The sequence below is a fragment of the Schistocerca americana genome, chromosome 4, assembly GCF_021461395.2.
Source record: "Schistocerca americana isolate TAMUIC-IGC-003095 chromosome 4, iqSchAmer2.1, whole genome shotgun sequence".
In the NCBI taxonomy this organism is placed as follows: domain Eukaryota; kingdom Metazoa; phylum Arthropoda; class Insecta; order Orthoptera; family Acrididae; genus Schistocerca; species Schistocerca americana.
In genome coordinates this window covers 286,786,932-286,931,110 of record NC_060122.1, presented here as the reverse complement: position 1 = coordinate 286,931,110, position 144,179 = coordinate 286,786,932, and the positions used below count along the sequence as shown (strand labels likewise).

Genomic DNA, 144,179 nt, shown 5'->3' with positions numbered 1-144,179 from the left:
GCTGGAATTCAATATGGTGTTGGTCCACCCCTAACCTTGATGACAGCTTCAACTCTCGCAGGTATACGTTCAATCAGATGCTGGAAGATTTATTGGGGAATGGCAGCCCATGCTTCACGGAGTGCTGCACTGAGGAGAGATATCGATGTCGGTCGGTGAGGCCTGGCACGTAATCGGGGTTCCAAAACGCCCAAAGATGTTCTGTAGGATTCAGGTTATGACTTTGTGCAGGCCATTACATGGATGTTATTGTCGTGTAACCACTCCACCACAGGTCGTGCATTATGAACAGGTGCTCGTCGTGTTGAAAGATGCAGTCACCGTCCCCGAATTGCTCTTCAACAGTGGAAAGCAAAAAGGTGCTTAAAACATCAATGTAGGCCTGTGCTGTGATAGTGCCACGCAAAACAACAACGGGTGCAAGCCCCCTCCCTCGCTGGCAGATGACTTTCACCGGGCATTCACCACACCCACACCCTGCCATGGGATCGCCAAATTGTGTACCGTGATACACCACTCCACACAACGTTTTTCCACTGTTCAATCGTCCAATGTTTACGCTCCTTACACCAAGCGAGGCGTCGTTTGGCATTTACCGACGTGATGTGTGGCTTACGAGCAGCCGCTCGACCATGGAATCCAAGTTTTCTCACCTTCCGCCTAACTGTCATAGCACTTGCAGTGGATACTGATGCAGTTTGGAATTCCTGTGAGATAGTCTGGATAGATGTCTGCCAACTACACATTACGACCCTCTTCAACTGTCGGCGGTCTCTGTCAGTGAACAGAGGAGGTCGGCCTGGACGTTTTTGTGCTGCACGTGTCCCTCCACGTTTCCACTTCACTATTGCATCGGAAACAGTGGACCTAGGAATGTTTAGGAGTGTGGAAATGTCGTGTACAGACGTATGACATAAGTGACACCCAGTCACTTGACCACGTTCGAAGTCCGTGAGTTCCGCAGAGCGCCCCATTCTGCTCTCTCACGATGTCTAATGACTACAGGGGTCGCTGATATGGAGCACCTGGCAGTAGGTGGCAGTACAATACACCTAATATGAAAAACGTATGTTTTTGGGGGTGCCCGGAAACTTTTGATCACATACGAGGTGTACTCGTATATTTGCAAACAGTTACAATATTTTATTTTTAAAATTGAAATACTGATTTTTGAACGGACGTGAATCTCAATTATTTGCTCTTTTTCCACGAAGTTATTCGTAGTGGTTTTAGTTACTTGTGTTGAATACCTCAGTGCCTTCAATTCTTTTCAGCTTTTTAATCTCATCCATCAATAAGGTAAAAATTATATGAAAAAAATTTCGTGTATTTATACCTTTTATAAGTTAAAGTTCACAGATGCGTTTTTCTGTATGTATGTTATGGATAATATGAGGAACTACTGTAGGGATTTTGATGACTTTCACTTACAGAGTGAGTCACGAGGAAGGCTTGTTTATATCACTACATATTATAAACATTTCGTCCGGCCGTAGAAACATGCGAAGCTGGGTCAAGTCGCCAGACGAATAACAAACTTTAAATCCTGTGTTGCGGGCTTTTAATTCAAAAATTGCTTTAAAGAGCAATTTTTATGGATTAGTTACCAGCATCACAGTCTCAGACTAACGGTCTGTAGATTCTAAATACATTATGTGTTCAAAAGTGTCCCGAAACCCCGATGTAACGCGAAATTGACAAATAGATGTCAAGGGAAGAGGACCTGTCAGTATAAAAGGAGGTGGGGAGCATATTATTGTCAGTAGAGCAAATGGCTCTGAGCACTATGGGACTTAACATCTGAGGTCATCAGTCCCCTAGAACTTAGAACTACTTAAACCTAACTAACCTAAGGACATCAGACACATCCATGTTCAAGGCAGGATTCGAACCTGCGACCTTTGCGATCGCGCGGTTCCAGACTGAAGCGCCTAGAACCGCTCGGCCACCGTGGCCGGCTGTCAGTAGAGTAGCAGTAACAGCAGGATGGATCTGTCAGGAGAGTTCAGTGACTTCTAACGTGGAGTAGTCATTGATAGCACCTCATTAACAAATCCATCAGGGGCATATTAACTGTTCTGAAACTGTCCAAGTCATCTTTTGGTGATGCAATTTCAACGTGAAAAGGAGGAAGGAAGAACCACATGTAAACCAAGACAAAGCACTCCTCATGTTATGACGGACACGGACCATCGAGCATTGCAGACGGGGGCAGTAAAAAATTGCATGAAATCAGCGGAAGGAATCAAAAATTCTGAAATGCTACCATCAGTCCAGTTAGGAGAATGCCTGTGCATACCGAGTTGAAAAGAATGTGGTAAAATGGCCGAGCAGCTCCTCAAAAGCCACACAGTTCTGTAGTCAATGTTAAGTAACGCTCGATATGGCGTAAAGAGCGACGCCACCGTGTATAGTGACAGTAAGGAAGTATGGATGGATTGGTGTTACTGTACTGTATTGCGCTGAAGGAAACGCTAACTACAGGAGGGTATGAACGCAGTTTACAGCATTGTGTGCTGCATACATTAGAGGACCAGTTCGAAAATGATGGTTGTTTCTATCAGCATGACAATATATTCTATTATAAAGCAGCATCCGTGAGGGAACTGTTTGTGGACAATATTCATTCCTGTAATTGAATAGCTTGTCCAAAGTCCCTAGCTGAATCCAACAGACAACTTTTGGAATCGGTTAGAACGTCGATATCGCTCCAGAGCCAGTATCTAACATCACTTCCTACTCTGCTTTAGGCTCTTGAGGAAGAATCGACTGGTATCTACATCTACATTTATACTCCGCAAGCCACCCAACGGTGTGTGGCGGAGGGCACTTTACGTGCCACTGTCATTACCTCCCTTTCCTGTTCCACTCGCGTATGGTTCGGGGGAAGAACGACTGCCGGAAAGCCTCCGTGCCCGCTCGAATCTCTCTAATTTTACATTCGTGATCTCCTCGGGAGGTATAAGTAGGGGGAAGCAATATATTCGATACCTCATCCAGAAACGAACCCTCTCGAAACCTGGACAGCAAGCTACACCGCGATGCAGAGCGCCTCTCTTGAAGAGTCTGCCACTTGAGTTTGCTAAACATCTCCGTAACGCTATCACGCTTACCAAATAACCCTGTGACGAAACGCGCCGCTCTTCTTTGGATCTTCTCTACCTCCTCTGTCAACCCGACCTGGTACGGATCCCACACTGATGAGCAATACTCAAGTATAGGTCGGACGAGTGTTTTGTAAGCCACCTCCTTTGTTGATGGGTTACATTTTCTAAGCACTTTCCCAATGAATCTCAACCTGGCATCCGCCTTACCAACAATTAATTTTATATGATCATTCCACTTCAAATCGTTCCGTACGCATACTCCCAGATATTTTACAGAAGTAACTGCTACCAGTGTTTGTTCCGCTATCATATAATCATATAATAAAGGATCCTCCTTCCTATGTATTCGCAATACATTACATTTGTCTATGTTACGGGTCAGTTGCCACTACCTACACCAAGTGCTTATCCGCTGCAGATCTTCCTGCATTTCGCTGCAATTTTCTAGTTCTACAACTTCTCTGTATACTACAGCATCATCCGCGAAAAGCCGCATGGAACTCCCGACGCTATCTACTAGGTCATTTATATATATATTGTGAAAAGCAATGGTCCCGTAACACTCCCTTGTGGTACGCCAGAGGTTACTTTAATGTCTCTAGACGTCTCTCCATTGGTAACAACATGCTGTGTTCTGTTTGCTAAAAACTCTTCAATCCAGCCACACAGCTGGTCTGATGTTCCGGAGGCTCTTACTTTGTTTATCAGGCGACAGTGCGGAACTGTATCGAACGCCTTCCGGAAGTCAAGGAAAATGGCATCTACCTGGGAGACTGTATCTACTATTTTCTGGGTTTCATGAACAAATAAAGCGAGTTGGGTCTCACACGATCGCTGTTTCCGGAATCCGTGTTGATTGCTACAGAGTAGATTCTGGGTTTCCAGGAATGACATGATACGCGAGCAAAAAACATGTTCTAAAATTCTACAACAGATCGACGTCAGAGATATAGGGCTATAGTTTTGCGCATCTGCTCGACAACCCTTCTTGAAAACTGGGACTACCTGTGCTGTTTTCCAATCATTTGGAACCTTCCGTTCCTCAAGAGACATTCAGACAACTTATTGGAAGTGTCCCCAGCAGAATTGAAGCCGTCATAAAGGCGAAGGGTGAGCACGCTCCACATTTATGTCCACTAGTAGGTGTCCGTATATTTTGCGTCTGATAGTATATGACTGTGATTAATGGACAGCTGATGCATGTAGGAGGTGAGATAGTTCATGACTGTGGTTGATAGGCAGCTGATGCATGTTCAAAATGGTTTAAATGGCTCTGAGCACTATGGGACTCAACATCTGAGACCATCAGTCCCCTAGAACTTAGAACTACTTAAACCTAACTAACCTAAGGACATCTCACACATCCATGCCCTAGGCAGGATTCGAATCTGCGACCGTAGCGGTCACGTGGTTCCAGACTGAAGCGCCTAGAACCGCACGGCCGCACCGGCCGGCACTGATGCATGTAGGAGGTGAGAGATAGATGTGAGTGACGGTGTGGTGCTGGGTGCGTGTTGCAGGCAGCTCGTCCATCTGGCTGACGGTGTCATTCACGGTGGAGCGTTACATCGCGGTGTGCCACCCGCTGCGCGGCAAGGTGCTGTGCACGGAGGCGCGCGCCCGCAGAGTCACGCTGCTCGTCGTCGTCGCCTGCCTGCTGGCCACCGCCACCACGCCCTACGAGTGGCGCATCACGCAGGTACTGCACGCAGCTGCAGCGTCCGCGCGGCTGCTTGGAAGAGTCAACGCTGGCGCCGACGCTACGGCGTCAACTACCAACACTGACCCACTCACCACACTAACAATGAGAGGTGTAATGTCTTTGCGGGAAACATTTCACTACTCGTGATGAGCATGTGCACGGAGCACTTTCCTCTTCTCTCGTTCCCCTCACAAAACTCGGCGTTACCTCATTGGAGGCAATGTTAAAAAATATATCGGCTCAACCACTTCTTTATAGCGTAAAACACTAAGATTGACGCGTTTCGGAAGTCAAGCTTCCATCATCAGAATAATAAAAAGTAAAAGACCCTGTTAAAACTCGCTACAGTGGAACATGCACCAGGCACAATAAAATTGATAATAAAATTAAAACATCCTGGTTACTTCCCTTGTTGCAGTCGTGTCTTCCAAGGTGCATCTCCACATAGTCGTCAAAATATAAAAAAACTCTAAAATGGTGTCGCCTGTGGTGTTCAACATCTAACCACATGGCTCTCTCCTCTATCGTCGTAAACCGCCCGTGCGTCTTTGTTGATACCACACACCACGTAGCCAAACACGACACTGAAGCGCGAGTGAGCTCACGCGTAAGTAAACAAGGAAGTCACAGAGATGTCTATACAAACAGATAACGTATACATGTTCCAAGGACCTCATGAAATGATGGTATCCTGCCAATTGCTAAAAATGTAGTTACTAAAAGAAACCAGTGAAATGTTTGAAAAAGTTATTTGTATCACCTGTTAGCTGTTCATTCAGTGTGTTCTGATTATCCACGCTATGTATCGTAATTTCCAGCTGTTCTAGTAGATCCAGCTTTTTGTCTTTGTCCTGTCTATGTAAAATAAGGAGATCCTGATCTATTCCCAACATGGGGTGTCCCGTTTCCCAAATATGCGTGGCTACAGCTGACTTATCGAAATTATTAAGCCGGAAAGCATCGCTATGTTCTTTGTGAAGTACTTTAAAGGACCTACCAGTTTGGCCTACATAGCTTGCCTTGCCTTGCCTTGCTATTTCGAGCTGAGGCCATTGTCGATGTCAGAGGCGGTGTTAGACGATATTAAATTGATGTATGGTGCGGCCGAGTAATCTTTTATATGTTGTGCACATATTTGGAACCACTCACTCGCTTAGTAACATGATGCTCTGATGGTGATACGACACACCGAAAGCAGTGGTAATCCATCCTGATCCTTGGCCATTCAACGACAGTCCTCAACTCGCGCAGACTGGTCAGAGCTGGGTCCAAGGTACGCGCGTCTTCCTAGATGCGCTCGTAAGACTGACGCCTGTGACGTCTGTGACTTCTGAGGACACGCAAGCATATTCGTCTCCGTGGAATATTCGTCAAATCTTTCCCACCCAGAGAAAAATCGAACGCTCCACTGTCTTGTTGCAGGTTTAAACCGCTTCCAGGAGACTAAACGAGAAAAATAATATACCAGTCGGTTATAATTAAAGTGCAGGTACTAACGGAGGTCCCGTGTGGACTGTAATTATCATAGCGCAGCGAAACATGGCACATGTACTAAAGCGTCAATAAGGAATCGATTTACACTTGAATTAGTTCCAATTGTCGCCACCAGGTGCAAATCTGGGGCTGTACAGTATTTGTATGACGGTATGACATCCACGCTGTCATTTCAAATGGTTCAAATGGCTCTAACCACTACGGGATTTAACATCTGAGGTCATCAGTCCCCTAGACTTAGAACTACTTAAACCTAAATAACCTAAGAACATCCCACTCATCCAAGCCCGAGGCAGGGTTCGAACCTGCGACCGTATCAGCAGCGCGGTTCCGGACTGAAGCGCCTAGAACCTCTCGCCCATAGCCGCCTCCTCGCCGCCATTTGACAAACCATAACGTGAGTGAACAGTGTGACTGTCGAGTAGTCACTGTGCGCTGTTAGGGAACCTGTTTTATGTGACTGCCAAAATTACAGTGCTGCATTGAGACAATATCGCCGACGGAAATGTCTGAAGAGAGGTCCGACGTCATTAAATGGCTTAAAGAAGATGGTAATGAAATTTCAAACTTCTACGGCAACCACCACACTTGTCACACATGGTTTGATAGTAAAATGTAACACAAAAGCAGAAAATAACTTCAACAACACAATAGTTTCGTAACCTGTACTAATACGTAACTAAACACTAATGTAAACAAACTTATAAACTTGCTTCAGAAACTTTTAATTAGCTACACAAATTCCAGATGAGAGACATGAATTAATTTAATTTTGAAGCGCGCTAAGTCTAGTCAAAAACAAATATCTACGCTCGTACGAAATCTGCGCCTAAGTATGTAAACAAACTCGCTACTGCCGGCCTTTACGAAATACTTCCTTTTCGATGTAATTACATTTAGAAAAGCGAAACCTTCAATAGATTAGATAAGAAGTAAATGCACTAGTCTAAAATGTAATATTAACTAAATTAGTTCTTATTTCAATATTAATCGCTTAACTTAGTGAAAGCTTCGTAGACGCGCGTTCGCCTGGCTGCAGGGCTGCTAACCTTCCCTCACAACGTGTACCGCGACTCAAATTCATGCTATCTTTTTTTATGTTTCGAGCGTGTTCCTGTAAGTATTCTAATCTCGGCTCTCGTAACGTGTGCTGAGCAAAGTATCCGTATCTAAGGTGGTGGGTTCCTTTGTATAAATATTAATGTTCAATAAAGAATTATCCGTATGTGGGACGGTGGCTCCTGTATCTCATAGCGAAGAAGTGATGTAGGAATGGGTCTAATCCAGCCCTGTGGGATACGTAACATACATATAATAGATAGCCCAGTACAGCAGAGCTCGTGTGTCTTCTAGATGAGAACTCTCAGTCTCTGAAGTGAACAGTCTTACATCGCAACAGTACCGTTGCTCTATTCTTCCTTGCTGTGATGAAGGTGATAATCTTGTTGACTGGTGAACCAGTCTCTTCGTCAGCGTCTACCCACTAAACACTTGAAGGTCGCTGACCTCTCGCGCCTCTTGGAACTTGGTCGCCGCTTTTGTAGGTGACAGATTGCCTGTCCGAATGTCAACAACTCAACTCCTTAGCCACTTTGCGCTAAGAGGTCTCGATCCGTTCGTTCGTGTTCGGAGCTCATATTCAGTACTGTGGAAATACGCAAAAACAAATTAAAAACCGAACAATTTTACACCATAAAGCCTTATTGGAAGAAAGTAATTCATGTTTTGCGTTACATTACCGTTTACTTTGTTAAATTTGTTCACTAATAGAATGCAGACCAAATCCTCATCGTCAAAGTTACGTGTTTTGCGGTATGTAAACATTGCTCCTCGGAACTGATTGCTAAAGTTAGAATTTCTTTGACATTTCAGTTTTTTTTTGTTTTTTTTTTTTGTTTTGTTTTTTTGTATGCATTTGTTTCCTCACGACCGGCACATTAGAAGCTACTATAAGCTGTGTTTCGCAATTTTTATCTCTTATTTCAAATAATCCTTTTTGAGGGTACGAAAAAGTAACATTGTTTCTGATTCTTTGTTTGCAAATGCAGCTTCTTTGGACCCACACTTCTTTCATCTTCTAGAATGTTTCTCTTTCTCTTCTTCTGTCCACTTTCTTCCGTTCTTGAATTTGTTTCTGCTTCTTTGTTTGCAAATGCAGCTTCTTTGGACCCACACTTCTTTCATCTTCTAGAATGTTTCTCTTTCTCTTCTTGTGTCCACTTTCTTCCGTTCTTGAATTTTCCCTCTCCTGACAGCCTCGCTTTCCTGTTACTTCCTTAAAAAATGTTCTCTTTCTTATTGTGTCTATGTCGACTCCCACACACCTCTTATTACTTCTCTCAGCCATTTTTTTTTATAGATTTGTAATCGTTTAGTAATCAAAGATTTGTTTTGTTATTCTGTCGTTATTCGTCTTGCATATGTGTCCATAGGATTTAAGTCATTTTTCCCATTACATCTGTTACCTTTCGCGCTCTCCGATATGGGTCTGTAATCTACATTGGACTCTATTTCCATCTTTGTGTCTATTGCTCACAGTTATTATTATTATTATTATTATTATTACAATCCGAAGAAAGTTAACATATCCTCTATCTTCTTTTATGACTAGTAGATTGTACAACCTCAAAACCGAGTATTGCATTACATAGTTGAAGTATTCGTACGATTGGAACGAAAAGAAAGTAATTTAGTAAACGGGGAAATATTGCGGGAAGAAGAAAATAAAAATGAGTTCTAGGGTAGGGGGTAAAGAGATAACCAAGGTAGTACGTAATTTAAAACAATAATAATAATGTACTAAATAAAAAAATTTGCTACCAATAACAGTTTCAAAATATAAAAAATTATTCAGTTCATGAGTCTGTTATGGCATTATTTGCACATGATGATGAGATAAAAGAAATAATTCAGGTAGTGAAGTGAGACGAAAATATAATAGTCATGGGTGACTGGAATTCGAGAATAGGAAAAGGGAGAGAAGGAAACATAGGAGGTGAATATCGATTGGGGGTAAGAAATGAAAGAGGAAGCCGCCTGGTAGAATTTTGCACAGAGCATAACTTAATCATAGCTAACACTTGGTTCAAGAATCATAAAAGAAGGTTGTATACATGGAAGAATCCTGGAGATACTAGAAGCTATCAGATAGATTATATAATGGTAAGACAGAGATTTACGAACCAGGTTTTAAATTGTAAGACATTTCCAGGGGCAGATGTGGACTCTGACCACAATCTATTGGTTATGAACTGTAGAATAAAACTGAAGAAACTGAAAAAAGGTGGGAATGTAAGGAGATGGGACCTGGATAAACTGAAAGAACCAGAGGTTGTACAGAGTTTCAGGGAGAGCATAAGGGAAAAATTGACAGGAATGGGGGAAAAATACAGTAGAAGAAGAATGGGTAGCTCTGAGGGATGAAGTAGTGAAGGCAGCAGGGGATCAAGTAGGTAAAAAGACGAGAGCTATTAGAAATCCTTGGGTAACAGAAGAAATATTGAATTTAATTGATGAAAGGAGAAAATATAAAAATGCAGTAAATGAAGCAGACAAAAAGGAATACAAACGTCTTAAAAATGAGATCGACAGGGAGTGCAAAATGGCTAAGCAGGGATGGCTAGAGGACAAATGTAAGGATGTAGAGGCTTATCTCACTAGGGGTAAGGTAGATACTGCCTACAGGAAAATTAAAGAGACCTTTGGAGAAAAGAGAAACACTTGTATGAATATCAAGAGCTCAGCTGGAAACCAAGTTCTAAGCAAAGAAGGGAAAGCAGAAAGGTGGAAGGAGTATATAGAGGGTCTATACAAGGGCGATGTACTTGAGGACAATATTATGGAAATGGAAGAGGACATAGATGAAGATGAAATGGGAGATATGATACTGCGTGAAGAGTTTGACAGAGCACTGAAAGACCTGAGTCGAAAATAGGCCGCGGGAGAAGACAACATTCCATTAGAACTACTGACAGCCTTGGGAGAGCCAGTCTTTACAAAACTCTACCATCTGATGAGCAAAATGTATGAGACAAGCGAAATACCCTCAGACTTCAAGAAGAATATAATAATTCCAATCCCAAAGAAAGCAGGTGTTGACAGATGTGAAAATTACTGAACTATCAGTTTAATAAGTCACAGCTGCAAAATACTAACACGAATTCTTTACAGACGAATGGAAAAACTGGTAGAAGTGAACCTAGGGGAAGATCAGTTTGAATTCCGTAGAAATATTGTAACACGTGAGGCAATACTGACCTTACGACTTATCTTAGAAGAAAGATTAAGGAAAAGCAAACCTCCGTTTCTAGCATTTGTAGACTTAGAGGGAGCTTTTGGCAATATTGACTGGAATACTCTCTTTCAAATTCTGAAGGTGGCCGGGGTAAAATACAGGGAGCGAAAAGCTATTTACAATTTGTACAGAAACCAGATGGCAGTTATAAAAGTCGAGTGGCATGAAAGGGAAGCAGTGGTTGGGAAGGGGGTGAGACAGGGTTGTAGCCTATCCCCGATGTTATTCAATTTGTATATCGAGCAAGCAGTGAAGGAAACGAAAGAAAAATTCTGAGTAGGTATTAAAATCCATGGAGAAGAAATAAAAACTGTGAGGTTCGCCGATGACATTGTAATTCTGTCAGAGGCAACAAAGGTATTGGAAGAGCAGTTGAACGGAATGGATAGTGTCTTGAAAGGAGGATATAAGATGAACATCGACAAAAGCAAAACGAGGATAATGGGATGTAGTCGAATTAAGTCGGGTGATGCTGAGGGAATTAGATTAGGAAATGACACACTTAAAGTAGTAAAGGAGTTTTGCTAGAAGATGGGATCGGTTGGTAGGACACGTTCTGAAGCATCAAGCATCACCAATTTAGTATTGGAGGGAAGCTGGATGGTAAAAATCGTAGAGGGAGACCAAGAGATGAATACACTAAGCAGATTCAGAAGGATTAGGATGCAGTAGTTACTCGGAGGTGAAGAAGCTTGCACAGGATAGAGTAGCATGGAGAGCTGCATCAAACCAGTCTCAGGACTGAAGACCACAACAACAACAACAACTTGTTTTTTGTAATATAATGGTGGCCATGGTCAGACGTCACGTCCAAAGTCGTAATAGCCACCTGAGAATAGCGTCCGGCCGCACGGCACTTTTCAGGGGCCGACCATGTACGGTCAAACGCCGGATGCCCAGATACGCTCCAGCCAATACTGCACATCATGAAGTAAAAGTTCTTGGCACCCTGCGAGCGATCCATCTACTGTGAGGAGTATGGGAGTAGTTTCCGACTAAGACACGTTGTCAAACTGAAGATAAGAAGAGGTATATGCTGTTTGCCAAGCGATGTAACGCTTGCTACTAATGGTCCTCTGCTGTTACAAGTGTGGGGACTATCGGCGATCTAGACACACATCATCAAGGTGGGCTGAATCAGACGTTAGCGGGTGCAGCGAAGAAGGTAAAAATGGAAGAGTCGACAGGACACAGGAAATCCATTCTTAAATGGCGATATTTAGCTTGCCCAGCGAAGGAATACCAGCTACAATAAAGCCTGCGTGTGGTCTTCATCACCTATCGTGAGATTTGTGAGCAGTACGAAATATTTCACTAGAATATTGAACAATAACTTGATTTTTTTGTAGAAATATGGAATACCAAAAGCCTTACTTTCATAAAACATATTAATTACGTGACCAATTTCGACACTACATTAGTGTCATCTTCAGGTCCGTACGCCATCGTCGGCCCGTTAGGACAGGTACCATGATATTCACTGGTCTCTATTTACACTATGTGCCGGTCTGAGCCCTATTTGACTCAACATCTGAAGTCATAAGTCGCCTAGAACTTAGAACTACTTAAACCTAATTAACCTAAGGACATCACACACATCCATGCCGAGGCAGGATTCGAACCTGCGACCGTAGCGGTCGCGCGGTTCCAGACTGAAGCGCCTAGAACGGCTCGTACACTATGTGTGCGCACCAGCCATCTAACAACAGCTGTTCAGTTTGCATAGGGGCTGCTGATGACACTAATATAGTGCCGAAACTGGTCGCATACTTAATATACTTTGTAAAAAGTACAGCTGTTAATATTCCTCCTTTATACACGTTTATGACCAGCCGCAGTCCCACGTCCTCTTCAATGATGGATCAGCTAATAATTTGACTGGACAGAAGAAGAATATAAGTTCGCTAATCGGGTGTTTGACCACGCGCAAGGAGAGAGGTCTACCACATCAACTCCATGAGCGCGGCCGGGAGAGATGGCCAGCCGATCCCAGTGCCCTCCCGGCTTCTCCGACAACGGCCCATTCAGTAAATAAAATGTACTCAGCTCTCTCATCATAGTCCACTGCATAACCTTGATCCAAAACACTTTTGTTCCCAAAAATAAATGCTTATGCCTAATCTCCTTACATTTTTGTAATTAGAGCTCCTAATACTTCTATTTAATATGCAAATACCGCACTCAAGTGCAATTTAATATACTGTAATTATCAAATTATTTAGCAACCTCACATCTGAAGGCACTTCAAGCCAGGGTGGAACCCAGATACGACGTATCTGACTTTCCCGATTACTGTTAACAACGTTTCTCAACGAAAAGAACCGCTGAACACTTAGTTCGCATTATGTTGTGGCAGACGAAGTGCATCTCAGTCAATTACTTGCAGGGAATTATCCATTTAATGCACATGTGGATACAAACTGTACAAGATTCAAGTCTGTGTGAATGTATTGAAAATCAGTAGTATCGATGCGTTTTGTGGCCAGCAGCTTGTTCACTGTTCCAGGAAGTAGAAGGAATAAGTATTCGAGTGCAGTTTGTATGAGTCGTGATCATTACCTCAAGTGGGAAGTGGTCACGAACTAGTGAGTTCGTTTCGATGCATCATCTGTCGGAAAAAACTGGAGGCATCAGGACAAAGCGTAATGTCAACAGCTGATATGTTTCGATATGGTGTTGAGTTCTTGTAGGTGATATATCATTTAGAATAATTAGGCTGTTGTTGTCGATGGGCTGCAACAAAGTCATTCAATTCGCATTCGCAACGATTTAGCCTCAAGCTTGATTGTAAGAGTTAAAGTCTCCGCAGATTATATATGGTGATGGAGGCTGCTTAAATATGTTGTCCCAAGTACTGCAATGGACTCTACAGCGAGGAGGCTTGCACATCGAAGCGATGCAGAATTCTGTAGTTGGAGTCGCTACCTTAACGGCTGTTGCCTAAATGTCCGTCGAAGGGATATTTATATGATGTCACTGGAAAGGAATCGGAGAGCTCATTAAAAAGTTACAGCACCTTTGCCGACTTCTCGATCCTGGTGTGTTAGCGCGTAACTTCGGAAGTGGGTGTTGCCTTTGGGTTTTAACCATGTCTCACTCAGAGCAACTGCAAAATAACTTTACTGGGAAAGTTCATTCTGAAAAGCCTCTGGATTACGCAGGATAGAATGGGTATTCGATTGAAGAGCGTAACTAGTCATTGTAGTTGTTGAGAAAAGTACTTATGATGATTCGTTGTTTTCAAATTTTCCTTGTTTTAAATGCGCAATCCAGCGACCTTTTGAATGACACTGATAACCGGTGTGATGATTCAGTATGTTACCAAGCAAATACCTGATACGCTACAGAGAGACTGATGCTGCTACTCTTGTTTGTTCCACGAAACCTACAATGACATTTATTTGTTTCTCAGTAATCGAGCTGTTACTCCTGGCGTACCACTTGCGGCTTGTGGAAATTGTGCTGTCATCGATGAATATGGGTTGCTTACTGTAGTAGTATTTAAGCTAGGGACCTAAGTAAAGGCAAGGGAATTGTGTGACTTGGAAGAAATCAGTTGACTTATGTCCGATTATACACACGTAAAAAAAAGTTTTACATCACCTCGGTTCCGAGAGTTCCGGAACCTGAACAGAAAATTGGAATAGAGATCGACATAAACATCATTTCGGCCCTTTTTATTGCTCGTGAAAACCACACATTGCATGTTGTACCACCATACAGCGAGACCTTCACAGGTGGTAGTCCAGACTGCTGTACACACCGGTACCTCTAATACCCAGTAGCACGTCCTCTTGCATTGATGCATGCCTGTATTCGTCGTGGCATACTATCCACAGGTTCATCAAGGCACTGTTGGTGCAGATTGTCCCTCAACGGCGATTCGGCTTGGTGGTGAGTCACGTCGTCCGTCAAAAGCCCTTTTCAATCTATCCCTGGCATGTTCGTTAGGGTTCATGTCTGGAGAACGTGCTGGCCACTTTAGTCGAGCGATGTTGTTGTCCTGATGGAAGTCATTCACAAGATGTGCACGATGTGGGCGCGAATTGTCGTCCATGAAGATGAATGTCAATATGCTGCCGATATGGTTGCACTATCTGTCGGAGGATGGCATTCACCTACCGTAACGGCGCCTTCCCTGGCCACCAGCGGCGTACGTCGGCCCCACGTAATGCTAACCCAAAACAGCAGGGAACCTCCACCTTGCTGCACTCGCTGGACAGTGTGTCTAAGGCGTTCAGACTGACCAGATTGCCTCCAAACACGTCTCCGATGATTGTCTGGTTGAAGGCATATGCGATACTCATCGGCGAAGAGAACGTGCAGCCAATCCTGAGCGGTCCATTCGGCATGTTGTTGGGCCCATCTGCACTGTGCTGCATGGTGTCGTGGTTACAAAGATGGATCTCGCCATGGACGTCGGGAGTGAAGTTGCGCATCATGCTGCCTATCGCGCACAGTTTGAGTCGTAATACGACGTCCTGTGGCTGCATGAAAAGCATTATTCAACATAGTGGAGTTGCTGTCAGGGCTCCCCCCGAGCCATAATCTGAAGGTAGCGGCCATCCGCTGGAGTATTAGCCCTTGGGCGGCCTGATCGAGGCATGTTATCGACAGTTCCTGTCTCTCTGTATCTTCTCCATGTCCGAATAACATCGCTTTGGTTCACTCCGAGACGCCTGGACACTTCCCTTGTTGAGAGCCCTTCCTGACACAAAGTAACAATGCAGAAGCGATCGAACTGCGGTATTGACCCTCTAGACATGGTTGAACAACAGACAATACGAGCCGTGTACCTCATTCCTGGTGGAATGACTGGAACTGATCAGCTGTCGGACCCCCTTCGTCTAATAGGCGCTGCTCATGCATGGTAGTTTACATCTTTGGGCTGGTTTAGTGACATCTCTGAAGAGTCAAGGGACTGTCTCTGTGATACAACATCCACAGTCAATGTCTGTCTTTAGGAGTTCAGGGAAACGGGGTGATGCAAAATTTTTTTAGAAGCGTGTAGTGCACCTTTGGCCGTGGTACATTACATATTTGGTGTTCAGCTGTTGTGTGGCTGTTCTGATCCTTCCTTTGATTAGTACCAACAAGAGGTGCACGTCTCGTAGATGAGTTCTGCGTTGCAGTACCACCAGCTGGTGACAACATCATCAGTGAGCTAGAGTATGAACGATCTGCCGAGAGGTGGCTGGCAAGTAAGTCCCTGGCAAACACGCTCTCGCCCTATTTCAACGAAAATTTGACGTTCGGAGCATTTTCTGTCCATTCATAAATCCTTTCCTTGACAAAGTAGACAACACAATTCGTCCTGTCGTCCAGTGACTTACACTGGCTGCGGAGTTACAGGCCTGAACACTTAGAGCATTTTGGGCTGGTCACCAGAGAGTGAAATTTTATGATTAAATAGTAAACCACTGAAGTACTAAATCTGGGGGAGAACATAAGGTCCACCGCCATTTTATCCTATACAAATAGACAAATTCTGGAAACCTTTGTTATCTGAAAGTTAAATCACAAACTGGCTGTCGGGAAATCTGTTCTGACCCTTCATGTTAACTTTCTTTGGTTACTGTTAATATTTGAGATTTTATTTTAACAATTTATTTTCTACCTGATGTATTCATCGCTCAGTGAGACGTCAACATTCCTAAGACTCTTTGCTTTATAGTCATGGGACTGTGCATGTAATTATCCGTGTAATTATCAGGGAAAGCTACGGTTCCCTAAATATTTGCAGCTGACCCCAAACGCATTTCCATTCTAACCATACTTCTTCATGCACTGATTATATCCTCCTCCATAAGAGCACTTCCACAGTACAGCGGCTTGCCGAGGGGTCATAGGATGAAGTGTGCCAATGTTAGAATTACAGATTCCTACAAACACAATATCTAGGTTCTTGCCTCCTGTGCGACGCACTATTCAGTGGATTCTTGCCTTGGTTCCTATTATGCCGTCTCCTGTCCTTTAATAAGAAGATGCTCTTTACTGCTGATTTGCAGCGGCATTGGTCAAAAATGCCACAGGATGTATGTAATCTTTGTTAGGTACCTCCGTGATCTTACTGTTATTCTACTATTAGTAGCCTTTACTGCTAGGTTACGGTCGCGTGATTCAAAGTTGGAGGTGTGGTTCAAACGGTTCAAATGGCTCTGAGCACTATGGGACTCAACTTCTGAGGTCGTTAGTCCCCTAGAACTTAGAACTAGTTAAAACCAACTAACCTAAGGACATCACACACATTCATGCCCGAGGAAGGATTCGAACCTGCGACCGTAGCGGAATCGCGGTTCCAGACTGCAGCGCCTAGAACCGCACGGCCACTTCGGGCGGCTTGGAGGTGTGGGAATTGGGCTCTGTGTCTGACATTCATTCATTAATCACCTTCCAGAATAATGAACTAAGATTTAAACTTTTACTAAATAAAACAAGAATCACAATTAATTTAGTTTATTCCGCTAAAGAAAACATTAGACAAGCAATGATAAAATTATTATAGTAAAACCTTGGCACAGATGATAAAACGGTATGGGGTAAGATTCTAATAACCACGTAAATGAAACAATGACAATTGTGAAGGTGTAATTTGAATGTTATGATGTTAGTAGAAAAGGCAAATAGTACTAAACAAGGGAAAACGTTGAACCTGTGGTCAGAGCTGAAAGCGAACTGGTCATTCATTCTGAAGTCTTCGAAGTGAAGCTTGAAATTACATTAAACGGTTTTAATGTCTCTACGCTTTCTGTCGTGGTCATGGTCAATCTCACCATAGGAAACTATAGGTAAAGGCTTAAGTAGCTGTAGAATCTCGGCGCACCAGCTCTGACAGTGGACCCTGACAGTGAAGACTCTCACCGAAGAACCAGTGAGAAGTAGTTTTAAACGCTCTCTCCAAACAAGTAATTTTGTATAGAGTGTTCACTAAAAGGAAAACTCATATTTCTGCATTTACGCTCTTTGCTCTCTTCGGATTGGCTGGGACAAACCTTCCGGGCGCCGTCAGGTAAAAATGTTCCTAAAAAAACTCTTCTCCCCTTCCCTGGGCTATTCTGTAGCTGGTAATGCACGTACTACCATTTAATACCGAAAAATGGCATCCCTGTCTCTTTCCATCTCTCTCTGTGGGCATTGAGGTAGGTCCTCATTGGCAGAGTCGAGTTTCTCTGTGTAACCTCGTAGTTTATTCGTATTAGCCAATCCCAGCAGTTCTCATTTTGGAGAAACATTTGTTTTTGTAAAGTCAACGTCCAGCAGCATCTCATACCTTCAGGACATCCCAAAACTGCAGGTCCCCTTTCAATTTTCGAGTAACATCTATACTATCTGGCACTTTACGCGGAAAACACAACTTTCTACGTTTTGTACACAATACTGCCTTCTAGGACTTCGCTAAAAATGGCGTTCCTTTTGATTCCACTTCTAGGTTGTAAAAGCGGTCACATCTGGAGACCTTACGCCATAGGGGATCTTATCTGTGTTTGTCTGCAGTGGCACTACAAAAGATTGTCCGTCGCCGCCGAGTCTTTAACCGTACACCTCCTGGTACTCTCTTCCGAGATATTCTCCAGCGGTGTTGGCCTAAGTGATTCCACGACTCTGTCGCCTCATCCCAATCTGTTTTCAACGTCCTCTTATTTAAATAAGGCATGCAAATTCGAATAGAAAGTTAACAAACAGTAAAGTAAGCTTTATCATTAGTACTTTTATGTATCAAATTTCTCGGTATTATTTAATTATTCCGAACGAAGGAACTTTGCGTTACGATTTTACATACGTTGTGGGACAGTTTCCGTAAAAATGATAATGTAACACTACCACCTGGCCAGTGTCAGATGGTTCACCTGTGTCCATGTTCATGTCGTTTCTCAGCTAATGCTGAATCACGGTTTTCCATTCCACCTATCAACACTGTTAGTGATTTACTTATGACGCTTACGCTAGAAGTAAATAGGTCACGTGAAGCTGTTATTCACACTCTTCGAATGCTGCGGTGCACACAAGGAAGTAGGTCTGTACTCGACAGCGGGTTGAATGGGACTGAAGGAATCTCTTAACAGAAGATGTCTACTAATGGAGATTGTGTAGTAAACATGGCAATGGAATACAATTAGCAAGCCAAATGAGATGTAGCTTTAAAGGGTTGCAGTTCAAATTCACATTTCGCCTTTTTAAAGGGTATTTTTGTGGGTTTTCTAAATTACTTCTGGTTAATACGAAGAAGCGAATGAGGTGGCACAGTGATAAAGCAATCGATTTGCATTTGGGGGACAGCGGTTCAATTCCTTACCCCACCATTCAGATTTATGTTAGTCCTGATTCCCCTAAATCATTTAAGATGAATCCGGGATGGTTCTTTTGCAAGCGACACAGCCTATTTCCCTTCCCACCCCTCCCCAATCTCAAGCTGTGCTTCATCTCTATGACCTCATCGTCAATGGGACAATAAACCCTCGTTCTTATAAAAAATAAAAAAACTAATAGAAAAAACAGCTATAGTTCCTTCAGAAATGCTACAGCCAATCACTTCACTCTTCCGTTTGTCATTCCTCTAATCATGCAGATATTGCTGGGACAGTAAGTTCTAGTGACAAACAAAAGGAGAGGAGAGATAGATTGGGAAAAGTCCCCATACCTTTGACGGATGGGAAACTCTTTGGGAAGGTCATGTTTAAAATACATATTTTCCTGAACCTTCGCAGGAGAGCTTCTGTAAAGTTTGGAAGGTAGGCGACGAGGTACTGGCAGAAGTAAAGCTGTGAGGACGGGGCGTGAGTCGTGCTTGGGTAGCTCAGTCGGTAGAGCACTTGCCCGCGGAAGGCAGAGGCCCCGAGTCCGAGTCTCCGTCCGGTACACAGTTTTAATCTGCCAGGAAGTCTCACATATTTTCCTCATAACATGAACGTACCTCACTTCACGAGTAGCAGTCGAGCAGTGGAATGATATGTAATGATTGCGTGTGACTTGAGTTAGGTACTTGTCGTTTATTATTGTGATGGCAGAACCCACAGTAATATAACCACCGTACACCAGCTTCAATAGCGTTCTCATCCAATAGGGTTCTTATGCAATGAACGGATCACCACCATCAATAAGATCCAGTTTACTCTGTTAAATCTGTGTGGACACAGTTGGAATCTTCTGCTTTTAGTAATCTAGTATAGGCGCAAGCAAAGAAGGTACTTTACTTTTAGTCGATATTGATGCGTAATTAGGCGCTTGGGAACCGTATGTCAGTCATTTCGACAGCAAATAAAAGAACTTTTCAAGGTCATTTTCCGTCTAAATTTGGGTTGAGTGCCACCATCAACTGGTGGAGCACCAGGAGATCAGTAGAAGAACGTAGATAAGATACACTACTGACCATTAAAATTGCTACACCAAGAAGAAATGCAAATGATAGACGGTTATTCATTGGACAAATATATTATACTAGAACTGACATGTGATTACATTTTCACGCAATTTGGGTGCATAGATCCTGAGAAATCAATACCCAGAACAACCACCTCTGGTCGTAATAACGGCCTTGATACGCCTGGGCATTGAGTCAAACAGAGCTTGGATGGTGTGTACAGGTACAGCTAGCTGCCCATGCAGCTTCAACAGGATACCACAGTTTATCAAGAGTAGTGACTGGCGTATTGTGGCGAGCCAGTTGCTCGACCACCATTGACCAGACGTTTTCAATTGGTGAGAGATCTGGAGAATGTGCTGGCCAGGGCAACAGTCGAACATTTTCTGTATCCAGAAAGGCCCGTACAGGACCTGCAACAGGCAGTCGTGCATTATCCTGCTGAAATGAAGGTTTTCGCAGGGATCTAATGATGGGTAGAGCCATGGGTCGTAACACATCTGAAATGTAACGTCCACTGTTCAAAGTGCCGTCAATGCGAACAAGAGGTGACCGAGACGTGTAACCAATGGCACCCCATACCATCACGCCGGCTGATACGCCAGTATGGCGATGGCGAATACACGCTTCCAATGTGCGTTCACCGCGATGTCGCCAAACACGGATGCGACCATCATGATACTGTAAACAGAACCTGGATTCGTCTGAAAAAATCACGTTTTGCCATTCGTACACCCAGATTCGTCGTTGAGTACACCATCGCAGGGGCTCCTGTCTGTGATGCAGCGTCAGGGGTAACCGCAGCCACGGTCTCCGAGCTGATAGTCCATGCTGCTGCAAACGACGTCAAACTGTTCGTGCCGATGGTTGTTGTCTTGCAAACGTCCCCATCTGGTGACTCAGAGATCGAGACGTGGCTGCACGATCCGTTACAGTCATGCGGATAAGATGCCTGTCGTCTCGACCGCTAGTGATACGAGGCCGTTGGGATCCAGCACGGCGTTCCGTATTACCCTCCTGAACCCACCGATTCCATATTCTGCTAACAGTCATAGGATCTCGACCAACGTGAGCAGCAATGTCGCTATACGACAAACCGCATTGTCGATAGGCTACAATCCGACCTTTATCAAAGTCGGAAACGTGATGGTACGCATTTCTCCTCCTTACACGAGGCATCACAACAACGTTTCACCAGGCAACGCCGGTCAACTGCTGTTTGTGTATGAGAAATCGGTTGGAAGCTTTCCTCATGTCAGCTCGTTGTAGGTGTCGCCACCAGCGCCAATCTTGTGTGAATGTTCTGAAAAGCTAATCATTTGCATATCACAGCATCTTCTTCCTGTCGGTTAAATTTCGCGTCTGTAGCACGTTATCTTCGTGGTGTAGCAATTTTAATGGCCAGTAGTGTACATCGGCAGATGAAGATACATTAGCCGATCAAAAGTATCCGGACACCAATATATAATGCGGAACTGACCACTAGACGTCACGAGATGAGGACTCAGTGATACAGTAGAAGGGAATAGGGTATTGTTTTCTCAGCAGAGAAGCAGTAATAGCAGAATGGGTCGGTCAGGAGAGCTCAGTGACTTTGAGATGGGCTAGTCACTGGATGAGACCTGAGTAATGAATCTATCAGGGGCACATCAGTCCTTCTGAAGCTGCCCATGTTGAGTACTGGTGCCGTGACTATGAAGTCGAAACACGAAGAAAAAACCACAGCCAAACCAAGCCCGGGCAGACGGCATCTACTGCAAACAGGGACCTTTGACCACTGCAGAGGGTGGCTTTATAAAGTTAATCGAAATTAGCGGAAGGAATTACTCGTGAGTTCCAAAGTGCGAATAGCAGTCTAGCGAGCACAATGACTATGCGTCAGGGGTTAAAGTGAATGGGGTACAACGGTCCTCAAAAGCCACACACTTATGTTGTCAATGCTGCACGACACTTGATGTGGTATAGAGCGACGCCATTGGCAGTGGATGACTGGGAACGAGTGATTTGCAGTGATGAACCACGTTATACCATTTGGCAATCCAATGGAGGGGTTTGGGTTTGGCGAGTGCCTGGAGAACGTTACTTGCCATAACATGTAGTACCTACAGTGAAGTATGGAGGAAATGGTGATATTGTACGGGGACTTTTTTGTGTTTATGGTGTGGTCCCCTTATTGCATTTTAGAAAATGCTAAATGTGGAAGGATAGAGATATGTTTTACTGTGTCGTTTAGTTTGGAGGCCATAATTGTACCAGCATGGCAATGCGCTCTGTCATGAAGCAGCATCTGTGAGGCAGAGGTTTGTGGAGAACAGCATTCCTACATTGGACTGGCCTGCCCAGTGTCCCAACTTGAACCCAATGGAACACCTGCTTGATGGGTTAGAACGTCGACTTCGTTCCTGACACCAATGTTCAAAATCACTACCTTCTCCAGTTTCGTCTCTTGAGAATGAATGGGCTGCCATTCCTCCACAGACATTCAGACACCTCATTGAAAGTGTCCTCAGCAGTGTTCAAGCCTTCATAAAGGCACACTCCTTATTAATGTCCACTAACAGGTGTCCAGATACTTTTCATCAGATTGTGTACGTTGTCACGCAGTAGATGCACGCTCAAGGATGCGTCTGCATCGCTTGCACAGCCATTGTATCGAGCTTTCTTGTTAATGCACTGACTGTTCACGTTCCTTTGTTTCCACAGACAGAAGATGGGCTTATGGACATGGTGTCGTCGGATTTCGGCAAGCACCCCACGTACCACTCGGTGTTCTACTGGTTCTCGTCCGTCATGTTCGTGCTACTGCCCGTGGTGCTGCTCGCCATCTTCAACTCGTTCCTCGTCATGGCCGTGCACCGCAGCCGCCGCCAGCGCAACCGGATGACGCAGGTAACTGCGCAACACTACGCGACCTTAATGAGGGCGGCTGTACGTCAGCTGCGCCTAGCAATAGAATCACTGTATGACCTATTGTTTGCTTTGTGTGTCTAGCGTAGAATATATACAGGGTGAGTCAACTTACTATTGTCACCAAGAATAATTCCGAAAGTATGATAGGAGCTGAGAAGTTTGTGGCACAAAAGTTGCACATGGGACAACTGGGACGTTAATATGAAGTTGGTTTTTTGTTGCTAGGTGGGATCGCATCAGAGATATGAAGGTCAGCTTTTTTTTTTTTTTTTTTTAATGGGATGCTATAGTTTGATACTCATTTTCTGATAGTGGCTATTGAGACGAATCTAGTGATGTGTAACAGTAAGGTCTTTGAAGATCAATGAAGGTCAGAAAGGTTGCATGAACGTCCATTTACAGAAGGTGTTCGAGGTGATGACCATCGGTATCAATGCAGTGCTCCAATTTTCTTACTGTGTGGCTGGTCCCGGCGGAGGTTCGAGTCCTCCCTCGGGCAGGGGTGTGTGTGTTTGTCCTTTGGATAATTTAGGTGTAAGCTTAGGGACTGATAACCTTAGCAGTTAAGTCCCATAGGATTTCACACACATTTGAACAATCTTCTTATCATGGATTGAACAGTGTTTCTTATCACATCAGCACTTATACAAGCACATGGTCTGACAATTCTCTCTCGAATATCTTCAGGTGTAGTTGGAACATCTTTATAAACAATCTATTTTACGAATCCCCACAAGAAAAAATCCAGAGCCGTCAAGTCGGGCGAACGAGCCGGCCACGACACATCTCCTCCGCGTCAAATCCATGGATTTGGGAATTGTCTCTGCAAAGTTGTCTAACGTTTCTTGCAGGAATGTGGTGTACTTCCTACCATTAAGATTTCCTTCGATGAAATAGGCGCCTATAATTCTGTCCTCCAGAATCCCACACCACACATTCATCGACCTCAGTTTCTGATGTGCAGCTTGCCGCAGCCAACATCGGAAACTACAAGGATTAATTATGAAGTTTCAATTATCATCTAGAAATATCGTAGGCTGTACATATACAAAGGCTCTGGAGGGTATTTCAGGACTCAAACATCAATTACATTTTAATAGTGGCTGTCCTAAATTTGTGTAATGGTTTAATATCAAAAACATAAATTGGTAACAGACACTCTCGAATAGTTTGTATCAAGGCAGTTGTGTGCAATCTACTTTGTTTAAAATTTGTGTAGCTAAAGTACTAAATCAGTGGAAAAGGAAATGCAGAAGAATGCGTGAAACCTGCTTGTGAACACTGTAATTTATGGACGATCAGGTACTATAGGACATGTATGAATGAACTTAACATCCAGAAAACAAAATATCTTCCAGTAGGAGCAGAATTATCCTGTATCCAACTTGATACAGAGGAACTTGCAGCTTGCAGTAGTTCCACATATCTAGGAGTAGAATTTGAACTTTTTTGAGTCATCAGTCTTCTGACTGGTTTGATGTGGCCCGCAACGAATTCATCTTCTGCGCCACAGTGCAAACCTTCTCGTCTCAGATTAGCACTTGCAATCTGTTTTCTCGATTATTTGCTGGATGTGTTCCAATGTCTGTCTTCCCCTACAGTTTTCACCCTCTACGGCTCCATCTAGTACCGCAGAAGTTACTCGCTGATATGACACATGTTTTGTCATCCTGTCCCTTCTTTTTGTCCCTGTTCCCCATACATTCCTTTCCCCACCGATTCTGAGCAGAACCTCCTTATACCTTGCCTTATCAGTCCACCTAATTTTCAACATTCTCCTGTAGCACCATATTTCGAATGTTACGATCCTCTTTGTTCTTGTTTTCCCACTACATTACAATGCTGTGCTCCAAACGTACATTCTCAGGAACTTGTTTCTCAAATTAAGGCCTATGTTTAATACTAGCAGACTTCTCATGGCCAGGAATGCCCTTTTTGCCGTCGCTAGTCTGCTTTTAACGTTCTACTTGCACTGTCCGTCATGGGTTTTTTTGCTTGCTACGTAGCAGAATTCCTTAACTTCATCTACCTCGTGATCAACAAACTTGATGTTAAGTTTCTCGCTGATCTCATTTCTGCTACTTCTCATTACTCTTTCCTTTCTTCGATTTACTCTCAATCCATATTCTGTACTCATTATACTGTTCATTCCATACAGGAGATCCTGTAATTCTTCCTCGCTTTCACGAGGATAGCAAAGTTCTAGCCAATCTTATCATTGATATCCTTTCATCCTGAATTTTAATCCCACTCTTGAACCTTTCTTTTACTTCCATCATTTCTTCTTCGATGTATAGATTGAAGTGTAGGAGCGAAAGACTACATCGCCCTTTATAATCAGTGCACTCATGGTTCTTGTACATATTCTATATTACCCGTCTATCCCTATAGTTTCCCCAGTTTTTTTCAGGATTTCGAATATCTTACGATATTTTAGATTGTCGAACGCTTTTCTTAGGACGACAAATCCTATGAACGAGTCTTGGTTCTTTCAGTCTTGTTTCCATTGCCACCCACATCAGAGCTGCCTCTCTGGTACGTTTACCTTTCCTAAACCCAAAATGATCCTCATCTAACTCTAGAATTTGATACCAGAGGTGAAGAGATTACAAAAGGAATAACGCATGCTAGAAGGCTGAACCTCTTGTTTAAACGGAATCCTTCGGAACAGTGAATTAGGAAAGAAACGGAAATAGTGTACATTACCTGTGAAACTCTGATTAAAAGTTCAATGTTGTATGAGGTAGAGACATGGAGAACTACGGAGAATAAAAGAGGAGGTTGGAGGTCACGAAAATGGATGTGTCCAGACGATCATCGGGAAAATGCCTAGCGAAGAGATTCGATTACGAATGGGTGTAGAAGGGTGATTAACAGCTGACATTGAACAGAAACAATTAATATGGTATGGTCATGTCCAATGTATAGATGAATCCTGTGGATACCACCGTAGGGCAGAATACGTGAAATGACTCCGTCTTCAGGCCACAAGTGGCCCATCTGGACGATCCGACCGCCGTGTCATCCTCAGCTGAGGATGCAGATAGGAGGGGCGTGTTGTCAGCACACCACTCTCCCGGTCATTATGATGGTTTTCTTTGACCAGAGCCGCTACTATTCAGTCGAGTAGCTCCTCAATTGGCATCCCGAGGCTGAGTGCACCCCGAAAAATGGCGGCCGGGTTGGTAACCCATCCAAGTGCCGGCCACGCCCGACAGTGCTTAACTTCGGTGATCTGACGGGAACTGGTGTATCCACTGCGGCACGGCCGTTGTCAGAATACGTGAAAGGCAGAGGAAAATTTGAAAGAGAGAATTGTAAAAGCAGTGAGATTCATCTCTGCAGTCCCGATCTGCAATGGAATCCCAGCACCACAGCACGGCCGCATGGCGCTAGAGGGTCCAAGGCGGAATAGCGCAACCCCCTGATAAGTCGAAGTATCTTGCGGGAATTCGCTTTCTGCATTTGAAGGAAGACAACGCCGCAACAATCCCTGGTGAGTAGGCAGAGCCATGCAACAACAAAGCGCCACTGAAGATCCAAAGAAACAGGTACACCTTCCTAGTATCGTGTAGGGCCCCGCGAGCACGCAGAAATGCCGCAACACGACGTGGCTTGGACTCGACTGATGTCTTGAGTAGTACTGGAGGGAACTGACACCATGAAACCTGCAGGGCTGTCCATAAATCCGTAACAGTACAAGGGAGGGGGGAGGGGGGGGGGGGAATGGAGATTCTTCTGAACATCACGTTGCAAGTCATCCCACATATGTCCCATAATGTTTATGTCTAGGGAGTTTGGTGGCCAGCGGGAGTGTTTAAACTCAGGAGAGTGTTCCTGGAGCCACTCTGTAGCAATTCCGGACGGGTGGGATGTCGCATTGTCCTGCTGGAGCTGCCCAAGTCCGTCGGAATGCACAACGAACACGGATGGATGCAGATGACCAGACGGGAGGCTTACATACGTGTCACCAGTCCCAGTCGTATCTAACTGCACACGCCACACACAATTACAGAGCATTCACCAGCTTGAACATGCAGGGTCCATGGATTCATGAGGTTGTCTCCATACCCGCACACGTCCATCCGCTCGATACAATTTGAAACGAGACTCGTCCGAGCAGGCAACATGTTTCCAGTCATCAACAGTCCAATGTCGGTGTTGACGGGCCCAGACGAGGCGTAAAGCTTTCTGTCGTGCGGTCATCAGCTCCGAAAGCCCGTATCGACGATGATGTTTCGTTGAATGGTTTGCACGCTGACTCTTATTGATGGCCCAGTTTGAAATCTGCAGCAATTTACGGAAGGGTTACACGTTGAACGAATCTCAGTCTTCGCTGGTACCGTTCTTGCAGCATCTTTTTCTGGCCGCAAGCGATATCTGAGATTTCAGGTTTTGCAGGATTCCTGATACTCACAGTACAGCCGTGAAACGATCGTACGAGAAAATCCCTACTTCATCGCTGCCTCGGAGATGCTGTGTCCCATCTCTCGTGCGCCGACTATAACACCACGTTCAAACTCTCTCAAATCTTGATAACCCGCAATCGTAGCAGCAGTAACCGATCTAAGAACTGCGCCGGACACTTGTCTTACATAGGCGTTGCCGACCGCAGCGCCGTATTCTACCTGTTTACATATCTCTGTATTTGAATACGCATGGCGCTTCAGTGTACGATACAATGCTTGGTGGCACAGACGCTTCCAGTGTGGTGAAAAATATCTTAGTGACGCAAAACAAAGTTTAAGACCATGTCTCGGTGAAGAACTGGGGATCGAAGGCTAGCGAATCACAATCGAGGCGATCGTGGAAAAAGTAAAAATCAGTAATGAGTCATTTATCAACATGTTGTACGCTATTTTGAACGTGACTGAAATCGCCACACGCTCGTTTCCACAACTGCTCACGCCGTCTCAAAAATCCGCTGATCCAAGGTTGTACAGCTGTGTCAGGCCAATGGCATTTTTAGCTGTCTAATCACGGTGGCCGAGTGGTGGGTATATCACTACGACGCCGAGGCAAAGGAGTAAAGGGAGCAATGAAAACGTGTTTATTCCACACCGCTGAAAAAGGTGAAGACCCAAACATCATCGAGCAAGGTAGGGCCGTTTCTGCCATTAGGCAAGGCTAGGCGGCCGCCTAAGGCGGCAAATTTTTAGAGGCGGCAAATTGTTAGGGGCGTCAAAGGGAGGGAAAAATTAATTTCAAATCAAACAGCGAAGAAACTGAGGATAAAGCATGAAAACTGAGTAATGCCCCCAGAAAATGACGACGTCTGGACACCTTAGCTTAATCATTAAAAGTATAACAGGAGATTTGCATTGTTGCGCCGTTGGGTGGTGTGGAGGGGGAGGATATCTGAGAGTCCGGTGGCAGTAAAAAAAAGGGGTGCCATTTTTCTTTTCTCACCTATAACGGCAAATATCTAGCAATGACCCTGGGGCAAGACGATGCTGATTATTTTTCGGGATTTCCATAGTGAGGTATTAAGAGTTCGGTCAAACCGTCTATTAACATGTTGCCGAAATCTCCTGATGATGACAAGGGTCTGTCAAAAAGATGCGACAAGGCAAGAATCTGTCCAATGGGGCGTTCTTGCTCCACGAGAACGACCAAGCTCATTCTGCATAGGACAGTCACACATGCCGCTTCTTGGGATATAATATTTTGCCTCGCCCTCAAAACTATTCTGACATGGACGAAGAAACCATTGCGTGTCAGGCATTTCCCGAACGACGACGACATGATTTTTGAGGAAAAAACTTTTGCTGGACAGCCAAAATGCAGTCTTCTACAACCAAGGTGTCCGACAACTCATCCATCGATAGAAAATATGTCGAATTGAGGGTAAATAAATCGGGAAGTACTAACGCCATCAGTAAGTTTCACGGTCGCTGGTTGATTTCTTCGACATCGTAATTAAAACTCCCTGACTAGGTCTTGTACATCTACCGGGTGATCAAATAGTCAGTATAAATTTGAAAACTTAGTAAAACCACGGAATAATGTAGATAGAGAGGTAAAAATTGACACACAAGCTTAGAATGACATGAGGTTTTATTAAAACCAAAAAAAAGAAAACAAAGTATTGCTAGACGCGTGAAAGATCTGTTGCGCGCGTCGTTTGGTGATGATCGTGTGCTCAGCCGCCACTTTCGTCATATTTGGCCTCCCAGGTCCCCAGACCTCAGTCCGTGCGATTATTGGCTTTGGGGTTACCTGAAGTCGCAAGTGTATCGTGATCGACCGCCATCTCTAGGGATGCTGAAAGACAACATCTGACACCAATGCCTCACCACAACTCCGGACATGCATTACAGTGCTGTTCACAACATTATTCCTCGACTACAGCTATTGTTGAGGAATGATGGTGGACATATTGAGCATTTCCTGTAAAGAACATCATCTTTGCTTTGTCTTACTTTGTGATGCTAATTATTGCTATTCTGATCAGTTGAAGCGCCATCTATAGGACATTTTTTGAACTTTATATTTTTTGGTTCTAATAAAACCCTACGTCATTCCAAGCATGAGTGTCAATTTTTACCTCTCTATCTACATTATTCCGTGATTTATTCAGTTTTCAAATTTATACTGACTTTTTGATCACCCTGTATTAACCTCGATTTCAGAGCACTTTCCCCATTCTACCATGCTACTTAAATTACTTTTAATTTATTTCGCTGTAAAATTTATTGTATCAGTATTATTTAGTGCTGTAGTCTCCAGTCTGTAGATCGCTTTGATGGAGCTCTTCATGCTACTTTACTCTGTGCAAGCTACCAGAATAAGAAGCTGAAAAAGATCAGTCATATACGACCTCGACGCAAAAGAAACGAGACTATTCACAGTACTACGAAAGTATTTGTTTTGGTGTGGATACAATCTCCTGTACAGGCAGCACAGAATCTGCCAGTACTCGTCCGCTCGACCCGAGTGGAGTGTCGATTGTAGCTCTATGCGCCTAAGGTTGAGAACTGTGGAGTCCATTAAATGGGTCAGGTGTGCACTACACGTCAGAGACTGCTACCCAGGGGAGTGACTGTGTGTGGGGTGTACACGAGGATTCTTTAGATCAGGTGGCACACTATCCTGTCCAGACAATGATAGCTGTAGGAGACCCGGAAGTATCATCGTAAAATCCAAGGACCCCCTTCCCCCACCTACAGGGGAGAGTAATAAAATCCTAGTGGTTAATTACTGAAGTAATCACAACAAAGTGCCAAAGTTTGAAGCATTCCTACAAAGTAGTGGAGCTCATGTAATACTAGGAATAGAGAGATGTTTAGAACTCAAAATTAATAGCAGTGCGTTTTTTTTAGTTTTTTTTTTTTAGGGAAATTAAACGTATATCGAAAGGATAAAATGATGGGAAACGGAGGTGATGTATTTGTTGTAGTAGACAAGAAACTGAAATTCAGCAAGGTAGGAACTGAAGCTGCAAGTGAGACTGATTAAGCGAGACTCAGTATCAGGGGTGGATATAAACTGATAAATGTATCCTTCTAGTGACAACCAGACTCATTACGTGAAGTCGAAAACTTTAGAGAAACCCTCGGTTCGCTATTACCCCAAGTTCCCCAACCACACTACCATCATTAGAAGAGACTTTACGTATCCAAAAATGAAATGGGAAAATTAGTTTTGTAAGCGGTGGGCGTGACAAGACAGCCTGCGAATCATTACCAGATGCTTTCTCAGAGAACTTCTTAGAGCAGGTTGTTCGGAAGCCCAATTATAATGAAAAATTGATCTAATAGCAACAAATACATCTAACCTCTTTGATGATTTGGTTGGTTGGTTGGTTTTGGGGAAGGAGACCAGACAGCGTGGTCATCGGTCTCATCGGATTAGGGAAGGATGGGGAAGGAAGTCAGCCGTGCCCTTTCAGAGGAACCATCCCGGCATTTGCCTGGAGCGATTTAGGGAAATCACGGAAAACCTAAATCAGGATGGCCGGACGCGGGATTGAACCGTCGTCCTCCCGAATGCGAGTCCAGTGTCTAACCACTGCGCCACCCCGCTCGGTTTTGATGATTTCCAACTAGAATGACCATGAGGCAGTTGTAACAACAAAGATTACCAAAGTACAAAAGGCAACTAAAAGAAGTTGAAAAATTTATGTTTTCAGTGATACACTCGTAGATAAACAGGCAGCAGTGTTATATCTGTATGAGGAACCCGAAACCTTTAGTTCAAGACAAGAGAGCGTAAAGCAATTATGACCCAAGTTTAAAAGAATAGTTGACAGTGCACTGGATGGAATGTAACTGTAGAACAGTTCATGATGGGAGTGACACTCTATGGTATACAGTCACTACAAAGAAAAAAGAGAGACAGAGAAACAGAGACGACTGCATAACAGGCTTAAAACAAATCACAGGCCTATATATAGAGAGATAGTCAATGAAATGCGTTCGGTTGTCAAGAGCGCAATGAGTGAAGCCTTAAACAATTGTAGTAGCAGAATATTATCGAAAGATCCCTCTTAAAAACCGGAGAAATTCTGGTCGTATAAGGAGTATTGCCTCAATTAAATCCTCATGTCACTGAAAAGACGCGTGACACGCAATTTAGTGTCTGTGGAGTGAGAAACAGCTGAAATCGTTAAAACTGAACCGAGTTCCACAAAACGTTGGAATCTCTGTCAAATTCTATACGAAATTGCGATCGAGTTAGCCCCTCTGCTAACCATAATATACCGAAAATCCCTCAAACAGAAAACTTGTTCCAGTGGTTGGAAGAAAGCAATGGTCACATCCATCTACAAGAAGGGCAGCAGAAGTAAAAACCACCGTCCAGTCTCATTGACCTCCATTTGTTGTGGAATCGTAGAACGTATGATGAGCTCAAATGTAAGGAGGTATCCCGAACAGAGTGACTTCCTTCGTGCCATCCAGCATGCATTCGGAACACATCGATCATGTGAAACCCAACTGGCGCCTTGTTCACTTGACAACCTGAAGGCTACGGATCAAGAAAGTCAGGTAAATGAAGTGTTTTTTGATTTCCGAAAGGCATTTGACTGAGTACCACACATATACTTACTATCGAATCTACGACCATATAGAGTATCAAGCGAGAGTTTTGGATTTATTGACAGGGAAGACACATCATTATCTATAGAATGGAGGGTCTTTAACAGATGCAGAAGTAACTTCAATTGTGCCCCAGGGAAGGGTGTCGGGGCTCTTGTTGATCATGTTGTATTCTAATCACCTTGAAAACAATATTGATAGAAACTTCAGACTTTTCGCAAATGATAATCGTTATCTGTAACGAAATATTGTCTGAAAGCAGCTGCACGAATATTCAGTTATATCTTGATAAGATTTCAAAGTTGTGCAAAGCTTGACCACTTGTTTCAGATGTTCAGATATGTAAAATTTTGCACTTCACAAAACGGAAAAACGTAGTATCATATGGCTATAATATCAATGAGTCACAACTGGAATCGATCAACTCAATCAAATACATGGGTGGAACAGAAAGTGGGGATATCAAGTGGAACGATCACATAAGCTCAGTTGTAGATAAAGCAGGTAGCAGGTTTCGGTTCATTGGTAGAATACAAGGGAAATGCAGTCAGTCTGCGAGGTTGCATACAAACACTCTTGGGACCCACCCTAGACTACTGATTAAGTGTATAGGATCGGTACCTAATAGGACTATCAAGGGGTATTAAACATATACAAAGAAGGGCAGCACGAACGGTCAAATGTTTGTTTGACCCATGCGAGAGTGTCACAGAGGTGCTACAGTAACTGAAATGGCAGAAGACACACGCAAATTTATGCCACGTAAGCACACCTAAAAAGTTTCTAGAACCACCTTTAAGTGACGAATCTAGGAATATCTCTCCCACATTGTAGTTATGCTCTTCAGTCCGAAAACTGGTTTGATGCACCTCTCCATGATACTCTACGCCGTGCAAGCCTCTTCATCTCTGCATAACTACTGCATCGTAACTAAATTCACTTGAACCTGATTTCTGTATTCGTCTCTTGGTCTCCCTCTGCAATTTTTACTCCCCACATTTCCCTCTAATACCAAACTGACAATTCTGCGAGGTCTCGTAATGTATTCGTACATCAGCAACCGACCCCTTCTTTTAGTCAAGTTATCCTATAAATTTTTTCCCTCGAATTCGATTCAGTGCCTCCTCATTAATTATTACATCCACCCATCCAATTTTCAGCATCCTTGTGAGCACCATATTTCAAAAGCTTATGTTATCTTCTTGTCTGAACTACTTATAGTCCAATTTTCACTTCCTTACAGGGCTGCACTCAACACAAATACCTACAGAAAAGATTTCGTAACACTTTTCCTCTTTTTTCAGATCTGCATTTCGAGCTATATCCAGTACGGATTTTAAATGCTTTCTACTTCTGTCATTGGTTATTTTGCTACCAAGTGGCAAAACTCATCTATTACGTTTAGCATCTCATTTCCTAATCTAATTCCCTCGGCGCCACTTAATTTAATTCGACAACATTCCATTTTTTTACTTTTGTTGATGATCATATTATGACCTCCTTTCAAGACCTTTTGCTATTCGTTCAACTGTTCTTCGATGTCCTTTGCTGTTTCTCATAATTACAATGTCTTTGGCAAATCTCAAAGTTTCTCCTTGAACTTTAAATCATTGTTCAAATTTTTATTTGGCTTCCTTTGATGATTGCTCAGTGTACATACTGAACAACATCGAGGATACGCTACAACCCTATCTAGCTCCCTTCTCAATTAAGGCTTCTGTTTCGTGTCCTTCAGCTCTTATAACGGCAGTCAGATTTCTTTACAAGCTGTTCATAAGCTTTCGCTTCCTGTATTTAACTTTGCTCCTTTAGAATTTAAAAGTGTGTATTCCAATCAGTGTTGTCAAAAGCTTCGTCTGTCTCTACAAATGCTATAAACGTAGGTTTCCCTCTCTTGTACCTATCTTCTAACAAAAGTCGCAGGGGCAGTAATGCTTCAAGTGTTTGTACATGCCTCCGGAAGCCAAACAGATCTTCAACGAAGTCGGTTTCCACCAGTCTTTTCATTCTTCTGTAAATAATTTGTGTCAATATTTTGCACCATCAATTGTTAAACTTACAACACCTGCTTTCTTTGTAATTGGTACTGTCACATTCTTTTTGAAGTCTGAGGGTTTTTCGCCTGTCTCATATATCTTGCACACCAGATGGAACAGTTATGTTATGGTTGATTCTCCTAGGGATATCAATAATTCTGATGGATTGTCATCGATATTAGGGGTCTTGTTTTCACTTAGACCTTTCAGAGCTCCTTCTAGTACTTCACGCAATATTATATCTCCCATCTCATCTTCACCGGCTGTCTGTTTTCTTCTGTTAATATTGCCTTCACGTTCATTTTCGCTGGTATCGCTACCGTAAGGATTGCGAACTCAAGATTAGTCTAATTACAAAACGCGCAGAGGTATTGAAGCAATTATTCTTCCCGCGCTCCATATTTGAATAGAACTGGAAGACGGTCTAGTAACTGGTACCCTTTGGCCATAGGCCTACTTTACAGTGGTTTGTATAGATGTAGATGTAGTCAAGCTCACATTAAGCTGTAACTTAATTCAGATCTGCAAAACTGAAGGCGTAATTACAAGCATAATATTCCAGGTACAGAATGTTAAAAAAGTATTCTATATTTTGAGAGGAGATATGAACCAAAACAAATATCCAGTAAACACGAGCCCTATATTGCAGAACTTAAGAGGTATACATACTTGTTCATCTTCGGTACTGTGAAACACGTTTGTCTACTGCATGCTCTTTGCTATTAAGAACGACCTACAGAATGCAGTAAAAAAATGAGGACGCCTGGATCCAACATGCTATAAATATCTCTTAGTGCTCTTACTGTAAAACATTCATGGTTTCCGGCGGGTGCAGTGCATACGTTAGCTCTAATGGAAGGAGTCTGTGTTTTGATAAGTTTGTGAAACGTGTTTACATTACGGTATTATCTTTGTCCTTGCCAGCATAATAGAAGCGTAATATTCCACACCATACTGAGCACCTCCTTTAGCAGTGGCTCTCAAGTGCAGTTCGTGTGTAATAGCAACCAAATTACATTATACGCTCTGGTTCTAGGCGCTCCAGTCCGGAGCCGCGCTGCTGCTACGGTCGCAGGTTCGAATCCTGCCTCGGGCATGGGTGTGTGTGATGTCCTTAGGTTAGTTATGTTTAAGTAGTTCTAAGTTCTAGGGGACTGATGACCACAGCAGTTGAGTCCCATAGTGCTCAGAGCCATTTGAACCATTTTTATACGCTCTGGTGTTTTGCTTGCTGCATTCTATAGATGGCAGTAGAAGAGATTTATTTCACTCTAGCGACGATGCACAAGTGCTCACAGCTTTTTACTGGAATTTTTTTCATGTTTTGGTCCATACTCAAGATATAGAATACTTTTGTTTAATACACCGTATTTCAGAAGAGGTTTCGTAATAATATCAAACTATGTTCAAACAATGCAATAGTATGTTAAGGAACATATTCTCTTAACATTTGTGCATCCACATTAGAAATAGTTTGAGATAAAGGGAGTGAATGAAACTTGTTAACTTCCTAGAGTCCTGATCTTCCTGTAAGTAATGGGGTACCTATTTAGTTGAGAGCAGGCTATCGTATAGCGGAAGTAGTGGAGGAAAAACCCTGCAGTCAAGTTGGAAAATTTGGAAATTTGTGGTAAGATCCTATGGGACCAAACTGCTGAGGTCATCAGTCCCTAAGTTTACTCACTGCTTAACCTAACTTGAACTAAATTACGCTAAGGACAACACACACACCCAGGCCCGAGGGAGGACTCGAACCTCCGACATGGAGCGGCTGCGCAATCCGTGACATGGCGCCTCTAACCGCGCGGCCACTCCGCGCGGCCTTGCGGTCAAGTTCTTAGTGGAAAGTGTTTATGTGAAATCAGAGGCTTTGTAAAACTTAACTTACCAGTATCGTGCTGCCATTATCAGAGACTCGGATAATCAATTTCACACACGTGTACAGCCAGCAGCCGATGTGTGTGCAGTCATTAACGGCGATGTACCGTGCGTGATTGAACAGCTGCGTAGCCGTTGGCTGTTGACAACCCGGAGCCCTGCACCGTGCACGCCCTGCCTCTCGTGCAGTGTTTCTGCTTCGGCGCTGGGATACTACTAGAGTCGTTATGACAGTTGCACTGCAACAAAACCACGGTTCGGTAATTTTGCTTCACTACATAAGTGACGTAATAAACCGTAGGATTACCGGCAGCATTGGTAGAACTGGTAGGGAAAGAAACATAAATAAATGTGTGGATTTGTTTTGCACGTAATTAGAACCACACCTCATTCGGTATTAGTCCATTGTGTATTTTTATATCGTTGCAGAATATAAAATGCATTTTGTGAGTAATAAAAAGTAGTTTATCACGTAACTTTTGCACTTTCATGCAACGAAAGCAGTTACTTTTGATGCTAGTACCTTTTGCATGCAGAAACATTAAAATATGTACGCAATTATTTTTGATATCTTGTACTCAACAGAACGTTCTTCATCACGATCAAAGGCAAGAGTGTCCTGTTACTATCGATAGATGCGAAAATCGTTTATGAATAACAGAAACATGTCTGATATAGATTCGTCGAAGTATTGAAGCGATGTTTGATGTATTTTTGTTTTATTTTTTCTACAGCATCCCTCTGTTTCACATTACAAATCTACAATTTTCTAATAAAAACTGAATTAAACAGCGACAATTTCAGTTTTGCTGTAAATACTGTTTACTCTTACGCATCAGAGAGGACGACGACTATGTAAGACAAAAATGTTCCTCACGTTACCCGGCCCATTATATATATCCTCACTCAGTTTCTAGATGGCTCTCTGCTTCCGGTTTTTAGGGCAATCTAAGACACTGATCGCATATGTAAAGAAAGCGATCGTTACTAGTTAACGCCCGATAAGTACGCCACACGTATAACATACAAGAGATGCGGGTACGACCTTAACTGAGTAAAGCTACTAGGAAACCTACCGTAGTCCACACTTGCTTATGGTAGTCTAAGGTAGCCTACGGTAGTTTTACAATTCTATTTGTGATCAATGCTGAAACACTGCATAGATAACTACTTGTAAATACGAAATAAGAAAATAAAGCTTAAGAAAATAAAGCTTAAGAAAATACCAATGATGGTGTAATGGTACCATTTGGAGAATGTAGCGAAACTGATTATTACACAGTCTCGCTATACCTATAGCTAAACCCTGAAAGCGGAGGGTGCTTAACATGGCTCAGTCACTTTCATCTTTTCCTATTACAGTCGCTATTAGTTTACGTGAAGAACCGTTGTTGGTAAAATGCTTTGTGGGCTCGTATCTTTCCAGTTTTACTTTCATGAGCTTTCGCGAGACGTAGAAGGAAATAATATATTGGTTGACTCTTGTAGAAAAGTATGCTCTCAGAACTTTAACAGTAATCCACACAGTGATGCAGAACACATCTCTCGCAGTGTCTGCCACTGGAGTTGAGTGAGCATTACTGTGGCATTTTCGGCTTACTAAATGAACCTGCAACGAAACACACTGCTGCTCTTTCGAACTTCTCTATTCCCTCTATCAGTCCTACCTGTTACAGACCTCAATGTTCAGCTACTGGTCGAACGAGGGTTTTGTAAGCTACCTCCTTTATGGCTTCGCTACACTCCTTGATGATTTTTCCAGTGAATGCGAGTCTTACCTACCATTAGTTTCAGATTGGTTCAAATGGTTCAAATAGCTCTGAGCACTATGGGACTTAACATCTATGGTCATCAGTCCCCTAGAACTTAGAACTACTTAAACCTAACTAACCTAAGGACATCACACAACACCCAGTCATCACGAGGCAGAGATTAGTTTCAGAGGTCGTTCCAGTTTAAATCTCTCTGTACACACGCTTCTAGATATTTTATGGGTTCCACTGCTCCCACTGATTGTTTTGTAATTGCATTACATTAATCGTTCTTCCTGCCTATTTATGCACAGTACGTTAAATTTGTTTATGTTCGAGATCAACTGACAATAACTGCACCAAGCGTCGATCCTCCGCAGTTCTTCCTGCATTGCGCTACAACTTTCTTGCGTTGCGACATTTTTGTATACGACATCATCATCTGTGAAAATCCTCACTGATCTTACGTTATCCACTAGAATATTTATATGTATGAGGGTTGTTTGATAAGTATTGTAAAAAATCGTTTCGAAAACAACTTACCTTACTTCTCGATATAGTCTCCTTTGAGGAACATACACGTGGTCCAGCGATTCTCCAGCTCTTTCATCCCGCCGGAAATACATATTCATTCAAACTCTGCAAATTTCTCGTTGCCTGCAACTATCACTTCCTCATTTGACGAAAATTTCTTCCCAGAAAACCAATGTTTCAAGTTAGCAAGCAGGAAGATGTCACTTAGGGCTAAGTTTGTTGAAAATGGTGGGTGAAGAACTAATTCAGAGCCCAGTTCTTAGACTTTTGCCATTGTGATGGCTGGTCTGTGGTATGGTGCTTTATCCTAGTAAAAGAACACTTTTTTGCCCATCAACCTTGGATTTTTTACCAGCAAACTCAAGTTTCAAACGATCCAACAACGAAGCGTAATAGGGTACAGTTGCGGTTCTGCCTTTTTCCAAGTAATCTATGAGGTTACTTCTTGGGAACTCTAAAAAACGGTGGCCACTACCTTACCAGCAGACAAAAGGGTCTTTACCCACTTTCATCAGCCTTTGGCCATTGTTTTGACTGCCGTTTTGACTTGAGTGTGTTGTGATGAACCCAAGTTTCGTCAACAGTTATAAATTCGCGCAAAAATCTTGCTGACTGCGATTAAACGACGCCAGACAATGTCTTAAAATGTTGTACCCGATGCGTTCATGCCCAACTGTGAGTAATCGCGGCACCCATCTCGCACACAGCTTCTACATAGTCAATTCTCCGTGCAGGATGTTATACACTCGCTCAGTTGAGATTTATACAGTCTCAGAAATCTAATGAATTTTTATTCGGCCGCCTTACACTACGACATCACGAATTTTGTCAGTGGGGTTCCTTTATGGTAACCTCAATTGGACGGCAAGAGGGCCCTTCGTCTTCGGAGCTTGTCCGACCACGTTCGAATTCAGTAATCCAAAAGTAAATGGTCTTCAGTGATGGTGCAAATTCCGCGTAAGGTTCGTCCAGTTCTGTTTTGACCTGTGCGACAGTCCAACCATTCAAATGCAAATGTTTACTAACATCACGAAACTAGGTTTCCTCAATTTTCAGTCGCAGTCGATACACTGACAAATTCAAATGGTTCAAAAGGCTCTGAGCACTATGGGACTTAACATCTGAGGTCATCAGTCCCCTAGAACTACTTAAACCTAACTAACCTAAGGACATCACACACATCCATGCCCAAGGCAGGATTCGAACCTGCGACCGTAGCGGCCGCGCGGTTCCAGACTGTAGCGCCTAGAACGGCTCGGCCACACCGGCCGGCCTGACAAATTCAGACGGGTATCAACAGCAGACTGTACACTATACATTGTTGGAGTTATTTATACGATCCTTATAATAATCAAGCTTACCAATCATAAAGGCGCAACGGAAATGTTCCATTCCTTCATAGAAATTTATCACACTTGTCAAACCACCCTCGTATTCAGAAACGTAATAGTCTTATAACACTCCCTCGGGGCACAACTGAAATTAATTTTATGTTTCAAGATTCTTCTCCGTTGAGGGTGAGCTAATGTGTCCTATTTGTTAGAAATTCCTCAGTACAATCATGCGGGCATGCGAAACTGTACAGAACGCCTTCCGGGAGTGAAGGAACACAGCATCAACCTAGGCGCCGATATCTACTGCTTTCTGGGTCTCGTCGACGAACAGAACAAGCTGGGTTTCAAACAATCGTTGTTTTTGGAACTCATGTTGGTTCATACAAAGGAAACAAGTAGAGCTAACAGAGAAAACCAAGCAGTTATTCTTACCTGCTTAAGGAGGCCTGCGCATGAAGGCGACAACAATTTCCACAATCATATTTTAAGGCAAGCCCATGCAGGAAAGCTTAGGAGGTACTAGCCTATGTAAAATCAATGAATGTGTGAAAGCAGATAGTGCGTTGCTGATCGGCATAGCATAAAAATGGCCCACCCGACTACTCCAGCCCGCTGTCCTGAGCGTTGCCGAATGGCTCAAATTCTTCTCCTGCAGCAGATTTCATCCGCTTTGGAGTCACACTTGACGACAGTAATGATGGTCTAGCGTCACTAAAACTAAGGACAGGAGGGGTAGCACAATTCTCCATAAATAAGAGTCGACTGTGAACTAAATTAAACAGATATAGTGTTCACAGATATCCAAGAGTTCATTTACAAGAAAACTCACACATATAGTTAATTACACAGCAATGTAGTGAGTGACAAAAATGCCTTTATCTGTATAACTAAAAGACTAAAATGGTCACCTGGTCCTAGTTGCAGGTTCCCTATCTAACGGCTTACAAGGGCAACAAAACTTTTCAGTCTGTCGTATAATTACTGACCGAATTTTAAATTAAGAGTAATTATCTTCCAGTAAAGCTTCAACACAATAAGTCAAATATTACAGTTTGTGTATATAGCTTGAGGCAGTGTAACTCACTCTGCTAATTCCACAGACAATATTAATCCATTATTTGAAAATGAGAGCACTTTGCGACTTCCAACAAGTTTTACACATAATTTCAAACCTTTCAAACCTTTTAGAAACAGTTTCTCGCTTAAATCTCCCCCCTCCTCCCTCCCACACACGCACACAAAATAAAAAAATAGAAAAGTTTATCGCTTACTACAATTTCCAGTTCATGTAGTATAATTTCAGCATCAGGCATGACGTTTTAATTTATTACTTCTTTACTACTAACCCTATTTGCAACATATTTTGCAGACAGTGTCCACATACACCACTGAATGTACCTGCAAGTTATATCATCATATGACACATAGCTCAGGAGATGCAGGGAATATGATGTCAAACATTGAGATGCGTGAAAAACTAACTTTCCTTGAAACAGAGCACAAATTGCCCAGTCTGCACTCGCCCAGTGTTTGATGTTGAGAGCACTTAGCGACTACCATCTAATTTTAATTACAATTTCAAATATTTCCTAAACTTTTTCCAGTTAACAGCCCTACAAAACAATTCATGGACTTTTGACCCTATAAAGAATCAGTGTTGGGGAGTTACTGGTCGTAAATAATCAACGATTAACGAACCGGCTACAGCGCTCGGTCAACGGGAAAAACAGCTCACACAAGGAATCACGGAACGATGCGATAATGGAAATTGAATATCAAAAGCTGGGAGCGACCGAGAGAGATTGAATCTAGTAATGGCACACGGCTATAGAACGTCGAAGATTGACTTAGCGGCGGCTTAGGGGGATCGTAACTGCGAATTTCCATCGTAATTTTGATGTGCCTAATTGTCGCCACTTGCCAGTAACGAGACTGTAAACTGTTTCACCCGGAAAAAATCTGTAGCTTCCTCGGACCTTCTGACATCTCAGCCTGTCAGGTAAATTATTGCAAAATGTTGTCTCAGTTGTGGGTCAATGTGGCTGGACGCGTGTTGCGTGTAGAAGACCATCCAGCAAAATGAGCACGAGCGCTTATTTTGGGTGCTATTTAAAATGTAGAAACTCAAAAAAACACATTCTATCCAGAAAGGGACAATTTTTGCTGTCATTCAAATCCATATCATTATCACAGCTTTTGATAAAACACTGGGTTGCCAGACACTGACATCTTGTTACTGCTGAAGCCGCCTCTCTGATGTTCCATGTACGAGGCTTGGTAAAAGTCCCTACAACGTGCTTACTTTTAGCTGAAAACACCTTCTAAAATTGCCAACTTCTTAATGAAATGAAATACCTGTCCGAAAAATTGATGAAAAGTCCTCTATACTTACATATTATCATCACATATCTAGTATCTCTCATCTGCCTCGCATCACAAATGTGATAATAATATTAAATACTCATTAACAAATTCAAGTTATTCCGTTACTTATGGTTGCAATGGCTTCCTGTCCTTCAGTAACACTAATTATTCACTATTTAATGAATCTGCCTCCCCTAGAGAGTGTTGTATTACAAACGGATCCAAACTTTCCATTCTGTGTCTCAGAGATCAGTACGGTCTTGAAACTGAAGACAACAGAAAGAAAGCTCAAATATTAAATTTCGCGTTTAAAAATGGATTCAAGCATGAGAATTCTACCGTGAAACCAACGTTTGGCCGACGGACACCCTCTCAACCGGGTGGTACTAAAATAAATACTCCAGCACTGAAAAGCAATTGAAATACTCGAAATGAACAAGACTCTTGGTGCTGAAGGAATTTCTGTCAGATTTTACATTGAATGTGCTTCGGAATTACTTGTTCTCCGAGCTTTAATTTATGAAGAATCTCTCGCGCAGCGTGCTGTAACTCCTGGCAAAACGAACGCAAGTCACTTCTGTTTATAAAAGGAATAAAACGACTGATGTATCGAATTGCAGACCTGTTTCCTTAACGTCCATCTGCTGCATATTCCGTGAGTATATTGTAAGCTCAAGCTTCATTAGACTCCTGGTGCAAATGAATTTTTCTCATAAAGCAGCACGGCTTCGTGAAACAACACTCATTTGAACCACTGCCCCTTTAGTTTTACACTATATACTGAAGCGATAGACACTGGTGGATACGTCAATTTTGATTCCTCTATTTCCGAATGGCATTCGACGCACTACCACACCGCAGACAGATAGCACAGAAAACCCGAGAATGTTACGACTACCGTTACAGTTTCATTTGAAAAGGTAAGTACGCCTGTGTGTCGTAAAGATATAAAAATCCACACACACACACACACACACACACACCACTACTTTGAAAGCTTAAGTGGGGCTCATCTGCGAATATTATGGTCATACTTGGACTCGACGATGAATCGAAGGCCTTGCTGAGGAGGAGTGGCTTCCGTTCCTCGACGATACAAGTTACCGTACCATAGGTGCAACCGCATTGAAAGGGTGTCTGTAGAGTTGCCTCACTAACCTATGGTTCCTAAAGAGGGTCAGCAGCTTTTTCAATAGTTACAGAGCCAACATTCTGGCTAACTGACTGACGTGGCCTTACAATATCAGCCAACATGGCCTTGGTGTGCTGGTACTCTGAACGGCTGAAACTAATAGGAAACTGCTGCCGTTATGTCTTTTTTCCCTCGAAAGCATCTAGCTCTACTGCATAGCTTAATGATGGTGACATCCTCTTGGATAAAATATTCCAGAGATAATACAGTCCCCTCCATTCAGATCTCCGGGCAAAGACGTCGACTTCAGGAAAAACAAAACTGACATTATGTGGATCGAAGAGTGGAACGTTAGAGCCCTTAATTTGACAAGGGAAGTCGGTAGTTTGATGTTAGATGTAGTGAGCATTACTGCAGTGGCCGGAAGAACAGGACTTCTGATCAGATGAGTACGGAGCTATCAATGCGTAGTGCAAAAGTAGGTCTACTAGGAATGCGGGTAAGTTACAATGAACAGCATAGTGAACGCATTGTAGTAGCCAAGACAGACACGAAGCCAACACACAACACGACAGCACAGGTTTATATATCAACTAGTTCTACAGAAGATTAAGGGATTGAGGGAGTGTATGATTAGGTAAAGGAAATTATTGAGATGATCAAAGTAGATGAAAATTTAATTGTGGGGGGAGGTTGGAACTCAATAGTAGGAAAAGGAAGAGAAGGAAACATAGCAGGAGAAAAAGAAGATTGTATAAGTGGCAGAGATATAGGGATTCTGGAAGGTTTTAAATAGGCTATATTTCGAAATCAGATATTAAACTGCAAAACATTTCCAGTGACAGATGTGGACTCTGCTGACAATTTATTGGTTATGATATGCTGATTAAAACTGAAGAAATTGCAGTAAGGTAAGAAATTACGGCTTTGTGACCTGTATAAGTTAAAAGAACCAATGGTTGTTGAGAATCTGAATGTGAACCTTAGGTAATAGTTGCGTGAAACATTGTTAAGGGACGCAAGAGAAGGCGAGTGGGTAGACTTTAGAGATGAAATAGTGAAGGCAGCAGAGTATCGAACAGGCAATTAGACAAAGCTCAACAGAAAATGTTGGATAAAGCACGAGACATTCAATGTAACTGACAGAAGGAGAAAATAGAAAAATGCCCCAGATGAAGCAGGCAAAAGGGAATACAGACGACTAAAAATAAGATTAACTTAAAGTACAAAATAACAAAGCAGGAATTGCTAGACGAGAAATGTGGTGAACTAGAAGCATGCATAACTGGGGTAAAAATAGATGCCACCTACAGGAAAACTGAAGATAGCTTTGGAGAAAAGAGAAGCACCTGTATGAATAAAAACGACTCTTGTTTGACCGATTCTCGAGTATCACTCAACAGTTTGGGACCCTTACCAGGATGGATTAATAGGCGAGGTCGATAATATCCTACGATGAGCGGCACATTTCGTTGCGGGATCGTTTAGTTGGTGCGAGAGCGCTACGGGGATACTCAACAAATTCCAATGGCAGGCGCTGCAAGAGAGGCGTTACGCATTACGGAGAGGTTTAGTACTGGAATTCCGAAAGTGTATCCAACAACGAAACTCTGTTCCGAAAGCTGGCAGAAAACCCTAAGAGTTTCTGATCAGATGTGAAGTACACCAGTGGAAATGTGCAACCAATAGCTTTACTGCGCGATGACAGTGGTGATGTTATTGATGACAATGCCACTATAGCAGAGTTACTTAAGACTGTTTTCCGAAATTCCTTCACAAAAAAAGACGAGCTAAATATTCCAGAATTCGAATCAAGAACAACTGCCAAGCTGAGTAGCTTAGAAGTAGATATTCTCGGTGTAGCGAAGCAGCTTAAAACACTTAAAGGCAACGCCTCCGTTTAAGACTGTATACCAGTCACGTTCCTTTCAGAGTCTGCTGATACAATAGCTATATACTTAGCAAACATATACAACCACTCGCTCGTCGAAACATCCGGACCCAGTGACTGGAAAGTAGCCCAAGTCATACCAATTCCCAAGGAAGGAAATGTGAATAATCCGCTGAATTACAGAACCATATTACTAACGTCGATTTGCAGTAGGATTTTGGGACATATACTGTGTTGGGACATTATGAACCACCACGAAGCCGGCCGCTGTGGCCGAGCGGTTCTAGGCGCTTCAGTCCGGAACCGTGCTGCTCCTACGGTCGCAGTTTCGAATCCTACCTCGGGCATGGATGTGTGTGATGTCCTTAGGTTAGTTAGGTTTAAGTAGTTCTACGTCTAGGGGACTGATGACCTCAGATGTTAAGTCCCATAGCGCTTAGAGCCATTTGAACCATTTTTGAATCACCTCGAAGAAAATGATTTATTGGCAATAGCCAACAGAGATTCAGAAAATGTCGTTCTCGTGAAACACAACTAGCTCTTTATTCTCACGAAATGTTGTGTGCTATCGACAAGGGATATCAAATTGGCTCCATATTTCTAGATTTCCGGAAGGCTTTTGATACCGTTCCTCACAAGAGACTTCTAATTAAATTGCATGCCAGTGGGTATCGTCAGCACGAACGCGGGTATCGTCTCAGCTGTGTGACTGGATTCGTGATTTCCTGTCAGACAGGTCACAATTCGTAATAACTGACGGAAAGTCATGGAGTGAAATAGAAGTAATATCTGGCGTTGCCCAAGGAAGTGTTATAGGCCCTCTGCTGTTCCTTCTATACATAAACGATTTAGGAGATAATCTGACCAGCCCTCTTAGATTGTCTGCAAATGATGTCATTTACCGTCTCATTAAGTCATCAGATGATAAAAAACGATTTAGAGAAGATACTTGTATGGTGCAAAAAGCGGCAATTGACTCTAAATAAAGAAAAGTGTGAAGTCATCCTCATAAACACACAAAGAAATCCGCTAAATTGTAGTTATACGATAAATCACACACATTTGAAGGCTGTAAACTCAACTAAATACTAACGGATCACAGTTACTAATAACTTAAATTGGAAAATCACGTAGACAATGCTGTGGGGAAAACAAACTAAAGACTGCGGTTTATTGGCAGAACACTCGGAAAATGTAAAAGGTCTACTAAAGAGATTGCTTACAGTACGCTGATCAGCCGTCTTCTGGAGTACTGCTGGGCGATGTGGGCACCACATCAGATAGAATTGAAGGATGACATCGAAAAAGTTCAAAGAAAGGCAGCTCCATTTGTATTATCGTGAAATAGAGGAGAGAGTTCCACGGATATGATACATGAATTGCGATGGCAATCATTAAAATAAAGGCGTTTTCCGCTGCGGCAAGATCTTCTCATGAAATTTCAATAACCGACTGTCTCCACAGAGTATAAATATATGTCATTGGTTCCCATCTACACAGAGAGAAATTAGAGCTCGCACGGAAAGATTTGTGTTCGTTCCTTTTCAGCGCGCTGTTAGAGAGAGTAACGACAGAGAAATAGTTCAAAGGTGGTTCGATGAACACTCTGCCAGGCACTTAATTGTGAAATGCTCAATAATCATGTAGATGTTGATGTCGCACAACATATTACTTACTTCCAGATGACCACAACGAGAATATCAGTGGAATTAGAGCTAATGCAGAGGGTTATTAACAAACATTCTTGCCACACGACATTCGCGAATGGAACAGGGAAGAGGGGAGAAGCTAGTGGTACGAGAAGTATCCTTCGCCACACACCGTATGGTAGTCCATTGAATGTAGATATAGATGTAGACGTAGAGTTGTTCCTTTCACACTTGCTCCTCACTTACTTTACATATTTCCCCTGACAAGCTGTGTAGCACGCTGCACTGTCGGCGGGTCGACCAGTGCGACAGCAACCAGTGTCAGGAGAACCACATCGCGATGTTCTTCCCACATATACTATGTGATCAAAAGTATCCGGACACCCCCAAAAACATAAGTTTTTCGTATTAGTTGCATTGTACTGCCACCTATTGCCAGGTATTCCATATCAGTGACCTCAGTAGTCATTAGATATCGTGAGAGAGCAGAATGGGATACGTCAGTACGCCAGATTTCCACACTCCGAAACATCCCTAGGTCCTCTGTTACCGATGTCATACTGAAGTGGAAACGTGAAGGGACACATACAGCACAAAAGCGTACAGGCCGATCTTGTGTGTTGACTGACAGAGACCGCCGACAGTTGAAGAGGGTCGTAATGTGTAATAGGCACACATCTATCCAGACCATCACACAGGAATTCCAAACTGCATCGGGATCCACTGGAACTACTATGACGGTTGGGCGGGAGGTGAGAAAACTTGGATTTCATGGTCGAGCGGCTGCTCATAAGCCACACATCACAGCGGTAAATGCCAAACGACGCCTCGTTTGGTGTAAGGAGCGTAAACATTGGACGATTGAACAGTAGAAAAACGTTGTGTGGAGTGACGAAACACAGTACACAACGTGGTGATACGATGACAGTACGCCCGATGAACGTCATCTGCCAGCGTGTGTAGTGCCAACAGTAAAATTCGGAGGCGGTGGTTTTATCGTGTGGTCGTGTTTTCAATGGAGGGGGCTTGCACCCCTTGTTGTTTTGCGTGGCACTATGACAGCACAAGCCTACATTGATGTTTTAAGCACCTTCTTGCTTTCCACTGTTGAAGAGCAGTTCGGGTATGGCGACTTCATCTTTCAACACGATCGAGCACAGTCCCTAAGCTTTCACACTACTTAACCTAAATTATCCTAAGGACAAAGATACACACCCATGTCCGAGGGAGGACTCGAACCTCCGCCGGGACCTGTTCATAATGCACGGCCTGTGGCGGAGTGGTTACACGACAATAACATCCCTGTAACGGACTGGCCTGCACAGAGTCCTGACCTGAATCCTATAGAACAGCTGTGGGATGTTCTGGAACGCCGACTTCAAGCCAGGCCTCACCGAGCAACACCAATAGCTCTCCTCAGTGCAGCACTCCGTGAAGAATGGGCTGCCAATCCCCAAGAAACCTTCCAGCATCTGATTGAACGTACGCCTGCGAGAGTGGAAGCTGTCATCAAGGCTAAGCACCATGTTGAATTCCAGCGTTACCGATGGAGGGCGCAACGGAGTTGTAAGTCATTTTCAGCCAGGTGCCCTGATATTTTTGATCAGATAGTGTACGTCTAGTGAAATGACCACAACGAGAAAATCAGAGAAATTAGAGCTAATACAGAGAGAGACTCCATTAATTTCCTGGCAAGGATCAAACATTCTCGAAGGCGCTGTACCAGAAGTATCCTTCTCCGAATACCGTAGAGTGGCCCACGGAATTTGGATGTAGATGTAGATTTGTTCCATTCATACTTGTTTCTCACTTTTTTCAGTTTTTTTCTCCCTGACGGGATGAGTAGCACGCTGCACTGTCGGCAGGTGGACCAGTGCGACAGCAACCAGCGCCAGGAGAACCGCATCACGGTGACGCTGATCGCGGTGGTGGTGCTGTTCATGGTGTGCCAGACGCCGACGGCCGCGATGCTGCTGTACACGGTGTTCCGCGGCGGGCAGCCGGGCGAGACGGAGAACAACGTGCGCCTGGCGCTGGGCAACATCTTCAACTTCATGGCGGCCGTGCACTCGGCGTGCAACTTCCTGCTGTACTGCGCGCTCTCGGACAAGTACCGGCGCACGTTCGTGCTGACGTTCGTGCCGCAGCGCTGCCGCCGCGGCCGCCTCGCCGCGCAGCCGTCCTCGCGGACCGCCGTCTCCTCCACGGCGACCAACTACACGTCCGTGGCGCTCCACAGCTCCTTCTCGCGGGGCGTGTCCATGCACGAGGCGCTCAACGGCCACCACCCACACGCCCACGGCCCGCTCAAGTGGCAGCCGTCTGTGCAGTCGGAAGCTACTCTCTGACCTGCCGTCTCTAGTAGCGCGCAGCACACCGTTACGACCTCGCGAGGTCCTCTTTTCTAGAGCACCTCCACATCACAAGAACAGCGGTTTCGCGGTGTACCTCTCGGTACCGAGAAAGTCTCCTTAATTTCCTGGCAAGGACCAAACGTTCTCGCAGGCGCAGATGGCGTGCCTGCCAAGAGATCTAGTGCTCCTGAGGTCAGAATGAGTTTCAGATATGAACGTGTTGGCTTCATAGAATAGTATAAAACAAGCAGACTACGCCAAGAAATGATCAACGGACTTCTGAGTATTGTGAAGTGCGTTTCCATTGACTGGCATGTTGTGATGGCGGATTGTCAGTCTCTAAATTATTTATACACGCGGTTTCTTAGACGCAGAGCTGTGGACTAACAGACTCTTCTTTTGATGTAGGTCTTCAGGCTTTCCCGACGAGGAGTTGCCATCTTGGAAAATAGCATTTTCTGCCGGCAATCCGCGTCGTACTTGCACGATATTTCGGTCGCGTATCTCGCAATTTTCGTCAGGTGCGCCCTATGCTGAATCCAGTCTGGAACGAGTCCTGACTCCAGACTGGACCCGTTCCACACTGGATTCAGCATAGGTCGCACCCGACGGAGTTTGTGCGTGCAAGTACGACGCGGATTATTGGCAGAAAATCCAATTTTTCACGATGTCTTCTTTTGTCACTTCAGGAAGGAAAGATATTTGGAGAGCCCAATCAAAAGTGTTCCATAACTCTAAATGGTTCCGGCAAGGATAATTTTTCAGAATGTGAATTGGTCATTACTGTAGCGTCCTAATGGATCAACAGTTCCTCTAAGAGAAAAGGAAAAAAAAAATGGGCCTCTGAGCACCTTAACAGAAAAGATGGTACTTTAAAATTCGCACTTTTAAAGACGTATAAAATTGGAATGACTGCCTCAGTTGAAGCAGTACTTTCACGAGCCAATAAATCCTAGTCGCTTACAAGCCCAGCAGTAAGATGACTGTGGTTGCGCGGTAACCAAGGCGTTTCGAAACTCTTCTCAAAAAAATGTTACACGCGTAAGTGGAGCATTCAGCGAAAACAGTCATGTCATAACCCTGTGAATTACTCTTTAGCACTTACCTGGTAAGTACAGAATCATTCAGCATAAACGCATTGTCTTGTGCTACAAAACTTTTCAGACTGTGCTCGTGATATGATTCTATGAGTACAGAACGTGAGGCAGGATTTTAGTAATCGTTCAACAAGCAAATTAGTGAATATGAATAGCGAGTTGTATTAGCTACTGCTAGGAACACGTTTCCTACACTGTAGAGAAAAATCTTAACTGCTCTGCGATGGTAAGCCGTTCAGGCTTAGCACAATCATGGATGGGGAATAACGTTGCACTCCAACTGAATGTTTTAGTCGTTGGATACGAACACAGAAAGTAGTACGTAATCTGTACACATTGAAGTATAATGGAGTACTGCATTTTAGCCTGCTGCTTTACCTTAGTATGCAAGTCACTTAAAATCCAATCGAAATTTTACAAGGATAAATAAGTTACGGCTTTGGCTACAGCTGCAGTGGAAATTAATGTTAAAATGCAGGCTAACTTTAACCCCATTGATGGCAAATTTTCCTTTGTCCAGAAATTTTGCCATTAAAATTGTTCAATTTTTGACAGTATTTGAGTGAAAAGGAGAGGGGAAGTTGCAGCACAAAATGTTTGTTGACTAGATTTTATGGTAATGCCGTAGGTCAAACCCGAAACCTTTTCACAGTATCTCATGGAGCTAAGGCACGTAACACCTAACATTGTGAGAAACGAAGGTGGCAGGTGAGTGAAACAAGTGCACTGTTACTACATAACCTTAATGCTAGAGACAGTCTGTGAACTTCGACTCAGTGGCCTTCTTGGGCTACTCAGAAGGAGAAGGCTATGTGCTAGCACTAGATTTCATCCCTTCCAGTCTCATCATCATTATCATCATCATCATCAACAACAACAACAACAACAACTACTACTACTACTACTACTACTACTACTACTACTACTAAGACTACTACTAATACTTCCACTACTACCACCATTACTACTACTGATTCAATCCCAGACTAGGCTTATACTGCCATATTATAGACTGCAATTAGTGATTAGGCATTTGCATACGTTTTAACCCTGTTCCAAGTACATTCCTTCTATTTTTTTAAAACCATGAGTAACAGAATTCGGTTTATGATGCGACTAGGACGAAATGACACTGTGAGAACAGCGCGCGTTTAAAGTCGCAGGCTGAGGATAAAGGCCCCTTTACGCCCTCAGATATCTGCATTACCTTGGCTGTACGTACAGATAAATCGTTGTGTGTGAATGAATCGCGGACTAAAAAATGTGTCTTTGTTAATGTCAGTGTTTGGCTTGTGCCAAATCTGACTGCGATCGAATTTACGCAGACCAGCTGTGCGGACCAGATTAAGTGCTTTAGTACTTCATACATGACACGACATGTTTCTGGAATGATGTGTCTCAACGCTTACTGTGATATCACAGCAGAAAATTTCAGATAAGCTTAGTTTTTGCCAGTTACCAAGTATCTCAATGTTACTGTAAGTCTTTCACAAGCGCTTAGCGAATTCCCCATTACAGTTTCATTGTACCTTATACAGTATGTTTCAAAAACACTTTTACAAACTCTGGGGACAGGTTCCTTACACCAAAGCAAGAAAAAAATCTGTAATAAAGGGGGTTTGGAGTCACGATGACGTATATTTTGACATATGTGCTTCACCAGTGTCTTAATTTTAAAGCTGGGAAATTGTTGAATGAACCAGGAGGTGCCACGATTATCAGCAACGTGAACTTAGGTGGCAGCAGTGATAGTGTTTCTCTTGTTGCAAAATTTATTTAGCGTTCATCTCAAAACACCGTTATGACTCTAAGCCTTCGCTCTAAAATCCATACCTTAAGAGCTATGAAGACTTGTTCATCTTCGCTACTGTGAAATACATGTCTTCTGTGAAACAAGTGCTAATAGTTCTTAAGGTATGCAGTTTAAAACCCATGTTTACTCGACTTTTTTTCTTGTTGTGGTGTGAGGAACCTGTCCCCAAGTTTGTAACAGTATTTTCGAAACACCCTGTATAAGGCGTAACATACTGCGACAACACAAAGAACGACTCTTCGTCCTACATAGTTAAGGGTTGGTTTCTTTTTTACGCTAGATTAATATGCAAAAGCGTTACACGTTTTAAAAGCTACTCTTCTGCGTACTGGGGTGTCTCTTTTTATAACTGTAAATAATAGCAATAGAGAAAATAATTATCTTCTAAGCAAATTTTCTTAATTTCGTCATTGCCAGAAAATACTCTGCACTCGCAGGATACTGATTCAGGATTGGGAGAAAGCTACATTGTTGTTTGAAGGTGTAAATTCGAATTGAATACTACAGACGAGATGCGCAAACGGTCGTCGCAAACATGGTCTGCTCAGGCAGACTTGAGCGTGTAAAGGGCCGTAAAGGCTCCTCCTTGTTAGCTCAAGATAGCAAAACAAGGAATAGGATAGCTCACGTAACTCTCCCGGTTACTTACACCGTATTCCTTGTATTTTCTTTATCTAATGGGTTTCCCGCCCTAGGTGGTGGCCCGTCTCGCCATGCCACGCCCTCGATATAGCCGCAGAAGGCATTTTTCTTTTGGTCTTCCATTCATACGCCTTGCTGAATAACAAAGTCGAAAACAAGTCTCCGCCGTCATCGGGCGGGGAAGATGACTCTTTTTCTCGCTTCTGAGGGGCAGGTGCTGTCCGGTTAAGAACTGCGCCGACGTGAGTGCAGCGGATCAAACTAGATTACACCTGAGCTTTTAAAGTGAGGCAGCTGCCGTGCGTAAAGTAGGGGCCAAGTAGGCCGCCTGCCGGCCGGCGACCTGTGACGTCACGCCAGCCTCGGAATTGGCAGGCAGCGCTGGCCCGCGTCCACCGCACTTCGCGCCTCCCAAACGGCGCCACTAAAAGGCCCCTGCACACGCACCAATAGCGTGGCCAACAAACTGGACGTGTGTAGGCGGAAGGGGACCACCCGACAGTCGAACCCCCCCCCCCCCCCCCCCCCACCACCACCACCACCACTGCACCCAACAAATTGTGTATTGTTTAGCGCTGTCATGCCAATCGCCTGACAAAAATTCATCTTTTGCCATCGTGTTGTATAACAGGGTGCGAGGTAGGTGAAACTGTAAGGACAGAGTTTCTGAAGAAATTAAAAAGACTGCAGATGTTTCTGGGAGACGTAGTGCGGGGAGTATAACATATAGATGCGAGAAATGAAGCGCTTATTTCATTTTTTTAACGAATCCATAATGGTTTCGTGCAGGATATAGAAAGAATAAAAAAGTCAGTTGACCTTACGTAGTTATATTTTTAGGTTTTATTTCCGATATATTGGATGGACGTTAATTCAATAAACCAGCTTGGTTCATTGGTTGTATTTATTAGATGATGTGTGCCACCAACATTTGTAGTCTTTCTTCTTCGAATTTGAAATGAGTTTCTTAAACTTATAGGTCATCTTTCATGCTACATATAGATAAATTAATAACGTTTACTTGGACATCTTTTGTTTTATTGATTTTGGCTTACCACTATGTATTTCCTCAGTCAACTATAAATCACGATGCAGGTTTCAGGAAACATTTTAATTGATGGGATGCGGCAGCATTGAATTTGAGATCCCCGTAACTTCTACCACTAACTAGAAATTGTAATGTAGCTAACAGTCTCTCCTTGCAGCTTACAGCCTCTCGCTTGACTGTACACTTGATCATTAAAAATGTTCAGCAGTGCCGAAATGCATGTTTCATCCTTTCTTAGATAATTACGAAAATCATCGGGTCCCAACTGCTTAAGTCACAGAACGTGGGTAAATTTGTTTTCTTGCTCTAGCCAATTCTTTGCTCACAGCTTCCTATCGGCCTTTTTGGCCTTGGTACCTCTAAACCAACCAAGGCAAACCTCCCTTTTTTTTCTGTGTAAAACCAAGTGGGATCTCATAGAATATAAACAATGATGATGATGTTTGATTTGTGGGGTGCTCAACTGTGCGGTTATCAGCGCCCGTACAAAGTCCTAATTGTTACACAGTCACAACACAAACACCCAGTCCCCGGCAGAGAAAATCCCCAACCCATCTGGGAATCGAACGCGGTACCCCGTGATCCAGAGGCAGCAATGCTAGCCACTAGACCACGAGCTGCGGACAGAATATAAAGAATGAACGAGATAAACAAATTACAATAAAAGGGCGGCATTGCAATCGCTAAGTGCAGTCGGTCAGGACGTATGTAGAGTGCCACGAAATTGTTCGGTCGGTCGGCCGATAAATTATTGCGTGTGTAGGAGCCTTTTAAGTGCGGCCACATTACGGTTGGGGATAGTAGGATAGCCGCTTCCTATTGATGCCCCAAAAGCAGTACAAATATAGCTTGCATATTTCTAAGCAGATACAGATCGATATTATTTTACTGTGATATGCCTACACACCCGAATGTATCGATAAATAAATGTTCATTTCATCACCATTCTATATTGTACTGCATCACAAACGTACCACTTGATGATGAGGATTATTATTATTATTATTATTATTATTATTATTATTATTATTATTATTCCTTTCCAAAGAAACAGCAGTTAAGCTGTTTGCTGAAAGCTAAGGAAAAGTTTTAAAAAATGAGGAGAGTCGAATGCAGTGCATCTACATACATACCAATGTCCAGACCCCACAATCACTGTACAGTGCCTGACAGAGGTACCCTGTACCACTACCAGTCATTTCCTTTCCTGTTCCAATCACAGATATGCCTAATTTCTCATATCTTATCTTCATGGTCCCTAAGTGTAATGTATGTTGGCAGTAGTAGAATTGCTCTACAGTCAGCTACAAATGCCAGTTCTCTGAATTTTCGCAACGGTATTCCTCGAAAACAATGTCGTCTTCCCTCCAGGTATTCCCATTTGAGTTCCCAAAGCATTTCCATAATACTTGTGTGTTGGTCAGACCTACAGGTAACAAATCCAGCAGCCCACCTCTGAATTGCTTCAATGTCTTCCTTTAATCTGACCTGATGCAGATCCCAAACACTCAAGCAGACTCAAGAATAGGCCCACTAGTGTCCTATATGTGGTCTCCTTTACAGATGAACCACACTGTCCTAAAATTCTCCCAATAAATCAAAGTGGACCATGCCAATTCCATTTCATATCACTTTGCAACATTACACCCAGATACTTATATTATGTGACTGTGTCAAGCAGAACATTACTAATTCTGCAACCGAACAATACACTTTTTTCCCTACTCATCTTAATTAACTTATGTTTTTTCTACATTCAGAACTAGCTGCCATTCATCACACCCACTAGATATTTTGTCTGAGTTATCTTATATCATTCTACAGTCACTCATCTTCACCACCTTCCTGTACACCACAACATTATTAGCTAACAATTGCACATTGCTGCCCACCCTGTTCCCCAGATCATTTATGTATATAGAAAATAATAGTGATCTTACCACAATTCCCTGCAGTGCTTTTGACAGTACACTTGCGCCTGATGAACACTCACCGTCAAGAACGATGTACTGCAATCTGTTACTTAAGAAGTCTTCCAGCCACTCACATATCCGGTCATACTTTTGTTAACAGTCTGCAGGGGGGTACCAGGTACAGACAGACTTCTAGTCTGCTGCCATAAGATAGTTTTTCTGATGCCACTGCTTGATGGCTGACAGTATCATGCGGTTTCCTATGGGCTCATAAAGTTTTCCATCTCAATTTCTCATAGATACTATCGAAGTGCATTGATTGAGCAGAGTAGCATTTGTTACACCGAAGTATGTACTACAATCGTAACAAGATGAGGAAAATCAATGACCCACTGGGTGCACGCTTCCTTGTCAGTGGGAAACTGATGGCAATGTGGACAGTTCTGAGGAGAAAAACTGGGAAATTGTTGAAAATGGAGGGATGCAGATCATAGTAAATTAATGGAATTGTACTTGCAACCAATGGTGGGACACAGCTGATGGTGAAACAATAGCCAATACTTTGACTGAGCTATGTAGGCATGCTACTCTGTCTGCCAAACAGGTTCAGGTCACCAGAACATCATTCCTACAATATAAAATTCCTCAGGTCTACTGATAGCTTACCAAACTAAAGATTTTGGGTTCACCTCATATGCTGGCACATTATTTCAAACTTTCTGGCAGTTTTGTAATGATAAACACACTCCTTTGAAGTGAAGGAGAAATTCTAAATAAAAACTTGTTGTCTACTACTATCACTATACAATCTCTGTTCCAAAATGGTACAACTACTTCAATGCATTTAATAAATTGTGTGACAGATTGTGTGCTGCTAGTTGGAGATAGTGCCCACATCCTTCTTTGACATGCGCAGAAACATTTGAACTACAATCAAATAATTTGTCTCTTGTTTGAACTTTCTCCCAAGGATTTATGTCATTAACCAACCTCACAAACAATGTTGACCATCATGAATCCATAAATAATAAACTAATGGAGAGAGTTCAAGTGACATTGGTGACTTACAAAAGCACTTCTCATTACCAGTTATAGGATAGATTTAATTAAAGTACTATACTCAAAGCACTTAATTTATACATTCTGCAGAAACTGCAAATAACATTTATCAATAAGATAGTTAACTAGGACTTTGAGTTGGTTGTCAGATATCCTGTACCACATGCTAACTGTACTCACCAACATAGCTGAGGCCACTAATGAATGCTTGTATGGTGGGTGGCACTTGACTTGGAGAAAGCCAGTTTGAACCCAGGTGGTGAAAAATAAAAGGAAGCCAGTATTTGGATGACAAGTAGACAAGAAGATGCTCAAACTCAAAACCTCTCTCATGGAGTGAGGGCACATAACACTGTAGATTGTGAACTTCAGCTCAGTAATGCCCTTGTGCTTTTCAAGAGGAGAATGCTATGGGCTGGCAATAGATTTCATTCTTTCCTATCTCATCATCATTATAATCATCATCAACTACTACTACTACTACTACTACTATTACTACTACTACTATTCATGATTCAGTACTCAGGATAGGCTTATATTGTCATATTATATCACTGATGATTAGGAATGTGTGTGGGTTTAATCCTGTTGCATGTACATTCCTTCCCTTAAAAAGGCAAATGCAAAGGCCCTCAGCAACATGTTCTGCTGGAATTTCAGACAGCATGCCTCATTAAAACAATCATTAACAAAAACTAGACACATGAGTTGCTTATCAATACCACATGATATGAATAAAAGTTATCACTAACTTCACTTACTAAGCAAATCAAGACAACAGTTGTTACAATTTATTGATAAAATCATGTTGCATTTCAGGGACTAAATTCGTATCATCAGTAATAATAATTAATATTTCAGGTATGATCTTCACTAAAATCAGCCACACTAATTAATAGGTGGTCACATTGAACAGCTGTAAAGTTGCTGTTTTTTTTAAGGAAATCAATGAAGTAGCAGTATATAGTATTTGGTCACAATGTCCTGAATGAATGCCACCCAGCTGTGAGTCAGGTGAAGCTGACAGCAGTTGGTTGACTTTGGGTCATGACTGTTTTCTGTCTGGCCACTGCCAACATTGGCAATCTAACAATATAGTACTTGTGCATACCATAGTCATTACAAAGTGATTGTTGAGCCTTGCCATATCAGTAAGCACATGTGTAGTGACGGTTCTGCGAGATGAAATTGCAGCATGTTCTCACCCACACGACCTCTTCCACCTTGATAGCCAATGTCTTGGAAATTGGATGGGTGGAGCTTGCTTCCTCTGCAACCCCTTCCCCCCCCCCCCCCTCTCTCTCTCTCTCTCTCTCTCTTTCTCTCTCTCTTTCTCTCTCTCTCTCTCTCTCTTTTTTATATATATACAAACTGTACCTTGCACTTATTTGCAATTTAACTGGCAACAAATATATCACATTTGACAACAATTGCAGCAATCAATCCCAAGTATCTCCTTCTGTGGATGAAGAGCAAAAAGGTGATATAGCAAAATAGCTATTGGTATTGAAAAAGGCAATAAAATGAGTTATTCAGCACTGATTATTTAATTTCTATAGTGAAGCAGCTAATGAACAAAATTTATTTCACAACAGCCAAGTGTATCCATGAATTTTAAGTCCCCATCTATATAGTTCATAGGCACCATTAGTAAGATTACAAAAAACACCAAACATACAGATATACATTCCCTGTACCCTATCATTCCACTTTGTAGAACAGTTGCCACTGCACAGCAACAAGCATTTATTTTAGATTGTTCTTTTGGTTGTTCAACTGAGTTACTGATTTCAGTTTTCTGAACAATGTTTTGATGACCAATCCAGTTGTCTTCTTCAGGTGTTGTTAGGTGCGTTATTGAGTGTACTCCAACCAGGTAATATGCATAATGACACAGGTCACAGAAACTGAAGAAAACCATTGTGTCAATCTTTACAATACTGTACAAGAAAATGGAATCAGTAACTTGCATGAACAGCCAAACCCACAACATTTATCAAGCATCACAGCTATTTATTTCTCTGGCTATATACAGAAGCAATCATATATTTTTGCCAATGTGTAAAGAGGAGAATAAACTGCTCACTTATCTTGTTTCTGACATATATCTTAAATATACTTTCTACATGTTGTTGAAAGTAACTTTAATGGTAGCTTGTGCATTTTGTGGAATTCTTTCTGGGCTCTCATGTGTACACATAATTTCAAAATTTATTAGCTAGCCATCAGTCACTTAATATTTCACAGAAAAAGTACACACCTAATGTTACACCAAGCTGATATGACATTAAAGCAGTGTTTAAAAACTCAACTATCCAAAAGTGTATGTTTCTTACTTGACTGAAGCCAGAAAAAGAGAGGTGTTGCCAGTACACACACACAGACATGAGAGAAAACAGAGAAGTGAAACTGTGTCTGGTAAAGTCTTTTCTGTTGAACAGAAAAACAGAATTTAAAAAGAAAACTTTTAAACTTTTGTACATGATTATTTCATTACATGTTATAGTTACCAGTCCATCAGGCAAGTTTTACCTATTCACTCCACCAAGTTGTGGTTTTAATTCCCACAAGTCTCAAAGTTTATTTTCTTTCATAGGTTTTACTTTACAACAGTAATCTTATGAGACAGAAAATATTCTATTAAACAGTGATGAAAATCTTGTGTGATGGGATATGAGTTATTACATAGTGATGATACTGATTGAAAACATTTTTAGAATGAATGAATATAAACCTAAATGCATGTGTTAAGTAGTGTTAAAATAATGTATGTTCAGTATCAGACCTTATCAATACAAACTCTGAGACATGCACAGCTTACTGTTTTACTTTATGTGATTTGTGAGTGACATAGACAAGAGTATTGCATTTTCACAGTCTTGTTACATTCAAGTCACACACTCTCTTTAGAATCAAAGAGAAATGCAAATTTTATTTGCACAGATAACTAAAATAAACCATACTAGAATACTATATGATTTCATGAAGTTTGAACTGTTTGTCAATAACATTTTATTTGATGTAAAACACTAGTCTGTCAACAGGCTTAGGTGGATGTATCTTAGCTGAAGTATAGCATGAATATGAATCATATTATACATAAGAACTCTTAAAATTTTGTCTAATGATAGTGTAAATTATCTCTTTCTAGTCAATTTAAACTGTATGTATTTTATTTCTATGTGTATAATTTTTTGTATTTATGTACATCTGAAAATAAAACATCAAAATATAACTACCCAAACAAAAAGCAACAAGACTGCTATAAATAAAGATACCAAATTATCCCATAAATGAACTTCTGGATTTCAGAAAATGTTTATGTGGTATAGCCCATGTAAAAGTCTACGAAAATGGAAGCAATCAGTGTTTCCACAGAAATCTGTAACTGTTTGTTCATCAGCATTTCACAAGGAATGTGCAAGACCTCTATGAAGAATAGTGTGCACTGTCACTATCAAACATATCTGGGATACATTTAATTGGTAAGTCATCGTCATGTTTCTCAGGTAACAACTGCTGATGCTTTGTGATGTGAAAACAAAGTGCATGGAGGGAGATTCACTAGCAACATATTCAAATGTTGTTTGATTTCATGCTCGAAATTTAGAAAGCCTGATGGCAGCATGTCGGCACTTCACAGTGGACTGGACTGTGATTAAACATACATAGTTCTTTAATTCTAATCATTTGTGTGTCTTGTCATGAATCTAATATGTAGTATATAGCTTTAGTAATCATTCTTGGTGCTGCAATTACCACAAATATTAGTGTATTGCTGTGACTTGTTGCCATTCTAGTTGGACGTATACCTTATTTTATGGACTATTAGGTGCTACAGACTATCACACACACCTTAATTTTTAAACATTTTTTTAGATAGCATTGTTATTTTTTTTTTTATTATTTGATTTGCAAAGCCCAACTAAAAAAATTCTTAGTTTATAAAACTGAACTGACATTTAAAATCTCTGAAAATCATCATTTGAACTTTCTTCTTCTCCTTCCTCTTCGTTGTCATCATTGTCCTCTTTATATATAATATGGTCTTCACTTACATTGAGAGTGATACTTATTCCCAACTTCATGAAAGATTGAACAATAATCTCTTTGCTCACTATAGACTACGACTGTTTTATCCACTGACACACTTGTTTGATTATAGGTCATTTTAAAGCTCCCGTTGGCTGAATTAATGGTGGGTTTCATCCATTAACCATTTGTTCCATTCCTCTCTCATATACACTTTAAATGCTTTATTTATCAAGACATCAAGAGGTTGCAGTTGTGAAGTAAGTCCTCCTGAAATAAGAGCAAGCTCAGTATTTTCCTGTCTCAGTTTCTCTTTCACAGAGCTTTTCACATGGCTACTAAATTGATCTGGCACAAGAAGAGATCTCTCCTTCAATGAAGTGGCTTTTTTTATTTTCCTCACTCTGTTAATCAATAATTTCACACCAGCCTCATCCATCCAACCCATCATGGACATGGACACCACCACCTAGCAGTATTTCAGAAGGTTTTGGCATTGTTTTGTGATTGAAAACAATCATTGTATTAAATTTAGTTCTGTCAGCACTGTCGTGCATTTTTTCATGTTCATGTTTAGCACCTTTCATGACAACAGTTCTATTAGCCGCCACATCACATCGAATGTCAGAGGAGTTTCGTCCAGTTCGCTATTGATTTAGTTACTCACTGGTTTTCTTTCAATGTTGAATAACAAAGTAACGGAGATATAATATTTTTCTTCATACTCTTGTGGCATTTTCTGAGATAATTTGGTTTTGCTTCGCATGCCTCAGGATATGTCTTTATTAACAATCCATTTCTTTTATTCATGTACTGCCATAAACTTTTTTTCTCCCCAGTTCGATTCAGTAGCACTACTTTAGTTACCTGATCTACTCATCTAATCTCAACTTCTGTAGCACCACATTTCAGTAGCTTCTATGCCCTCCTGGTCTACACTGTCTATGCTCCTCATGTTACTTCCATATAAGGTTACACTCCAGTCAAATATCTTCAGAAGAAGACTTTCTAACACATAATTTTATATTGGATATTAAAATATTTTCTCCATCAGAAATGCTTCTGTTGCTATTGCTAGTCTGATTTTATATACACTCTACTTACAACATTGTCAGTTGTTTTGTTCCCCAAAAAACTCATCTACTACTTTAGTGTCTCATTTCCTGATCTAAATTTCACAGTTCCACCTGATTTAATTTCACTACAATGCATTACATTACAATGACTAAATACCCTTACCATACACACTGAAACATGAAAATCAATACCAAATGTTCAATGCCTGGCATTAGCCGGCATGTTGGTGTCTCCTGCAGATGGAGACGAAATGTTAGGTGGAAATTTTATACATCAACCATGGCCTCTCAGCCCAGAAGTTTCAACTGAGGAATTCAATAAGATTGATATCAAGAACCAGACGGATTTCAGGAAAAGTATATGCAACTGGTTCGTGGCCAGAGTCAGCGGAAAGACTTACCTTAGGGGGGAAAAAGGACGGGTATACACTCGCACACACACACATATACATCCAAACATATACAGACACAAACAGACATATTTAAAGGCAAAGAGTTTGGGCAGAGATGTCAGTCGAGGCAGAAGTGCAGAGGCAAAGATGTTGTTGAATGACAGGTGAGGTATGAGTGGCGGCAACTTGAAATTAGCGGAGATTGAGGCCTGGTGGGTAACGGGAAGAGAGGATATATTGAAGAGCAAGTTCCCATCTCCGGAGTTCGGATAGGTTGGTGTTGGTGGGAAGTATCCAGATAACCCGGACGGTGTAACACTGTGCCAAGATGTGCTGGTCGTGCACCAAGGCATGTTTAGCCACAGGGTGATCCTCATTACCAACAAACACTGTCTGCCTGTGTCCATTCATGCGAATGGACAGTTTGTTGCTGGTCATTCCCACATAGAATGCATCACAGTGTAGGCAGGTCAGTTGGTAAATCACGTGGGTGCTTTCACACGTGGCTCTGCCTTTGATCGTGTACACCATCCGGGTTACAGGACTGGAGTAGGTGGTGGTGGGAGGGTGCATGGGACAGGTTTTACACCGGGGGCGGTTACAAGGATAGGAGCCAGAGGGTAGGGAAGGTGGTTTGGGGATTTCATAGGGATGAACTAACAGGTTACGAAGGTTAGGTGGACGGCGGAAAGACACTCTTGGTGGAGTGGGGAGGATTTCATGAAGGATGGAGCTCATTTCAGAGCAGGATTTGAGGAAGTCGTATCCCTGCTGGAGAGCCACATTCAGAGTCTGGTCCAGTCCCGGAAAGTATCCTGTCACAAGTGGGGCACTTTTGTGGTTCTTCTGTGCGAGGTTCTGGGTTTGAGGGGATGAGGAAGTGGCTCTGGTTATTTGCTTCTGTACCAGGTCGGGAGGGTAGTTACGGGATGCGAAAGCTGTTGTCAGGTTGTTGGTGTAATGGTTCAGGGATTCCGGACTGGAGCAGATTCGTTTGCCACGAAGGCCTAGGCTGTAGGGAAGGGACCACCCATTCCACATCAAACGGTCCCTTCCCTACAGCCTAGGTCCTCGTGGCAAACGAATCTGCTCCAGTCCGGAATCCCTGAATCATTACACCAACAACCTGACAACAGCTTTCGCATCCCGCAACTACCCTCCCGACCTGGTACAGAAGCAAATAACCAGAGCCATTTCCTCATCCCCTCAAACCCAGAATCCCCCACAGAAGAACCACAAAAGTGCCCCACTTGTGACAGGATACTTTCCCGGACTGGACCAGACTCTGAATGTGGCTCTCCAGCAGGGATACGACTTCCTCAAATCCTGCCCTGAAATGAGATCCATCCTTCATGAAATCCTCCCCACTCCACCAAGAGTGTCTTTCCGCCGTCCACCTAACCTTCGTAACCTGTTAGTTCATCCCTATGAAATCCCCAAACCACCTTCCCTACCCTCTGGCTCCTATCCTTGTAACCGCCCCCGGTGTAAAACCTGTCCCATGCACCCTCCCACCACCACCTACTCCAGTCCTGTAACCCGGAAGGTGTACGCGATCAAAGGCAGAGCCACGTGTGAAAGCACCCACGTGATTTACCAACTGACCTGCCTACACTGTGATGCATTCTATGTGGGAATGACCAGCAACAAACTGTCCATTCGCATGAATGGACACAGGCAGACAGTGTTTGTTGGTAATGAGGATCACCCTGTGGCTAAACATGCCTTGGTGCACGACCAGCACATCTTGGCACAGTGTTACACCGTCCGGGTTATCTGGAACTTCTCACCAACACCAACCTATCCGAACTCCGGAGATGGGAACTTGCTCTTCAATATATCCTCTCTTCCCATTACCCACCAGGCCTCAATCTCCGCTAATTTCAAGTTGCCGCCACTCATACCTCACCTGTCATTCAACAACATCTTTGCCTCTGCACTACCGCCTCGATTGACATCGCTGCCCAAACTCTTTGTCTTTAAATATGTCTGCTTGTGTCTGTATATGTGTGGATGGATATGAGTGTGTGTGCGCGAGTGTATACCCGTCCTTTTTTCCCCCTAAGGTAAGTCTTTCCACTCCCGGGATTGGAATGCACACACGCACGACCACAGTCGCTGACAGCTGGAACCAGACTCGTATTTCCCTGCCTGATTTTTCAAATGACTACTAAACTGGTCTGGCACAAGAAGAGAACTCTTCTTCAATAAAGCACCATTCCTTCTCTTTCTCACTCTGTTAATCCATAACTTCATACCAGTCTCATCCATCCAACCCTTGTCATGGACATGAACAACAACACCTGGTGGTATTTGAGAAGGTTCTGGCACTGTTTTGCACTTGAAAATGATCACTGGATTGAATTTAGCACAATGTGAAAGGACAAGACTGTAGTGCATTTTTTCATGTCCCCTTGTTTTTATAGTTACAGCTTTAGTACCTTTCACAGCAACATTTCTATTATTCAGCACATCAAATGTCAGGTGTTTCATCCATATTCGCTATTTCGCTTAGTTCCACACTGGTTTTCTTTCACTGTTGAATAACAAAGTGATGGAAATATATTAATTTCTCTTTGTACACTTGTGCCATTTTCTGAGATATTTTGGTTTTGGTTCGCATGCTAAGCCCACAGCACTTTATAATTCTGTAGCACCAGCCAACTCCACCCTTAAAGTCTGTAGGCTCCGTAGTGCTGGCTTACGAGCATGTATTTGAATCTTTTTTGTGTTAACTCCATTGCCATTTTGATGGTATCCTTGAATCCATTTCAATATGTCCTCTTCTAGTTTTGGCAATTTTGCATACAATCTTCTATTTGCACATTTAGTCTTCCTCATTTTTTTCAGTTCTTCTTTACTAGCCCGCCAATTGCATATGGTTTTATCTGTTGGTGGAAGGCCGAAATGCTGCTTAGCTGCTCTGTTTCCATGTTCTTCTGCATATGCTATTATTTTCAGTTTATATCTCACATCATGGTTTTATCTGTTGGTGGAAGGCCGAAATGCTGCTCAGCTGCTCTGTTTCCATGTTCTTCTGCATATGCTATTATTTTCAGTTTATATCTCACATCATATGAACACCTTTTTTTCCATAATGAAACTAGCTATTAACAAAAACATTATACTGTTACTGATAACACAAATCACTTTCAATTTAAGTTCACTGGCACTATAGACTGCAATGGCACATCATAGGCTAGACAGTGGTCTGGTTGTGTGATGGCAGGGCAGGAGGGAGACAGTGTTAGCAAGCTTGTGAATCACCCCAACTCATGTTCATTGCATCAGTGCACTGCTGCTGCCAATTGAATCCAATGTTTACCAAACAGAGATAGGTTTCCTGTGGCATCGAATATATCACCATTTTTGAGACTGGCAGGAATTTTAAGTCAAACACCGGTCATTTTTTAGTTAATTTTGGAGGTGGAAGTTATTCTACAAAAATATTACCACAACCATAGTGCCCACCCCATTAGCTGAACGGTCAGCACGTTGGAATGGCACGCATGGGGGCCCCAGATTTGATTCCCGACTGGGGTGGGACATTTTCTCTCTTCAAGGACTGGGTGTTGTGCTGTCCTCACCATCATTTCATCCCCATTGTTGACGCACAAGTCGCCCAATGTGGTGTCACACTCAATAAGACTTGCACTTGGTGGCCGAACTTCCTGCCTGGGAACTTCAAGCCACTGACGCCATACGTTCATTTCCATTTTCCATATCCCAACCGTAGTGACTGGTAAATGTAGAATCAATTTTTGGCAAAATTCACATCTATTTTTATTATTTTTTTGTGTTTGTAAATGTTTAGATGCACCAATATAAAAGATTATCATGCTACATGAATGAAAACGAACAAAGCCTTAGTTCTTTCAAACTGACTGTTAACAAAATCACTGATTGGGAACTTTTTGACTGGATTGTTTGCTTTTGCAAAAATTTCAACACCTTTTTGCTCCAAAATGGTCTTTGTTTTCTTGGTTTGGCACTATTTAATCTTTCAAGAATGAATGTTCTGTTGAAAAGCAGGAGCGTTTTCCCATCAGTGAACTGAATGTGTCACCAAATTTTGGTGTTTCTGGACTTAACTTGTCTTTTCCTGCCCAATTCGATGATTACAAAATGTGCAGGCTATTAATTTTGGCCTTCTGTGGGCATTCATTGCTGCAAGACCCATGCTTGACAATGGTACAAATTGAACTGACAAGCTATTTAGCAGAGATGTAGAACCAAAGATACAGTAATTCTATTTTTACGTTAGGAGAAGGATTTCGGCGCAGTCGAAAAAAGTTACACATTTTGTTTTCCAGTCACTATAGCACAGAGTCCAGGCATTTTTGCTGTAGCGGCAGATAACCGTGAGCGTAAACAAGCTAGAATTTTGATTGCCAGACAGGAGAGGAGAGGTGCAGGAAAACAAGCCCACTTCCCTTTAGCAGGGCAGCAGCCTACAGCAGGACTGACACATTGTTACAGGGATGTCAATCTCTTCTGGTGTTGTAAGGTTGGTAATCAAAATCTGTGATACACCACATCTGTACAAATAAGAAAAGAAAACCATGAGCAGTACACAATACTAAACATATGGGGATGGCTACCGTGCAGTTGCTTGTTGAGGTTAGCACAGTATTGTTAACAACGTAGTTCAGATCTGACCTCTATTGGTATTCGATATGATCACAGTTCTAAACATCCGCCACCTAATTTACCATGCTAAAAGTTTTCGCATTATACCATGTTTTGAGCTTTGGCTAACAAACAAATGTATGCATTTCTCTGTTGTAAAATGCTAGGGCCATGGCTGAGCACTACTACATTGCATTACATGGTGTATACCTTAAATAGACCATTCAACGATCCACAACTGGCATGGCGCCAGCTCATTGTGCGCATTGATATGTCATTGCTTTCGTACCCTTTTTATTTTGTAAACAGGTCCTTATGTCATTATCTTTTCAAACTGAACTTCGCCAGATGATGTACAATTCTAATAGTTGAAAATTTGTTACATTTTCAATACTTATATGCATAAATTGAAGCTATTTAACTATCTGATAAAATAGTTCATATGGATACAATTCACTATGAAATAAGATCTATTACGTAATTTCACTTTTTCACATTTTGAGGCAGAATCCGCATCTATTTTGCATTTACTAAAAAATGTGAATTTTTGGAGTCTCTACCCATTCATTACCCACTAAAATTACACAATAATTTGGTCCATTCGTACGCCCTTTATATTCCCAATCCTAAACTACAGTTCAGTCACCTCTGAACGATTCCAGTAAAAAATCTGTTACACATGATCACTCACACTCTCCCAAAGCAGTCGTATCACCATGGATGAAAGCATCTATGTCATATACCAGTTGCAGTTCAGTTTCTGTACAAAGTTTTATTTATATATGACAGCTAACCAGTTGTCTACTCACATAAACGGTCACTGTCAATATGCTGTTAACTGTAAACTTGATCACCTCGTTGTGGAACATGCTGCGCACAACACCCAAATGAGAATCCCAGCACCAGCTTACTCTCTCTCTCTCTCTCTCTCTCTCTCTCTCTCTCTCTCTCTCTCTCTCTCTCTCTCACACACACACACACACACACACACACACACACACACACACACACACCATCCCCTCAGTGTTACTACCAGAAGAAATCCCTTTCCCTGTCCCACATCTTCGCCCTCCACCATGACGCCTCTGCCTGGGCGACCACCCGTAAAATCATGTTACTCATACTGTGCTAGTTTGGATGTTTAGTGATACAATGCAAGCTGGTGTATTAAGTCTGCTTCCAAGGAGTAAAGAAACGAAATGCTTGGCAATAGCAGAGCACATCTGACTATCAAGGAAGCAGCAGCTACACATGCTGACCAAGCAATTGCATGAAAGGCTTTTCTATTATTATCATTTTTGGGTAATTTTATTATTTTACTTGATTAAACATTCAGTTCTTGGTGAAAAACTGAAATTAACAAAAAATAGCTTTAACAATAATAACACTGCAAAATGCACCTGAAATCTGAACCCGGGCCATTTAAAATACAAAGTTATGAAACATAAGCAAAAAGTGTGTTTTCTTTTGTAGTAATATTATGACATGTAATATCACATTTTAATGTCAAAACAATGAAGATTGTTTGTGTTTTATGTTGGAGGGAATGTCAGTTTGTTACAATGAGTCACAAATGAAACACATCTCACTGTAACTATAGGAGGCAATAAACAGGAGATATATGCAACTGGGTTCTTGTAGCACTTTGTTACCTACAATAAGCAATATAAAGTAATACGATATCTCAATTTAAATCTAAGTTGCTTCTAATTATAATTTTGTACAACTTTGTGAAATTTATTTCTACCAATGTGTAGTCTATTGATAAATAGTATATTTCTACACACATTTTTAGGGTGGGGAGGCGGGAGAGGGGACGACATGACACATTGACAGAATGTGCTCATAGCTTCATAAAAATGATTTAATTTTTTATGGATATTTGAAGAATGAGTGACATAAAAGTAAGTATTCTTCTTTATGAGTCATATTTTTAATATTTATGATTCATCTGAGGGTGAAAATAACAGTTTCCTATATGCATCAGCAAACTTTGGTCATCTTGGGACTATTTGTACAATAAGGTTACAAAAGTTAACAAATGTATATAAACAGTGAAACTGATTATTTAATTATCCATCTTGACTGGAACATACATTACAGTTCCACATCTGCAGTGATTAATGTAATAAAACTATGTACACTTTACATAACTCTTGATGGCTAGGAGATACTCCACAGAAGCACTGAAAAAAAGTTAACTCCTGCCATAAAATTCCTAAAAAAAAAAAAAAAAGTATATATACAGTGCACCACAGTACATCACAATATAAAATTAAGATGAATATAAATTGTTGCTATCACATTCTTTAGGTGCTTCAATGTGACCACAATTTTTTTTAAATAAAACTATACACCACAATGACTGTGTGGCATTGAAATTAATATGTTGGATTTTGCTACAAAAAGATGAATGATGTTTTCAAGAACATCTTTGAGGAGTGTGGTTAATGGCAATTTACAGAAAGACAAATACTGCTCTCATACAAATGAGATCGCATAGGCATGTACACAACTTAAACACATTACAACACACAATAAAACATTATGTTTACTCCAAATGAACATTATATATGCTATGTGATTGTTTAGTAATCACTTTTGAAATACGTTAATGTTCTGAGCACTTCATTTACAGCCAGAAATAATATGTGTATAGCCCTGAATGAGAGGTCACCATGTAACACACACACACACACACACACACACACACACACACACACACAATTATTCATGCCAAAAAAAAGGGGCAAGTGTAGCCACAGAAAACACTAAAGACACAACTTTCTTGTTTTCTTTCAACTCACAATATATACTAACACATGTAGGTCACATGAGAACACACATAAATATTACAATGTTTTATACAGCATTACTCACTCACTTAAGTGAACTACTGTTATTTACACAGGAATGGGAAGATCCTTTGCAACAAGACGCAAGATTTGTTCTGTATTGAACCGCCAATTACGAATGTCCTTTGAAACCTTACACCAAGCTTCACCGTGATGAGGCTCTGCAGCAATACATCTCTTCTTAACCTCCTCTTGTTGCTCCTACACAAAAATGACATAAATATGTATATAAAAATGATACAGTACAATGGAGTCACAAAAGACCAGAAGGCACTAAAATAATACTTGGTATGTTTTACCCTTGCATCAATAACTGGTCCACTGCAAAAAGTTCTACATAAAAAACTGTATCATCACTACATTATATAAATAATAATTATGGAGTTCAAAAGCTAGACAAAATACACACAAACAACAAAATATTTAAGTCAGTGGGCACCAAAACTGGAACTGCTGTAATTATTCTGCTTCACAAGACAGGAGACAGATTAGATAAAAAAAGGTGCACCTTTCATATTAGTTTTCTCTTTGTAACGGACAACGTGAGTTTATAAGTCCTGCTAGCTTTCAGTATGGCCTGGGAGAGTAATGCAGCAATGATGTGATTCCATAGATTTTCTCGGCACAGCAATGAGTTGGAACAGCTAAGGTATGGCAGGTGCTGAGTGCCAAGGACAAAAGGCAGCCACAGATAAAAGAATAGGAAATCCTGGAAGCAACTGACGTGTGAGCAAGTGGCAGATACATTGTCAAACTGTCAAAAGTGTTGGTTTAGAGCTGTGAAATATTATTCCCAAGTATTACCAGGAAAATTACAAATATTGCGGACAGTGAACCTACATAATAAATGCATATATCAAATTGTGTGATTTAATGTTAGGAGTTCAATGCAGTATTGCATGCTGTTGCATGTTTTGAGTGACACTGATTTTTATAAACAGTGATTAAATAAATACTTTAAATTATACAATTGGCAAACCAATGCTGCTACACTCACAAACAAAATGTCAAACTGAAGCTGAACTACATAGTAAACCCATACTAACATATTTTACCAGGAACTCAACTGGGTCTACAGCACTGGTTCTTAAACTTTTTTTGTTCACAGTTGTAGCACTGTAGCAAGTTCCCACAGAACACTGACACGAGTTGGCAATAGTAAACGGGGAGACAATGTATGAGTCGGCAACAATACGAGAGCCTCCATCTAGCATGTGCACAGCTTGTCTCCACCAATCAAGTTGTTTGTACGCTCACAGTCCTAACGCAATCCTTGTTGAGGCATACTTTGAGGTGGATTTTTAGTTACGCACATGCATGCACTGTCCAGTTAATGTGCTGATTTTTGACAAAGGAAAAAAAATTTAAGATGAGTCAGTGACAGAAACAAATAACAATAACAAAAGTGAGAGTGATAGACTTAAAATGTAAGTCTTGTGAAAGCAGTGAAACCTAATGGAACAGTGTGTAAGTACCAAGAGAGTTATTTAAACTTGGATTTACATTCAGTGGACCTGAAAACTGTCTGGTACCAGAATGCATCATTCTTAGAAAAACTAACCAATTAATTTATGATCCCTAGCAAACTGAAAAGACTGTTAAATAGCAACCATAGTCGCCACTTATCTGGGAATGAAAAGAATTATTTAGCCAACTGATTTCATCAGCATAAAAGCAAGCCAAAGTTATAGTATGGAGAGCAGTTATTTCTGAAAAAGTACAAGTGGCCAGTTATAAGATTGCTGACATAGTAGCAAGAAAATGCAACCCCATACTACTGCAGAGAATGTAATTTTTCCTGCATGTTAAGAAATGGTGAAATCGATGTTATGTGATGGTGCTAAAAAGAAAATGTCTTTGGTTCTACTGTCAAATGATTCATCTTCTGATACTATTTCCTGGAAAACTAATGATACGTCTTCAGATATCTAGTACAATGTCCACAAAAAGCGAAGCGATGGTCATGTATTTTCACTACAGCTCGATGAGTCAACTGATATAAGTAAGGAATGTAGACACTGTCATGAGAGAAATTGAAAAAAACATAAGAAGAAGATAACAAACCTCATGAAACAACAAATACAAAACACAAACATTAACCATAAACAATCAAAATACACACATCAATTTTACCCTAGACTGATGAAAATTATATGTTGAAAACAAGGATTGAAATATAATGAGAATATAAAAGTAGATGAAGAATACATAGAAAACCTCGTAACATAGTCAGAAACTGTTCTGAAACAATAGGAGAAAAATGAAAATAGCAATATGAACACTATGCTAACATGAGAACTGATAAAAAATGAAATACACAACATTATAAGACACATGAAAAACCAGAACGACAAAAACAATAAAAACACGATTCAATAACGCTCAAAAACCTCAGACAGATACTCCAAAATGAACACATCATCAAATCTAAAACAGACAAAGGAAATACAGCTGTTTTTATGGATGAACAACAACAGATTGACAAAACACAAGATTTCATTTCACAAAATGGTGTAGCAATTTTAATGGCCAGTAGTGTACTTTATTTATGATGCTGCCAATTGCAGCAAGCAATTGTGCCATTACTGTTGTATTTTACCAAATACTTTGTGTACTCTGCTTTGCTTTCTGTTGTGTATTGCTAATTGTTTTCTTTTCTTATTTTGAAATGAGTGAAGAGACAAATACTGGTCCATCACAGGTTTCAAGTACAGCTCTCAAAATACCAGGAGGGCTTGCCTTCCCTATGATAGTGTGTTAGGTCTGCTTTCACAGAAGCACAAATGATTGTCAAAGACTACAAATCCTGTGAGAGGGAGAGAGTGTTTGTACCACCGCATGAGTCCTCATCCTTCAGGTGGTCGAAGTTTTCAATTGCTTATGATTGCTGCCAAATGTCATCTTAATCATGTTGGTAGTAGAGCAACCAGAAAACAACAGTGTTGAACATATTTCAATCTTGCCAAGGAGAAAATGCTGCTGATTTTCAAAACAAAGAATCACTTGTTGAAAGCTTAAACAGAGCCAAAGGAAGAAAATGGGCAAAGATCATTTCGGAAATGGAAAAAAAACTGTATACGATTTTGTGAAATATTCCACTCAGAAGCTCTTATTATGGAGAGCAAAGATCATTTCGGAAAGATAAACTGTGTAGGATTTTGCACATTCCAATCAGAAGCTCTTATTATGGAGAATAAAAAGTATTTATTTTCTTTTATTATTATTTTATCCCCAATCACAACTTTTTAAATTTTTTGTGATCAACTTCCTCTACTAATTTCATAAAAAATTGATGTTAATTTTGTCCAAGACAGATTCTACGAGGTGCATTCAAGTTCTAAGGCCTCCGATTTTTTTTTCTAATTAACTACTCACCCGAAATAGATGAAACTGGCGTTAATTCTCAACGTAATCGCCCTGCAGACGTACACATTTTTCACAACGCTGACGCCATGATTCCATGGCAGCGGCGAAGGCTTCTTTAGGAGTCTGTTTTGACCACTGGAAAATCGCTGAGGCAATAGCAGCACGGCTGGTGAATATGCGGCCACGGAGAGTGTCTTTCATTGTTGGAAAAAGCCTAAAGTCACTAGGAGCCAGGTCAGGTGAGTAGGGAGCATGAGGAATCACTTCAAAGTTGTTATCACGAAGAAACTTTGCGTAACGTTAGCTCGATGTGCGGGTGCGTTGTCTTGGTGAAACAGCACACGCGCAGCCCTTCCCGGACGTTTTTGTTGCAGTGCAGGAAGGAATTTGTTCTTCAAAACATTTTCGTAGGATGCACCTGTTACCGTAGTGCCCTTTGGAATGCAATGGGTAAGGATTACGCCCTCGTTGTCCCAGAACATGGACACCATCATTTTTTCAGCACTGGCGAATACCAGAAATTTTTTTGGTGGCGGTGAATCTGTGTGCTTCCATTGAGCTGACTGGTGCTTTGTTTCTGGATTGAAAAATGGCATCCACATCTCATCCATTGTCACAACCGATGAAAAGAAAGTCCCATTCATGCTGTCGTTGCGTGTCAACATTGCTTGGCAACATGCCACACGGGCAGCCATGTGGTTGTCCGTCAGCATTCGTGGCACCCATCTGGATGACACTTTTCGCATTTTCAGGTCGTCATGCAGGACTGTGTGCACAGAACCCACAGAAATGCCAACTCTGGAGGCGATCTGCTCAACAGTCATTCGGTGATCCCCCAAAACAATTTTCTCCACTTTCTCGATCATGTCGTCAGACCGGCTTGTGCGAGCCCGAGGTTGTTTCCGTTTGTTGTCACACGATGTTCTGCCTTCATTAAACTGTCGCACCCACGAACGCACTTTCGACACATCCATAACTCCATCACCACATGTCTCCATCAACTGTCGATGAATTTCAATTGGTTTCACACCACGCAAATTCAGAAAACGAATGATGGCACGCTGTTCAAGTAAGGAAAATGTCACCATTTTAAGTATTTAAAACAGTTCTCATTCTGGCCGCTGGCGGTAAAATTCCATCTGCCGTACGGTGCTGCCATCTCTGGGACGTATTGACAATGAACGCGGCCTCATTTTAAAACAATGCGCATGTTTCTATCTCTTTCCAGTCCGGAGAAAAAAAATCGGAGGCCTTAGAACTTCAATGCACCTCGTAATTTCGCCCAAAATGTATTCTAATTTTGTCAAAAATAGATGCCACATTTTCAGGTCCATATTTATGTGGAATAACAAAAAAATGTTAACTGCAATAACTCAGATCAGAGGGCAGTAAAGCTAACTTTAATTGCTTGGAATTCATTTAGGGAAAAATTACCTACACTGAAAAGTACGTCCCTTACATGCTTCACGTGGAACATTAATCAGAATTGTGTGCTGGAAATTCTCGCCCATAGCAGTGAGACATGGGCCTCAAATGTAAAGATTATTAGAATAGTGAGAACTTCTTGGAAGAATTTTGTTGGTTCTGTCAAGAAGAGACCCAAATCAAATAAAGAGAAATAAAAAGTGATTTCTGGATGTAGCGATGGCTGTCAAGAAATTAAGAAACTAAGTTATATTAATATTTTGGGCACCAAGGTTTTTCTTCTGCAGCACCACAAAGAAATGACTGCACAATAACTATAAATGAGTTCTTAGTGTATGCAGCAAATTTAGTAGCAAAGGTTGAACAATACTGACCAACATTTTCACAATAAACTGGTATTTAATACTGATGTGCTTTGATTTAGAGCAAAATTTTTGTATTTATTAAATATAATTTCATTCAGCTGTGACTGATTCATCAGGCCATGGTCAAGATAATCAAACAAAATCTTTAAGACCTGAAGAATAATATACATGTCCATTTTTTAAAAAGTTGCCACTCTTTACTAATAAAATATACTAAGGAAATGTTCAATTCATTACACTTATCATATGGTAACACATGAATGTGATATGCCTGTTTTTCTGAACTTTTTTTCTTTTTTTTTTCAAATTCTAAAATCCAATATTTCTTGACCTCCAGACTAGTTTTGTTATATAATAAGCTTCTTTTATCAGGATTCTTATTCTTTTTAACACATACATGTATTTTTCTTATAATTTTATCTCTTGGTAATTCCTTACAGTACAGCAGAACAAAATTTCTTAACTAAAAAGACTGCATGAGGCATGTTACAAAGTATTGAGAATTTTGTAAATTCATGTTTGTATAATTCTGATTCGCACGATTTTCAATATTGTGTTGGTACCCGTGCCTCAAAAGTATTTGTACAATTTTATCCATATCAGATGTTTAGTTTGTTGTCAGTTCTCAAAAATGTTGTGCACATTTTGGTAATTATTTATTTAGTATAAAAATGGGCCACAGAATATGTATCAAATTTTGTTATAAGAATGGAATAAAGTGCAGCAAAGTTTTAGAAATGTTAAATATGGCTTCTGGTTAGTCTGTTATTAGTAAATCAAGGGTTTATTAATGGTACTAATGTTTCGAAGAAAGCCATGAAGATGTTGAATATAACAAATGCCCTCTACACACTAGCAAATCATCAACCAATCAAATCATGGAAAAATAGGAAGAAGTTATTATGGATGATCACCAAATCACTAACAGATGGTGTTGACAAATCAATTGGCTGATGCAATGAATTTTTTTTCCCAATGTTTTGGTTAGGAAATGTGTGACAGCTAAATTTGCTCAAAAATTGTTTAGTTTCAAACAAAAATAGCTGCAAGTGCGAGCACCTCAGATGTTGCTAAATGTATTCAACAACGATGTCAAACTACTAAACATGTCATAAAAGATGACAAAACATGGTCTTAAGGATAGGACCTTGAAACTAAGACCCAGTGACCCCATGGGAAGTATTCTGGATTGCCAAGATTGAAAACAAGTGTTGCCCAATGTGAAAGTTCATGCAAGTAATTTTTCAACTGACTTGTGAAACTAAAATGGTCAAAGTAAATTCTACTTTATTATTTGCATGTAAGTACTCACATTAGATTAACTTAAAATTCATAGGAATGTAGAAAAGTAACTAAAGTATTTATAGTAAAATATGATAAAACTGTATTTAATAATAAGTACAGGTGCAGATTAGTTATATTGTGACTATTACTTGCCTCTGTTCCATTGAGTAATTCAAACTTGTAGAAATATGCCCATGCATCACCGAGATCTGAGTCAATCTTCACAGTCCTGTTGAACCACTCACGACATTTCTGAAGTTTCCTCTCTGACCAAAACAACCTTTTTCAAAGAAAAACATGACACTAGAATGATTAATGAATGAAGAGTTTGTGCATGAAAATATAAAAAATTAAAAATATGTGTAACCAATCACATTTCAGTGACAATTATTCTTAATTTACAATTATTGTTACGTGGAGTTGTGCAGCAGCAGATGTGCATAACAATTATCTACGAAACTACTGAATCACATGAAGACTTAAAAGCTTCTGCTGTAATGACAAGTCACTTCTTTAAAATGATTTATGTTATGGTTTGAAACCAGAGTTAGTTGAAATAAAGAAAAAAGAAAACAGCACTCTTCCAAAAGAGCTTTACATGGAAACTTCCAGTCTGAATTACAGTCCCCTACCATTAAATCAAATGGACCATCAAGCCACACTAAAGAATGCATATTGGAAAAAAAATTAACAGATAATTATGCTTTAAGCTTCAAGTACATCAAAAAATTAATAACTATTGTTACAATAACCATTATGTGATGCCAAAAGCAATGCTGTTTCGATCATCACCAATATTTAAGCTTCTTTTACTTTTGTTTACAGAGGTGAGAGAAAAAAGAGAACACGAAGATGGAACCAGGATAGGGTATAAAGAAGAATTTGGTAGCCAAATCTCGTCAGAAAGATTTTTTCATTGGAATTCTATTATTTACAAATAATCTTCAATCATCAGCCTGAAATCATAATAATAATGGAAGATATAACAGTGGAAGAGAGTGATTTAAGTGTGACAAAATAATGTTTACATTTCTATGCCTCTCCAACAGTTTGCTTCCCTTAACAAAGGGTTTTCATGATGACAAAAGTTGCACTGTGTGTAATCAGAGAGTAAGTATATAACAGACACTTACTTAGAGACAGCAAGGAGTACATGAGGGTCATGCTCACATCTCTTCAGTGCATCCACACTTTTTGTCTTTCTCTGAGGTCTCTGTTCAAGGAAAATAGCTTCTGCCCATAAAATGCCAGATGTTGGGCATTCTTGCAGTGCTGTAAAATTTGTTCAGTAATAAGTTTTTATTACTGGAAATAGAACAAGTCTATCTGCTTGAATTATCAACAGTGTTGCAGATGAGTCTCTTATTTTGCACAAATCTAATTACACATTAAAGATTCATATTCCTCATCAAATTTATAATAGTGTTACTCAAAACCAGTTTCATAATAAATTGGGGTTCTCTTGTTAAACAGCTCTTGCAATATGCTATTAAAGAGTTAATATCAAAATTCAAACAATATTGTAACAGTGAAACACATGACATTCCTTAAAAATAGACAAAAACTTTTAGGTGAAGAACAAAAGTTTCTTTCAAGGTAAAAATTTCAGCCATCACAACTGGCCATACATTCCACACATACCTTTAGCCATTAGAGTATTGGCTATGTCTCGTAATCCACCACGAAATTCAACACGTATAGCCTCCAACCACAGTTCAGCACATTTTGGATTGCGCAATCGGCCTTTCTCCAGTACTGAACGTGCTTTTGTTAACAGACCACGACGTTCTTCCAAGGATGACAACAATCGCCATAATGGAATTGAAGTAGGACACTTCTTAATCTATGTAACAAAACAGATAAACAAAAAATAAACAATTTTTTTGCACTTTCTGGATGATTATGAAGCAGTCAAAGACATATATGAATCTATCTAAAAACAAAGATGATGTGACTTACCAAACGAAAGCGCTGGCAGGTCAATAGACACACAAACAAACACAAACATACACACAAAATTCAAGCTTTCGCAACCAACGGTTGCTTCATCAGGAAAGAGGGAAGGAGAGGGAAAGACAAAAGGATGTGGGTTTTAAGGGAGAGGGTAAGGAGTCATTCCAATCCCGGGAGTGGAAAGACTTACCTTAGACTTACCTTACCCCTAAGGTAAGTCTTTCCGCTCCCGGGATTGGAATGACTCCTTACCCTCTCTCTTAAAACCCACATCCTTTTGTCTTTCCCTCTCCTTTCCTCTTTCCTGATGAAGCAACCGTTGGTTGCGAAAGCTTGAATTTTGTGCGTATGTTTGTGTGTCTATCTACCTGCCAGTGCTTTCGTTTGGTAAGTCACATCTTCTTTGTTTTTAGATATATTTTTCCCACTTGGAATGTTTCCCTCTATTATATTCATAACATATATGAATCTTTCGTATAAAATACATAGCACATACAGTTTATTTCATATTAGAGGAAATTAAAAGAAAATATTAAAACAACAAAAAATACCTTCAACATATGGAATGATTCATTACAAAACAAATGAGAGTAAGTCCTTCTGTTACTAATAAAACTGTATGAGAGACAACTCAGTCTCCAGTTTCAAAATTCTTTTATCCATTACATTGTAAAACCTGGCAAGCATTAACTAAAACATCTGTGTTCAAAAAAAGAAATCAAATTTAGCACGCACCACGTGAACCCTATCTCTCTGCAAAGGAAAATACTATGATGTGATCATAGAATAACATATTCTTTTTATGTACATACATGTTCTAATCTACAGTAATGCTTACTTTCAAAGCTATATCATGCATGATAGTAATGCAACAAAGGAAATTCTTACATGTTATTCAACTGCTAAATTTGTGTAATGAGAAATAATTGAGCAAAAATACTAAAATTAAAGAGAGGCACCAGGTACAAAATATATCAATATGAATGGGCCATGGAAACCAATCATGCCATATGTTGAAAATAGAATCAGAGTACCAAACACAGGAAAAACAAGGTAAAAAATGTGATACATTTCAGAAAATCCATGAACATTAAATATGGCCAATCCATGTTATGATAGCAAGTACATGGAAAAACATTACATTTTATTAAAATTAGTTATCTTAATTTAAGAAGAAACAGAAGCAATGTGGAATCTATACATGCACATTAAAATTTGCATTATGAACATTATCCTGCAAGTAAACAGTGTCGTATACTCATGTTCTTACATCACCTCTGGCTACATGATCATCTCTTACAACAAAAGGTCTCCACTCTACTTAACTCTAATATGCCCTACACTATGCAGACCACTCTCACAATGGTTCCACAACTTCCCTATGCATACAGGAACAGCTAATTTAGGACTGTTCTCCCCTCTAATCTTAGGCTTCTCAGATATTATTTTATTTCATTCTTTATACAACTTGGCAAAATGCCACATGCAGCTGCAGTAAGTATGTGATGTTTAAAGCTTTCCCGGCGTACTGATTGTTCCATAAAAACACGGGAGAACTGCCGGATTTCAGTAACTTCCTGCTACGATATTTCGGTGCAGAGTCTTCTGGCCATCTTCAGGTGAATGCCACTGTAGTAGTACTGCAGTAAGCAGTAAGTATATTTTTTAAATTGCAAGTCATTACATAATCTCATATTTCTGTGAATTTATGTTGTGAAGAATTCAAATTCAAGATCTCTAATTGTTCAGAAATTAGCTGACTTACTGGAGCTTCAATTATCATTTATCCATTGAAACAAAAAGCACACTGCTAAATAGTAACTGCTGCTTAATAGGAAAGCTTCCTGGCTACCCAGTTCACCTGAAGAGCCAGAACTTGGAAATTCCTTTTTATCAGCTATTCACTTTGTGAAACATCCATTGGTTCCCCAAAAATTAAATGTCAAACATTAACAGCATATTCATGACAAACATGCAAGGCAGTGGCAGAATGCTATTAAAATATTTTTATTGGTTCAAAAATAAGTGATTGGCCATCTGGAGAAACACCTTCTTTTGTCCTGGCTTCTAAGTCGAATAGTTGTCGACCTTCCCTTGGACCATGTCAGTGTTCACTGTGGAGACAGTGGCTGTCACACAAGAACACTCATTCAGGTCACCTGAAGTGCGCCAAGATCCTAATCATGTCTGACTTATTAATTCTAATACTGGCTCTCGACAACCTAGCAATGTACAGGTACACCAATGTATGTCTTATGAACACAAAGAAAAAGGTTGCATGCTACAGCAACATAGGACTTCTGTGATATTTCTCTGGAAACCAGAACTCCAAGGCATCCAACATTATGAATATGTAGACTTCTTTGCAAAGGACACAACACAACCAGCAGTAGCATATTCCTGATTTCAATGCTACAGGCAATCTTCCTGAACTTAAACTGAACCCCAGAGGTCATTGGTACTATAATCTTTAACCTGCTCCTGCACAAGACTGTGGTTTATGGATTCAACATGAGGCAGACGGGACCTAGTGCCCAACATAAGGATGTGCTCCCATAATGGAAATTTCATGTCATGTGCACAAAACAGGCATCACACATCCAACTTTTTTTACATGACTCAACATCAGAGTGTGATTTAAACTATATGTTACTTTTGCATGAATGCTTTGGGGACACACCTCCTTATGCCACCACCACAACTGCAGAGTTGGTATTCAGCATTGCTGGCAACAGACCACAATGCAAGCAGGCATTTCACTTCTTGCCAGTGCTGTCGCTAGCCGCATGTTAACAGTGTGGCCCTCTTCTTCCATCCGTCATGCTCAGTGAGGGTTCTACATGATCACTAGGACTGTTCTGTGATTCTGCTATAATGAACTTTGCCTGTTATTGGCCTCGGCTTGGATTGTTGTTTTCCTTAGTCAAATTTCGTGTGCATGTGTAACTCCGGTGCTCCGTCACTGATGTATTTCTTGTGCTTTTGGTTGTTGTAACAAAATTGTTGATACTACAGTTTTTGGCAATGACGTTATTTCATATCTGCGTGATCTGTGAGCACAATGGAGTGTTGGTTCCGCTGTTACAACAATAACAACAGCAGCAGCTTGGGCAACAACAACAGCAGTTAGACTTGCTTAGTCAGCTGGTTACAGTTTTGCAGTATGTCACGGACATTCCACAACCACCCTTGGAACAATCATCTGCGGCCCCAGTTTTTTCACCACCATTCCAAGAGGCAAAGGGAGAGTGTGACTTGTACATGCAGCATTTGCAGCAACATTTTGCAGGATTTCAGGTACTGGACCCGACTCTGCATAAATCCTTTTTCTTGCTTGGATCTAGCCCAAAATATTTCATTTCCTCTGGAAATGGAAACTTGATCCATTAATAGATCCTGCAGCATTGTCATTTTCTCAAATCTGTAAGTTCCTCAGAGCTTATTGTTGTAAGGAAACCCCACAGGGTGCGCGCGCGCGCACACACACACACACACACACACACACACACACACACACACACACACACACACACACAATCCCTTGATTTTTCCTAGATTTCCAGTCAAAAATACTGTTTTTCTGAGGCGAAAATACACTTTTTCCCTGTTGAAAATTCATTTTTTTCCCAGGTGAAAGTAAATTTTTTCCATGTTAAATGACAATGTGCATTCCCTCGGAGCTGTAAAATATACCAATACTTTGAAGAGTGAAGGTTTTATACACCAGCATAAAACTTCCCGGCACTTTAGGAACCAAAACCACAAAAAACATCAAGTTTTCTAAAGACATTTGATGTGCAGCAAAATTTACACTAAATATTTTTGTATTATGAAAGTATAAGCACAAATTCCACAAAATACAACACGATAACTTCCAAAGCACTGAAATCTAGATTGCGACGCACTTTTCTCAGCCAATTATAGCTCATGTAACGTGATCTCAGTAGTCACTGACAGCAGATATTCAGAGCATAGGACACGTAGTGTAGTGAGCCAACAGCAACAACACTGTTAAACAGCATGAACACACAAACAAGAAAAGTTAATGGTTTAAATTAACATGGATATAATATAGATACAAGAAATATTAAGCTTTCACATATAATACATGTCATATAAAATTTTTTGCTATTTTTTTCTGAGGGTGTGGTTACTCAGGATTCTAGGAGCATGCCTTAAACTGGAACACCTGAATATCTCTGGCAAGGACGATTATAAATTTCACTGCTGTGCACCGAACAATTTGTGGGTTACCTGGCTGAATATATGTTCCACCAAGCACTTCAACTTTCCCATTGAAAAGCTAACTAAATGTGAAATTGCTCGAGGGCTCACCTCGCACATTTTTTTTTTTTTTTTTTTTTTAATGATAATTATACTTTTTGCCATCGTTATTGGATAATCTGTAATCTATGAAAGAACTAAAAAAAAATACGAAAAACTAATCTTGAAGATTGGTCTTTTTTAGCGTGTGTTACTCTTTAAGATATATCAAACGCAAATGTGCCAGTAAAATTTTAAGTATTGGTGTAAATGGCTGGTCTTTTGAGCCTGTAATTTTTCTACATGTCTGGTCCTCAGTGTTAAGTTTTGAATGAGAGTCTAATGCTCTGTGATTTAAGAAGTTAGTCACACTCTCTCACATGTATCATAATTCATCGTGCGTAAAAGGAAATTTACTTAAAAAGTAACGCTTCTCAAACCACCATTCACAATATTTTCTCCAACTTGTTAGAAACATAAACAATTGTGATTTTATGTTCACTGAAAGCAGTTTGTTGTTACAAAGTATTGCCAAGTATTTGGCATGTTTTGCTGTCAGTGGACACTTGTGGGTGCACCGTGTTTTGTTGTTGTAAATGGCTCACTTTCTTTGCAACTGTAGTTTTATTTTGATGTTATTCTCTCATTTATGTTTTATTACTGCAGTGTTATTCTGCAATAGTGGGCAAAGTAAAATTCTTTATTAAAGTATCAGTTCTTACCAGTCAAAATTACAAAACTTTAACTGAAAGCTAAAACAATGAGAAATTCCCGGAATTCAAAAAATTCCTGCATTTTCCCGGATTTCTCCCAGATGAAAAAATAACCAGGTTTTTCACAGATTTTCCCGGTTGTCCTGGGGCACATACACCCTGAAACCCACATTGTGGCATCCTGCCTGAACTTTCATCACCAACAAAAGAAACTGGACAGTCCTATCATCTGTGGGTAACCGACTCCAGGGTTTAGATCATTAATGCAAATTCATTTGTGCTCATTGTAAAAAGTCCTTTGCTAACTTTGATATCACCTGTTCTGCTCCAGACAGAGGTGTGTCAGGAGGTGTTACATTTACAAGATCCCACAGTCGAGAAGATCCTGGCTGTTGCTCAGGCATTTGAAGTGTCACAGGCTGTGACTGAACAGTTTGAGGATATTATGGACATAGCAGTAGTACAACCACTACCTCAGTGCAGGTGTCATTAAGCAACACCCTCATCATTTTTATCTGGCTTGCAAAATTCGCCATCGGATTGTGGCTTTTCCCCTCGTGTCGTGATTGTTTCTGAACACATGCCTGCAGTTGCTGCCCACACAGGTGTGAATGTGTGCAGCTTGCCATAAACATGGCCATGTAACAGCTGTTTGTTGAAGCTGCCTGCACAGCCAATCCTTGGGTGCAGACATGGAGTTTATGGAGATTCAGAGTGTCATACCAGTGCACAGCCAGGAGCTCAGTGTTCCCAGCAATATTTATATTATGCTGCAAATTCAACAAAAACAATTCTGTTTATATGCTGATATGAGGCCCTCTGTGCCTTTCTTGTAACATATCATCACTTGGGTCACCTGTCTCTATTCTCCACCAATTAGCACTTGGTCAATTCTAGTGATTAGCTGATTCTTGTTCAAGACCAGTTCATAACTAACGCTGAGTATTGGCATGTTAAGGAGTGATCACATTTTTGGCTGTTGACTCTGTGAAGTCTGAAACTACTTTTCATCTCAACACATTCGCTTTGAGTTTCAAATTCAGGATGCTGTGCCTCTCATTTCCAACTCCATCCCATTCCAGATGTTGGATGACCTCTTCTGTGAGTTCAGGTTTCTGCTGCTTCCAGGACTGGGTGCTGCAAAAGAATGTGATGCCCATATTGCCCTTAAACTGAAGGCAGTTCTCAAATTTTGTTATGCTCAGCCTATTCCATTTGCTCTACAGCTGACTATCAAGAAAGAACTGGACAAGATGCAAGGCCTGGGCGTCATCAATCTCATGCCTTCCAGTCAGTGGGCTACAACTCAAGTCTTTATCCATAACCCTGCAGGGGCACTTCACTTGTGCGGGTTTTTTAAATCCATCATTAATGTTGAATGAATAGTGGACTGCTATCCTGTTCTTCACCCTGAAGAAATATTCGTGATGCTGGAGGGCAGTGAGTGTTTTTCGAAAACTGATTTGGCACAGGTATATGTCCAGCTTCAGCTTGATTCTGGTTCTTAATAAATTATGGTAATCAACACTCCCTTTGGGTTTTACTGTAATACATGCCTGCCATTTGGCACTGTGAATTCCAACAATTTACCTTACCAAAGAGTTAATGCAAGGTGTTCCATACTGTACAAGCTATCTTGAAGACATTAATTTCACGAGTTCCTCATGGCAGAAACATATCACTAATGTCTGGATTCTGTTCACTAAATTGCAAGAGGTGGGCTTTAAGTGCAACCTGCTGAAATGGAAGTTTTCTCAGGCCAAAATCAATAATTTGGGCCACCTTCTTTCAAAGGACACCATCAAACATATGAAGCATCATGTTGCGGCCACTGACAATCTACGTAAGCTGCAGAATCTGAAGGAACTACAGTCATTCCTGGGTTAAGTCAGTTATTATTCAAAATTTGTCAGGATTGTGGTGGATATCATTCATCCACTGAACACACTGCATAAAAAAGGATATTCTTTCATTTGTTTGAGGGACTGCGACAGATGGGCCACCCATATTAAGTTGCTGCTAAAGTCATTGTGGTGCCTTGGTCCCTTCACAATGGGTAAACAGCTTGTCCTTGCAGCAATGCGCACCTTCCAATATGGGGTTGGGGCAGTACTGGCTCACAGAAATGCTGACAGCTCTGAACAGCCTATTGCATATGCCTCAAAGATGTTGACAGCTATTCAGTGCAATAACTCACAGTTAGAAAGGAATCTTTAGCCATAAGGTACAGAGTTGTAAAGTTCCATGTTTTGTTCTACGACAAGTTCCATGTCATCACTGACCGTAAGTCACTTGTGGCACTCTTCAGTCCCCACTCGCAATTTGCTGACAAGATCGCAGAATGACTCCAGCATTAGGCTTTGTTTTTGTGTGTGTATCACTATGAAATTCATCACAAATCCATGGTACACCATGCTAATGCAGACGCATCGTCTCACCTGCCAATGTGACCCGACCTGTCGTTCGCAAAAGCCAAAGTTTTCTAGTTCCAAATTAATGCTCATTGGCAGCACATGGTGGATACTCTTCCAGTGAAAGTACATCACGTAACACAGGCCACCCAGAAAGATCCCATGCTCTGACAGGTAGTGGATTCTGTTTAAAATGGTTGGCTCAAGTGGCTGCCCACCAAGGTGTTCGGTCTGCTCCCCCTATTTCCTCCCTTGTTAGGGCAGTCGATGGCACTCTCCTCCTTAGCAATGACTCAGATAACCCTGCATCATCATCCTTCCAATACTACAGGCTCACATCCTGGCTCCCAAACCCTGTGCCCATTGGCGTATGACCCACACGATAGTCCTAGTGCAGTGTTTTGTCTACTGGCCTCGAATCAATTTGGCAATTGAGTAGATCGTCCATGATTGCAAACAGTGCACCAAGCAGTAGGCGGCATCACCAAGAGCTTTTGCTTCCTGTCCCATGTTGAGTGAGCCACTGGACAGCATCCACATTGACTTTGCAGGGCCCTTCTGCAATTCTATGTGGGTAGTGATGCTCGACAAGCTGTCCAACTATCTGTATGTCCTGTGCATGTGCCCTATCAGAACAGAGGAGACTATCTGAGCTCCCACTCAGTTTTTCATGACTGCAGGACTTTCCCTGATGATTGTCTCTGATAATGGCCACAGTTCACATCAGCATTGTTTCACAATTTCTACACCTGCAATGGCATCATCCGCTTCACTTCGGCAATGGTGTTATCCACTTTACATCTGCATCATTTCACCCACAATCAAATGGAGAGGCAAAGCGTATGGTGTGCATCTTTAAGACAGTGTTAAAAAAGTGCTCGGCAGACTCATCATAAGACTCAAGATTGCTTTGTTTCTCAGCACCTACATGAACACACCACTGAATCCCTGAAGACTGGAAGATATCCTTCACAGCCTGCAGCTCTTGACTCTGGTGAACCTGTTCTGCCGGGTGCTGTTGCCAGACGGGTGTGCTCATGCCCTTCACGGTATGCCCTGAGTGCCCCTATCTGGCAGCATACTTTTGGTTGGCAGCCTGATGAGTGCTGGTGACAACACGAGTGATGCACAGTTAGTGCATGTTCACCACGGCACTGGTACGGTATCACTGTCCCACCAAGAATCAGCTGCAACCTGGCTAGGGCACCTACCTACCTGCCGCCACCACAGTCACAAGAAGACCCCCGCAGGGAGTTCGCCTGCAAGCACCCTCCACTCTAGGGGCCAGGCGCCATGGGAGCACTGCTGCTTGAGGCACTGTTAGGAGCTGGTGACATTGAGTTGCGGTTGCTGGCAGCACTGAGCTCTCAGTCGGTGTTTGACAGCATCTGCCTGGAAGCTGCCCTCTCACAGACGCATCCGGTGGCCCTTCCCTTGTCATCATGATGACTACCTCTCACCGCCAATGGCACATTTTTCTCATCACCAGTGAGTGCAGTGTTGTTGCCATGTCTCCAAGTCACTTCCAATAGATTTCCAATCATATGCCCTGCTGGGCCGCAGACTGCACAGGCTCACGATGATGACATCCCTTTGGACACCGACAAGCTGATGGAGGTGATCATCGTGGCATACAGTGGCTGCCACTGCCATGCAGTCATCTGAGTGAACCCTGTGGTCTCCTGAGCTATGCCAGTTCATCTTCAGCAGCAGACCCACCCACCTGGTACGTCTTCTACCTCCTTCCAGCGATGTCAGCTCAACAGAGATGGGGAAGCACGTGGTGGTGCGCAGACTTAAGACATCACCACAACCGTGGAGTATGTATGTGATGTAGCTGGCAAGAGACTGAAACAAAGTCATGTACTTCGCTTGTTGCCAGCACTATTGTGGGCCGCATGGAGCCAGTGCACATCAACAGTGCAGCCTACTCTCTCTTGCTTCAGTCATGCTCAGTGAAGTTTCTACTTGACAACTAGAAGTATTCTATGATTTTCCTGTAACAAACTTTGCCTGTTATCAGGTTCAGCCTGGACTGCTCTTTTCCTTAGTCAATGTTCACGTGCATGTGTAACTCTCATGCTCTGTCACTGCTGTTCTACTTCCGGTGTTTTAGGTTGTTGTAACAAAACTGCAGATGCTACAAATGCTCTCAAATCAGCAAGTCACTATGTGCAAGACACTGACAAACTAAAACATTTATTTCCCACTAGTACCTTCATTATCTTCTTATTAGAAACTGCAATAAGGTACATAATAGTCATGGACTTTTTAACTGGTTGTTGCCTGCAAATATTATTGAACCTATTTTCTTATGGCTGAACTTTGTACTGTATATCCTTACTTTTATATTATGTCTTCTGTTTGATGCATGGTATGTGAGCCAAATGCAACAGATAAAAAAAGTGAGATTTGAAACATATATTTGCCACATTTGACCACATTTAAGATAAAATTTCTTCTAAATGATTTGAAAATAAAGGAGATAGTCACAAATCTAACCACAATGTAATGTTGCTATAGTTCCATAGCAACACATATTAGATGACAAGAAATAGTTGTGGAATCACTTCTGTAACATATTATGACAATAAAGCTTTCTGTTAAGATTTAGAATTATAGGGCATCTATTGTTCAAACACAAATACATAGTACACATAAAACACCTCTATTATTGAACTTTCAACAACTGCTGTAATAATTATGATGACATTCAATAATCATATTTGAGCTGATGAAGCAACATGACTGGCAACAAATGGTGATGATGACGAAACTGTGATTACACTCACCCCCATGTTATATGTGTCCCATGCTTTATCAACTTTCCCTTGCTGCTCTTCTATTTGACCTTTCATCAGCCAGAGTTTAGGAAATTCTGGAAACACTTTAATAGCTTCTTCCAAGAGCATAAGTGCTTGCTCTAGATTGTCCAAAGCCCACTCAAGCTTTGCAGATTTCATCATTACCCTACAAGATTGAGAATTTTAGTGTAAAGAAAAACAATTTAAATAATCAATGAATGACAGAATTCTAAACATTTATTCTTTTATTTTTTTATATTTTTTTTAATAACATAGATGTAATATTGTTCAAGAAATGTAGTATGGCAATCATAACAGAATACAGAAATAAATTTAGGGAATCAAACATTCCTAATGAAGGCGCAGCAACATCCACATTAAAGCAAAAATGTTTAAAAGCTTTATTAGTTTCAAGCACTTTAAAACCAAATGCAAATATGCACTCAAATGTATTAGCTAGAACTTCTGAAAAAGCTTACATAATTGCTGAAAATGTTTAATGCATACTGAATGTCCTAATAAAGCATGAGTTCTGGCTGAGATAAATGCACGGAATTTATAAACACTCTGATTATTGACAGAATTTCCCAGAAGTTGCATATTACTGGTTAACGAAACTCATGAAAATATCAAAGGAGATACATAAAAGTTGATAATACAAACAGAACATCAAATCTGAGGAAACACTAAGAAAGTTTGTCAAGAGTGGCATGCAAAGCGATAATATTATTCGAATGTGATAATCTTTCTCAACCACAGGTTTCTAAAGACTGAGATTCATTACTCTGATATCCCTACCATCATTGTAAAAGATTAATGAAAAAAATTGCTTGTGACTCTTTGAATACAGTAAACCTATATGATTTACTTTCTGTTTAACATCAGATTTACTAACTTTCTTTTGACTAATTACAAGCACAATCATAAAAATGTAGCACTGACCTTACATCTTAACAAAAGAGCATGGAAAATATGATGTCATGTAGTCCTGTGATTGAAGAAGCATCGACAACATTTTCCCTGGTTTCAAATTTTATGTCAATAACGGATTACAGTTACCTTGGGGTTGGTGCAGATGCACGAGCCTTAGCCAGCAGACGACGAGCACGTTCATACTCAGAGTTCTCCGATTCAAGTTTGACAGCAGCAAGCCAGATTTCTTCTGAGTTTGGGTTAGCTTGAAAGGCAAGCGATAATATTCCTCTTGCAGCAGGTACGTCACCCTGAAACAGAAAACCTGATAACACCAGATTACATCCAGAGCAATTTGCAATAAACTGGAAGCTAGCTGTCAGGTTGCTGAGCTAGGACACAAAAACGCTCTCTCTCTCTCTCTCTCTCTCTCTCTCTCTCTCTCTCTCTCAGCTCCAATGCTGATGATTTAGCTAAATACAAGGAATACTGTAAAATATTTAAAAAAAGTAATTCAGACATCTAAACAAATGCACTACGAGAAGAAGATAGCAATGTCAGGGAACAAAATAAAAACAATATGGGACATAGTGAAAGAGGAGACTGGTAGAACCAGAAAGGAACAAGAGCAAATAGCACTAAGGGTGGATGACACAATAGTAACTGATGGGCATAGTGTGGCAAATCTATTTAACAAGTACTTTATATCTGTTACTGATAGAATGGGATTGTCAGGATCAGTAAATAATGCCCTTGAATATCTGAAACTAGCCTTTACAAATAGCTTCAGGTACATGAATATATCACTCACTTCACCAAAAGAAATAACTTCCATAATAAAATCTTTAAAAACAAAGCAATCTAGTGGTTACGATGAAATACCAACAAAGTTAATTAAGGCGTGTTCTTGTGAGTTTCGTACAATTCTAAGTTACTTGTGTAACCAGTCAATTATAACTGGGACATTTCCTGACTGGCTAAAATATGCAGATGTTAAGCCTCTATTCAAGAAAGGGGATAAAGAGATACCATCAAACTACAGACCGCTTTCACTTTTGCCAGCATTCTCAAAATTTTAGAAAAAGTAATGTACAGTCAGCTTCTCAACCATCTGAGCACAAATAACATATTATCAAGAACACAGTTTGGATTTCTGAACAATTCTGATATTGAGAAGGCTATTTACACCTACAGTGAAAATGTACTTAATTCATTAACAAGTTACAAGCAACAGGTATTTTCTGTGATTCGTCAGAGGCATTTGATTGTGTGAACCACAACATCCTTTTTAATAAATTGAATTCTATGGTGTCATGGGCAGTGCTGCAAAATGGTTCAAGTCATACCTCACTAACAGGAAACAAAGGGTGTCAGTGCAAGGGACTAGTGAATTAAGTCATCAGTCATCATCAGAATGGGAAGAAATTACATGTGGTGTCCCACAAGGATCCATCTTAGGGCCATTGCTTTTTCTTGTGTACATTAATGATATCTCATCAGTTACACTGGCAAAAGCAGAGTTCGTTTAGTTTGCAGATGACACAAGTATTGTAATAAATAGTATGTCGAGTGTAGTTCTAGAAAGATCTGCTAATGATATTTTCTTGGATATTGACAAATGGTTTAAAGCGAACTCACTGACATTAAACTTCGAAAAGACTCACTATATGCAATTCAGAACCTGTAAGAGGTTTCCACCCAGCATATGCATAAAGTATGAAGAAGAGCAGACAGAAGAGGTTGACAGTCTTAAATTCCTGGAATTACAACTTGATAATAAATTCAGTTGGGAGGAGCACACCACAGAAATGCAGAAAAGCCCTAACAAATCTGTATTTGCAATTCGAGTATTAGCAGACATAGGTGACATAAAAATGAAAAAGCTTGCATACTTTGCCTACTTTCATTCCATAATGTCATATGGTGTAATATTTTGGGGTAACTCTTTAAGTCAAACAAAAGTTTTCAGAGTCCAAAAGCGTGTAATACGTATTATTTGTGGAGTAAATTCACAGACGTCCTGTAGAAACCTCTTCAAAGAACTGGGTATACTAACTACTGCCTCTCAGTATATTTACTCCTTAATGAAATTTGTCTTAAATAATATATCTTTCCCAACAAACAGCTCAGTTCATACATACAATACCAGGAACAAAAATGATCTGCACAAGGACTTAAAAGCACTTTAGTTCAAGAAGGGGACCACTACTCAGGAGCATTCATCTTCAATAATTTGCCAGCAAACATAAAAAATTTAGTTACAAATAAAGATCAGTTTAAAAGAAGCCTGAAAGACTTACTAGTGGCCAACTCCTTCTACTCCATTGACGAATTTTTTAATAGAAACAAATGATGTATTGTATATATTCATACTATTAGTATTGTTATTTCAGCTTTAAAAAAAAAAAAAATATTGGCATGTTCTACATCCACGAGGATCTCCTCAGCACGGATCTATGGAATGAAAACTAATCTAATTTAAATCTAATCTCTCTCTCTCTCTCTCTCTCTCTCTCTCTCTCTCTCTCTCTGTGTGTGTGTGTGTGTGTGTGTGTGTGTGTGTGTGTGTGTTTATTGTTAACTTTGAAGAAAGGGGTTATTGGAAACCTTCAGCTGCAAGTTCAGACTTGTTTATGTGTAATTAGGACTGTCCAGTATCTGGTTAATGTTGCCATTGGCTTCCTTCCAAACTGTTACTTTATATCATCTATCCTTTGTTGATGTCTCATGTTCTGTTTCCTACCTCTCACTGCCTATTAGCATCTTTACCTTCTCACCTTTGTTTACACAAATGAATTAGTCTCTCTCATTGTAAAAGTTGTCCTGAATTTGTACAGCACAATGTAGTAGCAATGTCAGCCACTTTCTAGACAGTTTTTCTAATTACCCCCACAACCACTGTAGTTCTGTTTAATGTTATTTAATTATGGCATTATTCCACTTTAACTTGTGACCTTTCCATTGATCCTCTACATAGCATTTTCATTAGTATTTCAGATGTAATTCACAACAATATGGCCAACCATGCCATATTTTGTCTGCATTCTACAATCAACTATGCTTAATGAAATATTTTCACACTACAGAATTAAAATACAATACACAGTGTAACTTCTGTTTTTCATTTTGCAATATCTCAAATAATTTTAAAGTTGTATGTATAATCACTTCACATTTCTATTCATTTATTTATTTCATCATGCATTTATTTTGCATTTTTACTTAAAGCATTTACCTCTCATTTGTTTGTGTTTGTGTATGTGTGTGTGTGTGTGTGTGTGTGTGTGTGTGTGTATGTGTGTGTGTGTGTGTGTGTTTTAGCTTTCACAAAAAACATTAATCTCATAGCTAAGTTTCTGGACAATCTCGTTTATGTTCCTGTCTATTACTTAACACTTCAATAGTGTGGTGTGTGGTTACCTGCAGAGCTCCATTGTTTAATGATGAACATTATTAGATAGTAAGTATCATTCACAAAAGGATGATGTTATGTGTCAACTCACTATGCGCTAATTAAATACATACAATGATTGACTTTATGGGTTTTAGTGAAATCAGCAACATACATGATGCATCATTTCTCAGACGAGCATTGTTAAGAACAGGTTGTTTAGTTGTGTAAGAGCTAGAGGTGCAGTCTGTTTGCAGTTGCCTTTTTTGTCTGAATTTTGTACTGTGTCAAGTAGTAGGCATACGATATTTGCATTATTAACAGGGGAGTGTCTAGAAGAAATTAAAAGCAGAGCTAAAAATACAATGTTTTGAACCTCATTGGTTATTGATAGACAATTCATGTTACCCTGATCCATTTCCAGAAGTTATCTGAGCAATTGATATGCTGGGAGAAGCTCAAGTTTCACACTGCTGATGTACTATTACAATATTGTACCAAAACCATTGTCATAAGCTTGTACAATACTCTACTTGTATGATTCTATCCAGTTTGTGAAATAAGATTTTATGCACACTGAAACATGGACTGAAGACACTTGCTTTTCTTGCGGGTATTAAGAGTGTAGATGGCAAGTGTATACTAAACTAAGAAGGGAAGACCAAAAGGTATTACTGCATATTGGCAGAAATACACAAGTTCATACATAAAGGCAACATAAAAGAAGTGCTGTTAATAATATCAAGTCCCAATTCTGCATCAATGGGTATTTCATAGTCTTGTAATGTCTTTTAAGAATCAGCCCAGTTAGGCTCAGGATTGCATAGAAGTAGTAATTCCACACTCTGCTAATAAGGACAGCACAGGTTTGAATCTGTTACCAATGATATTTTTGACTATCTATACACTTATCTTCCCATCAAGTTCTACAAAGGTCCAAAAAACATTTACTGCCACTTGGAAAATCCAGGACAGCATATGACAATATCATGAAAAGACTAGATTGCTACTCACCACATAGCTCTCTGCTATGTGATTAATAGCAACAGTCCTGTGTGTGTGTGTGTGTGTGTGTGTGTGTGTGTGTGTGTTGTCCGTTTCTGGTGAAGGCCTAGTTGCCCGAAAGCTCAATTTCTAACAGCCTTTTTCTGTGCCCATCTGAAAAACAAAGATTATCACTTGGAAAATCCATGATGGAACATGACAATATTATGATAAGGATAGATTGCTACTCACTATATAACAGAGATGCTGAGTCCCAGATAGGCACAACAAAAGAACTGTCAAAATGTGAGCTTTTGGCCAACTAAATCTTCGTCAGAAACAGACAAAACACACACACACACACACACACACACACACACACACACACACAGACATACAAGCACATGGAAATACAACTCACACACACACACACACACACACACACACACACACACACACACGGTCACAGTCTATGGCTGCCCCAGCAGCAACAGGCAGCCAGACATTGTGGTCATGTATGTGTGAGTTGTATATGCAATTGTGTGTGTGTATTTTGAATGTTTCTGAAGAATACATAGTGACCAAAAGCTCCTTTCTGACAGTCTTTTTGTCATGCCTATCTGTGACTCAGCAGCTCCATCTAATGGTGAGTAGCAACTATCCTTTTTATAATACTGTTAAAGCATAATGAAGAAAATAAAGAGCATCTTTAGCATCACGAGGCACCTGACTTGACACCTCTCTCTCTCTCTCTCACTCACTCACCCACTCACACATACACACATACACACACACACACACACACACACACACACATCAAGAATCTCTGATAGTATGGTCTTCTACAAATATCCTTAATTGGTGTACAACTGTGAAATGCACAATGCTAGATCAGATAAAGGATTCAGACAGTTTGGATGGAAGAACAAAGTGCCCACAGAGTTAAAGTAGGTTTGCCCCTTGAAAACATCTCATGGAAACTCTAAGTAATGGGATAGAACTTTAAATATTTTTGTATGATTTCCATGGGGCACATAATGGGAGTACAAAACTTGATGTTGAGAGAAATCTTGGATTCATATCACATGCTGGAAACAAGTACAATGATGATGCTTATAGCAGATCACACTTTCTTGTATCAAAAACCAAGTTGGTAACATAAGACTTCAAGAGATCTGCAAGTTTAGAAAGCAATATAACAAATAGGAAGATGGGTCAGTAGAATAACTGTTACCTGACTGTAAACAAGAGGAATTTAATGTGACAGTTTGAATAGGTCATGGGAATATGCCCAGGTAAAATATTAAAACACAGTTAATGTTTCGACAGGTAACCTTCCCATCATGAACTACTACGTGATCTGCTTCTGCTTTCCAGTTTGAACTCGTGGACAGAGCTATGTCAGGCAACGCAATATATACACATCAAAAAAGGTTTTGTAACACCCCGGTTCCCAGAACTCCTGAAGACTGACATTGACTGTGGATACTGTATCACAGACACAGTCCCTTTGACTGTTCAGAGATGTCACTAAACCAGCCCAAAGATGTAAACAATCATGCATGAGCAGTGCCTATTAGATGGACGGGATCCAACAGCCGATCAGTTCCAGTCATTCCACCAGGAAGGAGGTACACGGCTCGTGTTGTCTGTAGTTCAACCATGCCCAGACGGTCAATTCCGAGGTTCGACCATATCTGCATTGTTACTTTGTGGCAGGAAGGGCTCTCAACAAGGGAAGTGTCCAGGTATCTCGGAGTGAACCAAAGCAATGTTGTTTGGATTTTTTTTTTTTTTTTGGTCATCAGTCTACTGACTGGTTTGATGCGGCCCGCCACAAATTCCTTTCCTGTGCTAACCTCTTCATCTCAGAGTAGCACTTGCAACCTACATCCTCAATTATTTGCTTGACGTATTCCAATCTCTGTCTTCCTCTACAGTTTTTGCCCTCTACAGCTCCCTCTAGTACCATGGAAGTCATTCCCTCATGTCTTAGCAGATGTCCTATCATCCTGTCCCTTCTCCTTATCAGTGTTTTCCACATATTCCTTTCCTCTCCGATTCTGCGTAGAACCTCCTCATTCCTTACCTTATCAGTCCACCTAATTTTCAACATTCGTCTATAGCACCACATCTCAAATGCTTCGATTCTCTTCTGTTCCGGTTTTCCCACAGTCCATGTTTCACTACCATACAATGCTGTACTCCAGATGTACATCCTCAGAAATTTCTTCCTCAAATTAAGACCAGTATTTGATATTAGTAGACTTCTCTTGGCCAGAAATGCCTTTTTTGCCATAGCGAGTCCGCTTTTGATGTCCTCCTTGCTCCATCCGTCATTGGTTATTGTACTGCCTAGGTAGCAGAATTCCTTAACTTCATTGACTTCGTGACCATCAATCCTGATGTTAAGTTTCTCGCTGTTCTCATTTCTACTACTTCTCATTACCTTCGTCTTTCTCTGATTTACTCTCAAACCATACTGTGTACTCATTAGACTGTTCATTCCGTCCAGCAGATCATTTAATTCTTCTTCACTTTCACTCAGGATAGCAATGCCATCAGCAAATTGTATCACTGATATCCTTTCACCTTGTATTTTAATTCCACTCCTGAACCTTTCTTTTATTTCCATCATAGCTTCCTCGATGCACAGATTGAAGAGTAGGGGCGAAAGGCTACAGCCTTGTCTTACACCCTTCTTAATACGAGCACTTCGTTCTTGATCGTCCACTCTTATTATTCCCTCTTGGTTGTTGTACATATTGTATATGACCCGTCTCTCCCTATAGCTTACCCCTACTTTTTTCAGAATCTCGAACAGCTTGCACCATTTTATATTGTCGAACGCTTTTTCCAGGTCGACAAATCCTATGAAAGTGTCTTGATTTTTCTTTAGCCTTGCTTCCATTATTAGCCGTACTGTCAGAATTGCCTCTCTCGTCCCTTTACTTTTCCTAAAGCCAAACTGATCGTCACCTAGCGCATTCTCAATTTTCTTTTCCATTCTTCTGTATATTATTCTTGTAAGCAGCTTCGATGCATGAGCTGTTAAGCTGATTGTGCGATAATTCTCGCACTTGTCAGCTCTTGCCGTCTTCGGAATTGTGTGGATGATGCTTTTCCGAAAGTCAGATGGTATATCGCCAGACTCATATATTCTACACACCAACGTGAATAGTCGTTTTGTTGCCACTTCCCCCAATGATTTTAGAAATTCTCATGGAATGTTATCCATCCCTTCTGCCTTATTTGACCATAAGTCCTCCAAAGCTCTTTTAAATTCCGATTCTAATACTGGATCCCCTATCTCTTCTAAATCGACTCCTGTTTCTTCTTCTATCACATCAGACAAATCTTCACCCTCATAGAGGCTTTCAATGTATTCTTTCCACCTATCTGCTCTCTCCTCTGCATTTAACAGTGGAATTCCCGTTGCACTCTTAATGTTACCACCATTGCTTTTAATGTCACCAAAGGTTGTTTTGACTTTCCTGTATGCTGAGTCTGTCCTTCCGACAATCATATCTTTTTCGATGTCTTCACATTTTTCCTGCAGCCATTTCGTCTTAGCTTCCTGCACTTCCTATTTATTTCATTCCTCAGCGGCTTGTATTTCTGTACTCCTGATTTTCCCGGAACCTGTTTGTACTTCCTCCTTTCATCAATCAACTGAAGTATTTCTTCTGTTACCCATGGTTTCTTCGCAGCTACCTTCTTTGTACCTATGTTTTCCTTCCCAACTTCTGTGATGGCCCTTTTTAGAGATGTCCATTCCTCTTCAACTGTACTGCCTACTGGGCTATTCCTTATTGCTGTATCTATAGCGTTAGAGAACTTCAAACGTATCTCGTCATTCCTTAGTACTTCCGTATCCCACTTCTTTGCGTATTTATTCTTCCTGACTAATGTCTTGAACTTCAGCCTACTCTTCATCACTACTATATTGTGATCTGAGTGTATATCTGCTTCTGGGTACACCTTACAATCCAGTATCTGATTTCGGAATCTCTGTCTGACCATGATGTAATCTAATTGAAATCTTCCCATATCTCCCGCCCTTTTCCAAGTATACCTCCTCCTCTTGTGATTCTTGAACAGTATTCGCTATTACTAGCTGAAACTTGTTACAGAACTCAATTAGTCTTTCTCCTCTTTCATTCCTTGTCCCAAGCCCATATTCTCCTGTAACCTTTTCTTCTACTCCTTCCCCTACAACTGCATTCCAGTCGCCCATGACTATTAGATTTTCGTCCCCCTTTAAATACTGCATTACCCTTTCAATATCCTCATACACTTTCTCTATCTGTTCATCTTCAGCTTGTGACGTCAGCATGTATACCTGAACTATCGTTGTCGGTGTTGGGTCTGCTGTCGATTCTGATTAGAACAACCCGGTCACTGAACTGTTCACAGTAACACACCCTCTGCCCTACCTTCCTATTCATAACGAATCCTACACCTGTTATACCATTTTCTGCTGCTGTTGATATTACCCGATACTCATCTGACCAGAAATCCTTGTCTTCCTCCCACTTCACTTCACTGACCCCTACTACAGCTAGATTGAGCCTTTGCATTTCCCTTTTCAGATTTTCTAGTTTCCCTACCACGTTCAAGCTTCTGACATTCCACGCCCCTACTCATATAACGTTATCCTTTCGTTAATTATTCAATCTTTTTCTCATGGTAACCTCCCCCTTGGCAGTCCCCTCCCGGAGATCCAAATGGGGGACTATTCCGGAATCTTTTGCCAATGGAGAGATCATCATGACACTTCTTCAAATACAGGCCACATGTCCTGTGGATACACGTTACGTGTCTTTAATGCAGTGGTTTCCATTGCCTTCTGCATCCTCATGTCGTTGATCATTGCTGATTCTTCTGCCTTTAGGGGCAATTTCCCACCCCTGGGACAAGAGAGTGCCCTGAACCTCTATCCGCTCCTCCGCCCTCTTTGACAAGGCCGTTGGCAGAATGAGCTGACTTCTTATGCCGGAAGTCTTCGGCCGCCAATGCTGATTATTTATCAAAATTTAGGCAGTGGCGGGGATCGAACCCGGGACCGAAGACGTTTTGATTATGAATCAAAGACGCTACCCCTCGACCACAGTGGATATGAAGGAGATACAGAGAGACAACAACTGTCAATGACATGCCTCACTCAGGCCGCCCAAAGACTACTACTGCAGTGGATGACCGCTATCTACGGATTATGGCTCGCAGGAACCCTTACAGCAACACCACCATGTTGAATAATGCTTTTCGTGCAGCCACAGGACATCGTGTTATGACTCAAACTGTGCGCAATAGGCTGCATGATGTGCAACTTCAGTCCCGACGTCCATGACGAGGTGCATCTTTGCAACTAGGACACCATACAGCACGGTACAGATGGGCCCAACAACATGCCTAATGGACCGCTCAGGATTGGCATCACATTCTCTTCACTGATGAGTGTCGCATATGCCTTCAACCAGACAATTGTCAGAGATGTGTTTGGAGGCAACCCAGTCAGGCTGAATGCCTTAAACACACTGTCCAGTGAGTGCAGCAAGGTGGAGGTTCCCTGATGTTTTGGGGTGGCATTATGTGGGGCCGACGTACGCCGCTGGTGGTCATGGAAGGTGCCATAACGGCTGTACGATACGTGAATGCCACCCTCTGGTCGATAGTGCAATCATATTGGCAGCATACTGGTGAGGCATTCATCTTCATGGACGACAATTCGCACCCCCATTGTGCACATCTTGTGAATGACTTCCTTCAGGATGACGACATCACTCAACTATAATGGCCAGCATGTTCTCCAGACATTAACCCTATCAAACATGCCTGGAATAGATTGAAAAGGGCTGTTTATGGACGACGTGACACACCAACCACTCTGAAGTATCTGCGCTGAATCACCATTGAGGAGTGGGGCAATCTGGACCAACAGTGCCTTGATGAACTTGTGGATAGTATGCCATGATGAATACAGGCATGCATCAATGCAAGAGGATGTCCTACTGTGTATTAGAGGTACCGGTGTGTACAGAAATCTGGACCACCACCTCTGTAGGTCTCGCTGTGTGGTGGTACAACATGCAATGTGTGGTTTTCATGAGCAATACAACAGGGCAGAAATGATGTTTATGTAGATGTCTATTCCAATTTTCTGTACATGTTCCGGAACTCTCGGAATTGAGGTGATGCAATTTTTTTTTTTTTTTATGTGTGTATGAAGTATAGCCATATTCTTAATTATTAAAATATTCTCAAACAACAATTAACGTAAAGAAACATTAGTGGTTGATCAATCAAAGATAGTTTCACTGTGGCAACCTACAGCTCCAATGATTTAACAAGCAAAGCCATTTCATTACTAAAATTACATGAACTGCAAACAATTAAGCAACTCATTCCAAATGATTGCGGAAGAAAGCACAATATTAAGGATCTCACTCCATGTGATTCCAGATGGGAGAAAGATGAGTCTTTAGCATCCTACTGATGATGAGGTCATTGAAGACAGAGCACAAGCTTGGACTGGTGAATGAAACTGAGTGTGTCCTTTTCAAAGGAACCTTCTCAGCATTTTTCTTAAGTGACTTCATGAAACCATTAAAAATCTAAATCTTATTGGCAGGACGCATAGAGATGAGTATGTTAAGTTCAATTTAAGTGGGAGTATACAAAGATGCATTGACGAAACTTTGCTTTGTAAACTGAAAGTTATAACAGAACATAAAAAGTCTGGTCTAAAGCAGTAGATTCTGGAAAGTTGTTAATTTTTTATTTAAAGTAAACTCTACTAGTCTCTCAGTTTCAAAATTAACTGTTCAAGACAAAGCTTTGTATATTTCTTTCAATAACACATATTTTGTTTTTGCAACACTCCTTTTCTAGTAAAGTGACACAAAAAAAGCACTAACACTACTGTAGATTAAGTTTTCATAAGGATAATCAACTTCCTGTGCCAACACTGTGCCACTGATTGACAATACTCCTATTATATTTATCCTTGAGACAGCTAAGTGAAATTTCTGGATAAAGCTCTTAATTTTTCACATAATAAGACTACTTATACACAACTATTGTACAAACACAATTACATGTGATAAAGGACTTAGTCCTACAATTTATAATTATCTAGCAGTCTTCATTTGACTGCCTACCTGTCACTCAGTGCTTCCTATATGTGATACGTAGCAATCTTTGTTCTTTTCATACTATTGTACAAAGAAATATTTATGTCAGATTCTAATATAACTGATCTCAAATGTACCATATAGAATTTTTCTGACACTAAAAACATTTAACACATTTTTCTCAATACAAAGAACTGACACGTAACCACATAATTCATACAGCCACCAAATGTGTAACCTTTCTAACAAACTAAAACTGCAAACCAATTTTCTACCTAGAGTGACACTCTACCAATGACTGAGATTACCTCTAAACGTGACTCAAACATTCAATATGCCAGTACTTCTATCCTTTCATCTACAAATTCTACCTTTTGCTTGGATACTAATTTTTCCCACAGAAATTTATAATACTTTGGATAGTACTGACAACATTTTCGTATATCTTATATAAGAGGGAAGGCAAACAACAATAGTACACTTACAGCCATCCACTTAGATTTGGCACCCATTAACCAAAGAACCTCTGACTTTGGACAATGTGCTACTGCTCTCTGTAGTAGTGCTTCCAGAGAATCCCTGGTGCCATGATTCTTTTCAAAATATGCAGCACGGAGCCAGATTGATTTTTTACTAGGAAAAGTTGCAAGTGCATGGGCGTAAATGGCACGAGCACATTCATATGCTCCCTGTTGTGCACACTGAAACATAAAACAGTAAAGTCAGTAAAGAAACAGGACATGTGCAACAGTTTATAACATCACAACATTACATCTACATCTGTTCATCACAAGCTACCACACAGCATGCAGCAGAGAGTAAACCACAGTCACTTTCCCTTCTTCCAGTTGCAATGGTGTAAAGGAAGGAATGCAGTCAGTACCTGCCATACATAGGGCTACAGTCTCCTTTTCTGATTTTTTCTTTCTTTTTATGTGATATGTAAATTTGAGGAAGCACTGTGTTCCTTGAATCATATTGGAACATAGCCTCTTGTAATTTTAAGAACAAGTCTTTCTCTGATGTGCAGTGCCTTTCCATAATATCACCCACTGGAGACTACTGAACATTTCTGTACTGTGTTCCTGCTAACTATACAAACCCATGACAAAATATTCAGCAATCTTTGAATCTTTTCTGTTTCCCATTATTAAAACTTGGATTAACAATGGTCAAGAATTGGCAAAATAAGAGTTTTCTAAGCAACCTCCTTCTTGGGAAAATTACAGTCCCCCATGGTTTGCATCTGCCTTTCCCAAAGGCACATTTATGTGATCATTCCTTGAAAATTGACTGATTGCCAATCAAACAACACCAGGTCTTTTCATTTATCTATGTACATTGTATTACACTTAATGATCTTAAGGACTACTCATCTTCTTCTCGTATTTCATGTATTTCACCAAAATTTTTGAATGATTCTGGAATTAAGAATCACAGTACCAACCTGGAGTCTGCTACCTCAGCCTTTTGGATCTCACATATGATCAGAGTAAACACTGTTTCACGTGACTGGTGCTTGTGACATTTATGTTGTTGATTCTGTTCCAAAAAATCATCAAGTACAAGCATGAAATATAATCCATGATTCTACAATTGCCGTACACCAATGAGGTAGGTCTGTAATGCTATGCAATTATCTTGTAACGCTAAGACTGGAATGAGCTGTGACTTTTTCCTATCACGAGGTATGCTTCATTGTTTCAAGTAACCACCTCATTTTTACCAGAAAAGGGATGAGTTCTTTCACATTTTCAATACAGAGTATAAAATTATCTCAAATTCTGACACTATGTATCTCATCACACTTTAATGAGTTTTTAAAAGCAATAAATATGCTTAATGGCAAGTTTTTTGGGTGCCGCAGAACTGTTGATTCCATTTCATGTAAAATATTTTGATAACTGCCAAGTGCTCTTCTTCAGGTATTGTAACTTGTGTTATTATGCGTACTCACTGCCTAGACTCCAACCAGATTTGTTGAAAAGCACCAGCCACTCCAAGAACACCTGGCAGATCACCACAAATATATTGCTACCATTAGCATCAAACCTTCATTTCCAGGTTGTATTCCAATTGCAGTTTTAGATTTTGCTGTTATCCTAGTCACATTTCTTTTCTAAATACAATGATGCATTACAATTGTTAATAACTAAAAGTAATTTTGGCACCTTATACTCAACAGTGTTAGATTTACGTTTTATTTTTCTGGTCTGTAAGGACATATACTAATGAGACAACTTGAACAACAAGAAAAAGTTAAGAATTACTTAAAAATTTAAATTCATTCCCTGTTTATCTATCACCAACAATGTGTTCTTGTGAAGTTTCACTTATAAGTTTGAAGTCATTCTACCAAGCAGCAAAGTGGAATCTAAATCATTTGTTTAAAAAAATGGGAAAAATACAGTATAGAATAATGACAGTATTATGAAAAGGATAACTGCTACTCACCATATAGTGGAGATGCTGAGTTGCAAATAGGCACAATAACAAAACCGTCAAACAAGTAAACTTTTAACCAAAAAGGCCTTCTTCAGAAGTAGACAACACACACATACACACTCATGCAAATGCAACTCACAAAGACAGGACCTGCCGAGGCTAGTCTGACCTCGGCAGCTAGATACTTTGGACATGTGAATGTGTGAGTTGCACTTGCAAGTGTGTTTGTGCATGTATGTTCTCGAATTAAGATTAAGGCCTTTTGGTTGAAAGCTTACTCGTCTGACAGTCTTTCTGTTGTGTCTATCTGCGAAACAGCATTTCTGCTATACAGTGAGTAGCAACTATCCTTTTCACAATACTGTCACTAAAACATTAGTTTAATTTTTCAAATGCTATAAATTTTATTGTTTTAAAGTGGTTCCTTACAGACTCTGCATCATCCATCCAAGTGTGTTTCCTGTCTTCCTCTTCAACACCATGTCCAATTATGGTTCTGATCAATACTTGACAGCAGTGAACAGAACCTGATTTTTCAGCTTCTATTGCTTCTTTAATCCAGTGCTCACGATTGATTTCTACACCATTTGAGCTCAGAGATGTTATTGCTGCAAAAAGAGGAAAATATATGATAATGTGAGAAAATATGGCAGTGGAGGGAAATGTGATAGATGAATATTGTAGACGGAGACAAAGGCTTGACTACAGAGAGCACATTCAAATGGGTGTAGGTTGCAGCAGTTATCCAGAAATGAAGTGACTCACACGGGATAGACTATCATGCAAAGCTGCACTGCACTGAACCATTCTTTGGACTGGAGCCCACAACAACAACAAAAATGTGGGAAACACAAGGAGAATATTTTCATTAAATTACAACTGGCTTATTTGTCTCATAAAACTTTCATTGTTACTGTGAAATAATATTTTAAAGTGGACGATTTCTAGCCAGAGGCATTTTGCAATGAATCTGCTTACCTCTCTCAATGATCTTTTCCACCATATGATTATTCCCATTGGCCTCCTCAAGTTTGGCAGCAGTTGTCCAAATCTGTCTGTCAGTAGGTATATTTTCTCTTGCTTTATTGAGGACCTTACGAGCATTTTCGTATGTCTCTAATCTGTGACAAATACAAGACAACATTCAGACACAGAAAGGAAGAACACCATTAAAAAATTGTTATACAAGAAAGTTTCCTGGCGTACAATATTTATGGATAAATGCACATCAATGCAAATAAATGCTTGGAAATAATCTAGTTAAATAAATGGCAAAATGATGAAAATCAAAAAAATATGGCAAAGTACATTAAAAAAAGTGTTATGATGAGATTATGTATATAGTAAGTGGAACACGAGTAAAAAGTGACATACTAGAATAATACTGGAGACAGTACAATTAAATCCTTTTGTGCTCAAGTTTTCTTCAGTTCTTGCTTCAGCATACAACCAATCCATAAAGATATTTTGAAATCAGACACAACAGCAATAACAAATAGCATGCTATGGTACCATCCCTCTTATTCCAAAACCACGATGTGCTAAAATGATTTTGACTTATGTGCATTGGTGAGTTACATTTTTCATGTCCTCTGTTATGGAAGAAGGGAGTTGACAGCGACATCATTAGAGATGGAGCACAAGCTCGTTAACGAAAGGATCACAAAGGAAATCAGCTGTACCCTTTTCACAGGAACCACCCCAACATTTGCCTGGAGTAATTTTGCAAAATCGCAGAAAACTTTATCCTTTGTAATGGAAACACCTCAAATGTGATGCTGCGACAGTGTAGGATAAAACGCAACACCTGCTATAACAGAAGTTTAAAAAAGTGTACTTTGTAATGCAACAACAATGAAAGTCACACATTCATAATTTTGGTAATGTTGGCATAATGCCAGAAGAGCGAATAACACATATTTGCATTCTTGACAATCCGTTAAATGTCCTGAGATCATTGTGTAAGCAAAGATGTATTAAATATATTGATAAGATGTCATGACAAATTTTCTTATATATGATTACAACCTTGAATTTCATCATTATTTATCTCACTTGATGTGTAACAATGCGACAACATTATAGCTGTTCACTTATGTGAAGAGTTCGTTACAGACAGCAATACAGTTAGGCAAAGACAGCTCAAAAGCGTAGCCGGAAATAAGGTTGTGTATTTTTTACTTCACTTTTGGTGAGTTCAATTTCCGTACAGTACGACTGAAAGAGCGAGAACAACTCTCCGGATGGCACAGATGATGTTTAAGCAAAACAAAAACAAAATGCATCCTATATCTTGTTACATTAGATTCTTTGTTCTTTAAATCTCTAAGCTCCCTAGCCCCAGAATCAGATCTTCAGGATTCATTTAATGAATTCCAGCCTTCCAGCTGTACTGAGATCACCAGTTTTAATAATGACTGTGTTATTAATCGTAATAACAATACCAGCAATACAAATGATCACAACTTGATAAAGGTATCCAAAGTAAAATGTAGTAAACCTTCTTTAGGAAGTCACCTTAACTATATCACTGTGATTTTCATCACAGAACCTAAATGTCATTTTAATACCTGAAAATCATTCATTTTGCAGTCATTAAGAAATGGATAAAATGTGGAGAAAATAAACAGACAAAAAATATGGTGGAATGAAATATGGTACACTGGATCTACACCCGGAACAAAATAATAAAGAGACTGACAGTGAAGCACAGCTGAGCGTGGAAGGGGCGATGATGTCGGTTTGCCAATGCGTGCACGTGCATTATGGCTTTAGCAGCAACAGCTGTGTGGTTGCTTACTGGACTACCTTCTCACACCGCCTTTTAATGTGCAGTATTAAATTCACTTTACAGGATCATTATATCCATGTGGCTTATCAAATGCACTCCCATGTATAAAATGATACTGTGTCCCTATTATTTGTATATCTCAACAAAAGCAACAGGAAGCGCACTGTTTTTACAATAATTTGAATAAATCACACTCAGCTGTCACACTCAGTATGTAAGGGGTGTTGAAATGGATCTGAATCATTCATATAAATACAATAACTAACAACATTAAAACAATACAAACTGCTTGTGTACTTACCAATCACTGTAGTGTGCATGCAGAGAGTCATACATGTGCAGAGGAAAATTCCTTAATAATGAGATTTATTGTGCAATTACAATATGCACCACTCAGTAAAAAATATGAAATACAAACACAAAAATAAAGATGAATTAAGGTAAAAGGTAAATGCCACTTAGTTCAGAATCTCTTTCTCCCTCGACAATGTCATTATCTGAGCTCTGGTCTGTGGACGAGCCACTGGAACTGCCCAAGGATATAATTACATTTTCTATATTACTCTTGACATTCACTTCACTTTTCCATGCTGCTTTAAAAACCGTTTCTGTGTGGCATACAACATTTTTCCACTTCTCAAGCATTATTTGTTCCCTAACAGTCTTTGAATTTCTGCCACAATGAAGCTTTTGTTATTTTTTGCCTGGTAACTTTTAATTTGAGCTTAAATCATTTTGATAGTGTTAAAGTGGCAGTGCTATGGTGGAAGCCTAAGAACCCCGTGGCCATGTTCTTTAGCTACCTCATCCACAACATACTGTTGAAACTGTGGCTTACTCTTTTTACTATTTCAATGAGCTCCACCTTACATAAATCGTCTTAAATTTTCACATTGCAGCATTTCAACCATTCAACAACATCAGCCTACATCAGCCTTTTTTGTTGCCATCGTTGGAGCTTTATCTTTAATAACTGAATGGTATGGGGCATTATACATTACAATGACAGATGGGTGATTTAAGCTATTGAACAGCTTCAGAAAACTGTTGTAGTTCATTTCCTCGTGGCAGTTGTTTGTTTTCTTCGATTTGTAAACAAGGAGACAATTAGGTATGAAACCAGATGCAGTTTCAGCACACAACACAATAATTCTTGCACCCTTTGCACAGGAACAGCACTACTTTCCACATATGCTGTCAACTGTACAGGCTTTTCTGACAGAACGATCAGCATTTATTCAGGTTTTGTCAAGTCACACAATGTCTTCAAATGGCACTTTAACAATTGTTCTTCAAAATCGACAAAGCCATGCTACGATGCCACCTCTCTCCGTTATAATTTTCAGTCGATTAATTTTTTATTCTGAAAACTGAGGGCTCTGACAACTATTAACAAAGAAGTTTTGCTGCCACTGAATCACTCTGCCTTGCAAAGAGTAACACATAGCTTTTTTTATAGATGGATGTTCTTTTCTTTCAAAATATCCATATATATGGCAATGAATAGCATCTTGTTAAAAAGAGTCCAAGTTTGTTACACATGGTTCTGTCCTCTTCTCTCCACGTGTCCACAGTTTGGATGAACCATTCTGCACAGTATTTCTCCTTACAAATTTTGATGACAGTATTTTTGTGTATCTTTAAGGCATCTGCAGTTCTTTCGACTACCTTCATTAGAGGCAATAGAGTTGCAGCACTGTCTCTCTCTTCCTCAAAATATTCCTACACCAAACTAACAAATTCAAGTGTCTGACCACACGAAACATGAGTAGATAGCTGAACTTTCCATTCTGCACACTTTCACTACAAGTTTCAGACATTCTGAAGCAAAATAAACTTGCCACACTGAGAAACAAAGCACACAATGAAACGGACCACAACTGTTTATGTTGCCGACCGTGAGCATCGTCTACAACTGGCTACAGTGGCTGCTACCTGCAGTAGCAGAGAGATTTGACAACAGTGAACAAAGATTTGACAATGGTGAGCAGAACAGGAGGCACGGGCAAGCATGTTCTCTGACTGTCGCTGTCGCTATAGTAGCAGCGCTGTGAACAGCTAGATGTCAATCTCTTTGTTATTCTGATCCAGGTTTACATAGGCAGTGTGTGGGGCAACCATGACCATCTGCAGCATGACAGAGTAAATAAACACAAAAATGTCTTGTATTATTTGATACAGATGCCCAACTCAAGAAACCCCATGCTTTTAGGAACACAGAAAATTCAGACCGACGACGCCATTGTATTGAAGGACATACCCAATAGAGTCTGAGAAAGACTGAACAACACAGGCTACACTAAACAGCCAAAGGCATTTGGCCACTAGTAACAAAGCATTTAGAATGGAGAGAAGCAACAAAGGCAGGAGTGTTACGCATTCTGCACACAGAGAGAGGGAAGATACGTTGCGACGCTGCCAATTTCCTTCTGTCAGTTCACGCACGGAGACAGCTGACGGTGCGCTAGCATAAACATTGTTCCCCAGTGAACTTTAAGAATTGCATTCTTAGTAATGAGAATCCTTACACCTGCACACACACAACCTTCCACATAGAATTAATTGATGTTGAACTCAATCACAACATTTCCAACGTATAAAAATCAAGATAGATAATTTCTCTACATTAAGTTCTATATGGTTGAATATGACAGTCTCTGAAAGAAAAATAGCTGTAAAGAAAATCATAAAAAAATCAAGAAAACCACTGTATGTGGTAGCAAGGTATATATGCAAAACTTTATACTGTTTTCAGATTTGTAAAAACTTTCTTAAAAACTCTAATTTTTTTATATTTCTGACTTCGTCAGAAGATGATGAGTATGTCACTCGTCGAAACGTCGCTGTTTGAAGACACCGCCACCCGGCTGGAAGCCCGAGAACTCTTCGCCAGCTGTATACGCCGGGAAAGCATACACTCACAATATATACACTATTTTGTCAGTAATCATGACGTAGATTCATTATTTCAATGTTTACTGTCAATGTTTAATGTTCTGTCTTTTGAACGACAACAATTTGTTTCGTTAATCAAATGAATTTTTGCATTACTTACATTAGGCAGCCACAGTGATCAAATACATTTAAAAGCATTTTCAAGTTTTAATAATTTGTGACCATAAGGATATCAGAAATAGATCGTTTAATGTGTTACAAAAAGCTAATTTACTTTCATTGGGCAACCTGCTGTGGTGTTACAGTATGTCTACTTAACTGAACGAAATATGTTTTATGAAGAAAACGGCATTGTTATGAAGTCAAAGACGAAACTTGAGCTTCTATTAATTTTTTATGCTGCTGCAGGCACGGTCACACAACGTCATAAGTAGCAGTAATTGGTTCTTAGATACATCACAGCAAGAAATCCACGCCATCGTCTTCGCAGTCTGATGTAGATGAATCAGACTCAGCAAGATTTATGATGATTGGTTCCATAACCGTGTCCCTGCCAATTTCCCTGTTGTAATCTTCATCTTGCAGTTTGTTTGCATGTCTTATGCAAGCTGCCCATGCAGATGTTGAGATGCGGTCTATTGCCTCATGTGTAAGTGTCTCAACATCTGCAATTTTGAATGTATTGTTCTTTTCCACAATATATGCTTTCACGTGAGTCCATACCAGCTCGACTGGGTTGTAATGGCAATGATATGGGGGTAATCTAATGATACTGTGTCCATACTGTTTTGCAATTTCATCTATCTCATAAACTCTGTATGCAGGCTTGTGTTGATTGACAAGAACCAGCAATTCTACTCTGGTATGCGAAGAGTTATGGGGTATTCTGTTAGATGACAGTCATGCAATAACGTCTGCCTTTTTGGAGTTTGTATTTGGAGCTTTGTTCACTTGCACTGAGTGGATGCTCGCATTATCCATGACTATAACTGAAAACGCAGGAATATGTGGCAATAATTGTCATGTAAACCACCTTTTGAAGAGTTTGTACGTCATTTCAGAGTGGTAATCTTCAGAATTCTTAGCTGTAGATGCCTTAAAAATCAGCTTACCCAAGGGAATAAAGCCAGTATCTGCTGATCAGACATGAAGCACTATAATTCTATTGATTGGCGACTCCATGGAGTGTCCTGTGCACCACGACCAGATAATGGATATACTTGGAAGGAGAGACAGCATTGGTCATATTTTGTTTGTTTTATTAACCGCAAAATCGATTTTCGGTCACTTAGTGACCATCCTCAGTGCTGTAATATACAATTTAAATTGGTAGGCACTGGTGCAACAAGCTTAGAGCGATCACAAAACAGGCTCCCAGTTTATGAGATCGCTCTAAGCTTGTTGACACCAGTGCCTACCAATTTAAATAGTATATTACAGCACTGAGGATGGTCACTAAGTGACCGAAAATCGATTTTGCGGTTAATAAAACAAAAAAAACAAAAACAAAAAAACAAAAAAATACGACCAATGCTGTCTCTCCTTCCAAGTATTTCCAACTATAATTCTGTTACCCTTAGCCCTTGCGTGGTTCTGATTAATGAAAGTTTCAGCTAAGTAATAAATTCAAGATGTGCCAGCTTCTCTGATCTCCTGCATTGTTCTCAAAAACATAGTTCTTGCAGCTGAAATATCGCTTCATTCCATTAATAATTTCCTAACATCATTCGTTTTCTGATACCTGAACCCCATGTCTTTCAGTCTCCTCAACATGGTCCATTTGCTTCCGTTAAAATTTTCAGCTTCTTTCATACACGAAACTAGTTTTTCTGCTGTTGGATACTCGCCTTCAGCATACATGCTGAACACTATGCGCCACAAAACATTTTTCGCGAAATCGTCTAGTTCACCCTCTTCTTTTTTGCGGTTGTGTTGCTTCCCTGGTGATTTGAAAACAGCTGAGCCGCAGGCTTGCGTAGACGTCTTAGCATCACTGGATATTCTCTGAACGGTCCTCAAACCAACACCACAGACTTCAGCTGTCTGTTCCTGGCATTTGGCAACAGCGTGACCCGTGCCTTGTGCCGGCATGTATTAAAGTAATGGTACACACAGAACACTATTCCTCTTGCCTGTTTGTGTAGTACTTGGTGTGATTGCCTACCATCACCCATAATGAACACTATGAAGGCAGTCAGCACTCAGCACGGAACACAATGACTGAAATAAACAGTTAGAACTTCCAAACACAGCATGACCCGCACAGAACGAAGATAAGAATGTCACTAATGAGGGATTGGCTGTAAGTAACGTGGTATACTTCCACATGCTTCTGCGCATCTGACCCTCATCCACTTTCGTAGCTGCACTCCACTCTAGCAGTTATTTTTCGACATGGCAGCAGAGAGAGTCACTAAGGACCACTACTCATTATTTCCCTTAAGTGCGTCCGTATGGCTAAATGGGATACGAATCTCTCTTAAAACTCTAATTCAAAATTAAGAAAAAAAGACAAAAATTGAGAAAAAATTTAAGCAGCTATGTAAAATCCTCTGTTTGAGATTGCAATAAATGATAAATTCCGTATTTTGTAGAATTTCTTCCATACTTTTTCCTGTCAAGTTCTCTCCCTCTTCCCTTTTTACAATTTAAAGTGATTTATTTCTTCTGGCATACTAAACATCAAAACTGATCATCAAAATACCTACTGCACTTTCTGTACAGCTCAATCAGATTATTACCACACAGTGGTACCAATTTGAGTCAATCTTTCACACATTGCATTCAACAGATCCATATTAAAAAGAAATTCCACTAATGTCAATAAAAAGCATGTATACAATAGCACAAAGAAGCAATTAGCAGCTTCTTCACAGTACTTCAACAACTAAAAATGGCCTAATTAATTATAGCACAATTTGTGATATTAGCTAAGCTATTTGCACACTATTTATCCATATAGCAGTCACAAATGAGCATCTCATTACTGTACAGAAAAAATAAAAAAACTACCACTATTAAAAAGACAGCTCCTCATCTATTTATACTACTCAGACACTGTTTATCTATGATTTCTAAAAGGGGTGTGTTATATGGTGCTGCTTCAAATCTATCTGTCAAAGGTTATTTGACAACTACAAAAAAATTAAAAAAAAAATTAAAAAATAACATAAAAATAAAATATATAAAGGGCATGAGGAATTAAGGAACAGAGCAAAACAGTACAGGCTCATGTGTAACAGCTACACAAATGTAAGAACATACTCTTATATTTAAATAGGAGAGAATAGAATAAGACACAACAGATGGAAATATGGCATATTCTATAGCCAACAACAAGTCTCTTGTTTGGTACTCTTTAACAATTTCAAGCTTACATTTCTCAATGTGTCAGTCCAATAGACTCCATAAAATCCTTTTTTGTAACTGGCAGATATACAATAATTTTATATTATCGAAGTTTTTTACATAATTACCAGTCACAAAGCACAAAGATGAGTTTCACTCTTAACTGAAAGAATAATTTTAATTTCTGTCAATGAACATGTTGGCTAAGAGGTAATATTTTGCTTGAACTTGCACATTCCACAAATACCAACAGAGGTACCAATGTAGCATCACAGACTAACACGTTATACACAGCTATGTATACAGCTATCATGGAACTGAGTTTAATAATTGAACAATGAGTTTTCAGTAAGTAAAACTGTTGGTCTCACTGGTCTGATGACAGTTAACATGTTGGAAAGAAGGCAGACTATAACTAAAAAGGCAAAATATTGCTACAGAATAATACAGATATAGCCGACTCACCTAGCAAGTGCAAGCCAGAGATCAACACTAGTTGGACAGCATTCTACAGCACGACTAAGCAAAATCCTTGCATCTTCTGGATCTTCAAGCTCTACAGCAGCTTTCCAAAGTCGAACTGAATTAGGTATATGTTCAAGAGCCTGGAATAATCAATTTAACCATTTTGAGAAAGGATGACACGACGTATACTACAAACTTAACAACACGCGTAAAGCTGAAATACTAAACACCTTTTTTCAAAGCTGTTTCACAGAGGAAGACCACACTGCAGTTCCTCCTCTAAATCCTCGCACAAACGAAAAAATGGCTGACATCGAAATAAGTGTCCAAGGAATAGAAAAGCAACTGGAATCACTCAACAGAGGAAAGTCCACTGGACCTGACGGAATACCAATTCGATTCTACACAGAGTACACGAAAGAACTTGCCCCCCTTCTAACAGCCGTGTACCGCAAGTCTCTACAGGAACGGAAGGTTCCAAATGATTGGAAAAGAGCACAGGTAGTCCCAGTCTTCAAGAAGGGTCGTCGAGCAGATGTGCAAAACTATAGACCTATATCTCTGACGTCGATCTGTTGTAGAATTTTAGAACATGTTTTTTGCTCGCGTATCATGTCGTTTTTGGAAACCCAGAATCTACTCTGTAGGAATCAACATGGATTCCGGAAACAGCGATCATGTGAGACCCAACTCGCTTTATTTGTTCATGAGACCCAGAAAATATTAGATATAGGCTCCCAGGTAGATGCTATTTCCTTGACTTCCGGAAGGCGTTCGATACAGTTCCGCACTGTCGCCTGATAAACGAAGTACGAGCCTACGGAATATCAGACCAGCTGTGTGGCTGGATTGAAGAGTTTTTAGCAAACAGAATACAGCATGTTGTTATCAATGGAGAGACGTCTACAGGCATTAAAGTAACCTCTGGTGTGCCACAGGGGAGTGTTATGGGACCATTGCTTTTCACAATATATATAAATGACCTGGTAGATAGTGTCGGAAGTTCCATGCGGCTTTTCGCGGATGATGCTGCAGTATAGAGATAAGTTGCAGCATTAGAAAATTGCAGCGAAATGCAGGAAGATCTGCAGCGGATAGGCACTTGGTGCAGGGAGTGGCAACTGACCCTTAACATAGACAAATGTAATGTATTGCGAATACATAGAAAGAAGGATCCTTTATTTTATGGTTATATGATAGCGGAGCAAACACTCGTAGCAGTTACTTCTGTAAAATATCTGGGAGTATGCGTGCGGGAACGATTTGAAATGGAATGATCATATAAAATTAATTGTTGGTAAGGCGGGTACCAGGTTGAGATTCATTGGGAGAGCCCTTAGAAAGTGTAGTCCATCAACAAAGGAGGTGGCTTACAAAACACTCGTTCAACCTATATTTGAGTATTGCTCATCAGTGTGGGATCCGTACCAGATCGGGTTGACGGAGGAGATAGAGAAGATCCAAAGAAGAGCGGTGCGTTTCATCACAGGGTTATTTGGTAACCATGGTAGCGTTACGGAGATGTTTAGCAAACTCAAGTGGCAGACTCTGCAAGAAAGGCGCTCTGCATCGCGGTGTAGCTTGCTCACCAGGTTTCGAAAGGGTGCGTTTCTGGATGAGGTATCAAATATATTGCTTCCCCCTACTTATACCTCCCGAGGAGGTCACGAATGTAAAATTAGAGAGATTCGAGCGCGCACGGAGGCTTTCCGGCAGTCGTTCTTCCCCCGAACCATACGCGAGTGGAACAGGAAAGGGAGGTAATGACAGTTGCACGTAAAGTGCCCTCCCTCCGCCACACACTGTTGGCTGGCTTGCGGAGTATAAATGTAGATGATGTAGATGTAGAACACAATAACATGTCTGAGAAAAGTAGAGACAGATAAACATGACAGAACTGTATGGAATTACACAGAAATTATACCATACCTGGACATGTTATAATGCCTCCCTAACATGTTAATGATCTCCTCCTTTCTGCTCACAAAATCCTGGCAATTAACTAGACACTGCAGAAATGACAGCATGCACACCTTTAGCTGCTGTTCAATTTAGTCTTTATAAGAAATAAAAAGAATGGCAACTTAAGGTGTTATATAATGTCATTTTTGTGATTTATAAAAGCTGTGGACCACGCTCAACAAAAAATAACTAGAATTTGAAATGAAGGTCTCCTCCACGATGGAATCACATATTAATTATAGACATGAGACCTGATAACAGGACAGAAAAGTAAGAAGCTGTCAAAAGGCATAAATTTCCCTTCAGTGCAGACCCGTTATAAAGTGCGAAGTTTCAGCAACATTACATCAAAGACATGAATACTGCTCCCTAAACATTCATATAGTACATTTACAGCATACTCACAAAATATTTCAAAGTTATTACACCAACTCTGTCAGATCTGTGACTGTAATGTACTCAGAGCAGATGCGGCTTGTAATTATAGGTCACCCCAAAATATATATTAAAATAAGTTTCTCTGTAATGTATTACAGAATTTAAATTATCAGAACACATTTCACATATTTCCCACATTGACTTAAATAATGCTGGTCAATACTGACATGTGACATCATGCGATGTTTTTGGAACAAGTAATAGCTACTCCTAAGGCTGCGTTTAGAAATACCACTTAGCTCTGCTTAGCTGAGGTTTGGGGGCGTGGCTTTCTTGAAGTACAGCTCTTATGGGCATCCTGAAGGCTCTGATGCTTGGACATCCTGAAGGCTCTGGTGTTTCGGCCTAAGGGTGTCCTATCAACCTACACACAATTTTCATGTTCCATTGCTCACATCAAAAGGGAATGAACAGAGTTGCTGAAACTCTGCTGTCGAATCCCTGTCTCTATATATCTCTGCTATGCTTTGATGCACCACTATTTGACATATTGTTTTGATAGTTTTTTAGAGACTTTCCTGTTTCTGCCAAGTCTGTCCATCATTGGAATTAGTTTGCAAATGTCTCATCAGAGTACACTAGAGTACAGTTAACGTAAGAATCAGCACCCAACGAGAGATTTCACGAATGATTAGAGAGAAAAGTGTGTGAAATGTACCACTGTGCAAAATATGTCCTGTTACTTTAGTTTCCTTGTTAGCTGACTGCAGGTAACATGCATTATTAGCAAGTTTCTTTTTGGGTGTTATGCACGAGTATAGTGAGTTTTACTATCTCGCTAATAACAGCAGCATACCACAAGTTTGAAAACAGCGCAATTTGAATTCAATGTGCAATTTATCAAATAAAAGTTTGGAACATGTGATTAGGAAGGAAGTTAAGGAACTCGGTGCACCCAGACTTGATGTAAACATGAATCGAGAACAAAAATAGCATAAATCCAGGCAAGGGTATACACACAATTTTAACAGAGCAATGTACAATGCAGCTGAGTGGTTGTGTGTGCTGTACCTCCACCTAAAATACATATTTTTGCAGTACACAAGTATAAATACGATAAGTACAGTGCATAAATTACCATGCCGGTCGCTCGGGCTGCTCAAGTCAGCCAGTCATAGCACAAGACCTATGACATCATGGAAACATCACTGTTTCATCACGTAATCTCAGAATGCCACGATTTGAGAGCACAAAACATTGAAGTCTGAAGTTTAGAAATGAAAATGTGGTGTCACCGCCAGACACCACACTTGCTAGGTGGTAGCTTTAAATCGGCCGCGGTCCATTAGTACATGTCGGACCCGCGTGTCGCCACTTTCAGTGATAGCAGACCGAGCGCCACCACACGGCAGGTCTAGAGAGACGTACTAGCACTCGCCCCAGTTGTACGGACGACGTAGCTAGCGATGCACACTGACGAAGCCTCGCTCATTTGCAGAGCAGATAGTTAGAATAGCCTTCAGCTAAGTCAATGGCTACGACCTACCAAGGCGCCATTAGTCTTACATAGCTTGTATCTAAAGAGTCTCACTTGTCTCGTCAAGAGCGATATACAAATGATGGATTAAAGTTAAGTATTCCAGAAGCTACGTACTTTTCTTTATAGCATTCATTACGTATCCTGTTACAGACCTATCTCTTGCCTGCGTGAGCTAAACGCGTGCCTTTCGGCTACTTCCGTGGCGTGGCTGTCTTGCTACGCCACAACAGAAAATACAAAAAACATTAAGCCTGCAGCAAAGCTAATGCACACTGCATTAAAGATATCTCCAAAATGCATCTTTTAGTATGATTTGTTGTGGTAAACTGTCGTTAAATGTGATGTTGGGGCATAAATAAGTTACCTATACATTTTATCTTGGAGTTAACTTCTGATGTTATTTAGTGGTTGATTACAAAACCAAAAGAAGATACAGTATGTAATTATTCGGCTAGAGTGCAATATTGCTCCCCCCCCCCCCTCCACCCCCACCCCCACCTTCTGAAATAATCATTCTTTTGACGAACTGATCTGTAGTGCAGCCCGAGGTCTAGGTTAGTTCCGATCAATAAATGTCACAGCCTTCCCCAGCATGCAAACCACACGCTGCGCTTGATTCAGAGATATATAATATGAGAAGTGCACATAAAACGTGACAGGTACGAACAAATAATAGAAAATCTGGAATGGAATAACAACAATATGAATTAGTCTAATTTTAAATGTACCTTAAAATGTGCCTGTCTGCTGCTCAGTGCCTCCTCTATATGGTGAGCAGCAATCTATATATAATTCACATTATTACACGGTAGGAACATATGGAGAGTGGAAGTGGAAAAAGTGTCAAATCTGGCAAATCTCACATTTGTCAGGAGACTCAAAAATCTATGCATCTTTTTGTGTACAGAACTTATTTATGATCCCACAGAATTATACTGTCCACCTCATCACCAGACAAAATACTAAGACAAATTAGAAAATAAATAATTTATTAAGAATTTTCTACGTGCCGTACCATGAAACTGGTTCTAAGTGCCAATAAGAAAGTTTCTGTTTGAAGCACCACTAAAACAGAGGCACTTCATTTTATTTGTGATAATACAAGAACAGAAATACTGAAGAAATATTTGAACTAGTAGAACTGTAGTCAACAAAAACCATTTCTCATTTCTTTAATCTCTCCCCCCCACCACCACCGAAGAAAATAACAAAATTAAACACAGAAAAAAGTCTCAGTATTGACTTCTGTTTCTTACACAGCTCCATTATTGGGATCAGATGTTGCAAAGTGAAGTTTTGTGCCATGTTTTCAGATAGACTATTCATTCCACACCTTGTGTCAGAATATTGTGCTGGTGAAAATCGGGGACAAGACTACCACCTTGCCCAGCATCTGCCTTTTCTACTATGCTGTGCCTTTTCCCAGTACCAACCATGCTGGCGAGTGACACTGCCAGAACTTACGAATTCTGAGAATATTTCGTTATGTTTCTTTGTAGTTGCGTAGTCGGGTATTAGATGTGTTCCTTGATCATGTGTGAACGTAGTTCTTTGTGGCACACCTACCATACCTTGCTCTTACTGTTTGGTAGTCGACTTACAAGGTACATAAGGAAACATTCCTGCAAAGCATACATTGACAACAGTGTTTCTGCAGCATCTTTAAAATCAAAGAAGTTAGCTGTACACACTATCTGAATGGCAACTGGACTTCTGAAGGAAGAACTGCTTGGCACAAAGACCATGCACCTTCTAGTTATGAATGTTTGAAACATTTATCCCATGTTTTGACACTTGGAAGAAATGCTGGGACATACAACAGAGTATCACAAATGTGACAGCACTAAAAACTTGTTTTTGAAAAAAAACTGCACTTAGAATATTGTAATGGTTTCCTTTCTGGTGATTTTATTTTATACAGCAGGCTCAATTTGAAAAAGGGCTGTTAACATGTGAAACAAATGTAATTACAACCTTTTTCACTGCTATGAAGTAAGATGCAATCCACTTATCTCTGCTGATATGTAATGTATTTTTCCATTTATATTACATTTTGTTCAAGTGAGCTAATGTACAAGACTTGTTACTTTTTTGATAAACTTTACAACCAACCTCAAAAAATCAATTAACAGTAATTTATTGTCAAAGAGAACAATATTGATGAGATGTCATAGAAATCATCCTCTCAATACCTTTGGCTTGCATAACAGGCACAACAGCGGCCAGTTTATACTACAAGGTAGACAAATCCCAGTCAGCCACAGCACTTGCTCATCTCAGGGGCATTAAAAACAATCCATTAAAGTAGTAGTGAAATTAGGCATTCCCCCTGATTGTGATAGCAGCAGGAGTACAAAATGTAAGCATCAACAATTTTGTGACATTATGTTTTCCATTTCCACTCCTCATATTTTTACTGTATACAGGTAGAATTCTGCTTACAAGAAATTATACATAGAATAAATATGAAAAAGAAGTTCCACAAAGTAGAAGAGGAGGCTTCATTTAAAATACATATATAGTGAAAATATCTAATGACATACACACAAACGTAATTTATTAATGTGACTTTTCACTTATACAGTATTTGAAACAACTGAACATAACAGAATGCTTGTGTGAATGGTGTGGAATAAATGAGAAGTTGACAATGTGGTAACACCTGCTAAAAAGGAATTGAAAGGTGAAGGAAATGCAGCTTACTGCACATTGGCTTCTGTAATTGACACTGATGTTATCCATGTTAGATACATGAAGTATGCATGTTAGATATGTCAGTGGCAAAGTGGGGAAGTGTCAGACTGCTCATCTAAAAGTTACATATTAAATCCTCAGTAGATGCTGTCTCCCCCCACCCCTCCCATCACATATCATTTCCTTCACCCATGGTTGTGATACCAAGCTGTCTTATGTCTTTAAGAGCATTTTAAACTGCAGATTAACAACAGTGGAAATTCCTGGTTGAAAAAATACATAAAAATCTGTATATTCATGCGCAACTGGCTAGGTAAGTTAACTGAAAGGTCACAGGTAGAGCATATCAACTGCAATACAATCATATGTAATATAGCACAGAAGTGTTCATAGCAGCTTTCACATAAAGGGCAGCTTTACTTTTACTTATCAAGATGGTTTCAAAACAGAATGATTGTAGTCTATCCCCCTCTAATAACAGATACACTAGTTCTCTACTAACAAACAGCAGCGTGATAACTCCTCAGTGATAAGGGCTCAGACATGTTTTAAATGTTTTACTAAAACAGAAAACAAACAATCAAAAATGTAATATGGATATCATACCTTCCTGTAGACTTTTCGTTTTGCCTTTATTTCAGTCTCCAGATCAGCAGCTTTGATCCATATCCGCACAGAAGTGGGTATATGGCGAACAGCCTGGGCTATGACAGCTCGTGCAGTGTCTGGAGGTTGCAGTCGAGCTGCTTCCAGCCACAGATCTTCAGACTTTGGATTGACCTAAGAAAAAAACATAAATACCATCACAGCAAAACAATATTATATGGAATGGAATTACTGCTATGATCAATGCATGTCTTTCTGGAAAGTGGGAGACCTGCCTGATGTGTGTAATGAAACAGAACATATTGATGGTAGTCGTGGCAGTAGATACATGATGTTGACAACTAGTGTTTTGCTAACATAAAGTACAGCAACGCTTTCAATTATTTATTGCACAAGAACTAAACATTGTACAGATGTCATACATACTGCATTTTGAAAAGAAACTCTGAAATTATTTTTTACAAACATTCAATATGCGAACCATGAGTGGCCCAGCAGACATCAGTACGGTAATTGAATTCTTGCCATACCTGTCCCAGCATGGCATTGTTGACTGTGGCAGTCGCTTCCCGTATTCTCTTCTGGAGCTCTGCTACATCACATGGTACAGGCGGTACATACTTCAGATCTTTAATGTGGCCCCACAGGAAAAAGTCACACGGAATGAGATCTGGTGATCGGAGAGGCTATTTCAAACTCCAACAAACAGAAAGCTTGCTCAGCACCTGAACTTGCCATGTTCGCGTCTAGCACTGACTATCAGCAAATTACCAAACTACGCTGTGGCGATATATATGAAAAGAAATTTTCAGGGTTTCTCTTCAAAGTAACAAATGTATGATATCTGTACAATGTTCGGTTCCTGTGCAATAAATAATTGAAAGTGTTCCCGGACTTTATGTACACCCGTATAACACAACGTTCATCAGTGCAGGCACAAAGTTATCACAACTCGGTTCATTGGGATTACAATATTTCATAATAAAATGCAATCAAGGTCAGTTAGTATGTGCGATGACTGCCACTTCATGTCTCAGCTGGATATGAGACGCAAAACAGTCCGAACAGTGGCAGCACTGTGTCCTGTTACGGCTACCTTGGGTGATCTGCCAAATGAGTAAACAACAACTACAACACTAGCCATAGCATGCCAGCAAGACTCACCAGTTGGCCAGACAGGCCGATTTCAATATGTCTGATAGAGTGTGAACCATTGCAACATGGATGCAAGTCTCGCCTTTGGCCACCAATCCTACTCACGCAGGTGCAAACACTATGTACAGCATGTAGGCCACTACGGGCAGTTCATGTCACTTTATTGTACTACACAGTTACCTATGCCAATGATCAAGAGTTAGGATCATGCTCCAAATTCTGGACTACCATTTCGGTATATTCTATCATTCTCTGTCAATGCTTGGTTGGACTAACTGGACACTGTTTATTGGAACAGACTCTGGTTTGCGAACTGGACCTGTATTTTCATGGTGTGTGAAATAAACACCTGTTAGTGATTGACAGTCTGGGTTCTTTCAGTCATTACAGTATGAGTGTAAATATAGATGAACATTACACATATTAAATGGTAACAGATAATGAGTTAAGAAAGAACAACTGATAATGTGTTCATTTCTTTTATAAGTTGTAAGCTGCCTGCATGTGAGAGAGAGTGGGGCTTGTCCCAGCAACAAATGTGCTACGACCCAATAGCAAGCTTTCGTCCCCAGCATTTTCCACTTAAGTTCCAAGTTAAAGCGAGTGATTAGTACGAGGATCATGGAAATACTTCAGGATAAGTAGCAGTAGGTGAGCTACAATGACAAGCAACCGCTGGCACTCATTGGATCATAGTTCGTCATATACAATATTCTGTTTATTAATTGGAATTATCTTTCATGAGATCCTCCTTCTTAAAGGCTCCTGTGGTTTCAGAGGTGCTGCATCATTCCTCTGTTCAGCAGCACTGTCATTTAGTGCAGTGATGAATGATATTTCATCCACGTTGCTGTGACCGTCAAACACTTCCTTGAAAGACAGTTGATATGCTTGTGTTTGTGTCTGCTTTTGAATACCACAGTACTTTGTACTTCTGAAGTCTCACTGCCTGTCTCACCAGTCAACCAAACAGATCCTGCAGGCCAGTCAGCCTGCATAGAGAATGGTGGTCCATCACAATGGTGAATGGTTTGCAAAATAAATATGGCCAGAAATTGTTGATGGCTCTAACAACCACAAGACACTCTTTCTCCATTGCAGAGTAGTTCATCTTGGACTTGGAGAGTAATCTGGAAGAATAAGCTATCATCTTCTCAGCACCCTTGTGGATTTGTACTAGAACTGTAACTCTCACTAAAAATGCTAGCACCAGTGCAGTTCTGTCTCAGCATTCTCGTCACATGATGATAGGACTGGTGAGATGCTAGTGCCTTCATAAGGACAAGAACAGATCTTTCTTGCACCTCGTTACAGGGAAATTTTCCTATCCCTGCAGTAGTCCTTGTGAGGGTTGTACTTTGATACTGAGGTTCATTATGAATCTCCAGTAGTACAAGCAGATACCACAGGAATGTCCCACATCATGAATGTGCCAAGGAGCCAGAAAATTTGTGATTGCTTTATTTTTTTTTCTCTGGTTTGGTCAGACTCCACTACCATTCACTGAGACCCAAAAATTTTTGTTTCCAGGGTGGTGAAGAGACATATTTTTGGATTAGGATGGACACCTGCAGTCTGAACACACTTCAACATGGTTGTCAGGCAGGTTAGATGTTCTTCAAAAACAATAATTTCATCCAGATAGCAAAGACACATCATCCATTTACGATGGGCACCTGCAGCCTGAACATGCTTCAACACTGTTGTCGGGCAGGTTAGATGTTCTTCACGTGCCTTTGAAAAACAATAATTTCATCCAGATAGTGAAAACACATCATCCATTTAAGGTGTCAAAGCAGATCACCCTCCATATGCTCAAAAGATGGCTGGAGTGTTACACAGCCCAAATGGCATAAATTTGAACTCATAGAGACTGTCAGATGTTCTGAAGGCAGTCTTTTCCTGGTCAGCCTTATTAACCTCAATTCGCCAGTACTCTGTCTGCATGTTCAAAGTTGAGAAATACTTTGCCCCTTTCAAGCAGTCTAAGGCATGCGGCAATGGGCAGAAATTTTCTTTGTAATTTTATTCAGTTTTTGGCAGTCAACACTAAAACTGTTGTAACCGCGACAAGAATCGTCGCGGGGTTGCCGCTAATGAAAATGCAGCAGGACCGAACAGGAGCGGCCTGTAAACAAACAAGACAGACGAACAGGAATGGAAGTACAAGCACGACGATGGACAACATAGCAAGACACCAAGATCAACAACAAAGTATTAAGCAACAGGGTCACAAGAGATAACCTCACGAAATCAAAACAACATCCACTCGTAAATGGGAAATAAGCACACGCACCGTAAACACGATGTCTGTAAGTGAGACATTAACTGATTCAATGTGAATACCAGACTGCCTCACTGAGTGAGAGGCAGCCACCTAAATACACGACAGGGTATGTCGCTATTGGCCACTGGGACCACATGCTCCACAGTGGAGTCCTCACATTAGACTCAAGGCCAGGAGCGAGCGCAGCCACGGCGTACAGCACGACTGCTGCAGAGACCTCTAGTGGTGATCGAGTTCCATGCCGTCTGGCGTAGATTCGAAATCTGCGGCGCTCGGTACCAGAAAAACACCATGTGCCATCCTTCTTCTTCTTCACAAGGACTACAGGAGAGCTCCAAGGACTCTCCGAAGGTAGAATGATGTCAACTTACACCACCTTCTCCATTACCTCCTGAATTATCCACTGTTCAGCCAACATTGGCAAAAGTGGGGCAGAATGGCTAACACTCACTGACATTGTTTCTCAAGAAACCCAGAACCTACTGGCAGCTCAACAGCAGCTTCCTTCCTGCAGCAGTAGTGAGTGCAGTTCTTCTCCAATGGCATGCACACCTTTAGGGATGAGCTATGGCTGCTCACGACAATCAGTTATCTGAAGTTCTTCATGATCTCCTGCAATGTTTATGATCATTGCTGGTAGGTAGATTTCTTTTGTAAGCCTGAGTAGCTTTTTTTAACCAGCAAAAGCTTCACGGTTTTTACTAAGCACCACTAATGATGGTGAGGTAACAACATCTGCACCAGCAAACAATTGCCCAGTCCAATCTCTGTTGTGTGTACTTGTTTGAATAACTTCATCAATCTGAAGCGCTGACCTTACACAATCTATGACTGCTAGTGACGCCAGCAAGAAGCCCCATCTGAGAATAACATCGAGACTACATATTGATAAAACAATAAATTCAAAAAGCTGTGTTCTGTCACTGATAGTTATGATTACAATGCATGTCCCTGTTGACTGGACAATTTCCCATTTTCAGCCTTTGGCATAATTGCTTTCATATCATGGAACATAGTCATCTTTAGCTGGTGACAACAAACATTCGACATTACAGGAAAAGAAGCCTATAAGTCAACTAGCACCCAGAGAGGATGGCCAGTGATGAGATTTCCTGACCTTTCGTCAATGGTCAATTTTCATCTACGGCAGCCTCATCTTCAAAGATGGTCACCTGATTTAGTTTTCCTGAATTTGGTGGCTAGGTGAGCAGCTGGTATCTCTATACAATGATGGGGAGGAGCTATGGCATGATGAGAAGTGATCTTATCCAGGGTACAGTAACAGGGTTCATGCCGCAGGTCAACTGTAATCGTCTGCAGCTGACTGCCGCTAACCATACTGTTGTAATGATTGATGTCATGGGGTGTAATAGTTGTCACCACTCATTGTCTTTCTCTGCAGTAGCATCTTGGACATCCACAGTGGAAACAGATCCCTGTATTGTCCTCTGTCCTCCAAATGTCTGTTCTTCTGTGATGTTTTATAGTTGGCAAAGGAGTTGATTGTACCTGCACTGGTCAGATACTGGGTTGTCTTTTGACAGCTGCCACATACGTTTGAGTCCATTGTTCATGGGGCATTCTACTGGTGGCTGAGATTAGATCTGCAGATTGATAAACCTCCTCTTCAACATACTCTATTACCCCCTGATGTGTAGGGGCAACAGTCATGGCCGTTGTCTCTCGTGTACTCAATCTGATATTTCCAACTTCCATAAACTGCTGTACCCCGTCTCTTGCTACCTTATGTACAGGAGAGGCAAGGTCATAGTGATCTTCAACGACTGACATAGGGGCCACATTCAGGAGTCAATCATACCTTTTTTATATAACTCTTTTTTTTTTTGCAACATTTCCCTGACATGCTGAAATCACTTCATGAAGCCTTCTATTGTTGTGACATTCCTCACAGAAGAGCTTCGTGCATGTCTGCTGCGCTTCATCAAATGTGAGATTTTTTTCAGTTTATGTAATGTTCAGATTCACAATGTTTCATACGGCCAAAACATTCTGTACGTGAGTATGACTGTCTCATTTCACCCTGATACTGGGCTCGTTCCTTCAATTGTTCTTCTACTAAGTGTGTTTGCTGTAGATCACCACCAAACATTTTCTTCAGTTCAGCCTGGAATTTGTCCCAGCTATTGATTTTCTCATTTCTGTTCCTGAATTAATGCTGGGCTGTGCCATTCAAGTAAAAGTATACATTTGCCAAACACATCGTGTCATACCATCTGTTGTATTTGGCAACTCGGTTGAATTCTTTCAGTCATTTTGTTGGGTCTTGATCAGCTCTCCAAAAAACATTGATGGATGCTTGAAATGTAGCTAAGTTACTGCTAACTCGGAATCCATTGGTCTCCTGTATATTCATATCTTTGGGATGATGCACTGTTTGTATTCTGGTTCCTGTTCATGTAGGTGATGGCTTTTAAATTGCTTAATTGGAGCCAAGGTTATATACTGTTTTGAGGTACCCAGCATCTCCATGTCATGGCATAACAAACATTAGAAGTCCTGAGAACCTTCCAAGAAGTATAAATACTAAATAACAAATATATGTTGGTGGTTGGGACCTGCAACACTCCAGCCAATGATGCTAACCAATACTCCACAAGGGATGCACCACAGTTCACATCATTATTTCTACCTTGCAATGTTTTCAGTACCATACCAGATCTGAATCAATTTTTTAGTCAGCATACACACTGAGAGACTTCCTACTCATATTTTATAAACCAACTGAGACGGTAAAAATCATAACAAAGTACTGCGAATGCGATCAATGGAACTTGTAAATCCATAACTCATCAGTTCATAATCATTTTCACTTAGATTTAACTGGTGAGATTGTTCTCTTTTATCCGATTTATGAACTACCTTCACTTCAGCTGTGTTTCATTAATCTTCAGGCCTTCAAACCTGATACTCTGTAATGCACATTTTGCCCCTTTTTTTCCATACTGCTACAACATATTTATTATTTTTTTTCCTGTGTACCATGTCTTTCATGTTCTTCTTCTGTTAACCTATTGATGACAAACAAGTTAAAATTATTTAGGTTTTCTGTTAATCTTCAATTTTACCCAGTGTGGATTATGAGAAATTAATTCATGGTGGGTGGATCTCTGGTCCAATAGCCACAACATTTTGGCAAATAACAATGTTGCCACCTTCAGGTGTGTGATAAGTTCATCAGTGCAAGTGATGACGGCAACATGATTGTTTGCATGTATAAAGCTTTTATGTGTATTCCATATCAAAGTCCCTACTTCTATCAAAACTCTGCCAACCTGCCAAGACTATATCTACTTCAACTTTTCATTTACACCCACTTCCAAGACTGTCTGAATGAAATCCTGTGTGTTTTCTGTCCTTTTTGCATGCTAAAGTTTTTTCAACTGAAAAATAACAGCCTCAAAAATTATCAAATAATGGTTTCAAATTTCAGAAGGGTGACATTAAGGAAAACAATAAATCCAGAGTATGAAAGATTTCAAAGCCATTACCTCACAACCTTTCATAATAAGGTTCCTTGCAGCTTGTACTTTGCCAGTAACCTCCTCCAGTCTGGCTGACGCTATCCAAGCAGGTGGGTGGTTTGGATTTGTCTCTCGCACAGACTTTAAGAGAAGTCGTGCCTTCTTTATGTCACTGAAAATAAAATGACTCAAGAGTGAAAAAATAGTATTCTGGTTCCAATCAATGGCAGAAATAAAAATAGGCAGAAATCTACTATTATCCTGTGTAAAGCAAATCCACTAAATAAAAGATCACAGTTAAATTTTTGTTAGCAACAATAGTACATATACCCAATCAAAACTCACTTTATGTCTCCACCATATGACGGTATCATGCTCTGAAGATCTGTCAGGTATCCTTTAGGATCAACTACTGTCTGGCCCTCTACAGAGTCAGATACTTGGCTCAACTTCACATTCATCAATGTGTTGCGAGCTTGTCCAATTTTGCACAAGTCCAAATCTCCAGTAGGTGTTAACATTCCTTAAAGCACAAACAGAAAAAACCTAAAACACTGTACAAAATACTGATGACTTTTCCTAGACAAAAGAACAATTACATACATTTTACACATATTCATTAAAATAAAAGTATCCACAAACAAATTAAAAATATAAGTTTTCATAAAAGTTGTGTGATGAGTGGCTTGTCCCCACAATTGGCATCACCTTCCAAAAATATTTCTGAAAGATAACTTGTAAAAATGGAACTTCCTTATGCTGTAGGTAAATCATTTGATGGGTTTTGTCAATTAAACAACACAAGTTGATAGGGTTTCCTTCAAATCTTTTTATTAGTTTGCAGAACTTTTGTGATGCTTGTTAAAGACAAAACACATTGCCCACAAGTAATTGATTTTTTATTAAAAATTGGCCATTGTTTAATTTGACCCTCATGTCTTTTTTACCGTTCAAATTGTGATTCAGTCAAACAACAGCAACTACTCTGTGTCCCATACAATAACATGTTCAGTCTATGTTTTACTAATTCACATGAACATACCTTTAGCAAATCTCAAGCCAAATGCTAAGTTCAAGCAAACTACAAATAAAAAACACTTTGTTAACTGAGTCCTGATAACAGGACATAGCTATAATAGTTATATGTACCTACCAACTTCAACACGACATACTCTCTTTTTCAGAAATTTTCAACCTAGGAATGACTACAAGTCTACAGAAATTTCTATCAACATTTTCAATTCTACAGTAATAACAGCTTCATATGTTACCATTTATTTTAATTTTTATAGTGATAGTCTCCCACAGCTTTGGATGTGATGAATGAAACATTTGGTCCAATGCGCTTCCTCTCATCAGCAAAATTATTAATCTAATGAATCTGAACACAAACATGCAATCAAGTCTCATAGGCTACGTGGGATCAATTCAAATGTAATTTAAATCAACGGACCAGCTACCATGTAAGGCTGCAGGTATCACCCGTAGTGGGATTGACATTTTTTTAACACCTTAACAGGGTAACCTCAAATCCACCTCACGTCCATATCTGGCCCTATGTCTCCATACCTGGCCCCACGTCACCTCTGAATGTGTAATCTAATACCAAAATTTTTTACCTGAAAAGATTCATGGGAAAATGATGTTTTAGTAGCCCTATGCCACTATCACTCATGTACTATCACTGAAAGTGTCAAGAGGAGGGGTACATGAGAATATTTATGTTATCTTGATGAGAAGAAACAATATTTAATGGGCTTGGCTATAGCACAATGGTAATGATTAAATCTTTAAGGCAACCAGCCACAAATATGGTATTTTTTTAATTTTTAATTTTTTCAGAGTGTATACGCATACAAGGAAAAAAAATTCCCGGATTTTTCCCGGTTAAAAATACACTCTCTTCCAGATTAAAATACACTTTTTCCGTGTTATTAAATGACAGTATATTTTCCCTCAGAACTGTAAATCTTATCAATCCTCTGAATGGTTATGTTTTTATACACGGGCGTAGAATTTCCCGGCACTTTAGAAGATGAAACTCAGGGCAGAAAACCCCTTTTGGAAAGATTTTAGATGTGCAGCAACATGTACGCTGCATATTTTCGTATTACGAAAGTATAAATTCGAATTCCACCAAACACCGCATGATACTTTCCGAACCATTGAAATCGAGATTGCGACGTGCTTTTGTAAGCCAGTAATAGCTCATGTCACGTGATCCCGCCAGACAATGACAGCGGTTATTGAGACCACAGGACACGTGATGTAGTCAGCTAATAGCAACATCAATGTTAAGTAGTGCGGACACACAAACAGGAAAACTTAATGTTTTAAATTAATATACATAGTGTTGCTGTAAGAAAAGAAAAGCTTTCACATATAATATTGGTCTCTAAGGTTAATAAGCTGCAAGAGAAGCTAAGCTATCACATATAATGTTGATCTTTTTTGTGCATGTCACACTTTAAGATATATCACACAAATGCGCCAGTAAAATTTTTAGCCGAGTCCAGTGACTTGTCCTCAAAATTTTCCACAAATAAATTAGCTACCACAGAGGAGAGAGAGCTTCCCGTAGCACTACATCAATTTGGTCATAATAACAACATGAATGTCTGATCTTCTGGGCATGAAGTACTTCTAAATGGCTCATCATCAAATGCTCTGTGATTTCAGAAATTCATTGTACATTCTTGCACGTAGTTCAACTTGCGTAAAAGGAAATTTACATTGATAGAAACGCTTTTCAAACTGCCATTCACAATATTTTCCCATGACCTGTTAGAAATAGGTTCGTTTCAGTAGTTGTCAGAGAGTGTCAGATAACAAGCGCCACCACATTGGCAGCTGCTATGACGCAGGAAGCCCGTATGATCATTTGTGTAAAACATTAAAAGATCTTATATTATGTCATAAAAGAAAAACTCCATCAGAGGATACTCCAAGAGAATCGGAATTTCGTGAGCCATACTCAAGTGGCACATTTAAAGTGCATACTTAAATAGCACATTCGTATGTCCAGATTTCCAATGAAGCAGGCCACGACCTGATATTAAGCTTTTCAGTGTGGGTTTTGGGATGTAAATTTTCTTGGAGTACCAGTACTGTATGAAAACGTGCACTTGAAATGCAGTGAGCAGTTGCAATTAGCCAATAGTGTGGAACTAAACACTTTGTTTCAAATACATTGACTGCCTCATTGTAAAAGATTAATAAAAACCAAATTTCTTTAGCAAACCGACAAAAATAACTTCATTGTTCTACAAGGCGATAAATGAATGATTGTCAGAAAAGTGAAAATAAAATAAAATCTGAAACTAATAACATATATTAGCCTTCCATAATCATGTGTATGTATTTTACTTCACTTGATAGCTCCCGGCCACAGAAATCCATTTTTTTTTTTTTTTTTTTTTTTTTTTCATTTGACGTGAGAGCAGTAAATGAAGAGGAAACAGCAAAATCACTAAATGTAAACACGGGCCACGTGGAGACTACACACTTCCCCACTATAACTCAGACTGCTCTGCACGTCAGCCCTGGATCTACGATATTTCAGAACCGGGGCAATATAAGTATGCGGCGGCCCCCCCCCCCCCTCCTCCTCCACCGAGCGTTGGAAATATGAAGTAAAAATTTTTAAAAAATCGTATTTTCAATAATATGTTCATTTTGTAGTGCACATCTTTCTGAAGAGTCTGATACATAAAACATGTATGTTTGAGGAAATGTAAGACATGTTATTTGGGCTTCACACAGCATTCTTCTATCACACGTCACTGTATTTCGCTCCTTGCAATTGAAACATATATATTTTGCACTGGTTGCCATCAAACTATATTCAGGACAGTGGAAACTAAAATGTCCTGTGGTGCCTCTCCTGTTCCCAGTCGCCCAGTTTGACATCCTACCCCCCACTAAAAAAATCCACAATTAATACTGGGTGGGTCTCTTTGTGACTGGGAGAATAAGAACTCTTCAGAAAATTTGCACTCTTTATTGCCTGTTAGCTAATAACTTTCTGTTTTGGGTGATATAAAATTAAATATAGGGTACATAAAACCAGTAAAGACAAGAAACAAGCAAGACAATACATATTTCTTCAATCTTTAGCTCCTATCTTTGTTTTCTCTCTAATCTTGCTACAGCTTTACAGAGCATGCTTCCCTTTCTGCGAAAGAATCTATTACCTCATCAAAGATTGTTAAATGTTTTGCTACATGAAAAATTCAAATATCGTTGTCTAATACTGCGTAAGATGTTAATACAAATAGTACCCAAGACTGGTGTGGTTTCTCGATCTGATTAAGTCTATTTTGTCACCATCTGCTAGATAAAACAAAATAGCCCTTTCTATCATTGCAGCAATTGTAACACACACCAAATAAACAAGACTGTTTTGGCACAAATGGCCAGTTTTATAACATGACAGAATATAATTCACAAAGACCAACATAAAATGCCCATTAGGCCTACTACAAGCAAGAAGCTGTATGTTAGAAAATAGTTTCACATTTCATTCATACACTCCAGTTTCTCTAGCTTGAGATCGAAAAGTAGTAGTATGAGATTTTTATATAAATTTGGAATCATCATATTCTTCCATAATTCATGTGATGTCCCCGTTCCTTCTCCTTCCTCTTTCTAACAAACAATCCTTTCATGACTAATTCTGGAACTACTCCTGCCTTTGTCAAAACTTATTCACCAGTTAACTTCACTAACCCTGCCAGAATCACCGGTTTAGTTATCCCTGATTATTCTCTGGTTAGGCGTTGTTATGTTCGTAAAAACCATTTTCCACACTACTTCCAGAATAGAACTTAAGCGGCTGCTAGACGGGAACTGTACAACTGGGCCTTACTAGTGTAGTGATCTGGGAAAAAATTTTCTCAAAATTTCATTTTCTTGGATACAATGAGAAGATAATATGTAAGCTTTCTTAGCTGTTATTCCTCTTAGTCGTTTACTTCCACTCTGGTAGTCTGAGTCCATGGATTTTGCTAGTAATTATAACAACGCTGATCACTCGTAGAACCAATCAACCACATAATCAGACAGCAATTGACGTTCACTCATTCAGCTTTACTCAGCTCAGCTCGTATAGCCCGGTCCCCTTTTGCTTGCAGGAAAGTTTATTTTTAGATGCGAGGAGGATTCCCCTAACAGAGACATCATGTACACTATGCACATATTCAAAAATTAACTTATAATTCATTCAGAAATCAACTTACAGAGTGTGTTCAAAAACCAACAGGGATGCGTTTCAAAATCATATGAGTAATCGATAGACCAATGTGCGCTGGATGCTGGGCGCTTTGTGAAACAGGGTTTTTTCTCCTCAAGAGTATGAATTTGGTGCAGGGGCAATATTTGCAGTACTCTTTATGCATGTGTAATGTACAGGTGTGCAGTAAAGCATGTAAACATGTCAGAATTTACCAAACTGGGCATACAGAAACATCCAATTACTCCATCAGTTTTTCCTTAAATTCCGCAATGTCATGTTCACTCAGAAAATTTTTGAAAGGAATAAAATTTCTACTGTTCCAAAAACTCATTTTCATATCTTCTCAAATGTACCTCCTTCAAGTTGGATTACCTGTTATGTCTTGTCAAACCACTTAGAAGAGTTTTCATAGCAGGTAAATTTGGAAAAAACTGTTTACTGCTGTTTAAAAGGTGGACAGACACTTTTCAAGAGCTTAAAATAATATCCACAAGAGTTACTTTAATGTTTGTGATATGAAACAAATCACATGGGTCTAGTTAAGTGTTATAAGTGGATGGCTTTGAGAAATATCAGTATTTGGACTGTCCTTTGAGCAGGCACATTCATACCAACTTGTGACTACTGACCTACTTTATTCAATTGTGATAGTAGTTCTATAACCATACAGAGCAAAGACAATGTATCTTTTTCTTTCAGCCACTTTTCCTCTACTGTTACAATATTGGAGAGGGTCCAGTTCCATAACTGCTGATGTCTCTGGATCACATTCATATGGACCATGGACAGCAACCAACGATAATGTTGAATATTTACTGCCAGAATTAAAACACTACAACATCTGTACATAGAACTGCTAACATGGTCTTCTATTTCTGTTTTAGGTAGTGGTAAGGTCTAATGGGACCAAACTGCTGAGGTCATCAGTACATTTCTGTTTTAAACAATCCCATACTGATTACCTACAGTTCATCCAAATACAGGTGTTCATGTAAGGTATTAGAGATAGTCTCCAACACAGTCTTAACAGTACAATTCACATAATGAAAGAAGCACTGGGCACCCTGTTGAACCACTGTTTCTGAAACAACAGTTGGGTGCATCTATAAACTTCTATTTTCAAGAGAACATATTTAGTCTTTGCTTTTGTTTGCACAACTAGTTACCATAACCACAGAAGCAGAAGAATCTCCTAATTTTATTTTTCTCTTCAACCCAGCAGTTCCTTCCTCCCTTTTTGATGCTAGTCTCTCAATGCTCTCCTATCTACTGCCACTGTTAACTTTATCCATCAACTCCTTCTCAGTCATCTTTTCTGTCCTCTTCCCTCTACCATTTCCTCAATCAGAGTATAGAACTGAAATGAATGGCAGAGTATGAGACTTCCCATATTGATCATCCTAACAGTGATTATTTTCAGTATGCTCCTTGCCCCTCCTGCTCTTCTCTGCACTTGATTTACTGAAACTTTGTCAGTATGTGGCTAATCACGACGTTCCTCCTAACAGTGACTGTTTTGAGTAGGCTTTTTGTCTCTCCTGCTCTTATTAGCATTTCTTCATTTGAGTTGATGGTACCTTCAACACTCTCCTCTAACACCTCATCTCAAAAGTTTACTGTCTTCCTTTTCCTTCTTCCTCAGCTTCCAAGTTTCTGTCCAATATGTGCAGACTCTCTGAATGTAGCTCCTTAAGAATATGCTGTGCAGTGTCAGTGTCTTGAGACATTGCACTTACAATTAATGGCAGCATTTAATTTAGAATGAATTCTCAAATTGAAATTATGGTTTCACATCAGCTTTTGAATATTTCAGAACAAATTAAAACTTGTGACGGACTGGGACTCAAGCCTAGATTACCCGTTTATCGTGAGGGGTACCTTAACACCTTTGGCCATCCAAGCATACTTCCAGGAGCAGCCCAAATCTCCATGCGTCATGGTGTCTACTTTCTCTTGTGCTCGCACTACATTCTGTGATTTCCACACAGCGTGACACACTATTTTCTCTTGTCATTGCCTTGCTATGGCATGAAATACGAAAGAATCAGTTGAAATCTGGTAATAGAAGGATGTGTGGCAAATACAAATTGTGGGGTGGGGGATCAAGAGATTAATACAGTAAGCAGCTTCAAATGTATGTAGATTGCAGTATTTGTGCAAAGTTAAAGGGGCTTGTGCAGGACAGGCTAGCTTAGAGAACTGCATCAAACCAGCCTTCAGACTGAAAACAAAGGCAACGACAACAATAACAATGAGTGATTTCAGTAATTCCCTGTGATGGCAGGGATGGTACCGGTACTCGGACCTTTATGATCTTTCAGTCCCTTTAATTCTGTGTGAAATTCTTCCTTCAATACAAAAGTGTCAAGCTCATCTTCACAAACTACATTAACATTTTCCAGGAGATTTTCATCCAAACTTTTCCCATAACACAGTTCCTCTATACACCTCTTCTACTCTCTACGCATTGCTCAGTAGGCTCCTTCTGTATTACTAAGTTTTCAACAATCAGTTTAAATTTATTTTGAGATAGAACTACTGGCCAGCATTCAGGAGAACTGGCAATACTGCTGATTGACATACTCATATTTAAAAGTATACACACTATTCTCGGATTTTGAACTAACAGTTTCTTTCTTGGGGAGGAGGAAGGGTTGGATTGAGGAAAACTGGAAGACAAGATTAGGTCACTCAGACCCCATGATGCTTTGTCTCTCCTCATCCTCACAGCAGGTATTTCCCTTTGATCCTGTAGTCTCAATGACCTGTCCTTCCTTTTTAATCTCGCCCAATCCACCCCTCTCTCCTCTGTGAAGAAGGAACTAGTAGTTCTGAAAGTCACAATAGTCTGTGCACTTTTATATGTGTCTTATCAGCAGTATTAACAATTCACTTTAAGGTGAGTATAGCCAGCAATTCTGCTTACAATCATATAGTTTCCTCGAGAGAATTTTACTTTTCGTACGTTTACTTGAAACCATTTTTTGTGCTTCCTTAATCTCTCTATTGATCTGCCGATATCCAGCTTGGTGTACTGCTATCTCACATTTTCTCCTTTCATTCATCATGTTTAGGACAATTTTTGTTACCCATGGCTTGTACGACACGTTCTTCCTCTTCCCAAAGGATCCTTATACTGTCTCGAGACACTACTTCTTTCAACAATTTTCAATTTTCCTAAACACCAAATACGAACATTAAAGTCACTGAGCTACACTGATATCCACCTTGGGTTTGTGAAAAAACAATGCATTAAAACAGTCAAATGCAGGGCAGAGAGTTGTAGAATATAATGTAGGGCACAACAAAGGAGGTTACTCAAGAATTTCTAATAATTAAACATTTCTGAAACTTTCAACAACTCGCTAGGTTACGTGATGCTATCCCACTACTTTTATCTGCTATTTCTTACATATGAGACAATTCAGGAGAATCCTGTTATTATTTAATGTTTTCAGGCTGACCCTTAGACAGCAAATTGTAACTGCCCATGAAAACCTCTCTAACCTGGAGTTATAGTAGTTAGTTACCTGGCACACCAAATAACAGCTATCTGGTTTGCTTTGTGGTAACATGTGGCTTTCCTGTTTGGCCAGAGATAATGAAACATCTCATAAGGCACAGACCTGGAGGGATTACAATTACTGCAAACCAATGTCCACTCACAAATCACTGTACAATGACATCACCGTCAGGGAAGACATCAAACACAAAGGGATGTAGGTAATTCACAGCTGTCAGTGTCTCTTCGATTACTACCATTCATAAATACTTAATGCAATACATCGATGTCTTTTACATGGAATTCTTGAACGTACCTGGTGTGGAAAATCCGGGTGTAGTTGTGCCTGGGAAGGCACTAGCAATACCACTACTCGGATCCAGTGACGTAGTTGTTTCACCTCCCAAATTTCGTGCAAGTACAGAGTCGGGAAGAGGAGTAAATCTACAGCAAAAGAAACATCATAACTTCTTATATGCTATCTGCATAGCAATCAAATACAGTTCTCATTGCTGGAGCCACTGTTCTGTGATAACAGATCTGTCAATTGGAGAACTAAATTATAAGTGTTCAATTCCACTGATAAAGAAAACAAGGTATTTTCAAAACTGGTGTAATAATTATATTACATTAGTATGCATACAAATTCCACAACTACAAAACAGCAGTTGTTGTTTAAACTAACTAAATTAAGGAAAAAATCTTACTTTTCAGAGCGAGGGTTTCTCATCTTCCTGTTTCGAGCGTCTCCTACTTCAGGAACATTACGCCATTCATCCTCAGTCACATTTACTAAACCTCTTTTTAAATCACTGAATTGCTGCTGAATTTTTGGCCTCTCCTGTCGATAGCGCTCCAGTTCCTCTGTGTATCAGAGATTTGAAGTTAATACATTGTTGAAATAAATAATAAAAACAACTGTAATTGTATTTAATGAACTGATTTCTTCCAATTTTATCTCTCATGTTAACCATCATAACTATTACACTCAGATCAAGTGAAAGGGTAATGCTGATTTAATTTCATATATATTATGCAATACTTACAAAGTGCAAAATTCATTTCAGAAGAGACCAGTTACTTTTGGGGTTAAAGTTTTACATTTATTAGAATGCAGCATGTAGCAAACAGTAAAACAAAACAAGTGTGAAAAAACAAACACTAATAACTACTTATAATAAAACGTCATTAGTAGGATGTTGTTTTCAATATGACAATCTACATCTCACTGAATAGCGAGGTATCCCAGAAGTAACAAATAAGAATTTTGTGTACAGACCTTTCAGTCTTTTTTCTCGGTATTCTTTCCTTTTCTCATCCATTCTCTTGTCAATTGCTTCATAAATAGCATCAGCTTCCTCATCATCTTTGTCATATGGATCTTTACTAAATAAGGACCCACCATAACCTGAAAACTGTAACACAGTATAAAAACAAAACACTGTAAAACAAATATTAAATCAAATCACTGTGAGTACGTGACTCTTTTGACTGCAGTGTCATAAGAGCTACTAACACAGGGCAGTAAATAAAATCATATTGAATGCCAAGTTATTAAATACCAAACACAATTCTTCAACAAGAGCTATTCCTTAAGTTCAGTATGTGACTCAAAGGTTGGTCTTAGAGAACTATGAGACAAGGAAGGCAGTTTAAACCGTCCATCATGCAATAAGGGCAAGTCAGTGCCCCTGTACATCTGTGTTCAATGTAGAGCACGATTTTAGGGTTGCTGAGGTAGAATACATCTCTGTGGAAAACTCTATATAAATCTATGCACCATTGAGTCACCATTCACCATCTTAAACTCTATTCAATAGTACTTTAAGGATTGGTATTTGGCAGGAAATCATGAAAGTTTGGAGCAGAGTTGCCACACTCCAAGTTGAATGTCACATCAACATGTTCAAATTCATAAGCTGTTTGATGTATGTTGACAGTGCATGCATTAGTACATTCTAGAAGAGCTGTACTTTTTTTTTTTTTTTTTTTTTTTTTAAAAAATCTTGTGACAAGTTTTTGGGCCACAATTTAAAAACAAGTTTACTGGTAAAATAAACAATCGAAAGTCCAGGTTGGAATTACAAAAAGGATAGACTAGTACTCACTGTAAACTTGACACAATGACAAGGCAGACAAGCACAATGGAAAGACCGTTACACATTGAGCTTTCGGCCAAAACCTTCTTCAGAAAAGAAAACACACACCTTCAGAGAAGAAAAAACACACACACACACACACACACACACACACACAGCAAGCACACCTTATGCACACATGACCGCTATCTTCAGTTGCTCTCATCAGAATGCAATGGTGTCATGTCAAATGCAAGGAGCAATACGGAGTTGGGCAGACAAGAGGGAGGGAAGCAGGGTAAGGGTGGCGGGAAGAGGAGTCAGCACTGTCTGGTGGAGCAAGCAGTTACTAGATGGTAGCTGGACGAGGCTGCCAGGTGCAGCATCAGGATGCTTTGAGGGATAACGCTGATGGGTGCATTGGTAGAGAGTGGAGCACAATGAGGGTGAAGAGGTGTGAATTGGGAAGAGGTATTAGGACAATGGGCGTGAAAGGTGTTGCATGGGAATGTGGGGATAGTCATTTACAATACACTGAGGCATTGATGATTATGGGAGAATATGTTGTAAGAAGAGTTTTCATCTGCACAGTTCAGGAAAGCTGGTGGTGGCACAGAGGATCCAAATGGCCAAGATTTCAAAGCAACCACTGATATGAAGCATACTATGTTCAGATGCATGTTGTGCCACATGGTGATCCACTTTGCCCTGGGCTAAAGTTTGACAGGAGCCATTCATCGTGGTGGACAGCTAGCTGGTGATCATAACAATATATACAAAGCTGTCAGCTGCCATTTCCTTTATTTCCTGTATGTTTGTACAATTTCGGCCTTAGACCATTTTCAAGTATGTTACAGATGATTTTTTGGTAACAGATTATGTCATATACATCGTTGCTCCAATGACATCATGCTATGCTCATAAATTAGTTCGAGGTGTTCACACTATTTTACGAGCACATGCATATGGAAGTTATCCTTACAACACATTCTCGATTACCATAATCATCAGGGTTCCACCTACTGTAACCTACTATCCTCACACCCTCCACCCAACAGTTCCCGGCTCCTTTGTCCTGTCACCTCCTCCCAATTCACACCCCTTCACCCTCAACGTGCTCTGTTCTCCTCTGCCAATGCACCGACCAGTGTCTTTCCCTTCTCCAAAGCTCTCATTTACCATTACCCGTTTCTGCCCCCCTCCCTGCCGCACAGCATTCCAATGCTGCACCTAGCAGCCTTGTCTGACTGCCACCTATTCCCCGCACGTTCCACCAGGCAGTGCTGATTCCACTTTAAACTGCACATCAGTTCATCCTCCCAAAACAAAAGACTATTCTTAAGGAATATGCGTAATAATTTTGGTAGCAACTTTTCATTTACAGACACACGGTACGCTTTAAAGTCTATACATAAATACCATCTGTAGAATAATTTGGTGAAAGCTGATAAGAAAAGATTCTTCTTTAAATAATAATCTAAAAGCTTTTTTTGAACAGAATTAGCTTCGTGCATTATTGAAAAAGTAATACAAGATAAGTATCACAATTCATTGCTACGAACAAAATCAAAATTCAGACCACTACATACCTCATCATAATTGGAATCATTTAAATCCTCATCATCATCTTCTTCTTCCTCTTTCTGATGACCTTTTTTTCTTTTACTTGGTGGAGCATGCCGATCATCTCTGCAAAATATATGGCACATTATTCAGTGCATCTCCATCTCCCTCAACAAAGAGGAGATAATTTCACACATCACTAAAGTTCTTTAATTAAAAAAAAACTTTCTTGTGCCCTCCTCCCATCTGACACTTAATCATCTTATCAACACTCATACAGAGTGAAGGAAGGCTCAATTTTCATAAAATCTTTTTGCAGCAATGCAGCCATAATACTGTCCCGAGCATAAGCTTTTTGTGTTAAAATCCATCTTAAGAAATCATTTTAAAGAAATTGAGATGGGAAAAAATGTCCATGCGGGACACTTTTTCACCAGAAACATTTTACTTGAGCATGATTAGCAAAAAGTGTTACAAAAATAATTACATTGATTGATTCATGAGCGCACTTATATGGCACAACCCTTAATTTTGTAACGAGCAAGTTAAATGACAGTGAACACTAACGTACACCACCTAATTCCAAAGGTTATTTCTATGTCAAGATAAGCTGGATGTGCAATTGCTCTGTGTTACTACTGATCAACTTCTATTGGAGAACAGCAGTCAGCTGCAAAATATACGAATTCCTGAAAACAGTGTCTCTGCTAAAACACGATTTTAATTGAGACGTGATTCCATAAAACCAGTACCATGTCAATATTTTACCATGTATTCTACTTCAAACTGTTTCGCACATTATAAGACCTAAATGTTTTTAGTGGAGACTGTGACTGAATTGGATGCCACTGAGGTACGTTCTAAACTGTATCTCTGCCTTCATTTTTGGATAAAAGCAAAAAGGGGTGTCTTTCTTCAATTTCATGTACAATGAGCAGCTTGTATGATTTATATGTTGTCAATACTATAAGAAATTTGCCAGAAACAAATGGAAAAAGCTATGTGAGGTACATAACAACTGAAAAGGAAAGGTACAACATGCCTTTATGACAAGCCAGTTTCGAAATACTTTATTTCATATTTGACACAAAGAGTAAATAATGTTATACATCAAATAAATAATAGAAAATACAAAGGGTACTTAATAAAGACAACAATAAAAATAACAGCAATAGTAATAACAACAATCTAATAATAATGTCTATGCAAGACGTTGTTTTCAGATTACAGAAAGACTGATGGGCACTACTATGACATTTGTCTGGAGTAATATGGTAAAACTGGGAAATTCAAGATGAAACAATCAAGTATTAATCCTGCCTGCTTTTAGCAAGAATAAATTTTCTAGGTCTCATTAACTTTACACAGTTTTGATCAGCTGGGATAGATATTGTTACAGCCAATACAAACTGTGACATTTCTGTGGAGAATTAATCGCTCAAAAGCTAAAACACTTGACAAAATCCAAAAAGAGAACTCAAAAAGCTTGGTATTCCAATTTTGGCAATGTGTGAGGTACTTAATTGTGAATCAAAGTGGCACTTCCAGATTGCAAAACCCGGCCTGTGCATTTTGAGAGTCTTATGGCAGCAGATGGTGGAACTTGATAGATGGTAGTTAACAATATTCCTGTTATTTATTTGAGTGATGCCCAATGTGCATGAGAATATCACAAAATAATCAGTGGCTTTGTACAGTTTGACATCTCTGACTTCATGCTGGAGCACAATATCCAATTTATGCTGTTCTTGAGAAGGACCAGTGTGTTTGTTGTCAGAGACATTTTGTGTGTCTACAACAGGGTTTGGATTATGCCTAGGTAATTCTTAATGGCTTCCATCAAATCAGTAGGGAAATAGTAAATGAAATCAAACAAATTAAATATTAAAAGTAACTTGGCAAGTTATCAAATCTAAACTGTCAACACTGGTGAAAAGGTAAGTTAACAATCCATTTGTATCATTGCTTTAGACTTATGACAGTATGACAGCTGAAAATTGGCTTTTAATTTGAGAACCATGAAGCAATCAACAGTTGCTCAGAAAGCAATGGAGAGATGCAAGTTGGAGAATTACTAGGAGAGAGAGAGAAAAACAAAAATCAGTGGGCAGGCAGGAGTAGTAGACGTAATATTATTTTAATGCATATTATATGCAGAAACAGAGACAGACAGGTCATGTAGCCAGGCAGATGAAGTAGATGGACAACGAAGTTCTTCCCTGGATTCAATCACATCAAAGAAGGCTGTGACAACACCAACTGAAAGGTGGGTATATGAGATCAGAAAAAAAGAAAAACTGAAATCAACATGAACGTATACAGCTGAAGACCATAAATCACGGAAAGTTTAGAGAAGGCCTTCATCCAAAATGTGGATGTCAAATGCAGGATGACAAAATACAGGGAGCAAAATCCTATTTACAATTTGTACAGAAACCAGATGGCAGTTATACGAGTCGAGGGGCATGAAAAGGAAGCAGTGGTTGGGAAGGAAGTGAGACAGGGTTGTAGCCTATCCCCATGTTATTCAACCTGTATATTGAGCAAGCAGTAAGAAAAATTCGGAGTTGAAATTAAAATCTATGGAGAAGAAATAAAAACTTTGAGGTTCGCCGAAGACATTGTGATTCTGTCAGAGACAGCAAAGAACCTCGAAGAGCAGTTGAATGGAATGGACATTGTCTTGAAACGAGGATATAAGATGAACAACAACAAAAGCAAAACGAGGATAATGGAATATAGTCAAATTACACCGGGTGATGCTGAGGGAATTAGATTAGGAAATGAGGCAGTTAAAGTAATAAAATAGTTTTGCTATTTGGGGAGCAAAACAACTGATGATGGTCGAAGTAGAGAGGACATAAAATGTAGACTGGCAATGGCAAGGAAAGCGTTTCTGAAGAAGAGAAATTTGTTAACATCGAGTATAGGTTTAAGCGTCAGGAAGTCGTTTCTGAAAGTATTTGTATGGAGTGTAGCCATGTATGGAAGTGAAACGTGGACGATAAATAGTTTAAACAAGAAGACAATAGCTTTCGAAATGTGGTGCTATAGAAGAATGCTGAAGATTAGATGGGTAGATCACATAACTAATGAGGAGGTATTGAAAAGAATTAGGGAGAGGAGAAATTTGTGGCACAATTTGACTAGAAGAGGGGATCGGTTGGTAGGACGTATTCTGAGGCATCAAGGGATCACCAATTTAGTATTGGAGAGCAGTGTGGAGGGTAAAAATCATAGAGAGAGACCAAGAGATGAATACACTAAACAGATCCAGAAGGATCTAGATTGCAGACGGTGGGAGATGAAGAAGCTTGCACAGGATAGAGTAGCATGGAGAGCTGCATCAAACCAGTCTCTGGGCTGAAGACCACAACAACAACAATGAAGTTGCCTGCTAGCATCCATTAGTATATGTAGGATAATCTCAGGAACTGCTGTAGGGGCTTTGATGTTGTTTTAACCAACAGATACACTAGTTCATGAGGAAGATTTTTCTTCATAAATATTTCATACAAACTGTCTGAATTATGATGAATGAAGGTTGAGTTGCGAAAACGATGTCACTGCCACCTAGAGAACAGCTGGAACAATTCAAGACAGCAGCATTGATGGAGAATGCAGCAAGTAGGATCTGATTTGAATCTGGCGTGGTAGTCTAGTGGCACACTTTGTGGTTGGAAAGCATGAGGATGTGGGATCAAATCCTACCAGGATCATATTATTTTCACTCTGTCTTTCACCTTGGATGTGAAGACACTTATTTCAAAATATGACAAAAACTTCAGAATGCCAACCGCTGCTTTCCTAAGATTAGCAATAGCAATCATACTCTTAATTCACTGTGATTTGAACAACAGGCAGTGAGTTACTCAACATTGAAGTATAAAACTTTGAAATATAAAAATTGCTAAAAAATTTATGATGGACCCGCTCTCTAATGATTACCCTATATGAAAACATGCCAGCCAGCTGATGACAAAATACATCTTCAAATAGAAATGCTGAAGCAAATGTGGTGGTGGGTTATGAATCGTGTGTGGTAGCACAAACGTTTCAATAAGTTTATATTTGGTATTATTCAATATTATCAATAGTTTCAAGAGAGTATTAGCTACTTTCTAAGAGTAGAATATTTAAGTACTTCAACCGGTACATCAAATAAATCATATAGGCATAACCTTATGGAAGTAGAGGCACTGTTATAACCATATACGTACAATGAGCAAGAATTCAAGACGTGTAGACAATGTTATGTTTCATATACTTAGGTGAACGTATGGAATCTGTGATATTACTTACGAAACATCATTTGCATCACGGGCAGGACCGATATCTGAACGTGTTGTGAAGCCAGTTGCACTGAAATCATAAAAACGGATTTCTATATATTAAAGCACCACCGACATACAGTTTCAGTCACTATACTGAAGAGTGCTACAAACAGAATTTAAAGATGGCAGTTAATCTTCCAAACAATTTAGCTTCGCGTGATTACATATCAATTCCATAAGCAGAAATCAAAAGAAAATAACTCACCCTCGTCCAACACCAGCAACATATCCAAGAGGAGCAGGTACACCCATAAAATGTTTCTTATTTCGGTTCACCAACGCTGCTGGTGGAACTGCCATTGTGCTATGTTTAATTTAAGTCCAACTACGGTAAACTGTTTACCTATAAGCTGATGTAAACAAATTCTATAATGTTTTTGTTAGGTTAGCCACACAATAACAAATCTATCAACAAAGATGCAGCTACAAACACTGATCGACCAAAGACATACATTACTATGTCTGTGAGATCGATGAACCTTACTGCAAAGTCGACAACTAGCCATCGACCAACACCACCGCTAGACGGATATGCCTTGGTGCTGTTTTATCAACCCACAGAAAGTACAGAAAAAGAAGTTTATGCTTCTAAATAACAAAACATAAAAATTTGAATGGGGATCTAAAGCTTTTTACTAATATCTATGCAATTCTTTGTTTAATATAAGGATATACTGGATGTAGTCAGATCAGTAAGCAACTCCAGAACTGAGGACATCTATGGTTTTTCTAATTTTACCATAAAGAAAATAATAGACACTATATTCATTCCATTGCCTTACTTAATCAATAGGATGTTTACAGAGGGAACATTTCCAGACTGCCTTAAACGGACAATTGTATTGCCCATATACAAAAAGGGCGACAGAAATTCACCCCAAAATTACAGACCTATAGCAATAGTACCAATATTATCTAAAACTATTGAAAAATTAATTAAAGACCAATTAAACGATTTTTTGAGTGTCACAACCTTCTCAATAAGGCTCAGTATGGATTCCGAACTGGGCTATCAACAATAAAAGCAGTTCAGGA

General features: G+C 40.3%; 2 protein-coding genes across 2 annotated transcripts; one reads left to right on the top strand and one right to left on the bottom strand.

The window, feature by feature from the left end:
- Positions 1 to 4,279: 4,279 nt before the first annotated feature.
- LOC124613421 (FMRFamide receptor-like) lies at positions 4,280 to 51,703 on the top strand. The gene is made up of 6 exons (XM_047142124.1): positions 4,280 to 4,316; positions 4,628 to 4,806; positions 19,427 to 19,433; positions 22,663 to 22,844; positions 48,338 to 48,632; positions 51,603 to 51,703. The coding sequence occupies exons 1-6, from the start codon at positions 4,280 to 4,282 to the stop codon at positions 51,701 to 51,703; spliced, it is 801 nt and encodes a 266-aa protein (XP_046998080.1).
- A 16,741-nt stretch (positions 51,704 to 68,444) lies between these two features.
- LOC124612471 (pre-mRNA-processing factor 6) lies at positions 68,445 to 143,569 on the bottom strand. Its single transcript, XM_047140700.1, has 19 exons — positions 143,350 to 143,569; positions 143,113 to 143,172; positions 138,837 to 138,936; positions 136,449 to 136,584; positions 135,877 to 136,033; positions 135,486 to 135,613; positions 126,780 to 126,957; positions 126,462 to 126,606; positions 119,511 to 119,684; positions 112,331 to 112,470; positions 103,810 to 103,952; positions 103,261 to 103,439; positions 100,872 to 101,087; positions 89,026 to 89,189; positions 87,955 to 88,132; positions 77,464 to 77,665; positions 76,956 to 77,094; positions 75,976 to 76,102; positions 68,445 to 69,583 (listed from the first exon to the last, which is right to left on the bottom strand). Exons 1-19 carry the CDS (start codon positions 143,442 to 143,444, stop codon positions 69,431 to 69,433), a joined length of 2,814 nt encoding a protein of 937 aa, XP_046996656.1. The 5' UTR covers positions 143,445 to 143,569; the 3' UTR covers positions 68,445 to 69,430.
- Between the last annotated feature and the right edge of the window lie 610 nt (positions 143,570 to 144,179).

What these genes read in the sequence shown, in the direction of transcription:
- LOC124613421 (XM_047142124.1), top strand. Translation starts at nt 4,280, where the DNA reads ATGACTGTGATTAATGGACAGCTGATGCATGTAGGAG. An exon ending in ACAGCTGATGCATGTAGGAG is followed by an intron (nt 4,317 to 4,627) that starts GTGAGATAGTTC and finishes TGCGTGTTGCAG; the next exon opens with GCAGCTCGTCCATCTGGCTG. An exon ending in GCCGCAGCGCTGCCGCCGCG is followed by an intron (nt 48,633 to 51,602) that starts GCCGCCTCGCCG and finishes TTAATTTTAAAG; the next exon opens with CTGGGAAATTGTTGAATGAA.
- LOC124612471 (XM_047140700.1), bottom strand. Translation starts at nt 143,444, where the DNA reads ATGGCAGTTCCACCAGCAGCGTTGGTGAACCGAAATAAGAAACATTTT. An exon ending in CCGAGAAAAAAGACTGAAAG is followed by an intron (nt 136,034 to 136,448) that starts GTCTGTACACAA and finishes TCTGATACACAG; the next exon opens with AGGAACTGGAGCGCTATCGA. An exon ending in GGAAAAGATCATTGAGAGAG is followed by an intron (nt 103,440 to 103,809) that starts GTAAGCAGATTC and finishes CTCTTTTTGCAG; the next exon opens with CAATAACATCTCTGAGCTCA.